Genomic DNA, 144,179 nt, shown 5'->3' on the forward strand with positions numbered 1-144,179 from the left:
TTACTGTGAATCTCAGAATCAAGACAGGCCTGTGTACAATCACAGTTGATAGGTGACAGCTCAATGTTCACTGAAACGACTGTGACTCCTGGCTTTAAAAGGCCTAGTTTCTTTGTGCGTTCAGTGGACTTTTCTTTTTGTGTTCGGCCTCAAACTAGCTTTAAGGTTTTCACTTCCGCATCTGGGGTAGAGCCCTGTGCCTAGTCTGTGAGTGCTTGTCTGTCTCCTAATACCAGGCACTGCGCTGTGGTCCCTTCACTGTCCTTGGGGATTCTCCTTTAAAATGCCACCAGTCCGGGATCCTTAAACAGTGTTAGAATCAGATAATCTGTTTAATATTCCACGTGATGGTTTAAAAAGCACTTTAAAACTTGGGACTTTTTGACATGGTATTCTATTCTATTTTTAAAAAATACTTTAAGTGACACTTTTAGGAATGATGAAACTAATCATATCATATTAGGAGGTGATCCCATCAACAAGAGCCAGACCAGAGCAGGGGTAGGGGATAGAGGTGGTACTAGTACTGAATCCCAATTTAACCTCATGGGAAACTCCACTTAGTACCAAGGCTGCTGGCTAAAGGGCATTAATTTTTTTTTTTAAATGAGGGGCTATAGAGATGGCTCAGTGGTTCAAAGTACTAGCTGCTCTTCCAGAACTCCTGAGTTCCATTCCCAGCAGCCACATGGTGGCTCAGAACCATCTATAATGGGATCTGATAGCCTCAATGGGATCTGATGCATGCCAATAGAACACTCATATGCCTAAATAAATAACTCTTAAAAGAATTTCTTAAATGGGTAAAAATAATCAATCTTTGTATATCTATATCCAGGAATATGGAGAAATAAATATATACTCCATATCCCTGGATATACAAAGATATATTTATTCATATATATATATACATGTTTGCATGTATATACATATATTTTATGCATATTTGTGCAATGTATTATCTTTTAATCTTATATCCTTTAATCCTGGCTAATCAAGACTGGGCGGTTTTAAAGGATATTTGTTAAAAGCTTCCAGTATTGTTCACATTTCTTTGTAATGTTTCATACGTTTAGCGCTCTTTGTATGTGTACATGTGGGTGCACAGATGAGTGTGTGCCCATTCTTGTATATGGAGGGCATAGGTCAACATCAGATGTCATTGCTCAGGAGACATCTGCCTTGTTTGTTTTGTGTTGTTTTAGACAGGGTCCCACTGGAACCTGGGGCTGATAGGGCCAATGAACTCTAGGGATCTCCCTGTGTCCATAGCTCCAGAACCAAGGTTACAACCTGTGCCCCTAAGGTCTGCTCTTTATGTAGGTAGTCAGGTCCGCATGCATGTGATGTAGGTGCTTTACTGACTGACCTGTCTGCCACCACTGTGTTTAGCGTTCTTTATGAGGCTTTTTTTTTTTTTTTTTTAGTGTGTGAGTTCCATGAGAGCAGGGCCTGGTTACACTCTGCCATCAGTTCTCAGCATCTAGGGAAGATCCATGCATATACACACACAGGAAATGTGCACGGATTGTTTGTCTGCCTGTTGGTTGCTGACCTCAGAAATCTGAAACTCTCCATTGCTCTTTCAAAGGCAGTAGACACAATTATATGATAATTAGCTCAACTCAGTTGAGAGCTTACAGAACTAATGATGGTGGTGATGGCAGTGACAAGTCATTGCAGAAGAGATAGTTCTTAAGAAACCAAGATGCTAGTATCTGGGCCATATGACTCATTTTGCCTAATAACGACATTAGGAAAGCACAGTGCAGTTAGAGGCTGGGCACTGGGCCTCGTCATCTGGAATGTGGAAGAAGTCCAGGCCATTGTGTATTAGAAGGAGAATCTCTGTGGAGAGCAAGAACACATGGAAAGCAAGGGTGGTCTCCCACCATTCCAGCTTTTCCAACTACCCCACAGGAGTCTCAAGACTTTAAGTGAGGCCGTTGGAGAATGGACTTCTCCAGACAATGAGCCAACACTGTAAACGCATCTTTGGTCCAGCTGTTCCTGCATAGATTGAGCCCAAACTGCCTGTCCACAGACAAATCGAGCAGACAGATGGTCGGTGTGTTATGCTACTAAGCTTTAACGCCATTTTGTAATAGTAAGTAACTGATCTAGTTTCTGTGCTTGAGTCACTGGGCATCAGCGTATTCGCTCACTTCACTTACAAGATAACCCTACCCATTCGTTATCATCTCTGTCTTGAGACTGACTAACCTGCTCGGGTCGGTGCCTATGTTAATGATGGAGCAAAGATGTAAACCAGGTCTGCCGTGTTCTAAAGTCTGGTTCTTGCTATTGTCCTATATTGACATGGTGATAACCTTTGCCATCTGACCATATCTAGAATTCTTCACTGCTTGCTTCTGCAAAAGGAGCTGTCATACACGTGGACTTGTTAAGGGGCTTATGCTTGCAGCAATAAACGATTTCCAATCTCTGACACTTGAGTTGCTTTTGTACATCAGTCAAACTGAGCTGAAGTACTTGAATAATCTGTTTGATGAATAATCTCATAATTTGTCAGAGGGCAATTTGTCTTCTGTTATTTTCATATTTTTCCTTATTTAGTAATTACAGACTATCGTTAAATAGAACAGACAAGGTTGGAAGTGGAGAGCAGCTGAATGAGGCCTAATTTGATCTTCAACACTGTGTAAAACTGGGCATGGACATCCCTAATTGCAGCACATAGGAGGTATGGCATCTTAGAGATCAGAAAACCAAGGTCCTCTCTAAAAAGGATGGTTAGAAGCCATCTCATTTTTCATGGGAGCTTGTCTCAGAAAAAGAAAAGAAAAAGAGGCAAGTGGGATACTCTAAATAAATTGAATGGTACCAATATAAATAAATTCTGCCTTTGAATAAAGCATTGGCCCTTTCTATCACTACATCCAGTGTGACTATTCATAGAGTAAACTATGATCTGAAAAGGCCCATGCAGCCTTGTGACATTCATTTGCTATCAGCATCTCAGAGGAAGAAAAGAGGCTGGTATTCTTATCTTCCTAAGATGCATTGGGGTGGGTTGATCATCCTATCAGCACAAAAATTTTTATTTTAAAAATCAGGAAACTCTTTCAGGACTGTGTGTGGGCATTTCCAAAGTTTCCTTATCCAATGTGGGCATTTCCTAGACATCCTGGGAGGCACATGGTTTATTTTTTTAAAAATGATTTCACCAAGTTTTGAAATCTGACCTTCTTTACCTAAGATATTTTAGCAGATAAGTATTTCATTTCAAATTTAAGGATCTATCAGGAGTAAAACAGAATCCCCATCCACTGAACATACACAGAGATAGAGGTGGCAGAGATCTTTGTAAAACTATCTTTCTGTTGGGACTTACAGATCAACAGGGGCAGACTAGTCTTTGAAAGCTATGATTCAGGGACCTTTCCAAGTATGGGAAAGGTGAGATTTGTGAAAGCCACTGGGAGAGTCACCGATGTTGACAATGATGATGAGGAAGAAATCATGATAGATGTAGTCATTTCCATCTAACATGGCATAGATGTGTGGCGGATGTGTTCTTCTAGCCTTGAAAATGATAACGTGCGATACGAATATTGTTAGATCTGTTTCTCTCTTGTAATCTCAGAAACCGTGAGGACATTAAGGAGTTATCTCGTTAGCCTCGTTTCTAAGGCTTTGGTGCCTTCCGCGGATTATCTGAACATCTCGCTACTCTTTGCACAGTTCTGTTGAAAAGGAAGTGAGCACTTGATAAGACAGTGCATTCCATCTTTGAGAGCCTTTGTTATTGCATATCTAGCCTGTTTAATAAATTCAGGCCTTCGCTTCCATCTGCTCTCTGGGCTGTTTTAAAGTGAGCCAGATTTTTTTTTTTCCTCCTGAAAGTCTTTTCTCACTGTCATTTTAGAGGGTAGCTTCCGGTTTAAAAGTCGAGACCGTAACACCACGTAAATGCTCTCTAACCCTGCTAATAGAAAATACACCCAATATTGCAATTACATGAAAGAACTCTGAAACACCAGGGTTTCTCTCTACACAGCAACACTGGGCTGATGGGTAGCTCTAGGCTGTCACTGTGGTCCCTGCTTAGGCAGCCATATAGATAGGAACGCTCTTGCGCACCTCTTGTTGGTCACAGTGGTGGGAGAGAAAGAACACGTGTCAAAGCACACACTAAGTTCCCTCTGCCTGAGACTGGCCCTTTTTGAATAAAGGAAGGGCTCAATTTACTTTTGCTCACGTGTTCAAGTTACATGACCATGGCCATGACTGAATTCGGCAGGACAGAAGAGATATTTATTCTATGTCCAGGGGTGAGGCAAGTGAGAGTAACTCCATCACAGACTGCTCTAACCTCAGAAAGGATACCTGAGAATTAATAACAAAGGCTGACCGGTCTTTTTTGTTTGGTTTGGTTTGGTTTGGCTTTTTGTTTTTGCTTTGTATCTTTTTTTTTTTTTTTTGTAAGCCACATTAAAATGTTACCGTATACATGCTACACTGTGGTGAGACACTTGTGCATCTGAGATGTGGTACCGACTGAAATGACAACAGGGCACATGCCCCAGATCATTGACTGCTTACAGCATATTGATTTCACCTCATTTCTTTCAGCCTGCCATCGATGCAGCCAGTGGAGGGCCTGGTGCTTTCTTCTCAGTCAGGAGTGGCCTCCACTGTGATCTCGTGATCTGTGTGAAGGGATGACACACTTGGAACCGGCCAACGCCCAATGGCCAATGAAAATCCTTTTGATGTCCCCATTTAGCTGCTTGTGCGTGTAAGGACACTGTGTCCTTTCAAAGCCAGGTGTGGTGGCACATACCTTCAACTTTAACACTCCGGGAGGCTGAGGCCAGAGGACCAGGAATGCTAGGCCATTCCATGATGCGTAGTCTGACTCAGCTGATGAAACAGTAACATAAAAACTCTAATCCAGTCCACCCTGCCTTAAAGGCAAGCTGGTTATTTCTCTCTGATTTTGCATAAGATAAGATATAAGTGATTTGATAGCAACTGGGTTTGCTGGTTTTCTCTCATAGCTGGGACTTTTGCTTGCAGTAAAACATATAAATATCACTGATAGGGATTTTCAAAGACATAAAAGTAATCCGATGAGGGATAGTTCATCAAACCAGTGGCTTGTGGCCAGTAGAGAAGGACTTTAAATGATAAGGCCATTTTTTTTTCAAGTAAAGTAAGAATAGAAATTATCTTTAAATAATGAGAGACCCACGTATTGCTTTAGCAGCCTGTGTTGAGAAGTAAACCTGACATACTTTTGCCTTGCTTAGCCTTTGGGGTGGCAGGGAGTCAGTGGCACCTTAAAAATAACTGCAGCAGGATAAGGGACAGGAGGAAAAAATAAACACTGCTAACAAAATAGTTTATTAAGGAAGGAAGTAGAATGAGGCGCACGGAAGCAGTCATGTGCAAAATAAATATAGAAAAGCACTTTTCCAGAGACACGCTAGGAAAAACCCTGACCCAGATGGACCGAAAGCTCTCCAAGGAGAGAGACAATAGTCCAGTGGGCTGAGATGTTATCTGTCATCCAAGGAAAAGCCCCACACAGGAAGACGGGTGTTGAGAAATAGAACTAAATTGGAGGGGAAACCACTAACCAAGATCTGTGTATGGAGCGGTAGCTGGGGTACCGAAAATTATAACGTGGTATGGGAAAGCCAAGCGTGCTCCTTAAAGAGGGACCTGGAGATACTTGCAGCGTGTGATAGGAGGGACTCACTGACACCAGCAGACACCTGAGAAGTCTAAGAAGCTTCTTATTTAGTTAAATCCGAAATTACTATGATTATATTTACAGGGGAAAGGGGCAGGGTATAAAGGTGCAGATATTCTTTAGGTCAGTGGCTGCAAAGATGAGGTAACTGTTTATTTAACATTGCAAACAGATCTCAGCCCCTGCAGTCCAAGTCCGACCAATGTCCGCGAGGTAGTAAATCTTTAAGGCTTTCCATGCCATTTGTTCTCTGCTATAGGTTCCAAAACTTGCCTTGGTGACAAAAAGGCAGCCTTATACAGTCCATAAGTGAATGAATAAGAGCGGTGGGCGTTCCAACAAGCCTTTATTTACAAAAACGGTCAGGAGGCTGTACATGGCTCCTGGAATAGAGTGTAACTAGTCCAGGCTCACTTCCTGCCATCCTCAGGATTGCTTCCTGGTGGTGGAAGAGTTAACACCTGGTTTGTGTTCTGTGACAGAAAACCCAATTGATTTTTAGTGAGCCAGGTGTGCCAAAGAGCTTTAAGAGAGCACATACTACTTCTGAAAAAACAAAAACAAAAACAAAAAACTAGCTAACTTTTTCTCGGAGGGCTTCAATGTACTAGACATATCATCAACATACATATTGAATGTTTAAAAACCTAATCTTTTCTGCATTTCAGTAAAAACATTGTCTTAGGGTTCTCATTGCTGCTATGAAACACCATGACCAAAAAGTGGGTTGGGGAGGAAAGGGCATTAAATTTATGCTTTCACACCACTGTTCATAACTGAAGAAAGTTAGGATAGGAACTCAAACAGGGTAGAAACCTGGAAGCAGGAGCTGACGCGGAGGCCCGGGAGGCATGCTGCTTACTGGCTCGCTCTCGTGACTTTCTCAATATGCAATATGCTTTTTATAGAACCCAGGACCAGGCGTGGGCACTACCCACAGTGGGCTGGTCCCTCCCACATCAAGCACTGAGTAAGAAAATACCCTACAAACTTGCCTACAGCCCATTCTCATGGAAGCGTTTTCTCAACTGAGTTTCCCTCCTCTCAGATGACTTCAGCTTGTATCAAGTTGACCTAAAATTAGCCAGCACACCAATAAACTCTGGGTTTCTAAACTAGAAACTTAAATTCAGTTTACCTCAAGGAAATCCCAACCCTCAAATCACCAGGCCCTGACATTCAGGCCAACCAGTGACATCTTCTGGAGACTTTCAGTCCAGTGGCACGATGAAGACTTCAGGAAAGAAATTATCCTCCTTGAAGCTTTATAAACCACACAGGTATGGTCTATCTCCGAGTTAAATTTTGTGATAAATACAACCAAATAGAGTTGAATTGCTATTTGGGAGGAAATGGCAGGGGCTAAGAATGTTATAACACTGGCTCATTTGCCAAGCTATTCTACAGTGATGCTTTGCTCTGTTTACATGGCTACATCAGTTTTGTATTTACATTAGCAGATGAGGATTGGCCCTGCCACTTACTTTCCCCTTTTTCTTTTTCCATAAGTGAATTTTTCAATACTTTGTGCTTCTTGCCTACCCATATATTTTATATACACAAACACTTAAACAAACAAGAAACAAAGGAAGACAATGAAAGAAATGGTAAAATAAAAGGCTCAAGTTTACAAAAGTCTAAATAACGGTGATTACTACTGACCTCATAAGAACATTCTTTCTTTACACAGTAAATAACTCCTGGGGTGGTTCCTGGAAACAGCAATTCTCTCTGGTCCCACACAACTTCTAACCAATAATGGAAGAGGGAGCTAGGTAGAGAAAATTTAGCTAAATTACTTTCAAAGTCTGTTACTTGAAGATCAAGCTGATAAGCTGTTTTTAAAAGCAGTATGTCTGTTAAAGGGAAGAGGAATATTTACTCTCTTCACAGAACAGTATGAACATAAAAACACATTGGTATTTTAGGTTTGTCTCTGCGTGGGTTGTACACCCTCTAGTTATCTGTTCTGGTCTGGCCTCTGGTCTTGCTTGAAGACACAATGGTATATAGCATAAGTTATGTGATAAAACAATGAGGGTTTTTTTTTTGGGGGGGGTGAAAAGATGTCTCAGCAGTTGAGAGCACTGACTGTTCTTCTAGAGGACAGGGGTTCAATACCTGGCACCCACTTGGCACGTCACAACTATCTGTAACTCCAAGATCTCACACCCACACACATACATGCAGACAAATCACTAGGTGTGCATAAAATAAAAATAAATTAAAAAAAAAAACAATGAGCTTTGATAAAGTAAATAATTTTGAATAGCTTAAAAGGAAATGTAATTGCAAACTAAGATATTTTGAGTTGGACATGGTGACTCACATCTGTAGTCCCAGCACTCAGGAGAAGCAGGGGGAATGCCAGCAGTTCCAAACCAGCCTAGACTACATAGTGAATTCCAAGCCAACCATGGTAAGTACCTGGGAGGGAGGAAGAGAGAGTGCATGAGACCTTGGAAACAAACAAAACAAAACAAATCGATCAAATAAACCAACCCAAAACCACTTCGTTAAGAAAAGAAAAACATGTTTCTCTGACTCCAGGATTGGGAAGGCATCTGTATTTCTTGGACTTGACACTTTTAGGTCCAGTCTTCTAGAATAATCATGAAGAAGGAAAATGTAAAGGGAACATGAAACAGCTATGGACCTGATGCCTTCAGAGTTGAAAAATATCTACACATTCTAAAAGAGCTAGGTTGTTGTTTTGAAAAACACCAGATTTACATGAGATAAGATAAGATCTTAGGTCCCATTCTAACCCCACAAGGAGGAAAAACCTGGAGAAGGAGGCTCTGAGAGAGAAGCAGCCTTCAGCATTTTGATGCTGGACATAAATTCCAAGCGGGAAGATAACAGCGCAGAGGCCTGCCCTCTCATTCCCCCAACCGTCGGGCATCTTCAGTGTGGGGCTCTATTCTGACTTCTTCCGCTTAGTGATGGTACACCCAGGCATCTCGCCTAGGAAAAAACTCCCTGGAGAGCTGAATCTCTTTCCCTTTCAGCCCTGGGTCCTCTCTGAGGCATTTCAGAAGATAATAGCCGGTCTTTGGTGACCTCCCTGATCTCTCCAACTAGCTGTGTTATCTGTCATCTTCTAGCCTGGGGATTTTTTTTTTTTTTTAAAGCAATTGCCGTCTCTAGTGGATTTTTCCAGTTTCCTCCCTCTTCCCTCTTTCCCTCCCTCTCCCCTTTATTTATTTGTTTGTTTGTTTGTTTGTTTATTGCAGGTCTATCTACTATCTCTTTCATTAGAGTGGCTGTCCCAGGAGGGCTGAGCTGGTATTTAATTCAAAACCTTAAGATGACTACAGTGCCTGGCCTATATAAGGTTCTTTTAAGAAATGTTTGTTAAATAAATAGATTACTCCTCATTGGACCAATGACTTTCAGGAATGTGGGACTAACGGCATTTATATAGACTTGTATTGTTGTTTTATTTAAACGATGTGGCCTGTCTTTCCACATGGTTTGCCTTTGAGGGACTCATTTCCTGTTGCTTTTAAAGGGTTGTGTGTGTGTGTGTGTGTGTGTGTGTGTGTGTGTGTGTGTTTTTCCTTCTCTGAAATCCTTTTGCTCTGAAGTTCTTCCCCCCTCCCCCGCTCCCCTTTGCAAATTCAGTCCTTTTTGCAGGAGGTCTCAGCCTTCAGGGGGCCTCCGTGTCCAGGCTGGAGGTGATGCACTAGATTCCATTGTTTGCTTAGCCGCTTGGGTGGTTCCTACTTTGCAAGCAGAGGAAGCAGCTAAGAGAAAACCCTGGGGAGCCCAAATGTGGCCTCTACATCCAGGCAGCTGGTGCTGGCTCAAGCACAGCAAAGACCGTGGCTTTCTTCAAGGGCAGCTGCTACACATCTTTCCCAGCAAGCATCTCCTCTTCAGATGTGAGCTTTCTATCCACCCCCCCACCACCATTTTTTTTTTTTTAATACTAAGGACGGAACCTAAAACCTTCCTTCTGCTAGAGAAGCATTCTGTGGTTGAGCTACACACGCATCCTTCTTTTAAAATCTGAGACTCTCACGAAGTCAGGCAGCAGGCCTTGGCTTCACTCCGAAGCACAGGCAGATTTTAAATTCGTGATCCTCCTGCTTCAGCCTCCCAGGTAGCTGGAATTCCAGGCCTAGGTCGCCACTCTTGGTCTTACTTATTTATTTTTGTGTATGATCATAAATTGACAAAATCACATTCTAAATATTTGAAATTATAATGAGAAAAAGAAACATACAACCTCAATATCTTTAGATGATCTCTCAAACTTCTTTTTTAAGACTTTTTATCTGATTCTGGTAGTTTCTTCTCTTTTTGAAAATGTACTGAATCCCAAGTATTCCGATACTGGGAATATTCCAATATTCCATCAGGATACTCTTTTTTTTTGTTGTTGTTTGTTTGTTTACTGTTGCTCTGTGTGCCTGTGGCCCAGGGAGTTCTGACAATAAAAGATAATCAGGCTGTTTATGTGGAACAGCTACTGCCTGTATTTTTGTCTTCCCACAAATAAAGGTAAAAGCTACCGCATGAGCCAAGCTGCTTTTCCGGGGCAAAATTTATGTATTTTAACCGAGTAATCGGAGGCTTAAGGGGTAATTTGATATGCAGATGGAGATTTTATGCCCCGGGATATAGAATTATGCTTTTAAAAATAAGTATGTTATTAACGATTACTAAAAATCTAAAAAACCCAGATGTCTTAGTCTGCTTATTCTGTAACAAAATACCTGAGGCCGAGTACTTAAGGAGTAAAAAGAGGCACATGTGACTCATGATTCTGATAGGACCGCCTTCTGAAAAAAACATGGAAGGTCCAAGCAGAAGGCGTCAGCCTGCGGTTCTGCCAGTCTCTTCTTTCCCGACTCCCTACCACTTGCACAGTGCAGCAGAGAAGGGGAGAGGATGAAAGCAGTTTTATGTTTGTGCCCACAGGCAAGCAAGGTCAAGTGCATGGGCATCCAACAGTTTCCTCCCCTGAAAAGCGATTCACTTCCTGGGGGCCCTACCCAGCCTTCATGACCAGTTCTAACCCTTCCGTGAGAGCGCACCCTGTTCTAGTCTCTCCCACGAAGCCCTCCCTCTCCTTGCTACCGTTCTAACCCAGCTACCCACGCACGGACCTTAGGCTATCAACATCCTAACCATGGCACTAATTAAGGGTCCAGGAGTGCACACACACACACACACACACACACACACACACACAAGAACAGGAAGGAGAGGACAATCTGAGGAGGAAGATAAGCAGAAGTCAAAACCAGGAGAAATGGAGGTTAGGTTACGAGCAAAGCACGCATCAAATGAACTCCAGATGCATTCCAATTGTTCAGAAACCACCAGAACAAAGGCAAATGGATTGTGAAGAATTGCTTCTGCCAGACACAGCTGGTCAGATCTGACTCAGGGGAAGGGGGGATGTCAGTGGTGTTCACTGTCACTACAGCTTCTTTTTTTAGAGTCCTTCTTTTATTCCTTTGGTTGGGGGTGGTGGTAAACAACAGGGTCTTTTATAGCCCCGGCTGGCCTTGAACTCGCTAGGGATGGCCTTGAACTCCACCTTCCTCTACCTTCCAAGTGCTAGGATCACAAGACGAGCAAACATGGCCTCTTGGAGCCTTAGCTCCCTGGTGGAAACTCGCTTTTGCACTTGTTTACATGTTTTCTGCTCTTCCCACTGTAACCCTCAGCCTCGGTGTGTAGAAGAGGAAACTCGCTTTTGCTTTTCCCTTTCACATGAGGGTAGGATACGGAGAAACAACTTGTGGCCTGTTGTAGGCACAAGCTATTGCTGAATTTTACCATAACCTGACTCTCGAGAAGACAGAGCCTTCTGCGAAGTGTCATGGACTAGCTGTGACGTTGGAGGTCTCAAAAAGGATTGATATATATATATTGTATGGAATGAAAGCTGTGTCAGTTGATGGTCCTCATTAATGCTGGTTATGTGCATTTTCAGACCTAACCTTAACCCTCTGGTGTTCTCCAGACTGGGGACAAAGCAGGATTACTTTCAGGTCCTGGCTTTGTAGTTGGGGGTAGTGGCTAGAGCGTGTAAGGGTTCTTCAGGGTTATGGGGGATGATATTTGGCATTTCCATGCTCACCACTCATTGCCGCTGTAACTACTTCCTGGCGTTCTCTTGTTCCTTCTCCCGTGATGACTGGCAAGGGTCTGAGACAATCATCATGAAACAAGGGAAGAGACCATGCAGAACTTTCAGCTAATTTACGATAGACGTGAGGGGAGTAGTAACTGTTTATAAGGAAACTCTTGCTTTAAACTAAACGCAATGCAGTCTATCAGATTTGATATATGTGGTAATGGAGAAAACACAGAGCTAAACATTTAACATGGACTGGCTCACTTAAATCCTCACAAGAGCACACATGCTTTTCTTTTCTCTGGTTAAGAGACAGAATTCGGGGGATTAAAGAATTTTTCAAAAAGTCTCCTATCTTGGAAACGGTAGGCCTGACCTTTGAACTCCAGTTTTCTCTGACAGAAAACCAGGACACTATTATTTTCAGAGCATTCCTGGGGAGATAAAAATCCTAAGGCGAGTGATGATTAGCTCTCTCTCCACTTTGCATTCTGGAGGAAGCTTTCCTGGTCAGGTCCCAGCCAGCTACCTCTCCAGGTCGGATGAGGTGTTCCCTCCAGGCCTGGTGAGTACCTGGAACTTCCCTGGGCCGGGGTTTGCTATGCTGTGGCTGTGTTAAGCTAAGTCTCTGTGTGGAAGAGTCAGCTCTGACCACTTAACCCTTGTGTGATCCTGAAAAGGTTAATCTCGGTCTCTCTCAGCTTTGGTTTCTTTTTCAGCGAAATGGGGGAAGTTAGAGAACCCAGTGCAGAGCCTGCTGTGAGGAATGAGGGAGGCAGTGTGCAAAAGACTTGGAATTTTCTTCCCCACCCCCACACCTTCAGAAATAACCAGTGCAGTCCCTCTATCTGCCTATGAACATCTTGAAGGTTTTCATTCCCTTCGAGAGGAAAGAGGATTTTTTTTTTTTTTTTTTGGAGAGAAGCCAGTGGTGTTCAAAACGCAGGAAGTAAAAGAAACACAGGAACAATTCTCACGCACCGGAGGGGAGGCCTCTTTTGATATAAGCAAAAAAGTAAATCTACTTGGTGAATAATAATTTTTCTCGGTGATTTTTCTTTTTGAAAATTATCGTTGTATTTTTATTTGAGGGCGTATTTTTTTTTCTTTCCTCTTTTCACTGAGATGAGCCAACTTCCGCCTGAGGTGAACAAATCCTTTCTCCTCTCCGATCTTATCGCTTATCTGGAAGATGGATAGATTGGAGCCTGTCTCCCCAGTGCCTGGTGGCTGTTTGATCCTGCCATGCCCTGTTCCATCCGCTGGGGAGGAATGTGTCTGGAGCCTGTTTCTGACCTGGGCTGTGAAACCCAGCCTGGAGGGGCTTCCTCAGAGTGAAGGAAAAATGACCCAGCCTCTCTTCTGTTCGACGTTAGAGTTCTGTAGCGTGCTGTAGTAGGGACCTAGCAAGTGGGACCAAAGGAAAGCGCTTGGAATCTGCAAACAAGTGAGTTTTCATTGCGTTTTCCCCGCAGGAGTGCAGGGGAGAGGGAAACAAACCAACGAGCTGTTTCTTGCGAAGCCACAGTCCCAGACTAACCTAGAGGGGTGTTTGCATTCTGGAAAACCTTACGGAGAAGCCTCGCAATTGCGTACTTGGTTACAACCAGAGGGGAGGAACTTTGAAGGCACTGGACTGAAGAGACACAAAAGTCAGGAAGTGACCCTTTCGGCTGCAGAGGCCACAGAGGAGAAACAAAGTCCCCTCACAACTGGGGAAGACGGACCGTACCATCCCAGGGGGGCCGGAGTGGGGAAGAGGGCGGTGGAAACTGACATCCTTGCTCTCAAGGAGCCGGGGAGGACACGGGATTTCCCGGCTGAAAAGCCCTAGTGTCTGGCTGTCCCGGCACAGCCTCTCTCCCGCCGTGGAGGACTGGGTACCGCAGCCCGGGGGCGCCCTGCATCACGGCTCTGTGCGCGGGCGGGGCCGCGCTCCCCGGCCTGGAGGATGGATGGCGTGCCCGAGCCAGCCCATCTGCAGCCGCGGCTGGTCCGGGAGGAAGCCGTCCCCGGGGATGAATGGGGCTTTGTTCGCTGCCAGCCTCGCTCCCCTCGAGGCCCGAGCCCGGCACAACGGAGGCAGTATGCGACAGGCATGGAAATGAGCCGCGGGCTCTCCCCTTGCAGCGTCCAGGAATGCTGGCCAGCCGGAAAGGAGCCCTCGCTGGGGACCCGCTCCCGCGCCTCTGAAACCCCATTGAGAAGAGCCCTTTGAAGCAATTAAAGCGCGTTTCACGGCGGCCCGGGAGGGGGCCCTGGCCCGCCAGCTTCTCCTTTTTACCCCCCTTCTCTGTCCCATCGTGTTTGTGCACCTTGGTGTGGCGGGTTACCTAGAAACCAGGCCAGAACCCGCTCCCTCTCTTGAAGAGATTCTGTAACCTCACAAAAGCGTCCCCATAAACAGATTGCTTGTCACTAGGGGGCGGGGGTGTGTGGCGGGCTGGAACCCAGTTTGGACTTGATCCAAGCTGACCTGCAAAGCCTGGGTTCCTGCTTTCAAAGGCTTCTTTGCTGGGCTCTACACCCACCTGCCCCGCGGTCAGGTTTAGACCGGCCAGAAATCGCCTCTGGACAAGGAAGTCCTGAGGCTGCGGCCCAGCATTTTCCATTTTCTCAGAGGTGGGGTGGGCCGTGTTCGGGTCTAGAAGTGATGTCACAGCCAGCCCTGAAAAGTGATGTAACCCGCACTTGGTGAAGGACTAGGACCTGGAGGCTATTTTTGAGACTCTTGAGCTCCTTCCTTCCTCCCTGGAGACAAGGGTGTGTGACTGCGGAGGACTCACAAAGCCGCACAGGGAAAAATCCTAAGGCCGGAGAACTGACTCCGTAAAAGCGTCTTTCTAAATTGGAAATGGGCACCATATATATATGGTGTGTGTATCTCATATATATATATGAGATACACACACACGCACACACACAGACTGGAGCCCCAGTAATACCCATATAAAAAGATTTCACTGAGTTCTCTGTTTGGTTGACTTTGTACCCCTTTCCCCTAGGACTGATTGTTAAAAGTCTGCCTGTCCCCCAACAGGTGCTTCCTAGAGAACATGATCCTTTTGCTGTAGCTTTGTTTGTTGTATGTTTTGAGACAAGGTCTCCAATTCCCTCTGTAGCCAGGGATGATGCTGTATTCCAGATCTGCCTGCCTCCACCTCCCAAGGGCTGCAGTTACAGGTCTCATCTGCCTTGCTTGACCTTCGTGGCAGTCTCCTTCCGCTGCCTGCGGATCAAGATGAGGAACTCTCAGCTCCTTCTCCAGAACCGTGTCTGCCTGGGTGCTGCCATGCTGACTGCCGTGATGATAATGGACTAAACTTTTGAAGTTGTAAGCCAGCCCCAATTAAATAATTTCTTTATAAGAGTTGTTGTGGTCATGGCGTCTCTTCACAGCAAAACCCAAACTAAGGGCCTTCTTGATCCCACAGGTTTGTTTTGTTCTGTTTTGGAAATGTGTGTGTGTGGTGGTGGTGGTGGTGGGGTGTTCTGTGTTCAGAGCAGATCCTTAACAATACTTTTCAGTGGGTAACAAATATAGTCGATGAATGAGGAGTAAATGAAGCCGGAATCTGTGGTGTTGGGGTTTGTTGCTGTTGTGTTGACCCTGATAATCCCAAACAGGAAATAGGGAGCATGGGTGAGTTCTGGGTCCTGAGGATCCAGAGGTGGGGAGATGTTGAGACGTTTCAAGGGAAGGTTAGGAAACATTTTTCAGACCACAGACATGCCTCAAATGTTTCCTGAAATGACCCAAAAGGAGAGTGGGGCACTCAGGTGGAGGAGTCATTCTTTCCAAGTTTGGGGATGGTAAGTTCTGGCTGATGCGAATCATGCTTTACATCAGTAAGGAGTCTGCGCAGTCCGTCATTCATTCTTTAAGCATGCTGTGGAAACAGGATGGTCAGAGTAATGGCTGTGCATGATAAGCACCATTGCTTCTTACATGCTCCTGCAAGAGGTCTCCATAGTGATTGTTAGTTGGGGCTTGGCTTATACTTGTATTTAGTTTTTCTTGCTGAGGTTTGGGATCTATCTATCTATCTATCTATCTATCTTTTTTTTTTTCTGCATACACACACAGACCACCATCAGTCAGGAAGCAAATGAACATGAGATGGAAAAGAATGCCCTACCTCAAGGTTGCCCCCTACTCTGAGCATTTACAGAATATAACGTCCAAGTGGCATGGTAAGCAAATGTAGGCTCCTCTCTTATTCTCTCTTTCACACACACACACACACACACACACACACACACATGGATCAAGCAATGGGGAACAGGAAGTCCACTTTAAAAATGGTGCCCCAGTGTTTCCTTACATCCTAGGGTATAGTTAGACCACCAGCACATTGCTGTGTGTAATACCTTCCTCTCTCATCCTGGGATTTCATTTGACTGTCATTCTGGTCTCCATTTTGCCTTCAGATGGACATCATCTCTGACAGCTGAGTTTCTTCCCCATTTCTTTTGTATTGTTTAACCATGTAGTCACGCCCAGCACAGCACAAAGCCCCGCCATGAGGTAACTGGGCTAGAACGCATCACACAGCAGACCTGGTGACTTTTCTTGAAATCCTCTAGTAACCCTGTTTCTTTTCCGCCCTTCAGGTTGGTCATGAGCAGGCAGTGGTGTTAGCAAACCAAAGGAGCTCGCTTACGGGCAAGAGTAGAATGTTCTAGCCAGCATGGTGGCACACACCAGTGATCCTAGCACTGGGGAAGTAGGTTGAGAGTTCAGGGTTTAATCTTAGCAACATAATGGGATTGAGGCCAACCCCGGGGACACTCAGAAACTCTGTCTTTAAAAAAAAAAAAAAAAAAAGAAAAGAAAAATTACCCTAAAAAGATTAAACAACTTATTTATGGCCGCTAATTGGAATTAGGATTGTTACTCCAGTCTCTGTCCCTGAAAGATCCTTCGGGGCTCTGAGGTGCTAAGGCCAGGGCTGGCTGAAGTAAAGAGACCAGACTCTGGATGCCATGAGACAAATGGAATCTGTTTCCAATCTGATAAGATCACAGCAGTTCTATCACACACATCACATTGTCAATATGACTTTTTTTTTTTTTTTGGCAGGTATGAGTTATCGGCTCCCTGCCTCCCCCCCTTTTTTTGAGCATTGTAACTTGACCATTAGCTAGAAAAGTGCGCAGAGGACCCCTCCTTTATTTACCAGCTGACCCGGAGACCTTAATGAGGCTTCTCCGAAGAAGGGTAGGATGGAGAGTTTTATTTGTCTTGCGTTTGGGGTTTAAAAAAAGGGAGGGCCTGCCTCATTCAACAGTCTTTGGTCCCAAAAATAAACCCCACTCTCCCGCTGGCAGTACTATTTACTCAGACTCTGGGCTACTAAGTGTAGGGGTGGCCCGTGTTGACTTAAATGAGTCCCTGCAGCTAGGTGGGGCTCTCTGGAACCCTTAGTCATGTGAGGTTGCCAGGGTAACTTAAAGTCTCGGCTGCTGGAATGCTTTAAGAAGTACAAAGAGGAGACTACAGAGCGCATTACAGTTTACAGTCATGTGTTCAATAACATGCCATCTTTTGGTAATGGGGCTTTTATTTTTACTTTATTTTGTGGGATTGAAAGATCAGAAGCCGGAAATTAGCTGGAAAGGATAAAGAAAAGGAGAATTTAAAGGGGGGGTGGTGGCGGGGTGGTGATGATGGTGGTGGTGTTATTTCTGTTCCTTCTGTGGGTAATGGCTAAGCAAGGAGAACATCTGGCCCAGAGCAGGACTCTGCAACATCTGGCCCGGAGCAGGGCTCTCTGCAGTACTGCTTTTAATTACCCGGTCATTTGGTCTCTTGCTAGATTAGTGACGGTGGAAGCGGCTCAGATCTCCAAACTGCCAGGCCGCGAGAGTTCTAACTTAGCCTGCCACATAGTCAGAGGGGAAATGTGGAGCTTCCGGTTTCATATTTAAACCAGGATTGACTCATAATTGTAGCTGTCAGGAGGGTGATGGAGACGTTATGTAATCTGGTTCTTCTGGTGATATGTGTTTAACGTTTCTGTTCAGTAAATTCCAAGGGAAATTTTGTGCCCATTGAGGGAGATCTTGCTGACTGCTCTGTGGTGTTCCCGGCAGGATAATGACAGTGCTATCAAAGGTTCCTAAGTCTGCCTGAGTCCAAACATGAATGAGTCTCCCCTCTAAAAGGCCATCCTGGTTTTCCGCAGACTTTTAAATGTGCATGGGGTTTGGCAAAATCTGGCAAACTTTGAAGCTGCTGGTCCAGTGGGAAATTTCATAATGGCAAGACATTCAGGTCTGTAACTCCCCCTCCCCCCGCCCCTTGTGGGCCACATAGCTGCCTTTACTGCTTCCTGTCATTTCCAGCCTCAGAGATCTGGAAGTGGCCACCAGATGCTTCTGGAAACAAAGCTCTGGGGCTGTGGATCAGTTGTTTCCTTTACATTCCATTTGCTACTTGCTTCTCAGAGGCTCTGGGGTCTCTGGGGATAGATGTGCATTGATGTCAGGGGAGGCTTGAGACAGGCCCAGCATTTGCTGCCACCAAGAAACAATAAAAATAGAAAAGAAAAAGTCAGAGGAGCCTGTTTAATGTGCTGCCAACATTTTTTTTTTTGCTAGGGGGAGACTTGGGTTTTGTTCTCAGTGCCCGTACAGTGTAAGTTCCATGGATGTGCTAAGAAGAATTCATTGACAGGGCACCATGCTCATACTGGAGAAATAACAACAAAGATTAAATCAAAATACAAAAGGCAAGTGGAGTCGGCTAACTTGGACCTGGAAAGAAAAGAATGGCTAGGGATGAGGAGGACCAAACCTCTGACCTCTTCTGATTGACATAGACTCCTTAACTCTATCTGTGTATTCCGCCCTCTCCTGGAGTGTTCCCCATTCCACTAACACTTAGGGTTCTCTGGCTTTTTATTTCCTTCGAAGATGACATTGGTCTGTATAACGTATCAGCAGCACCGTATCTGTATCATAACCACCATTGCTATCACCAGCACCAGCACCAGTACTGTCACAATCACTGCCAGCACCGTCCCCATCATCATTGTGGCAATCCTCAGCGCCATCATTATCATCATTGTCACCATCATCACTGTCGTAATTAGGAACACTGTCACCACCTATATTGTAACAGACTGGAGCCAGGTGGGTTTCATTACAATTCCTGTTTCTTTGGGGGTTAAAAAAAAAAAATCAGGGTAATTGGGTATTTTCTCATGAGCTTTGGAATGGGCAGTGTCCACTTTGTAAGATGCAAGGGCAGTACTTTCTTGTTCTACCACCAGTTTGGAAATTTTGCTTAAGGTCATCCCATGGAAGACATGGCTTGTGTTCTATGATAAACTTCCTTTGTCTTTTAACTTGGGTTGCCCGGCTCTAAGTATCTAGTTGATCAAGGAAATTATTTTAATAAAAAATAATATACTTAAGACACTTGTATATTTTCACTCATACACAGAGAAATATCTATTTCCAGAAATAATTTCAACATTTTCCTGTTCCTTCACAGTCTCAGGCTGAGACATCTTCAGTGGGAAACATTGCAAATGTGACAACTTGATTTCTTCTCTCCCATGAGGCTGAAGTTTTATTTGAATGCTATACAGTCACTGTGGCTGGCAACATTATCAGGTGACTGACAGGTGATACATGGATGGGTAATTTCATGCACTGCCTAGCCTGAGTTTATTCATTCTACTAGCCATTGAAGTGAAGAGATTTGATTTGATTCCTGTTGAAATACCTCAGGGACAAGTATCCTTGTAATGGATTTTTTTTTTTCTATCATAAAATTAAGTGCTGTTTTGCCTGTTCTTATTTTGCATAAACTAGAAACTACAAATGGACTGGGGATTCCTCCTGCGATCAAAAGCTGTAGAAAACAGTAATTGATGACAATAAGACATTATCCCAGGGCCCTGGGTAAATAAATGAAGCTAAGCATTGGATCTGATTGCCAACAGGACATTTGTCTTTGCAGTATCTCCTAATTCTTCTATCCCATCCTAGTTTTCATCTTCAAGAAAAGAATTATCCAGGGGCTCAATGACTATAACTAATATATTACCTTTGATTAAACAAGACTAATAAATCTTTATCTCATACTTTATTTTCAACTAAAGGTTGAAAATAAATATATATTAATGGAAGCTTGCTTTCTCTCAGCCTTTACAAACTAGCTCATCAACATGTCTCAAGTTGCCCCAAACTATTTTCATTGTTTGCTTACAAATTTCTTATGAAGATGTTTAAGGTTTATCACAATCCAGTTCCAAATTATCCTTCTAGGACTGCAAACATGGCTCTATATGACCCTGGATTGTCAAAGCACCTCCTGAGATCACCCCTGCCTCATGCCATATGGCCTGGGTGGGCAGATCATGCCCAAAGATGACTCCTGGCCTATATGGTATGGCAGGGCATAACACCCCTGAGATGACCCCAGATACCTAGAGGTCCTAGACACCATTAAGATGAGAGAGTAAGTGGTGGAGAATTGGAAGATAAGGAGAAGCAAAAGGACGTGTGCATAATGAAGAGAGGTGAAACTGGAGACTCAAGGGTTGGGAGAAATAGCCTGATGTGAGTAGCCAGCAATGCCAGCTAAGGCCATGGTGAGGTCCTAGCCTGTGCTGCCACAGCACATCATGTATGGGTCTGTGGCCTTGTGCCATGGGGGTGGGTTACTACCAGAGGCCAGATGGACATTCCTGGTCTGGTCTCATCTGGGGCCATGTTGATGTCTGAGGGCTGTGCAGAGCTGTCCTCACCCCTCACCTGGGCATCATGATAGAGCTAGCCCCAGAAGAGATGGCCTGGCAGAAGAGATGGCCTGGCCCTTCACCAGCTGCAGCACTCAGAAGAGTGGCCCTGTATCTTGCCCAGGAAGCACAGAAGAGCTGGCCCTGGTTGTAAGGTTTGTAGGTGAGTCAGCTCTGAGGGTGTGAGCTTGAGAGTGCTGGCTGTGTCACTGTCTACCATGTGGTGGCATGGGCAGGGGAAAGAGGCCCTTCCACACCCTTGACCCTCACCACCTCGGAGGCAGGCAAGAGAACTAGCCCTGGGGTCATGAGAGCAAGAGAGCTGGCCCTGCCCCTCACTGGCTGCAACACTTGAAGAGCAGGCCCTGCCTTTTGCCTGGACAACACGGTAGAGCTGGCCCTGGTGACAGGGGGTGCAGGTAAGCCAGCAAGGAGATCATGAGAGTGGCAGAGCTGGCTCTGTCCCTGCTCACTGGTGATGTGTATTCTGGAGAGCTGGCAGCTGACCGGCTAAACTACCACCCAGGCCCAGATCCTGGGCTTTGAATTGGCTAACCCCAACATTCACCCCATCTACAAAACGCTGGAGCACATGAAGGGGCCCATTCTGCAGATCCAAAGCTGCAGGATCTCCATGACACAGGAGAGCAACAGCATATTGGAGAGGAATCCCAGTGAGAGTCCAGTATTGATAGTGTAGCAGAAGCCAGAGGCCTTGAGCCAGACCAACAACTCACTGCAACGAACATTTACAAATAAAGATGTGTGAACAAAATGGTATACTGTGGGACACGCTATGACACACTACAGATTCCAGAATGGGATTTTTTTTTTCTTTTTTGGGAGGGTACGAAGGGACAGGGAGATGAGTGGCATTGGGGTGAATGATGTGAAATTTGCGAAGGATCAATAAAAAGTTAAATAAGAAAAAATTATTCTTTTAGTTTTATTTCCTGTGGCTCCCAAGCCACCCATTTTAATTTTACTTTCTTGATTTTCCATATTGTGCGCTATACGTTAGTCACTTTAAATGGCTCTATGTTTTCATATTTTCTTTCTTTAGATACCTTATGTTCTACTTACTTTCATGCATTTGTGTGTCACTTACTTTTGTGCTGTTTTGGCTAAATAACTGACGCAAACAAGCTAACAGGAGGTTTGTGAGTGACTATGCTTTCATTTCCATAGCATTAAAAGGAGCACTGCTCTGCTCAGGTTTCAAAGGGTTCAGCCTGTGACTGTACTTGGGGAAAAGATGGAGGCAGTGAGAATGTATGAGCTTTGTCACCTCCGGGAAACACATGGAGATCAGAAGATAACCCATGAGAGCCGGTTCTTGCTTCCGCCATGTGGATCCTGAGGATCAAGCTCAGGCTTGGCAGCTAGTGCCTTTACCCACTGAGCCATCCTGCTAGCCCTAGTCGAAGTACTTAGAACAGTTAACTTTCTCTTAAAGGATGGAAAAGAGGGAACTTCAGAGGGTTCCGACAACTGACACCTTTAATAGACTGCATGGTTGTTTCTTCCTAAAATTGCAGAACCTAGGGCTCACTTCCCATTCTTGGAACCCAAAAAAGATTTGGAACCTGGTGCTAGGAGGGTGGCAGCCACATCTGGCAATGAGGGTGGTTTTGTTCTCCCAGTTACTGGGATAGGCATGAAGATAAAGGTGAACACATTCATTTTCTGGGTTAGACGTGGTCTGTGGCATTGCGTCCTCAAGCTGTGGAGAGCTGCTCATCATCTTCCCTTTCTGACTGATTTGTTCATCTCGGCCCACTACTCTGATTCAGCTGTGGGATACTGGACCCACACAGGCTGCCTACCTAGGCCTCACCATTGTATGAGCTCTCTCTCTCTTTCTCTCTCTTTCTCTCCTTCCCTCCCTCTCTCCCTTCCTCCATACCCTCTCTCTCTGTCTTCCTTCCTCTTTCTCCCTTTCCTTTCCCGTCCCTGCCCCCACCTCATTCATTCCTTGTAAAAGTCCAAAGTCCTCCCTAAGATATCCCTAAGTTCTCATGGAACTTGTATTTTCTGTTTTTATGGTCCCTTGTGGCTGATCAAACTCTTCCCCAAATTTGCACAAAGGAATGATAAAACTCTTAGGAGCGTAATTGTCTGCTAAATAGTTTGGAGACAAGAACAGACAGGCATTCATGTTGCAACTAAGCAGATAGTTTCAAATTTAATTTCATGGATCCCTCTTTTCAAGATGTTTCTCCACTGGCCCACCCATAGTGCATATCCACAGCTCTCTCACCCGGAAAATATCCACATTTATAGCAACTCCTTCCACATTTTCTCTCCACTTCCCTTTCTTCTCAGTGCCAACATGCTCTTTGCTGCTGTGGTCTCCTCCTCTTCCCTCACCCTTTCTTTTTCTCTTCTGTGCTCTCCTTCTTTCTTCCCCCTCTCCTTCCTCTCTTCCTTTTCCTCCACTTCCTCCTTCTTCTGAGGTGGGTCTTATGAAACCCTAGCTGGTTCTGAACCTGCTTTGTAGCTGGAGATGACCTTGAATTTCTGATCCTCTGTCTTCATCTCCCGGTTTATGCCACACTGGGGACTGGTTGGTTAGCACTCTAACAACTCTATACCCCTAGCCCCAGAACAAAGGATCATAATTAGCTCTTCTTTCTTTTTACTAAGATTATGGTAGATACCTATTCATGCCTTCAAGGTCACATCATCTTGTCCCAAGGAGGGTGCTGCTGCAATTGTTTAAGAAAGCAGCAATGGTACCTCGTAGCTATGGCAACAGAGCAGGAACCACACATTTGTTCCTTCCATGAGGAGTCAAGCCAGTGAAGTAGTCTGGCATCATTAGTCTCATTTCAGTGTTGAAGTCAAAGAACAGACAGGATTTTTTTTTTTTTTTAAGAGAATTTTGAAAACCCAGTAACCTGTAGAATTCTTAGACACCGGGCAATGTTTTGCTTTGTTTGTGCATTGACTCATTGTTGACTCACTGCCTCTCTACGAGTTAAGTGTAGTCATCCTCATTTCAAAGATAGTAACATTTCAAAAGTGAAAACTTTGGTGATTTGCTCAAAATCGCGCGATAACTAATGAGTGGAGCTATGAAAAGTATTGACTTAAAAATACCAGCACAGCTTTAAATACGTCCATTCTGAGTCAACCATGAGTGAACAGGAATCTGAGTTATTCTGAATGATGTGTTGTATTATAGGAAAGTTTACGTGTGTGTTTATAGTCTCAGGAAAGGGCCTTATGAGTTGATGTGTTTATAAACTAAGCACTAGGTAGGCAGGCTGCAAGGCTGGGCAATCTATGGAACTTAGGGGTTGACTTTTCCCTTCAGGGCTGAGGAGGTGAATGCAGTTTAGCCCTACAGCTCAAGGATATTTTCTGAAAATGAAGGGGGTGGTAGGTTGGATACAGAGATTAATGATACATGGCAATGAAGAAGGAGCAAAGAGAGTCCCAGACAGCCTGGGCTCTGAGCCTGTAACATCCCATCTCTCAGCCGAAGTCTATCAGGCTGCAGAACTTTTAAGGTTCTAAGTCCTTAAGTCTTCTTTAGGGACTTAGAGTTCACTGGAAAACTGGGCAGAAGGTAACTGTGATTTGGTGCTTTCTCCCAAGTCTTCTGATCTGGAGCCATAGCTCCTCTCCTAGAGAAGCTAACATTTCAATCGTTATCACATTTTATATCCTTCGCCCTTCTTTTACTTTTTCTTCATTGTGCTGAATACTATCTAGTATTTTTCTCTTGTCTTTTCCTGGTGGTGGGGACAGTACTGTGGTCACTAAGTACCACTAAGCTACATACACGTTCATCCCCATTAGACCTTTTTTATTTCCCCAAGTTTTGGGACAGGTCTCAATAAACTGTTCATGTGGACCTTGAATTGTGGTCCTCTTACCCTGGCTTCCCAAGGAATAGGAACAGAGGCATGACAGTGCTGGGTCTAGCTTCTTTGTAGAAAGTTCTTTATTGAAGTACTTTTATAAAATGGAGTGTCCATTCCTTGAGGCAGATATATTTCTAGGGGCCTATCGACAGCATGAAATAGGTGTTCCACAAGTAGTTCCTAAGAAAGAACGTGTGGGATTGCCGACAATGAGGCCGCTGGGCTGTTCTATCCATGTTCCAGAAGTTACCTACTTCCATAACACTTCAGAATCTGTCCTTTCTTCTACATTTCCACTTTCCTTTCCCTAATCCTTGCAGCAGAGAAGCTGCTGTTTATAGGTCTTAACTAGCCATGGAAGATCCACATTCATTGCAAAGTTCCAAGCAGAGAGGAGAAAAGGACATCCATCTCCAGGCAGTGATGGTCTACAAAGACAACCGCTATCCTGCTCTCGGGAAGGAGGATAGTGTCAGGCAACGCAAGCAGATGAAGAGGCTTAATTCTGGAATCACTTCAGGAAACAGCCCTTCGGATAATGTGGAAAGGCTCTAAATAGAATCAAACACATGCTAGGGGATTATGTTAGTTGTTTTTCTAGGTTGCAATGACAAAAATTCCTGACAAAGCAACCTATGGAAGCGTTTATTCGGGGCTCTGGTTTGAACGTGCGATCCATCATGGCAGAGAGGCAGCATGGCAGAAAGCGTCCGCTGCTAGCCACACAGGTAGGAAACAGAGCGGTGAATCCTGCTGCTTAGCTAGCCATTCTCTTTATATTTAGTCCAAAAGCCTAGCCTGTGAAACGGCTCTGCCCACACTCATGGTATGTCTTCCCTCCTCAGTTAAGCCTTTCTGGAAACCATAGACACACACAGAGGTGTGTTTCCATGGTGATTCTAAATAAAGTCAAATTGACAATAAAGATGTACCATGGAGTGGAACCTCACATACTGTAGTCCTAACCAGGTCCTCCTTTCCCACGGGTAAATTTAATTCTCTCCACTTTGGCATCTGTACCTTCCTTAGGAGGTTGCTCCCCAGTCTGAAAAAAATACTCCTTGATATGCAAAGCTATCCTTTACATTTAGAAGATGACGGGAACTGTGATCTTGAGAGCTTGTCTAGAGGTCCTGGCAAACAAGGGTAGCTTTTCCTGTACACCTGTCTGGAGAATGGTCTTCCTTTGCAGGGAAAGGGAGTCACCAACAGAGATCAATGATGTTGTAAGGATACATGGATCAGCCCAATCAATGAAAACCATGGGGTAACTAATGCCATAGTCTGAACAGCTTCATATTTGAGAAAACTGTATTTTGAACAACTTCGGTGGGTTTGAAAGAGATCAGTGAGATCATGGGAAAAACTCTGAGAAACAAATTGTAGGGGAGAAGTGAATATTAGAAACTTGCATCAATATTCAGGTGAAATATTTTCATTAGTCCACAAGTTTACCTCTTCATAATTTGAGTCTTTTATCTTGTTAACATGTAAAGATATGAAAACTTTTCTGGCTATTTGCTCTTTTAATGTTTAAAAGTTTTAAGCTATTGTTATAATTTCACCTAATATGTAAGCATATATGCCTTTAAAAAAATCTGTTATTTTTATTTCATGCGTATGGGTGTTTTGCCTGCCTGCATGTTTGTATATCACTTGCATTCCTGGTACTTAAGGAGGACAGAAAAGGGGCAGAGGCTCTGGAACTGGAGTTATAAAAGGTTATAAGTCACCATGTGGGTGCTGGGAACTGAATCTGGGTCTTCTGCCAGATTCAGTTCCCAGCACCCACATGGTGACTTACAAGAATTTTTTTAAATTAAATTTTTCAGATTAATATTCTCTTTAAGTCAATAGTATGCCTCTTCCCCTCCCCCGCCAAACCAAACCAAACCAAACAAAAAAACCCAGGGGCTTACTATGTAGCCAGGTAGACCTTGAATTTCTAATCCTCCTGTCTCGGCCTCCCAAGTCTGAAATTATAAGCATGCACTACCATGAATAGCAGACATGTCTTAAATGAACTAAAAAAATATGTTAATTCATTAGTTTGACAAATTTTATCAAACATTAGTTACCCTAGGCATTTCAGTAACCCACTGAAACGTGTAAAATAACTAAAGGTCAAAGGAGTCATAGACACAAGTTCTATGTTCTTGTGTCATCCATGGGGAAATGGTTGTAGAGTCTACCTGTTGTATTAGTTTGGGGGGTCTTCTATCATGAACTGCCACAGACTGGTTGCAACAAAACTTTATTTGCTCAAAAGTCTTGCTGTGGCCATGGTATCTTCAGGGCTCGTGTCTTTTGCATTTTCTCTTGTTGGCTTGTGGGTAGCCACCTTCTCCTTTGGTAATGCTCCCTCTGCACTTGTGCCTTGCTCTGTATGTATCTGTATTGGTTATTTTTGTGTAGGCATGATCAAACATTTTATGAAAACAACTTTGGGGGTATTCTTCACTTGGCTTATAGTTTCGAAGCGTGCAGTCTACAGTCGAATGGCCTTATTTGCTTGAACGGAATAATACAGTTGTGAGAGTATATGGCAGACAACCATTCACATCATGGCTGATTATAACCTGGCAGGGAGTGGCTAGAGATAACCTCACAAAGACCTGGCTTGCTGACCTACTTTCTCCAGCTAGGCCCCCCCTCCTAAAGTTCCCACAATCTTCCAAAATACGGCCAGTAGCTAGATATCTAACATTCCAAGCAAGAACCTGTGATGGACTTTCAAGTTCAATCTTAATAGTGTACAAATTTCCTCTTTCCATAAGGACACTGGTCATATTGATTAATACCCAGGTTGCTGACTCATTTTGGCTTAAACACTTTTTTGAAAGACCCTCATATACAAACACAGTTACATTTTGGGTATTGGAAGTTAGGTCTTCAACATGTGAGGTAATCTGAGACCACAATTCATTCACCAACAGTTATTCTAATGTAAATCTTTTTTAGATCTTAAGTTGCCTGTCTAAAAATAACAAAATGCCTCCCCGCACATCTATTAAACCATTTCTTTATGGGTATTAGAACTAGGTAGGAATAAATCTACATTTTTAGTGTGCTAATAAGTTTTATCAAAAACCACAGATGGGCCAAACTTTGCCCAGAGCTACAAAACAGGCTAATGGATGAGGAAACTATTTTCTAAGAGTTAAGATGTTTTAGAAGTGAGTATTACATAACTGAGCATGACTTACTGGGACTGCTAAAATTGTGAGCTAGAATTTTTAACTAAGGGGATTTAAAAGTTAACTCTCTTCTTGCTAAATAGTGCCTACAAACATGGAAGAGAATGTTCAGGTGAACTATCGACTTTTATCCCATCTGCAGCTTCTCCAATGTCTTTTGTCACTTTCTACCATGTCACAGCGAATGCTTTCATTATACTGTCCTCAAATTGTCACCTCCTCTTCCTAACAGGTTTGTTGGAATCTTGTGAGTAGAGGGTGTGCCTAAGACTATTGACTGTTTCCCTTTGTGTCCGGCATGATTCTGGGCACAGAGCTGGGTCTTGTAGGCCAACCACAGACTGGTTGCTAAGGGCCTAATCAGAGGGTGAGAGGAGGACAGGCAGGATGAGGTGATGGGCTTGGATGGCACAGCCAAGAGTTCTGTGTATCCAGTGATGAGATTCCAGTGATGATCGTACTGCTGGCTTTGATCAAGTTGTTGATGGGGCTTCCGGTGAGGAAAATGAAGAGAAACAGGACTTTATAGTCACAAAAAAGGGTCTAAGAATAGTTTTAAGTATTATAAAATATCAGTTCATTATGATTAGCTCAGCAGGCAAAACCTTGCCATCCAAGCCCTTGAGCTTGATCGTTAGATCCCACAAAAAGCTGAATGTGGTGGCTAACATTTGTAATTCCAGCACTCCTATGGTAAGATGGGAGGCAGAGACAAAGAAGAATTGTCAAGAAATTTGAAGGTTAGCGAGGTTGTAGTTAGAACTCAGTGCAGAAGACCAAAAGATGGATGAAGCAAAACAACTCAAAAAAGTTGTCCTCTGACCTCCACTTGACTACTGTATCATGTGGTGTGTGTCTATACCACACACACACACACACACACACACACACACACCTCACTACCATCACCACCATCACCACACCACCACTATCAGCACCACCACATCAAATGAAACGAGACATTTGAAGTGTCAATGATTTAGTGTCAGAGAATGGGTTGGGAGAGTGGCAGGATCAAAACAGGGTTTTAAGTCTGGTGGGGTAGCTCAGCACTAGAATGTTTACCTGGCATGTGTGAGGCCCTGGCTTCAATGCACAGCACCACAAAACAAAAGACCAAAGAAACAAATCCCAGAGAGATATGGTTAACTTCCTCTGACAACGGTCAGAGTTAAGCATTTAGACTAGGAAAAGATTAATTCCTGTTTGGAAAAATTAAAACAAAAACCCAAGCATGTGGGAACTATTATGTTGACTCTAGTTTAGCTAAACAGATGGTGACAGTCCTTAGAGCTTTCAAGGACATGTCTTACATGCTGAGAGCATCTTGATTTGGAGGAGTGACCAAGAATCACTGAACATCACTGAGGTTACCTGTCTCCCAGAAACATTTCCTCTTTTATCACGAGAACACAGATTTTTCTCCGTACTAATCTTTTAACAAATTGCTTTAATCTGAAACAGGCAATTAGCATATAAATATAGATGTTTATTTTTCTCCTTCAGCGTCTCTCAGGAGGGAGCCCTCCCCTTTGTGTTAATATGTGCTTGCGATTTGCATTATGAGTCCCTGAAAACACATCAGATGTGATGTGGGTTGGCCCCCTTTTCAAGTCCTCATCAACAGCTTGGGACACCAGGATGGGTGGGTTCTTTTGGGGATCCTTTTCCACATTTCACTGTGAGTCACAATGGAAGTACATGGGATAAATGCGTTGCTTTGCTCTCAAATCACTGAGCAGTCATTTAGCCTTGTAGAAACTACTGAACTTGAACCTTTGGGAGATGTCTGGCTGTGGAACATAGATCGGCCTTGAACAGTCCCACAGTGTTGGGTCCCGAGTGCTGGGCTCACAAATGCACAGTACTGTACCTGGTGGTGCTTTTCTGGGGGGCGTCTAGTGAATGCGGAAGAAGAGATTCTTCTCTGTGTTTCTTTTGAAATGAAACGACAGCTTCAGGCAGACCTCTCCACACCTCTGTGTAAAGAAACAAGTCTACTTTATGGCCAAAGGGAGAGTTACTGGTTGCCAATCAAGGACCTTCCTCATTTCATAAGTCATTTCTCCCACAAGGAGACACTTTCTCACTGGAAAAGAAAAAAAAAATGCTAAAATTGAGGACAGCAGACAAAAGTTGGGCATGCCTGTCATCCCAGCACTCAGGAGGCAGAGCCCAGAGGATCTCCCCAAATTCTAGGTTGCTGAGTGGTAGCTTAAGTTCTAGGCCAGCCAGGGATGTATAGGGAGACCCTGTCTCAAAAATCTACCACCACTACCACCAGCCCCAATACCAACCCAAACAAAACAAAACAAAAAACCTAAAACAACCTGCCCAAACAAAACAACAGCAACAAAAAACCAAAAACTCAACCAACAAACCTAAGAAGGAAAAGAAAAACAACCAAAAAGATAAAATAACAGGCCACTGCAAACTGACTACAAGTGACTGGGTTATTTTATTTGTTTTTCTGACTTTTACTTTTACTTTTCTCTTCCTTCAGCATCTCTCAGGAGGGAGCCCTCCTCTTTATATTAATATGTGCTTGTGATTTGCATTATGAGTCCCTGAAAACACATCAGATGTGATGTGGGTTGGCCCCCTTTTCAAGTCCTCATCAACAGCTCGGGACACCAGGATGGGTGGGTTCTTTTGGTGCTTTGTAGCCTCAAATGACTGCTTCTGTTGTGTCTTACTGTGGCAGAGGGATAATCTGGTGGTTACGGTGAAGCGCTTCAGCCTGGGAAGTGGTCCCGAGACTGAGATCATTCTGTGATGGCCTGGTGGTGGTAAGGAATGTCTTTAATCCCAGCACTCTGGAGGCAGAGGCAGGCGGATCTCTGTGAATTTGAAGCTAGTCTTGTCTATCGAGCAAATTACAAGACAGCCAGAATTACACACAGAAGCCTTGTCTCACAAGAAACAAAATAACAACCAAAACAAATTGTATGGATAATTAATTCATTGTCCTGAACCTAATGGCTAATTCTGAGTTGTCCTGCAAACTCCTGAGACCATCATTTTCCATATTATTCCTTGTCTCAAACACTCAAACATCCACACATTATCTCAGTAAAAACCCAACCCACCCCAACCCAACACAAACCAAAGCAGCAACAACAACAAAAATTGATTTGTGGCTTCAGGCTTCCTATTAGTCTTTAAATTTTTGAGACACAGCTCAGCCCAGGTTGGCTTGAATCTCAAGTTTCTTACATAATCCTCTCTAGGATTATGGAGATGTGCCATATATGTAGCCATTGCTTCAAGGGTTTTCCCTTTTCTCCCTTTTCTTTTGACAGGGTCTTATGCAGCTCAGAGTTATGTTTAATTTGCTTTGTAACTAAGGCTAGCCTTGAGCTCTTGATGCTGCTACTTCCCTAGTGCTGGGATTATGTATATTTGCCACTGTGTTCAGCTGCTTCAGGCTTTTGTTTTGTTTTTGTTTTTGTTTTTGTTTTTTTGTTTTTTTTGTTTTTTTTTTTTTTTTTTTTTTTTGAGACAGAGTTTCTCTGTGTAGCCCTGGCTGTTCTGGCCTCACTTTGTAGACCAGGCTGGCCTCAAACTCACAGAGATCTGCCTGCCTCTGCCTCCTTGAGTGCTGGGATCACAGGCATGTGCCACCTTACCTGGCTTACTTCAGGCTTTCTGACACCAAGAATAAGAGAAGAAATGTTTTGTTGCTATTTAGCATGATCAGCTAGCTCAAAATAAATATAGAGTGTGGGTGTTTTCAGATGTCCAAGTCTCATTTTTTTTTTCCTTACAGCTAGTTCAGATGGACCTATCAACAGAAAACTGAGGAAAAAAAAGTTGATTAAAGTAGTTAAGGTAGCCATTTATACAGATGATCTCATTTCATCCTCACAGTACCCTCAGGGGTGGTTACTGTTACTGGTTCTTTTCAGCTGTGGAGATGCTCAGCAACTCCACCAGGAAGCACTCTCATCACTGAATCCTGGCTGCGGGTCCTTCATACAAAGCTGATGTTTAACAAGTGTCTCATGAAGGAGATGAATGAGTGCCAGAACTCCCCAGGTTTTATCATGTTGACCCTGGATCTTTATCTATCACCAAACGTGTCTTTCTTTTTTTTCCATTTTACCATTGTTACCTCATTTTTCACAGCTTTGCAAACATATAAATATGTATAAATGTACATGTGTTATTCAACAGTATAAAAAATAAGCAAGCAACCAGGGACATTCACACTTTTTTTTTTTCCTTCTCAGATTTAGCTTCAGTTGCTTCGGAGAAGAAAGAACACTCTAATTCTTGACATAGATTTTTTTTGGTATAGATAAGCATGTTGATTTTTTTTTTTTTTTTTTTTTTTACCCCATCCTGTGTCTCTGGCTACTCATGAGACTTCCTGATGCTGGTATTCTGCTATCTGTGCCTCTGGAGCATCTGATGAGGGACACTGGACTTGAGGCGCCTCTAGAGAAACACTCCTACAAAAGTCAAAACAGTCCTACATAAGCCACAAATCAAAAGTTGTATAACTAACATGTAGTCACTTCTTTGGGCAATTTGCACCTGTGTTCTCAATTTGTGATTTTCAAACTTTGCTCTAAGGATCATTGCAAGTTGTGAGAAGGAAAGAGAGGACCCACTTAGGGGTAAACGGAGATCAAACATGAGGTGGGGCCCTGGTTCCCATTGCTTTATTTCAACCAGAGAAGCTTTAAATTAATCTTCTTTATCATATCAATTAATCAATTAATTAAATTCTAAAGACAGGATCTCATTCCAAAGTCCAGGATGGCCTTAAATGCCTGACAATACTACTTTTATCTCCCTAGTGCTGGGATTACAAAACACAGCCCAGTACTTTCATCTCTCATGTATTTTGGTTCTCTGTGCTTCTAAAATAATAAAAAGCCACAACTCCTGCATTTCTTCTTCTTTGCATTCATCTCCTAAAATGCCCAAGTTGTTAGATTACATCTATCATCGATTGCTCAGTTCTGGTTTCTTTAGCTTTTGAAAAAATGCAATAATCCTCACCCCTTGCTCAGAATTCAAATACATATTGGCTCTGTAAAACTTTCTGGGTCATCTTTTTAATGTGTGGGTTAAAAAAAGAAGATAAGCAAGTGAAATCAAGAAATAGCTCAGCACTTATTTAAGGAGTTCCTGAGAATGGACTATGCATTCCACAGAGACACAGACAGGCACAGCAGACCAAAGTCCCTTGGGCTTAGTAAAGTGGCCGTAAGTCTTAATGACAGAAAAATCTATATATGGTGGATTTTAAAAGATGAAAGTCTAAGGCGGGCCAGTACAATAGCTCTGTGGCTTCTCTCTGAGAGGGGTTGAATCTGTGTCCTTTTGTGAGTTTCCCTAGTAACAGATTTGGGTTTCCACAACTACACTCCTCTGTCCGAGCAGTTTTCTTCTCGTCTTAGCCAGTTCGGTGACGCTCTAACAAAACATACAAGGCTGTGTAACCTGTACGGGGAAAAAGACGCATCTCTGTAAACAGTTTGGGGAACTGAGAGTCTAAGGTTGTCTGGGCTTGTCTACTAGACTTCAGTTAGGTCACGGCATGGAGAATGACGTCATGGCAGAAAGTAGTGTGAAGGGCAGACAGAGGCCACAGGATGCGCTACAGGATGGACGAGACTGAGAGGATCTTGCTCTGTTTATTATGATCTGTTTTGCAAGGTAGAACTAAGTAATCCATTCCTACCAGGCCCGACACACACCATAACCCACTCCCGAGGGTGCTGCGCCTGGGACCTAATACACTCCGCCTCCTGGAGGTTCCCCCCTTCTACACAGCCTGGCGCGGATGTTTCCAGAACCCTGAGCACTGGGAAAAAAGGCCCATCTAAGCCACAGCCCTCTCCGTTGGTCCGCAGTCCTATGCCTCGGTCCTCCTCCTCTTTGCTGTCAGCACTCCGCCTTTTCTGGCTTATCTCCCCAATCCCAGGCACCTCCACTTGTTTTGCTTCATTTTGATAGCTCAGAGGCAGCATTTATTTAAGAAGTTCCCGAGAACAGGACGGTGCATTCCACAGAACCGATGGCGGTTTACTAGCCTCAGTCTAACTTGCCAGGATAATTGTTCTCTTAGGTAAAGTGATCCTCAGAAGGTTGGAGAAGAGATTTAGGGGTGGGTGGTCCTGGGGATTTCATGAAAAGATAACCTTGGGAGCTATGAGGAAAAAAAGATGTATACATAATTTATATATTAATATGTATACACATATTATATGATAATATATAAATAATAATTATATTACATATAATATATAATGTATTACATCATATCATATTACACATGTATGTATTTTTTTTTATCTAGTCCAGGGAACATTTTCTTGGTTATGGAAGCTTAAAGACTATAAAAAGCTCAGAATTTCCCTCCACATTATGGAATACATGCTGGAGCTAAAGCCACAAACTCAGGCCAGGGGTGGACCCAGAGGCGAGTGAGTGGGAGTGCATAGGTGTGAGGGGGATTTTACAGAGAAAAATGGGAGAACGTAGGCATAACTTGGGAGACATATTGTTGGGAAAATGACTCAAATGCTTAGAGAAGTGCAGGACCAGGGAAAATCCCCAGAGAGTATAATTTAGTTAACTTTAGGAATTTAAAGGGCAGAGAGCGGGGCTTCCCAAAGGTCAGACTGCAGGTGGAGACTTTGGAGAAGTAAAATCTCTGTTTTTCTGTGAGATTGGGGAAGGTGAACTATTAGGGACTGCCTGAAACCTATTGGCATTCAGATGTGGGGTCAGTTCTTGCGTCTCTAGTTCCTTCAGGATGGGGCCCGTGCTCACCCTTGGCCTCCTCTTATGCTGTTTCCCATGCCCGACTCTGCGACCTTGGCTCTGTGAAGCACAGGGCTATGGCCACCATGCTCGGCTTGCCTCCAGGTGGGAGCCTTCTTTTGTGTGTTGTTTTCATTATAGTGAGCTATAAATCTTTGCTTAAAGAATGTGTTTCTACGCCAAACCCAGTCTCTGGACTATGAGATGTGATCTGTTTGTGCTGGTGACCTCAGGCTGATAATCTTAAAAAAAAGCAAAAAACAAAAAACAACATTTATTTGTTAACTGTGTGTGTGTGTGTGTGTCCAATAGTCCATACATATAAGGACACCAAAGGAGAACATTTGATGTCCGACTCTACCATTCTTTGCCTGTTCATTTGAGACAGTGTCCCTCACTGAATCTGAAGGTAGCTGGCTGCCACCGAGCTCCAACAACCCTCCTAGCCTCACGGGAGACAAGGATCCCCAGTCCTCGCCATAAGAACCTTGACTCTATCAACTGTAGGCATGAGACCATAAATAAATTCTTCCCAGAGCCCAGCCTTGGTTTGACCACATGAGTCCTGGTACAGAAGAAACAGTCCCTGGACTGTTACAGATCTTCGGACCTTAAAGGACGAGAAGTGTTTTTGTTTGTCAAACAGCGATAGACCACTGGTTTTGCTCGTTTCTGGAGTTTTATTGCAGCCTTACCCCATACAGCACTGTGTAACTGGTAGCATCATGAGAAAAGATTTCAGGAGGGTTTGTTTATTTTTAGTTTAATTAAAAAAAAATTCCACTTAGATTTCCATCCCCTCTGTTGGGAACAGTACTGTGGGTGGTACTATTGATAGAATTCCCACAGATATTATTTTTTGCTATCAGGATCTCCTCCCCAAACCCCAACAAAGGGCCTTCGATTCCGTAGCTGGTAGGCACAGGCACGGATCTGTTGGCAAGCTAGCTTGAGAACCAGTTCTGGCCAGTGAGGTGTAAGCAGAAATCTATCTGGATAGTTAGTCACTGTTCACATCTGTATTTCTTGTAGAGAAATATATTTATATTTGTTCAAACTATGCTGTATTGATTGTGTGCTTTTTTCTTTTAACCACTGCAAAAATACCTGACACAGGCCAGAGAGATGGCTCAGCAGCTTATTCTGCAAGCCTGAAGACCTACGTTGGATCTCAGGAACCCACACAAAGGTTGAAGAAGAGAACTGATTCCACAAAGTTGTCCTCTGACCTCCATGTGTGTGGGGTGGCATAGATGACCACACACATGTAATACACACACACACCAGCAGTAATAATGCCTGATACTTATTATTTGTTTTATTTATCAACAAGAAGAGACTTACTGAGCATACAGTTTGGGAGACGGTTGTATTCAAAGTACAAATGGCTAAGCCTGGGCTCCTTGGGAGGATCCTCCTTCTTCATGGTGTTAATAGCAGTGGTGAGAGTGCTGGGCCTGAGCAAACAGAAGATTATATCTTAAGCCAGGAGTAAAGAAAGCATGGGAAAGTCCAGGTTTGTTTGAATGATAGTGCTTTTTAGAGAACATCTGAATAGTCTAAGAACCTCTCACTAGGACACATCTCTTTAAAAATACACACCACCTCCAAATACAGCCACCCTGGGAACCAAGATTTCAATCACATTGGACCTTTGAAGGGAGGCTTGAACCACACCTCCAACATAATTATGGCTAGGTTTTAATGAGCTGTAGCTAACAGAATATTTGTCTGACAGAGAATTTGGGCTTTAAAAACGGAAAGAGATGAAAAACTTAAAATGGTAGGTCAGAATGGCGCTTAAGGATCCAGCTCCCTTAAAGTAGAAGCAGTTAACAGAACAAACACTTGGGCCATCGGTTGGTACATCTATCTTTGACTATGGATCATGGGTTGACTGGGGTTGCAGTGACATGGAAAGCAGAGAGAAACATTTAGGATGTTTATGCGTGCTGGCTTATTTTAATGGCTGCTAGGAAAAAAAAATCCTACAATGAAATGCTAGGTAGCTAACCTGTAATCAAAGAGTGGGGAAGGTATGATTTTATTTAGGAAGGTCCTCCCTAAGTTTACATGACCTTTGGCCCACATGAATGGAATCTCATTCTTTGAAGTCTTGCAGGCTGAAGAAGGATTTGGTAGTCCAAGTTAGGACAAGCAGAGGTAGGAAAGTGGCACTTTTGAGACTGATAAAACCAGAGCTTCCCAGCACAAAGCTCTGATTGTGTGAGTTAAAGACTGAAGGATTTGGAAGAGTGTAGGGTCTAGCAGGAGGGCGGCAAGAATTCTTAGCCTCAAAGACTGTGTCTAGACAAGATCTTTAGCTGTGGTTACTAATGCGGGGAATCGACCAGGAGCAAATACACGGCACCTAGTGAATTTTTGAGAAGCACTTTATTGTGAAAGATACCTTGAGCCTCGCCAACAATGGCATGTAATTATCCAACCCCAAAGACAATCCCTGGTTATACAAACTTGTATCGATACGCAGGCGGGTTGCTAAAACTAGGAAATAACTTTCTCCTGAATGTCCACTTATATACAGGCTTTGAAAGCAATTATTAAAAGAATATTGTATCCTATCTGAGGCCATGGGAAGAAAATAGGGAGCCTTTTCATAAATGATAGGGCCAGCAAGTGAGAGATTGACCCATTAAAGATTCTCTGCTGAGAGGGCAGGAAACGAAGAGTTTTTATTTTGATATTTTCCGGTCATTATATATTAGCTATTTGGGAAGGAGGTAGCCTGTTTTGTTAGAGAAATGTGTCTGAGCCAGGTGAACTATTATGTGCCTGCGATCAAACACAGAAAGACCATGAACCTGGGCTGTGTAGTGAGACCCGACAATTAAGTAAATAAAACAAAATTATACAAATATATAAAAATAAAACACGAAACTATTTCTGGAACAAACAAAGAAGAGTGAGCATGTAGAGAAACTAGGTTTTGCCTTAGTTATGTGCAGCTTTGTGCTTTCTTCTCTCGGGGGGAAGGGGAGGAAGAAGGACATCTATATGAACTTTGTAGGTAGGATGTATATGGGCTGCAAAGAAGTGGCATAAACATTTAGTTGACTGATAAAAGTACTGGAGTCAGCTTTCCATGTTCACAAGTTCCATATTGGACTCAAGAGATCATGGGTAGAACTATTCAGAAAAAAGTCATAGCTGTCTTCAGCATCCTTAGGTTTATTTTCCTTGTTGTTTCCTGCTTAGTAAACTATCTACACAGCATCTGCCCTGCATGAGGTAAATCATCTAGAGATGATTTTGACTATATAGGAGGATGTGTTCACACTATGGATCTTCTTATAAACAGTTTGCTCCCCCCGCCCCCATGGATCTTAGTATATGCAAAGGGGTCTTGGAAGCAAGTTTCTGTGGGTGATGATGGATGACTGTAATTCTGTAAACTTCTTCCATGTGAAGACATCCCAGATGTCTGAGTCCCCAGACCCTACAATTTGTTCTGATTCTTTTCTGGTAGAAGTCCTTTGACTGCATGCACAGCAATCTTAGTTACAGAGATTGATGTGGCCATCCAATTCCAGTTTAGGCAATGATGCAAAGGAGGGTCACACAGTTCTGTCTAGATATATGTACTACCATTTCCAAACTAATATCAGAAACAACTTAAGTATAAATATGTTATATTTAATAAGCAATCACTTTCTATTTTCTGTTGACGCTTACTCTTTATTTATTGTGAGACAGGATCTCGTGGAGCCCAAAGTGCCCTGGAATTCACTGTGAAGCTGAGATTGACTTTGAACTCCTGACCTTCCTACCTCAGCCTCCCAAACATTGAGCTTACAAGCCTATGCCACCACACTTGGCAAACCACCGTTTTACAACTAGCCTTTCATTTTGTTTTTATTTTTATTTTTTAGAGGCAAATATTGGTAAGCGATGTGACTGTACATCTATAGCGCTCTTGTTTGCTACAGCAAGGAATCACCAAAGCACCTTGTATTGTTCAAGTCAGGCCCTTCCCTTTGGGTTTGTAAAGTTTTATTAGAAGATATCTATTCCAGTCCCTCCTTCTTTCTCTCTCACACACATAGCACAACAACGACAGCTACTTCCTATCACAATGGGAAATTGAGTGATAGCAATGAAAGCCACACAGCCTCCCAAAGCCAGTGCTATCTTTATCTAACCTGCTATAGAAAAAGTTTATGGCTTCACATCTGAAGAGTTGTCTGTAGAAATAAGAGCTAAGTGGGATAAAAATGTCATTCATTTTAATAATGTTTTACTTACTTTTAAAAAAAAATCATAGTTACTTCCTGTGCATGTGGGTTTCCAGACATTCCAGAGCACACTTGCAGGAATAAGAGGACAACTTTCAAAGATGATCTCTCACCTTCCACCATGGCGGGGGTACTTGGGGATAGAACGAACTGTGGCCATCATCGTTGGTGGCAAGTGCCTTTACCCACTGAGCCATCACCTGATTTTCAATAATATTTCGGACATTTTGCCCGAATGATCAGGATGTATGAATCATCCGTCCTTGTCGTCCTCACATACTGAAGTCCTGAGTCTTGGAATCTGCAGAGGAAGGCTCTGGAGATAGGAGCTGTTAGCTATTTCCCTGTCTCCTTTTTGACGGCTCGTCTGATCCACCTTTAAATGGAAACTAGTTCCTGTCTGGGATTTCCTACAGGCTCCCCAGAGTAACTAAGAAGATGAGGAAGAGTGTGAGGTCTCTGGAGGCTGTTTAGGGAACTAAGTGCCACTGACCAGAAGACTCTCCTGTCCTGCAAATGGTGTCAGCTCTGGAAATGAGACATCTGTACTCAGGCTCTCAGTCACCCTTCCACTTCTTATTTGACCCAGATGAATTTCTCTCTAGCACCAAGACTCTAAACTACTAAGCTCTCAGTAGGTCAGAATTTGGTGGTACGTACCTTTCACCATAGAACTTGGAAGGAGAAAGAAGAATGGTCATGAGTTAGAGGTCAGCCTGGGCTACATAGAAATTTCAAGCTTGAGCTGCATTGTGAGACTCTAGCCCCAACAACTGAAAAGCAACAGATAAACAAACAAACAAAAACAAAAAACCAAAAAAGCCAAACCAAAACCAGAAAGCAAAACAGAAACACTTCATAAATGGCATAAACACTTTAAACCATTTGGCATAAACACTTTAAACTCTTGAGAGGCATGATTTTAAGACTGAGATGGCAAATGTAGTTCCTTGTTATTCTTTTCTGCTAGATTGGGGTTCCTCAATCCTGGTACCTGAAAACCTGCCACAGATCTTTAATAAGCACAGGATGCTGCAGGATCTGAAGCCCAGGACTGAGCTAGCCATAAGGAGACGATCTTTAGGTGGTTCTCTATCCAGTCAGTTAGCCATGACATGCATCTGTCTTCTCTATTTCCTGTTTAAGGTTCATGTATTCTAGTCTCACTGTCTGTGAAACACACAAATAAAAGGAACAAACAAGGCCAATAGTTCCCAAATACCAAGGAGTCAGGGAGGCTGTAACAAAGTAAGAGGAGAGCTGATAAAATTCTCTCTGCAAGGTCTCCACCACCGGATGGATTCTGATGGGTCCGATCTTGGGTCTGGACTTCTTTGTATTTAGTTACAGTTCTTTCCAAGCTGGTAAATAAACCAGAGAAGGTATGTTTTAACCTTTGGCTGGGGATATAGCCCAGTCAATGAAGGGCTTTCCTGGCCTGCATGTAGCTCTTGGTTCAACGCCTAGCACAGCACAAAGATGGGATGTGGTGGTGCTTACCTGTAATTTCAGCAGTCTGGAAGCAGAGGCAAAAGGATCAGAAGTTTAAGGCCAGAGTCCAAGATATTTCTGAGGGTACGATAGTGGTGTGTGTGTGTGTGTGTGTGTGTGTGTATACATATATATGTGTATGTTTATATATGTACACACGTACACACACACACACACACACATATATATATACTTAATATTTCAAGTTTTTCCTCTGCTACACAGCAAGTTCAACAAGATTGAGGCCAGGTGGAGATATAAACTAACCAACAAATAAACACAACAACAACAAAACAACAACAAAAAAAACAGCTCAGGTTGTCCCTAGCACAGAGCTGGAGCAGGAGCCAGAATCCCAGTGACCTTTGACCTACCTACGTGGAGGATGTGAAGGCTTATGATTAATTCAGTGAGAAATAGGTCCCAGCTCTAAGTCATTATGAAAGGGCAGCTTGTGCTCTAGTGTTAGGAAATGATGAAAGGAGTGCCATTAGCCAAAGGAGTGAGCCTCAATTAGATGTTATTTGGTAAAAATATTGCTTACCTGGTTTACCCCTCAGGAAAGGCTGCAATCAAATGCCAAAGCTGTTTAATTATTTATTCTCTGTAATTCCTGGGGGCTTCTGCCTTCATGCAGCCTTTTCATACTCAGCCATGAGTTCTAATTAAAAGGAGTAAAACCTTGTGATCAAATGAGTCAGTTTATTCAAGTACGTATGATTTATACTTATGAAAAGCAACTATTATTTGTGTATGTACTTTAATGTATTTTATGCCCATGCACATACACGCCATGATCTGCCCTTGATTTCATTACTAACCAGTTACTTTTTAATTTCAGAATTAATAGTTTCATTTCCTCACTCGTTCTCTTGTTCATGTATTCATCCAGCACACGGTTTTCAAATCAGCTGCGTGCCAGAGAAGCTTTGCCCCAGCGCACAGGCAGTGAACAGGCCCACGGTGTTCGAGGATTACACTCTACTTGGAGAAACGGTACATAAGTCAGCTATAAGTAAGCAACTAAAGTATTAATGGGGACTGGGAGGGGCATGGTGGCACACTCCTTTACTATCAGCACTCTGGAGGCAGAGGCAGGCAGATCTCTGTGAGTTCAAGGCCAGCCTGATCTACATTGTGAGCTCCAGAATAGTAAGACCCTATCTTAAATATATATGGAAAATAACAAGGTGAAATATATATCTGGAAAATAATAAGGGGAAATAATAAGGCAAGTGGGGAAAAAGTCATGGAATCTGGAGCTCATATGGGTGTCAGGAAAGGCCACTGTGCTAAGGCAGCATTTTAACATATTTTATTAGCATATATTAGTTATATGTAGCAGTAGATTTCATCATGACATTTTAACACAGGTATATAATGCATTTTGGTCACAGCCACCTCTGCTGATCCTCTCATCTTTCCCATTCTGGAGAATATTGTTCCTTTTCCCAGCTGGCTCTCCCCTCTGCTTCCGTGGTGTGTGTGTGTGTGTGTGTGTGTGTGTGTGTGTGTGTGTGTCTGTGACCCAGAAAGCTTCATTAAGTTTGTTTATAGGCGTGTGGGTGAGAGTTTGTTTTTAGAAGCATGGGTGCCTGTTAAGGTAATATTTTAGTGACTATCTGAAGAAAGTGGGGTGGGGGGAAGTCATGGCAAGAACTGAAAGAGGGGTGTTGTACAGAGTACACAGCTGGTGCTAACTTCCGGTGGCAGGAGTGTGCTGGGTGTGATCTGTGAACAGCAAGCAGCCAAGGTGGATTGTGGGAAGAGAGCAGAGGTAAGGGGTAGAGATGTACCGCGAGTAAGCAAGCATCTGTCAGGCTCGGCTTGCTGTTTGGTTGGGAGGGTACTGAAGATTTGACCCAGGGTTTGTGATGTTTGGCCTTTTACAATCTGAGGGCCTTTTGTGTGTAAAGAAACACACAACTGAAAACAAAACTAAATACTTACCAAATGACGGGGAATTCTAAACAAGCCAGGAAAAGTAAAATAGAAGTAACAGTATGCTTTTACTACTTAAGTTACCTCCATGTTTTACTTTTCTTCCCTTCATTAGTACAAGGTAAAAATCTCATGGATTGCCCCTTTGTATTACCTGCTAATGTTATTTTGTATAGGAAGCGTAAACACATAATAAGAGATTTCTCTTCTTTGATTATAATTTGCCCTTTTATTGTTTATCAGGTAGAAACACTTTAGCCATCCATGGTGGTTGTAATGGGGACTGAATGATCAAGATGTCCAGCTCTCGGCCACACGAGACCCTGTCTCAAAAAGATAAATGAAACCAGAAAAAAAAAAATCTCTTGAGTTTTGCAACTTACAATGTATATTAGTAGTTTTGTGAACAATTTTAAGGATTGTGTTCCATCTGGGAAAACTCTCAGATTCCTTTTCCATGCAAACTACCCAATTTATAAGCCGCTTGTGGTTGCACATGCCTGTGATCCTACTCCTGAAGATGCTTGCACAGGAAGGTCATGCGTGTTTGAGGCCATCCTGGACTACATCCTGAGACTTTGTCTCAGAGAAGAAAAACAGAACCAACAGCCAAAATAAATTCTGTAAAACGTTCACAGTGCACCTTCTTGGTTCTAGTCATTTTCAATTCTTCTCTTTCCTATTAGCCACATAGTTCTGGCCCGATGAAGACAAATTCCTCTATTGTGACCTCTTAAGCCTGAATGTCACGAGGTAAGCTGGCTCCCGGGGTGGCAGATAAAATCCTGGAATCCATCTCTCTACCAGCAAAGGCTTCCCTTTGGAGCAGTGGTTCTCAACCAAGGAGTCATGGCCCCTGTTGGGGGTTGAACGATCTTTCACAGGGGTTCCCTAAGACCATCCTGCATTTCAGATATTTACCTGACAATTCATAAGAGTAGCAAAATCACAGTTACAAAGTAGCAACAAAAATAATTTTATGGTTGGGGGTCAGCACAACCTGAGGGACTCTATTAAAGGGTCGTAGCATTAGCAAGGTGGAGAACCACCGCCCGAGGGAAACTGAGTCACAAGCACTGACCCAGGCTGAGTGCTTGTTTGACTTAATGCCATCACTGGGCTCCAGTGCAGGTATTGGTTCTAGCAGTGCAGGAAAGGGCCCTGTGGCGAGTCTACAGGGTGAGGGACTGAGGATGAGCACACGGAGCTGGGAGAATGTGAGGAGGCTTAAGGGCGTGCTGCAAAGGGAAAGCCAGAACACAGACGTAATGCATTCTGTGAGTCCCAGGAAAACTGACTGCCTGAGCCACAGGGCTACAGATGCGTTTCCTGGTAAGTCATGCCCACCCACCTCATGTAAGTTTCCCTTTCTAATGATCGCCGATTCAGCATCTGTAACGTGCTTTTCAGCTTTTAGCCTTGCTGGGAGTTCAAATGTCACCGACAGCATCTTCCTTGCTTCTTTTCCTGTTTGCTGCTGTGGGAGCGCTTGCAGGGATGGCCAGGCAGCCATCCTTTGCTAAGAATTAGATTGAGAAGTTCCTGAGGGACTCTTCTTATTACTTAAAACCATTTTTTTTGGGGGGGTGTGTGTTTGGGTGGGGTGGGCAGGTACAGCAACACACTTCAGCTTCCGGAATGAGGCAGGAGGAACTCAAGTTTGAAACCACCCTGCTTCAATAAGTACATAAATAAATAAGTAGCTTTTCGGTGCCTGGCAATTTAACACTTTGCTTTGTTAAATATTCCTTTGCCCCATGAACTGTTTGACTTACCCCTTCAAGGCCTTTATTGCTTGATAACCTTATCCCATTTATTTGGGAGTTAGCTTTACGATGTATTGTCTTAGACTGGGAATTAGGAAACCTTGCTTGTAAAAGGTCATGTAGTTCAGTCTTTGTGAGCCAGACGGATTCTGTCAGAAGGATACAGCAAGACTGTTATGTGGCTGAAGTGGCCACAGATAACTATGTAAACAAATAGGCAGGCTGCGCTCCAATATGGTTGTATTTACATAAGCAGACCCTGGACCGCAAGTCATAGTTGGCTAAGCCCTGCTTTAGAGCCGACTTCTAGCTCTCTGTTTCAAATCTCAAGTGCAACATCCACGAGCCTGGCATCTCTGTCTTCAGAATAATGGCTCCTGTTTACCTCACAGAATCACTGTGAGGGCCAAGCGAGATGATAGTTATGGAAGTCAGTAATCACACTGAAAGTAGCGTGCATCTGTCTTTTTTTCTCTCTCCCCCTATGACATGATAATACTTCTTAGCCTTGTTCTCAAAATTCGCATATAAGCAACCACAGTGGGAAATTATAAGGGCTTTTGCTGTCATGTCTGTACCCCAGGGCTTTGCACTGAATATTGGCTCCCTGCAGCATCTGGAAACTAGTAAGACCTGGGGTAACAGCAGGTTGTGTTAGTCTTTAGTTTGAAGAGAGGGGATAACCCGTTACAGTCTTGAAAGATAATCAAAGGACAGAGTGGAAATGTCAGGGCATTTCCTGAGGTCTGGAGGACTTACATGGATGGAAACACGTCTTTTAACGAGGGGCTTGGTTGGTACCTGGCTAAGGACCATGGCACAGCAGTTTAGGATTGGTGGGCACAGTGTGTAAGATGCTGAAGAAATGTTCAGAGAGTCTTGCAGGATATCCTGTCATTTAATAGTTTCTACTGAAGAGCTGATGGGTCCTCCAGGAAGTTGCTGAACTGGAAAGCCCTTTGTAACTTTTGGTTTTATGGACAGATATCCTGAAATAGTAAAGTTATATGGTGAACACGTTGGAATAGTAAAGTCGTGTCATAATTAGGAAGCTGTGCAGACACATCTGGCCTCACACATGTGCACACACCTGTAAAATATGCGAACCACTTCTGCTTTCCTCTTATATGTATTCCATTGCCTTGTTTTTCATCTCCATTTAGATGTCTTCTTCTCCCTCACAGTCTCTTTTCAAGTTCAATAACATGTGCATTAGGCCCACAGATCTCTCTCTCCGCCCCCTCATGTGTGTGTGTGTGTGTGTGTGTGTGTATGTATGTTTGTGTGTAAATTTTGAATCTAGGTTCTGCATGTAAACGAAAACATGTAGCATTTGTCTTTTTGAGTCTGGCTTAGTTTGCTCAGCATAAATATTTCTAATGCCATTAACTTCCTGCAAACATCATGATTTCACTTTTTTATTGCAGCTGATAAAACTCAATTGTGTGCACACAGCACAGCTACTTTACCCATTCATCTGTTGATGGACATGCAGGCTGGTTCCATCTTCCAATTATCATGAATAGTGCAGCAGTAAATGTGGATGCTGAAAAACCTCAGTGATGTATTGACTTAAAGTTCTTTCATTGTGTGTCCAAGAGTGGTTCAGCCATATTACATAGTAGTTCTCGTTTCAGTTTTTTGAGGAACCTCCATATTGAGTTCCACAATGGGAGATCTGGCTTTGAGAATTTGTTATTTATAGAAAAGGAATAGTTTTGAGACAGAATGTCATGGAGCTCAGGCTGGTGTTGAACTTGCTGTGTAGCTAAGGGTGACTTTGAACCTCTAATCCTTTTGCCTTTACCTCCAAGAGTGCTGGGACCAGAGCGCTAGGTGCCACAAAGTCCAATTTTAAATATAGTGCTGTGGGATTAAATCCAGAGCTTCATTTAGTAAACACTATACTGACTGAGGTATGGCCACATTCCCCAGAATGTTACTTTTTAATTTAATAGAATAAGTGTTCATGGTAGGGAAAATAATACATCCATTAAAACGAGAAGACATAGCAATGTCTTCACCGCAAGGTGAAATTCCAAAGATATAGATATGAAAGAGTCAAAAAATCCAGACACAGAAACTGACCTTCATTAAAAGGAAGAACTTCTAGCACTAGAGAGATGGCTCAGCTGTGAAGAACACTTGCTTCCAGCACCCATGTGGTGGCTAACAACCATTTGTAACTCCAGGTCCAGGGTATCCGATGTCATCTTCTGGCCTCTTTGGGCACTGCAAGCTCATGATACACATACAAACAGGCAGGCAAAGCTCATATAATTTTTAAAAATTAAGAAGAAAAAAAGAATTTCCTGTTTTGGAGGAGCAGACTAAAGGAATGGTAGACAGGCCAAGAAAAAAGATAGAAAGATAAAAAAAAAAAACTTTAGGGGGCTGTTGTCTGTTTTGTGGGAAGTTGTCATAGGTCACCAAAGCTTGGGGGGGGAATAATATTTATCTCAAATTTTAGTTGTTTTCATTGCTGTGATCTTGCAGAGAATTTAGCCTGCTATCGGCTAGAAGCATAGTCCTCAGGACTGTCCTCATTTCTGACACAAACCACAAGTTCAACGGGTTCCCTAAGCCACCGTTAATCTCACCATTTAGCTAGAAACACCCCTAAAGGCCAGAAAGCTTTTCCACCCATGGTGATCCTTGTTTTCTGGGAAGGATTCAGACTAACATGAGCCATGAGAAGAAGCAGACATGTATTAACACGGAAGTGACCAACATGGCTCTCCCATGATCCTTTTCTTGTAGACATGGGACATCAGCCCACTGGCATATGGGTGACAATATCTATGCAGAAAGCATTATCAGAAAGAGAAGTCCAGCCTAGACTTAGTTCCAAGAGTCTTTTTTTTTTTAAATGGATCTCTGTTGTATAGTCTTGATGGATCAATTATCTCGTAGATGATGTCAGTTTCTAGGCTGACTGACACCATGACGCACAATCCCCACAGTTCCACAGATTTGACTAAAATATTCTAAATGTTTTGTATAGACCCTTTCAGGTAGATCTTACACAGGTTTGGCATAGAAATATTAATTCACTTTGCCCTATTATTCTCCACATTAAAATAAACTGTTATTACTACAAGTTAGAAAACTAACAAAGAAAAGTCAATCATCAAAAGATGTTACAAGACGCAACATTAAACTATTGTCTGATCTTCTGGAAAGATGAATTGATACATCCAGGACTGACAAGTCGGTGAGACAGAGCTAGGTCCAAATTAGAGGCCCAGGACCTTGGAAGGTAGCTCAGCCTGTAAAATGCTTGCTGTGCAAATACAACAACCTAAAATCTGCCCGAGCGTAGATGAAGCTGGGTGTGGTGGAGCATGATTGTAATCCCATTCACTGGGAAGGTAGACAGAGGTGGATTTCTGAGGATCCCTAGCCAACAGCCTTAGACTACTTGGAAAATTCCAGACCAGTAAGAGAGCCTGTCTGCAATCGAAGGTGGACGGCTCCTCTGAGGAGGGACATTTGAGCTTGTCTCTGGCCTCCACATGGCATGAGGCCATACCCACATCCACCCACACCCACACACCTTACAGGTCCCGTGGCCTTTCCCTTACAGTAGGAGACTTCTTTTTGGAACCAAAACTATTCGAAAATAGGACTACCTTGTTGACTCACAGTAAGAAAAACCTTAATGTCTTCTTGAGTAATTGGACTTTGGCAAGGAATCTGGGGTGTTTTTCAGATCCATATGTTAACATCTGTTTAGAAGACAGCTACTCAACTGCTTGCACACTTTTCTGATTAGCTGAGTTATGGATGCTGCTGAGGGGATCAAACGGGTTTCATGTTGTTGATAGAAGCAGCTTGTGGCCTGGTCTTGAACACTAGGTATGTATCTCCCGTCCTTCAAAAAAACTTACCCTTTATTTGTAGACTCTTAGCTTTCCCTAGAAAGCTGTTAAATGTGTGTTGTTCAGATTCAAACCCAGAATCCAGGCTAGCTAGGCCTATGTAGTGAGTCCCCGTCAATAATTAATTTATAAATAAAATATTTACAATGTGTTGACATGTGCGTCCTTTCAACTACTGAGACCAAAATAAGTTGGGAAAGAGCCAAGATCAGACGAATCCACTCTGTATGTGAGGAAGTTGAAGTTCTGATTAATGGCCTCACATAATGGAGTATCTTTAGTCATACATTACATGTCTCTGCTTTCCATAGATGAGACATCCTTACAGCTCTGTCAGTTCTGTTCTGTTCTTGCACTCACTATCCTATGGGAAGAGGTACACCACCACACACCAGTTTCACTTTTAGTAGCCACATCATCAAACAAAACCCAAACAACCTCCCCATTCCATCTTCCCACCTTCTATCCCCTCTGCCCCCTCTCCTTCTCCTCAAAAAAGGGGATCTCCCCACCCCCACCCCATCCCTTTACCAACCCACGCTGGCACATCAAGTCAAATCAGGACTAAGTGCATCCTCTTCTACTGAGGTCAAACAGGGCAGCCCCGCTAAGAGAAAGGGATCCAAAAGCAGGCAACAGAGTCCTCGTCAGAGACATTCCTAGTTCCACTTGCTAGGGTACCCGTAGGATGACCAAGCTGCTGATTGGTTACCTACGTCCAGTCCATACATGCTCTTTGGATGGTGGTTCAGTCTCTGTGAGCCCCTATGGGCCTAGGTTAGTTGACCCTATTGGTCATCTTGTGGAGTTCTTGTCCTCTCAGGCTCCCTCTAATCTTCCTCTGACTCTTCCACAAGACTCCCCTAGCTCTGCCTAATGTTTGGCTGCAGGTCTTGGCATCTGTTTCAATCCATTGCTGGGCAGGGCCTCTCAGAGGGCAGTTATGCTAGGCTCCTGTCTCCAAGCACAGCAGAGTATCATTAGCGGTGTCAGGGGTTGGCTCTCTCCCATGGAGTGGGTCTCAAGTTGGGCCAGTCATTGGTTGGCCATTCTCTCAATCTCTGCTCCATCTTCATCCCTGCACATCTTGTAGGCAGGGTAAATTTAGGGTCTAAAGTTTTGTGGGTGGGTTTGTGTCCCCCTCTTTCTACTGGAAGTCCTGCCTGGCTAGGATGTGGCTGCTTTAGTTTCCATGTCCGCCTCTGCTAGGAGTCTCAGCTAGAGTCATCCCCATATCCTCCCAGAAGCCCACCTTGTCACAGGTCTCCATCTTGTCCCAGAAATAATCCTCATAGGTTTCTCTTATCTTTCCCTGTTCTCCTACTTCAGCTCTTATTACTAAACCCTAATACAGGGAAGGGAAATAAAGAGGGTCTATTGTTGTTAGGTGTCTTTATATTTGGTAGGAAGAAATTTCAGATATGCCTTTATATCCCAATGGCCGTATTTGGGTCACGTATTAACTGTTACTAGAAAACTGAGAAACTAAAGTTACAAAAGAGAAGAGAATGGGTTCTCCTTTTGAAACTCAACCCTAATCTACTTCTGCCCAAGTGAAATTGGACTTTCTGTTAGCCTAGAAAGGAAGAGGGGATGCTACGGAGCAAGCAGCCAGTGGCATCTGTCAAAGGGGCATTCCCTCAAGGAAGAAACAGGAGAAGAGCAAAACTTCAATGGTCTGCGTAGGGATTTTGTTTTGACTCCGCATATGGAACACCTGTACACGCATCACTGTAATGGGTTCTCTAACTCATAAACACACACGGATCATCTGCCGCTACAATAGTTGCTGATGGTAACATCAGAGAGAATGGCCAGTTTATATTATGATCCCTCAAGATCAGGAGCCATGTTTTTTTCTTCAGGAATGGGGATGTTTTGGATCCTGTAGCACGCGGTTCAGTGTTTGTCCACCAATGACTTCCTTTTACCCACGCAAGACATTGCGTGCTGCCTTTCCAAACCTTGTTTCTAAGCTGTACTACTTCACTTCCAAGTCTATGTTGCTCTCTTCAGAAATCATCGAGATGGCTGGCCTACTCTGTAACCTTCCGCATGGATCCTGGCCCTCACCTTGAACCCCTCTGGAGTCTGTCTACAGGCTGCCAAAGTTCCTGTTTGGCAGGCATTCGCTGCCAGAGTCTACTAACAACCAAAGACTTGGCAACATCTTGTTTAAAATTTGTCATGTATCCAACTTTATTTAAAGATAGCAAGAAAATAAACCTCATTTAACAGTTGGTGACTCCTGGTTCTTTGTTTTATGGTTTCTCTTAATCTTATAAACCTTCCTTGTAACTTGAAACTTCATAGACTTTTTCAGTTGGTCAAGCACAGAGGCAAACTTGCCTTTCCTTTTATGGAATATCTATTAATCTATTCAATTTATTGTCCTAGTTGGGGTTGCCATTGCTGTGATGATACACATGACCAAAGTAACTTGGGGAGGAAAGGGTTTATTTGGCTTACTCTTCTATTTCGCTGTTCATCATGGAAGGAAGTCAGGACAGGAACTCAAACCGGGCAGGAATCTGATGCAGAGGTCATAGAGGAATGTTGCTCACTGGCTTGCTCCCTATGGCTTGCTTAGCTTGCATTCTTGTAAAACCCAGGGCCACCAGGTCAGGGATGGCCCCACCCAAAATGGGTTGGACCCTCTCTCATCAATAACTAATTAAGAAAATGCCTTATGGGCTTGCCTAGAGTTTCATCTTATGGAGACTTTTTTTTTTTTTTTTTTTTTTCTCAGTTGAGGTTCCCTTTTCTCAGATGATTTTAGATTGGGTCAAGTTGACACAAAATCAGCCAGTATATCTATATAAGGCATATATCTGTTTATCTCCTACCTATCCATCCATGCCTTCAGAATAAGAATGTTGTCTAGAAAAACAAAACAAAACAAAACAAAAAAAACAAAAAACAGCTCTAATCCAGCACTAGCTGGGTTGACTTTGCAGTAATTTCATAGCCCATTATCTTAAAAAGAAGCATCCAGTTCTCTTAGTTCTAAGCATTGACCACTGTTATGACTCAAGCATTTCTTCAGTCCGTTCTTCTACCACATCACTTTGTCTTATACTGCCAACCCTACGGCTAGTTTAGTTATCATGAATTCTGCCTTAAGCCATTGCTGAGAGGACTTCTCTGGAGCTTCCCAAGAAAATGTACATCTCTGATGAGTTGATCTTCCAGGATTCTCCCAGAATCAAGTCCTTCCTTGGTCAGAGGTCCCAATGCCAGGCTAGGCTGCTGACCAGTGATGATTTCAGCTGCATGGGTGAAGCCGTGCACCTCTGAATGACTGCGGCCTTGATCTTCATTTGAGCCCGGGGTTTTAATAGCACTCTCTTGCAGAAAGTTACCCTAATTAACCTATTATGTGTGCCTCAAAACCAAGTGTGAATCTTCCAGTTGATTCTAGGGAGCCCCATCACTTACCAACTCCCCACCTTAGTTTCTTTGCTCCTATATGAAGAAAGCTCTTCTAGCCCATCCAGTTTATCAATCTTCTTGGCTTGTTGCAAGTTGCTTCTAGTGAGTCAAAAACTTGTTCTTGGACTTTTTCTATTTTGTAAAAAGTGATTTTACTGACCATTCCTGAAATAGTCACAACAACAAACGCATGGCTTGTTCCAGGGAGGATCTCAGCAGTGAACATGCTATTATAAAGAAATTTGACTAGTATAAAGAAATTAATGAAAGCCTGATGCAGTCCTCAGTTATGCATGGAATAAATGAATTTTATTTCCCTGATATCTTCAAATAAGTCTGGGGGGTGGTGAGGGGAGAGTTTCTAAGCAAGAGGTTGCTGAGGCCTTGGATGGTAGTGGATTCTGGCTACTACCCCAGCTAGGCAGGCACTCTTGCCTGGCAAACAGGACTTCTGAAGTGGTTCAAGGTGAGGGCTAAGATCTGTGCTGGAGGCTACAGACCATGGTCAATAACACCAGTCATTTTCTGAGGATGGCAACAGAATTTGAAGTGAAGTGGCACGGCTTAGAAAAGGTAGCAGAAGATGCCCAGAGTCATGTTTTGTGTTTTCCTGTAGTTACTTTTCTCCAGTGTAAGTAGCTATCTCTAACATAATCTTTTAAAATGGTGAAAAGAAAAACAAAACAAAACAAAACAAACAAACAAAAAAAAAACAACCAAACAAGCTTACATCATTTAATATAATGTTGCTGAAAGACTTAAGACACAGGAGGGTTATCTAGTAAAGAAAAAGCAAAGTTAGAAATTTTGTAGTGTGTCAGCTCTCCAGCACCCTAAATGGCAGCAGGCTCCCATAATCCTAGAGCGAGGAGACAAGAGATAAGAGCCACGAGTAGCTTGCTGGGCCACTCAGTCTAGCTAATCAGTGAGCTCTTGGATCAATGAGAGACCCTGTATCAAAAGATAAAGTAGGGAGAAATGGAAGAAGATGCCGACCTCTGGCCTGGCCATGATGAGTGAGTTGCATGAGCCAATCAGCTTCATCTAGTGGGAGTCCCTACTTCTCTTCCAAGTTCTAAATCTCACTGAATGAATTGCCTGTCAAATCACCATTTACAATTTCCCTCTGCTGCCTTTTGCATCCAGGGAGATGGTGTTTCAGTTGGGAAACCTCTATCTTCACTATGGAAAATGGTCTAGCTGTATATGGCCCTAGTGGTAGCTGTCTTGAAGTCCTAACATTTTGCTCATGAGGGGTCATGTCAGGCTTGAGAAAATCATCAGTACAGCAAGACAGGCCAGGGCCTAGAAGGCTGAACATGGGCCAGACTACAACAGAAAAGTGTGTGGGTAGATACCCAGGGCCCTCTGAAGATTCTTATCAAGGAAGACCTTGAATGGAATTCTACACTCGTCAGTGTCAGTGTAAGTAACAGCATGATTAATCTGAGATATAACTGAGAACTTTGGTTCTTTCCTCCTCCTCCTCTTCCTTCTTTTCCTCTTTCTGCTTCTCTTCCTCCTGCACCACCTCTTCCTCCTTTTCCTGATCCTCCTCCTCTTCCTCTTCCTCCTCTTTCTCCTGCTCCTCTTCCTCCTCCTCCTCCACTACTTCCTTCTCCTCCTCCTGATCCTTCTCCTCCTCCTCCTCTTTCTCCTGCTCCTCTTCCTCCTCCTCCTCCACTACTTCCTTCTCCTCCTCCTGATCCTTCTCCTCCTCCTCCTCTTTCTCCTGCTCCTCTTCCTCCTCCTCCTCCTGATCCTTCTCCTCCTCCTCCTCTTTCTCCTGCTCCTCTTCCTCCTCCTCCACCACTTCCTCCTCCTCCTGATCCTTCTCCTCCACATTCTTCCTTAAGCCAGGGATGTGGAAAACTAGAATGATCTACATCTTTTCTATTGACCATCTGTTTTGTTGTATTGGTTACATTTGTAAAATACAAAGCCACGCAATACTTTTCAGGGGTAAAAGCAAGGTTTGAGGAGGTAGATGTATGGGAGCTGTAGATATTGTGAGTGGGATGTTGGTTGGTGGAGAAAGTTACTACTGAGCCAGGATACTTCGGTAGTTACCCTACCATGTGACTGTCAGCTGGGTTCTATCTGGCGATTTCACAGAATTGTAAAGTTTTAAAATTAAATGCCAAAATCTTAATATCAAGATCTCTCTCACACACACACATACACACAAACATTATAACACACACACACACCTCTTGTAATACAGAATCTTGATAAAAACTGGTTTACATTCTAGTATGCCAGTACCCAGGTGGAGCTAAATAGTGGTCCTCCAAGCACAGCTTGCCTTCTCTAGACAGTGTCACCTCGTCAGTCAGCTCCCAAAGATTATTTTAGTCATGGTGCAGAGAGATACAATCCAGCACTGCCTCTAGTAACCCAAGCAGCCTCTTCCCTTAGGGACTTCCACTCAGGTTAAAGACGGCGGATTCTTGACGGTGTTGCCAAAAAGAGTTTCAAGAGAAGTCTGAGTAAATAAAGTTAGTGAGTTTAGTAAGTAGACGTGGGAGATAAGTTTAAGGGAAGAGAGAGACTGAGAGACCTGCCCCTCCTCCCCCCAGGTACCTTCACGTGGTTGCATGTTTGACTCTGAGGCAGGCATATCTTGCTGAAAGGCTGTAACTTGTAGCATGGTTTAAAGATTAAGCCAAGTTTAAAAATCAAGTTAACTCTATGTGAACTTGCTTACTTATTTCTGTCATCTTAAAATGGGCTGGTAAGGCGTTTTTATGGGCGCATTGTTTGATTTAGGGAAGAGAGGAGTGCGTTAGCGGTTACTTTTCTCTGTGCTGTGAGAACACCTGAGGAGAGTCACTCAAGAAAGGGAGGGAGGGTTTATTCTGGCTCTTTGTTTGAGGTATAGACCATCTTGGTGCTGAAGGCATGGCGATAAGAGCAAGAGGAAGTGCAGAGAGAGAGAGAGAGAGAGACAGACAGACAGACAGAGTCAGAGAGAGAGAGAACATTTTCATTTGCTCTTTACCTCATCATTCAGACTGGGGCCCCAGCCCAAGGGATTATGTCACTCACATTAGGGTGAATCTTGCTTTCTCAGTTAAACCTTTCTGGAAACATCCTCTCAGGCACACCCAGAGGGTTGCCTTCTGGAGGATTCAAGATTTCATCAAGTTGACAACTGATTATCATCACATATGATTACACTCAAGGTCACAAACTTTCTGGCCTTAGGTCAACATAGTTTATTTTCAAATATCCTTGTTGGAGATTACCTTATCTCCATAAGCAATGTAGAATATTAATGAGATCATTATCATTATTATTGGGTTGAAGTTTTTGACTTGCAGGCAGATTCCTTGGGCTCTTCCTTCCTGAGCCTTAATACTCCCTATTTGTCCCTTAACATTATTTGACCAAGCTTTTGTTAATGTGACAAAAGCTGTGCTCATCTGTGAAGAGGAAACCTCAACTGAGAAATGTCCCTATGAGACTGGCCTGTAGGGAAGGCTGTTTAGCATTTTGTTTATTAATGTCAGATGTGGGAGGGTCTGGCTTACTGGAGGTGTTGCCACCCCTGGGCTCATGGTCTAAGGCTGAACAAATAACAAGCCGAGCCAGTGACGGGGAGCAAGCCAGTAAGCAGTCTTACTCTATGGTCTCTGCTTCATTCAGTTCCAGGCTTTAGGTTCTGGCCTTGAGTTCTTGTTCCGGCTTCCCCTCATGATAGAACATAATCTGCGAGATGAAATAAGCCAGTTTCTTTCCAAGTAGCTTTTGGTTACGGTGTTTTATCACAGAAAATAGGAAGGCAAACCAGGACATTGTCTTCCTGTTCTGACTCAGCACGACGTGAGTTTGTTATCCCTGGTCTAGGCTGTCAACAAACTCAGCGATATTGGTGCTGAAGGCACCTCAGAACGTTACAGGTTCTCGCCCTGGCTTTTTGTCAGGTCAGATTTGGTATTCCTGCTCAATAGCAAACACCTCCTGATTTAAATGATTTGCCTAGACAACCCAGGTAGGAACGCCAGGACCCTGGTGGTGGAGAAGCCACCAGAAACGGAAAGCAACTTGTGTCAAGGAAGGGCTTTTGGCCATGATAGCCTGCTTGCTCCCACAGAGTCACAGAGCCATTTTGAGGAAAAAACAAAGTTTTTTTTTCAAATTAATTTTTCTTTTATATTTTTAAAGCGAGCTTTTAGATTGGCAATGGCTCAGTGGGTAACAGTACGTGTTCTGAAACGTGGCAAGCTTGAATTTGATCTCTGGAGCCCACGTAAAGGTGGGAGGGGAGACCCAGCTTCACAAAGTTGTCCTCTGACCTCCGCAGGCTCACACCGTGATAACCAAATGGATGAAAAGAATCAGTTTGGAAACTGGCACACACAGTCATAGCCTCTAGTCTGGCATTTTCCTACGCACTTTGTTCTTATTGCTCCTCCTATACGTTCCCCTGTCTCTGCTGGTCCGTATACACAATTTTATTCAGCCATTAAAAAAAATAGGAGATCACGACTCTTAGGAAAGTGGAAGGCACTGGAAATCATCATTGTTGAGTCAAACAAACCGCACTCAGACTCAGACCTGCCGTCTCTCGTACGCAGATCTCAGATTCAGTTTTTACCTGTTTGTGAATTTTAAAAGATGATCATTGCAACCATCGTCATCAACACCACCATGCTGTAGGTGTCACCCATGTGGGTAACACGTCTGCATGGGATGGGTGGCGGTGGGGCCATCACTGGATGCTGAGGACCGAACTCAGAGACTATGGAAGAGCAGCAAGCCCTTTGGGCTGCTGTGTGCCTCGCTCCCCCTTTCTCCAGGTTCCACACCTCCCAACCCCTTCTCTGGTCTCTGTCGCCCAAGAGAAAGATTAAAAGTCTGAGCCAGCGCACCCGGCAAACATTTTGATGAGCAGGGTTTCGGGAACCTGTCAGGGTACCATTGTCTCCCAGAACAGACACGGTCCTTGTAAGGCTGGTCCTGGGGAACTGCTGAGCACCCTGATTCCAACCTGAGCCTGAGGTCAACGAAGCTTGGCAGGCATGGAAGGCTGAAGGACGTCAGAAGTTTGGGTGTGGGATGAGGAAGGCACGTGACGTCAGAAAGAGCTAGGGCAGGAGGTACCTCTTCCCCTTTCTCTCAGAAGGGTTTTCTGCGCCACATGTGTGCAGTGAGATACTCCCCTTCACCCCCGTGTCTAGGAGTGGTGTGTTGCCATATCCCGGTGTTTGTTTTGGCTGCTGGAGGAAGTACTGACAAGGGAAAGTGCCAGCGCAGACATAATTTTTGAAGCAGCCGGCCGGGACAGGAACAGCGAAGGGGAACTGGGTTCCAGATACCCTGTGCTGGTGGGCACCTGCATTCTGGAGGCCTTGGGGAAGATTAGACCCCAGAGGGCTGCTGAGCTGAGCCTGAGACATGCAAGCTTCTGGAAGTCTTGGGGGAAGGTTATAGACTCCACAGGGCTGCCGAGCTGCGGCTGAGACTTGCAAGCTCTGCTCTTTTCCCTTCCGTCTGTGGCAAACACTAGGGAAAGGAGTCTTCTAATGAAGAGATAGCCTGCTCCAAGAAATGGGTTCTTTCTATTCTTTTTTGAAAGGTTCAGAAAGACTATGATCTGTGATTCCGAAGAGGGGGCCTGGTGACTTGAACATACCCGAACATTTGGTTTGACTTTGGGTTATATTTTTTTTCAGGAATTAAAAACCCAAACAAACCCCCACTACGTCAAAGCACAGGAATGAGGTCAAACTCCAAGGGCCTGCGGGGTGGATCTGGATAGAAGGACACCTATGCGCAGTAGCTAGGAGTGGTGATGAGGCTTTCTTCATCCGAGGGGTGCAGAGGGGAGCTGGCTGGGCTGGGGAAGCAAGCCCATCCCGGAGGGCTCAATATTGAATGGAAAATTCCTGATCCTGTCCTGGAGATTAGACAGGCAAGAGAAATCCTTTTTTAGAGTCTTAGGGCAGAATGACAGTGTTTTTCTCCAAAGGGCTGCGAAGGTTGAAGTCCTCAGTACTTCTGGGGGTCTTCGGGCCCCTAAGGCTACCCCTCTAACCGTCCCTGCTCTCTGGACCTCTGGAATGAAGGTTCCTATAAGGGTTTGTGTGTGCTTGTTTTCTAGAGGAGTTTCTGCTGTCGGTAGAAGGGCGTATCTCTTCCTCTGAAGAAACCCTAGAGAGTCACGTTGGTATTAGGAACAGCTCTGAATGAAAGGCTTCATTGTTGTATTCGAAGCTCTAGACTGCGTTGAGGGATGGAACGCATTTGCTTCATTTTCTTTTTCCTGCTTCCACACAGCAGCAAGGGAAGGACGGGTGACAGGAAAAACCCCTGCTTTGTTCGAGAGGGAGTGGTCAGGCGACTTAGTCAAGCCTCCAAGAGCCTCTCAGCCTTGTGTGGGTCTAGGCAACAGGGCATTGCTAAGCAGGAAGGAGAGGAAGCCGTGAATGGGCAAGTCGACAAATAGAATTCTAAAAAAGCATCGGTTTGAATTTCCCCGTAAACCGGTGTCAGCAGGTGTACGAGACCAGCCCTGCTGGTTCTGTGGATTGCTGCTGGAAAAGCAACCTTGACAAATAGGTGTACTCCTGGGTAAAGACGTCCGGAAGTACCTGTTACTCTGCATGGAGAGTTTAGAACTATGGTATGTTAAAACTCACAGTACTGCAAAGGTTTGGGACATTACTACTTTTCTTAAACTATATTGGTGCCCACTTGTTTGAGGATATGATGGGAAAATAAAGAGGTTTTCACCAGAGAAGATGGAAATGGATTTAGATGAAAGTTCTGGAGTCCCTAAATGATTTTTGCTGAGCTGTTGGGAAAAACCATTTAACCACCATACATACATACATACATATATATATAGGTTGATACATATATATGTATTATGTATTATATATATAACATATATATATATGTTTTCTTGCATGACACAACATGCCTTGTTTAGAAAAGCTTTATTGAGATATAGTTCATGCTGCACATTGTCCATCAACTTAAAATGTTTAGTATTTTAACAGAATTGTACAACCAGCACCAAAATGTAAGTGTATAATATTTCATTATGCCACGAAGAAAGCCCCTTCGTTTTCTGTTCTGTACCCTCAGCTCTGGGCAACCTCTGCTCTGCATTCTGTCTTTGTATACTCTCCTACTGTGGATATTTCATAAGTAAAACATTATGATACATGGCCCTTTGTGGCTGTCTTCTTTCTCCTAGCATGCTGATTATAGAGTTCGTCTGTGTAACTGCATATCTCAGTCTTTAAAAATAATCTATTTAATTTTATGGGCATTAGTGTATAGGTGTCAGATCCATTGGAATAGGCATTATAGACAGTTTTGAGCTGCCATGTGGGTGCCAGGAATTGAACCCGGGTCCTTTGGAAGAGCATACAATGCTCTTAACCACTGAGCCATCTCTCCAGCCCTCAGTTTGTTTGTTTGTTTGTTTGTTTTTTATGTAAACATTCATTTGTCAAATGATGGGTATTTAGGTCATCTCTATTGTTTTTGGCTCTTTTGTTGAATGATATTGCTGTGAATATGAACATGCTTTTGTGTGGACAAATGTTTTTTATTTTTGTTGATATTGCTCCTAAGAATGGACTTTTAGGGCCATATGATAACCACGGCTGCTCTCAGAACTGTAGGATTGATGTCTTCTGAATGCCAGGCCATGCAGCCTGGCTCTACTGGTTGTAGAGCCCTCAGGGTGCAGACACCCTTATAGATGTTGTGACATAAAGACCCTATGTGACCCCTGTGGACCTTGTCTCCTGTTATGTTTTTGTAATCCTTTTTTCTGAGTTGAAAAGGGACTAGTACTTGCTTTTTCCCCTCTAAAGTTGAGACTTTGTACCAATGCACAGATATGTCAATCTGTAGACAACTCTTAACATCTATACTGAAAATCTAAAAAGCCATGCATTGGGTTTCTTTTCTGAAGTCACTTTACTAGATTCAGGCTTGGAGGTAGTTTTCCTTAAGAGAAAAAAAAACAAAACAAAGCAACAACAACAACAAAAAGCAGTACATCGAACTCACATCAAATCACAATCTTATAGATACCACGTTCTCAAAATTTCCATCTTTTGTAGTACATTAAAAAAATTCTTATCTTACACATAATACAGCTCAACAAGGCAATGGCCAAAGAATGGTTTCCTTTAGGAAACAGATCTACTAGCAATGACATGGGACTAGATGTTTAAAGTATTCAATTTAGAAGGCCTTAAGTGTTAGCCCTACCTGGATTCCCTCCTCTACCCTGCCTTCCCATATCTCATCCTCTCTAATCCTCCTTTTCTAGCTTCCCGCCTACCCTTTAAAAATAATATATTCTATAGCATTATCTTTAGAAGATCTCGTTTTCCCCTGGTCCCTACTTGGTCCCCATATAACCTGTGTGGGCATTCTAAACAAAACATGCATATGTAATGCATAAAATCTAACATCCACATAAGAGAAGACATGCAATATTTATCTTTCTGGGTCTGAGCTACCTCATTTAGGACTACTGTTTCTAGTTCTATTTACTTAAACCTTTTACCATTTCATTTTTCTTAATAGCTGAATGATACTTCACTGTGTAAATGTACCACACTTTCATTCTCCATTCATTCTGGTTGATGGACAGCCAGAGGGTTTCTAATTTTTGACTGTTATGAATAGAGCGTGGATGAATGAGCAAGATCTCTGTAGTAAGATGTAGAGTCCTTTGTACGTATGCCTAAGAGTGGTATAGCTGGACCTTGTACTAGAAATATTTTTAGCTTGTTGAGGAAGCACGACATGGCTTTCTGTCAGTGGCTGTACAAGCTTGCACTCTCACCAACGACATATGAGTGTTCCCTTATCTCCATATCATCACCTGCATCTGCTCGTTTTTGTTTTGTTGATCTTGGCTATTCTGGCTGGTGTAAGATGAAATCCTAATGTACTTTCAGTTTGCATTTCCCTTATGGCTAAGGCTGCTTAAACATTTTAAAGTGTTTTTCAGCCATTTGCATTTCATGTTTTCAAAACTTTTTGTTTAGTTTTTGCTTTAGTTAGGGTTTCTATTGCTTTGAAGAGACATCATGACCATGGCAACCCTTATAAAGAAACATTGAATTGGGCCTGGATAACAGTTCAGAGATTTAGTCCGTTATTATCATGGCAGGAAGCATGGCAGGACACAGGCAGAGATAGCTGAGTTCTACATCCAGATAGGCAGGCAGCAGAAATTATGTGAGATACTGGTCCTGGCTTGAGGTTCTGAAACCTCAAGGCCCACCCCCAGTGATGCACTTCCTCCAACAAGGCCACACCCACTCCAACAAGGTCAAATCTCCTAATAGTTCTTCTCCTTATGGGCCTATGGGAACCATTTTCCTTTAAACCATCACATTCTACTCCCAGACCCTCATAGGCTTGTAGCCATATCATAAGGAAAAATTCATTTAGTCCAACTTCAAAAGTTCCCATAGTCTATCACAGTCTCAATAACCTCTAAAAATCCAAAGTTCAAAGTCGTTTCTGAGACCCATACAATCTCTTAATTGCAATCCCTTATAAAATCAAAATCAAAAAGGAGATCACATAGTTTCAACATACAGTGGCATAGTATATACACTGCCATTCTAAAAGGGAGGAAAAAGAGCACACTGAGGAAATACGGGGCTGAAACAAAACCAAAAAACCAGCTGGAGAAATTCCAAACTCTGTAACTCCATGTCTGATGTCAAAGTTTTCCTCAGCTTTCCGGCTCCTTTCAGCTCTGTTGACTGCAACACACTTTTCTGTCTTGGGCTGGTTCCACTCCCTGTTAGCAGCTTTCCTCAGCAGATATCCCAGGCCTCTGGCATCTCTAACTTCCTGGGCTGTCCAATGCCAGCCAGACTTAACCTTCACAGATTTACACAAAGGCCTCTCTGGGCCTCCATGCAGGGATATCCCTGACACAGGCAGCTTTCCTTAGTTGTGCGGATAATTCCATACTCTTTTTTTTTTTTTAATCCTTTACTCTAAAGCCAGAACCAGGTGGCCAAAGCTGCCAAGTTCTGCTGCTTGCTGAGGCTTGAACATGCACCCCTTGTTCAATTATGTTTACGTCAGCTTTCTGTTGTTTTTGATGGTTTTCTTCATTGCCTAAGCTAGGCTGTCGAGGAACACTCTCTGCAGACTAGGCTGGCCTCTCCAGCTTGTAGGATCTGCCTGCCTCTGCCTCCCAAATGCTGGAATTAAAGGTGTGCCAAAGTCTAAGCTTTTCTTTAATTCCTTTTCACAAATTGGAAGCTTAGCTGGGTGTGGTCTTGCCCTGACCTCATAACTTCCTTTATTCCATTTTGTGTAAGGCTTTTCTTTAACCTCTTTCTACTTTTTGTTGCTCTTTTCCCCCTTAATCTGCATTTTGCATTTTTCCTTGCTCAGTTTGCTCCTTATCATTATAGATCTTCATAAGGCTGGCCACTAGTAACCGCATGACCCAGTCAATACTAGGTTGTTTTGGCATCTCCTCTGCAAACCCAGTCAATCCAAAACTCTTCAGTTTAGCCTCAGGCAGACTTTTCAGACAAAGGCAAAAACTAGCTACATTTTCTACCAAAATGTCACGAGAATAAGCTCCAGGCTACATACTAATATTTTTCTCCTCCCACACCTCTTGAGCTCAGCCCCCACAGTTTAAATCACCTTCAGCACCCCTGTCTTCCATGTTCCTACTCGTATTTTCCATTAAGGCCCATTTAAACTGTTCACTGTTTCTCTAGTCCAGAGTTCCCAAAGTGTTCCACGTTCCTCCAAACCAGAGCATAGTCAGGCCTATCACAGCAAAATGCCAGTCTCTGGTACTAACTTCTATCTTAGGGTTTCTGTTGCTGTGACGGATGAGACACCATGACCATGGCAACTCTTGTAAGGCAACGTATAACTGGGGCTGGGTTATAGCTCAGCAGTTTAGTCTGTTATCATTATGGCAGGAAGCATAGTGGCACACAGGTAGACATGGTGCTGGAGAGGTATCTCAGAGTTCTACATCGAGATCTGTAGGCAGCAGAAAGAGTGTGAGATGCTGGACCTGGCTTGAACATTTGAGAACTCAAAGGCCACCCCAGTGACATTCTTCTTCCAACAAGCCACACCTACTCCAACAAGACTTTACCTCCTAATAGTGCCACTCCTTAAGGATATTTTTTCCGCTTATGTTTGTTTTTTTTGGGGGGGAGGGGGGCTATTTTGTATTCTAAATACTCTCTGTCAGATGTACAATTGTAAAGCTTCCCCCCACACACACCTTGTGTTTTTTTCTTTTTTGCTCCAGTGATGATGACATTTGTTATGATCAGGAATCTCATCCATCTACAAACCCTGCAAACTCTAATAATAACCTGACTACATGATACGCTCATTGATGCAACAGTGGCACCAATGTTATAGGAGTGACCATCTACTTTTTGATTGGATTTTAGGTTCACTCCATGAGGTGGAACCCATGCCTGATGTTGTTAATGAAGCCAAGGACCTGGGACTGGATAGGTTGTATGCCCAGGGAAAACCTTCTAGTATTATTCTGCCACCTAAACATAGCAATAAAATGACAACCGCTATCCCCATCGATCAATACATCGATCAGCTCTCGGCAGAGAAACTTCTTCTTGGATTAGACTAAAGTTAACACAGAGAGATTCACAACTGCACGGCATGAAGGGAACGAGAGACTTTGGCGTGCTCAGCCCTGAATGGGGTGTCTTTACCAAATTCCTCTCCCTCAGAGATTTATGTGGGAAAGAAGGCAGATGATTATAAGAGCCAGAGGTGGTGGAAGATGTAAAAGAAAGAGCATTTTCAAGAGACAGTAGAACAGATGCACATAGGAACTCACAGAAACTGTGACAGCACACTTACACAACCTGTATAAGCTCAAGCTAGACAAAATCCTAGCACAAATGAAAGGAAGTAGGCACAAAGTCCTTCCATCAGCTAGAAGTTGCTTACAAATGATAACTGCAGGGAGAGGGCAAAATGTTTTTGTTTTTTTTTCCCCTAAGGAATGACACAGCATAGGTCAGCCACACTCCACGGCAGGCCCCTTTCTCAGTAGTTGGCCAACACAAATCTATAGAACTCCATGTTTGTTTGGGTTTGTGTGTGTGTGTGTGTGAGTTTCTTTATTTTGTTTTTCTTTTTCTTAAAAAATAATTTCAAGAGATAAACAACATGAAGTTGGGTGGGTAGAGAGGTCAAAGGAGAATATGGAAAGATGGAAAAGAATAGGATAAAAATATACTGTATAAGATCCCAAAAGAATAAATTAAAATATTTAATTTAAAGTATTAAATGTACTTCAATGGCCCAAAATTGCCATCTAGTATGCACTGTATTGTGGAATATGAAAAGAACATCTCAGCTATGAAATGTTAAGATGGCACCTAACACAGCCAGCGAATTCCATAATTCAACATTACAATATTTTATGGTAGTACTAAAAAATGAGTGATTTATGATTTCATATCTTTTAAAAAATCAATTAATTACATTTCATTTTATTTTAAGGGGTGTGTGTGAGAGAGAGAGAGACGAGAGAGAGAAAGGGAGAAGGAGAAAGATAGAGTAAGAGACAAGGGAAGCATGTAAGGTGCATCTCCCACATTGCCATCAGAAGATGACTTTGGGGACTTGGTCCTCTCCCTCTACCGTGGGATCTGGAGGTTACACTAAGTGTCAAGTTTACAATGAAAACACATTTGCGTGCTGCACCATCTCACTGACCTTCATATCACCTCTTAAAAAAAAATCACTTACACTTAAGAAATGAAGAGGGATTCCCCCCTCCCTCATCCCCCACACTTTAAAAGTCTTTGTAGTTACTCAAAACTTTGCATTCATTACAACACAGTTGGTCGAAAACCGTTCCTCCGTATTATACAGAAAAGGAAAAGGGTCCTCTGATAGACACTGTGTAGCCAATCAGACTGTTTGTCTGCGTCACCAGAGGCCTGCCCGCCCTTCCTCCTCCCCAAGTGTAAATAACTTCTTTTTTGCTGGTAGATGGTCTTCAGTCTCTTAAGAAGCCAGATCCTCTCTTCCCTTCCCTTTTTCTGTTTAGTCTGAAGAGCTATCCTTTCCTACTGTTGTTTTTTTTTTGTTTGTTTGTTTGTTTGTTTTTGGGGGGGGGTGAGGAAGGACAGGGGGCTCCTTTTCTACTTTTTTTTTCATGCCAGAAGGGTAACGTGTTGGCATTTGGTGGTTTGTGGGAAGTGTTGGCAGGCATCTTTACAGCCAGCCCGAAGGGACCTGACAAATCGGAGCGGGCTTTCCACCTGAGCATCTTGGTAGCACAGGGCACAGGGGCGGATGCTGGAGGCCAGTTGTGTCTTGAAAAACCTGGAGTGTTGTGCTCCCAGCGTGCGAGGCTGTGACTTGTTTCCAGTGGGTAATGCGTGGAACGTAAATGAAACGTCCCCTCAGTAATTGGAACGTTTTCTAAGATTACATTTTCGCAGGCGGTGACAGTCTCCTTGTGTGATCTACGCAGTTATTTTAGAGGAACTCAGTGGTGTATGGCCAGGCCATCCCAAATGAACCCAGTCACCACGGAGCTTGGAATCTAAGTGTGATAATGTCTGGCTAGTGTTTGGAGGGGAGATCCTCACGTGCTGAGGGGCTGCGGACAGCTGATCTGAGGATAATTGTAGTCATACAACTGTGAAAAAAAAAATGAATTCTGTCAACACTGGGAGTGAAGTTGGAGAGGAGAGTTTCCCTAGTGGAGCCTTTGATGAGAGTACAGCCCAGCTGAAGCCTTGACTGTGAGCCCCGAAGAAGCCTCCACTAATCCTGCCCAGGAAAACAAACATAATGAATATGGGGTGATTTGTGAGCCTAAGTTTGTGGCAATCTGCTATGTAGTATTAGAGCACTAATCCAGAAATCTGGGATTTGGTTCCATTATGTAACGTGGCCAGGGCTATCGAGTTCCCTTGTTCAGGCAGATATCCTGTTTATCAGCATGATTTCCGTAAAGATCGACTGCTGCCTGCGGTTCAGGTATGGGGTTGTTAGCTGTGGAGTACTCTGTGTCTCCGGGGCATAATTTTTAGAATGGGAGGAGAAGAGGCAGAGTTCCACTCTGCTTGCTTAACACTCCTCTAGACACCCTGTTCCAGGAAGCATCCCTAAGTAATCAGAATAAAACAATGATAACAGAATGATGAGTGCATCTCTGTCCTGGGGACTGGAGGCGTAAGAGGAAATGCCAGAAGTGGAAGCTGTACTCTGGACAGAGCTTGTGAAATAGTTACAATCTGTCCGACCCACCTTGCAGACAAAAGCTTGCTTTAGATGGTTCCCCTGATGTTTCTTTGGCCAGGTAGTAATTGAGCAATCCCAGCCTGCTGAATACCACTACTATTTTGGGAATGTATCCAGGATCATACCGCCTTTCTTACTCATCCCTTAGTGGCCCTCATACTCAGATTTTTCAACTTATAGCTCCCTCACATCTCTTACTGCTCTTCGAAGCCTCGTGCCGCCTCCTACCTGCCCCTGAACAGATGGGGCCGACAGGGGATGTCTATCTCTCGGCAGCCTTTGGCATGCCTTTCTGTTCCATTCCTCTGCGTTCTTGGCCGGCTCACACGAGGTTGTTATCCTCAGCTCACACACACATGTGGAGTCCTCTTTGCTTCCTCTGCAGTCTGACTCTCCTTTCAGAGGCTGCGGGTATGACTCAGTACGCAATAACTAATAAGAGGACTCACGTGTCAGCGAATGGGCCGGGCGTATCTCAGAAGACCTGAAAGCTTTCTAGTTAGAAGAAGAAAACGGTTTGGAAATGATGGGAAATGGGCGCCCAGGATCTAGTACTGGAAGCTTGAGACACTACTGACATTTCTCTCATCCATGGCTCACCCTGGTAGTTTCATTAAAAAGCCAGACTCTTGTTTCGCTCATGGAGACAGCTCTGTTTCCTCTTATGTTTCCAGCAGTGGCACAGTCCAGTAAGAGGGAGCAGATAAAATAGTTGGATGGGGTATTTATTGTTTTAGGTTTGCATATCTTCCAATGATTTACAAGGGCACAAGCAAAGATTACCTGGACGGACGTTGTTTTTTTTTTGGGGGGGGCAGGGAAACTCTTCCCACAAGTTGGCTTTCGCTGGTTCTCTTTGCATCTGTTTTGCATATTATTTAAGGGAACCCTGACTGCACTCACAGAACAAACAGAACTGCGGGGGAATTTACATATTATAAAGAGCTTCCGTTTTCTTTCATTAGTTGTTGTGTAATGGTTAACGAGACATTTCTGCCTCTGTGACCCCGGATGGAACGCAGTGCTGTAAAGATGTCCCATTTTGAGTGATCTCTGCATGTACCATAAAAACCCTGGAGTCCCCACATGCTGGTTTGTAGCCTCTTGGCTCCTTGGCAGGAATTTTCTGGATGGCAGATGCTTGTGTGGCGACTGGTCTTTGCAGTGTCCTGGCCCTCGACCTTGACTTGAGACTGTCACTCGTCTTGCTCTTGTTTTTGCATTTGGGATCGCAAACATTTCACATATGCTTGTTGTATCAGTTAGCTTTTTCATCCCTGTGACCAAACACCTGACGAGAAGCAACCTGAGGGAGGACGGATTTATTTCTGCTTGTGCTTCTAGGGGCTACAGTCTCTCCTGGCAGGGAAGGCGTGATAGTGTGGAGACACGTGGTCACAGGCACAGAGGACTGCTGTGCTTACAGTCCCACAGACAGGAAGGAAGAGGAGCACCAATGCTACTTCTCTTTTCAGTCAGTTATGGACCAGGTCTATGCCACAGTGTCACCCACATTCAGGGCAGGTCTTTCCTCCTTCAGTTAATCTTCCCTGCAAATACCCTGACACTCACACCCACAGACATCCTCACAGTCACACCCACAGACATCCTCACAGTCACACCCACAGACACCCTCACAGTCACACCCACAGACACCCCTACTCCCACCCACAAACACCCTCACACTCATATCCACAAATATCCTCACAGTCACACCCACAAATACTCTCATACTCATACTCATACCCACAAATGCCCTCACTCACACCCACAAACACTCTCACATCTCACATCCACAAGCGAGCTCAGGGTACTTAGTGTTGTTCCACTTGTTTTCTTTTAAAGATGTATGTTGAGGGTTGGAGTAGGAGGCTGGAGAGATGGCTCGGAGGTTAAGAGCACCGTCTGCTCTTCCAGAGGTCCTGAGTTCAACTCCCAGCACCTACATGGTGGCTCACAACCATCCATAATGTGATCTGATGCCCTCTTCTGGCCTGCAGGTGTACATGCATAAGTAGATATTTTAAAAGGGGTGTGTGTGTATGTGTGCATGCACAAGCGCTGGGAACCAAACTTGGTCCTCTGCAAGAGTAGGAAGCAGTCCTACCTAATCTTCCTACATATTTTCTTAACATTAATAAAAAAAAAATTGCCTCTCATACAATCAGAAACTTAGCTAATTTTATATTGGCTGATATACATTATAGGATGTTTTGTGAAAAAAAAGTTTTAAATAAATACTGTAAAAATGTATATCCTGAGCTGGGCATGGTGGTGTACTCAGGGCGGCAGAGACAGGCGTATCATTGTGAGTTCGAGGCCAGCCTGATCTACAAAGCGAGTTCAGGACAGCCAGGGCTACACAGAGAAACCTTGTCTTGAAAAACAAACAAACAAACAAACAAAGACAAAGCATACACTGTTAAGGGGATGAAACCGAGACAGAATTGATTCTGAACATTGTACTGTTCTTTGTTTTCTCCTAGATATAGCTTGTATCAGACAATTTTCATAGCATTAGGCCTGCCTATTCCGGTCCATTCTGTGCTATTACTTGTTGTTCATATGCTAAATACCACACTCACACCTCAGGTATTTTCATAAGAAACTCCAATGACTTAGCTCATTTTCAACCTGATTCACCTCTACAGTGTGCACGGGTGTTAGACCCTCTCAGCAGTCTTTACCTTCTGAATTTTTCTTTTAAGTGTCTTGTTTTAAGTGTCCCCTAAATGAGACAGATTTAAGGGAGTGTGCGTGCCAGTTGTCCAAGTTTGACTAAGCACTTTTCATTCTTGCCTTCATCGGACAATCATGCCACTCTGTTTTGTGTTCATCACTGGCTGGTTACCAAGAATACAAAGATGAATAAAACATTAATCCAGGCTGGGAAGAACTCCCAAGGATGGAAAGAGTCATCCAAGTACATAATTATACCATGATACGAGCACTCCACTGGGAATGGAACTGAATCATCTTGGAGAAGTCAGAGAAGGTGACATTTTGGTTAGGTCAGAATTTCTTGATGTGTAAGAAGGAGGGGGTGACGTTGCAGAGGTGATTTGTAGGTTTACGAATAGCATGAAGAACAGTATGTAGGCGCGTAAGCATATGGCGAGTTTGGGAAGTGGTGAGAAGTTAGTTAAGGTTGGAGGAGTGTGTGTGTGTGTGTGTGTGTGTGATGAACTTGAGGTGAGGAAAGTTTGGTAAGAGAGGAAACAATGCTGTAAGTGTGGAATTGTGACTTGACTGTGTAGTAATAGGGAGTAGGCACTAAGATCCAAAGACAAAGGAATACTTGATAAGAGATAGTAAAGATACGTGGATGAGAAAAAAAAAAGATACTTGGATGGATACTGTAGATGGAAAAGACAGGTCAGAAGATTGCTTTATACAACAGTTGATGCTGTCCACAGGAGACACCACCAAGTAGTCTTCCGTTAGTATTGACCTCCTGGAATAAGATCAGTTGGACTTCGGTTGGATTGACAATTGCCTGTGCTAAGTCAAAGGGAGGGGAACGCAAAGGAAGGGCCCCAGCTGAGAAACATTGTAGAGGCTGCTTTGTCAAGGCTTTGTGATTGATGGGCTAAGAAGACAGGATGTAGAGTGAGTGGCTTCAGCGTCCTCTTCTTGGAAGCTGGGCTCATTTGTGACATTACAAAAAAAAAAAAAAAAAGAATAGTACAATTACAGAATTTTTAGCTAGGAAAGAGAAAAGGTGTCATCGCACATCTGACGTCTTCATCCTCTCTTCTTGTTCTCCTCCTCTGTTTCTTGCTATGGTTGGAGCAGCTCATCCATTTCTAGGACATTTTTCTGTTCACTTTGTACAGATTTTAGTATGTTTATCTTATATTATATGTCTAATATCCACTTACAAGTGAGTACATATCATATGTGTCTTTCTGCTTCTGGGACACCTCACTCAGGATGATCTTTTTTAGTTTCCACCATTGCCTGCAAATTTCATGATTTCCTTGTTTTTAGTTGCTAAGTAGTATTCAATTGTGTAGATGTACCACAATTTCTGTACCCATTCCTCCGTTGAGGGACATCTGGGTTGTTTCCAGGTTCTGGCTATTACAAATAAAGCTGCTACGAACATGGTTGAGCAAATGCCCTTGTAGTGTACTTGAACATGTTTGGGATATATGCCTTGGAGTGGTATAGCTGGATCTTGAGGCAGCGTTATTCCTAGTTGTCTGAGAAAGTGCCAGATTGATTTCCAAAGTGGATGTACAAGTTTACATTCCCACCAGCAATGGAGGAGGGTTCCCCTTTCTCCACATTCTCTCCGGCATGTGTTGTCACTCGAGTTTTTGATCTTAGCCATTCTGATGGGTGTAAGATAAAATCTCAGAGTCGTTTTGATTTACATTTCCCTGATGGCTAAGGACACTGAGCATTTCTTTAAGTGTTTCTCTGCCATTAGATATTCCTCTATAGAGAATTCTCTGTTTAGCTCTGTACCCCATTTTTAATTGTATTACTTGATTTGGTGCTTTTTAGTTTCTTGAGTTCTTTATATATTCTGGATATTAGCCCTCTGTCATATATAGGGTTGGTGAAGATCCTTTCCCAGTCTGCAGGCTGTCGTTTTGTTCTGATGACAGTGTCCTTTGCTTTACAGAAGGTTTTCAGTTTCTGTGCTTTGTACTGATTCTGAATGCCCTGGTCTTTGCTTTCGGCTTGGGGTATACTGGGTCCAAGCACAAAACTTTGAGAATTAATACTAATAGTGCAACCATCAATCAATGGAGGAAGGAGATGAAGGGTAGATGCTCCCATTTCCATACTTTGGGTGGTTCAAGGCATTCTGATCTTTCAGGTGTTCTGGCAGAAGCAGGTACTCCACAGCACCTCTTCATTGGCATTCTGTTCTTTCTTTCTGTCTCTCCCTCTCTAGTCTATCACTCTGTTTCTGTGAAATAATCTCTCATGAAAGTTGCATGTTACTTCATATTTCTGACTCTTTGTTTAAGCACATCAAGCTAAGATAGGCAAGGACACAAAGACTAGCTTGATTCGGGATGCTTGGAGAAAGAATATCTTGTGTATTGTATGGATGCAACACCTGCTAATAATAATGATAATAATAATAATAATACCTTTGGCCTATAGAAAAGGATATAATAGAAGGTGGGACATCCGGTAGGCAGAAAGGATTCTGGGATAGAGCCAGGTGTTGGAGATTTTTCCAGATGATGAGAGGAGGAGAGACCCACGGTACCTGAACAGAGGTAACCAGTTACTTGGCAGACTGTAGATTAGTATAAACGGGCTATTTTAAGTTATGAGCTAGTCAGAGAAGAGCCTAGCTATATGGCCTAGGTATTTGTAAATATATTTTGAGTCTCATGAGTTCTTATTCCAGGATCTTATGGCTGGGAGGAAAAGGGCACACACTATTACACATGCTCTATGCTTATATTTTCTAAAGCTTGGTTAAAGGGTTTCAGTGGGGGCCCATTTCCCTTATGTCTCAATATTTAAAAGTCATTAGTCAAGGTACTACACAGTTAAACAAAATGCTGTAGTCTACCATGTACTTGCATATATTAGAACATGTACTTTTGGCTTCTCCTGAGTTTCATGCCAGAATTACATGAAAACACTTAGGCCTATACACCCCTCCTGTGCACCTCCATTCTTAACATATGCTTTAGATAGCAGCCTATAGGATGGTCTATAGTCCAACAAGGAACTGCTGTCATGCTTTGGGGTGTGTGCAAAGTGGCTCAGCTTTCCCTCAGGGGAATCGACTAGAAAGGAAGATTGTGTAGACTCCAGATGGTACCTGGGAACAGCTAAAGCTCAGGCTTGGGCAGACCCTTTAGAACATAGACTCCAGGGGCTCCTGGACATCCTGACAATTCTCCGGTATATTCCATGAACATTAGTCTTAGGAAATTAGAACTTGATATGAATATTTGGGGTTTGTGCCATATGGATTGTCACTGAATGGTAGGAGTAAACGGATTCAGCTAAGAAAGTGAGGTGGAATGAGTGAGGTCTGAGAACGGCACTTAGGGGGTGGAGCCAGGGAAAGAGGCTTTGGAAGTGACTCAGTGTTTCGTCTTGACATTTAAAAGGGGTTTTTATTCTTTTAAAGTGAAAAGGCAAACACAAGCTGATTCCTAAAGCAGCATGGCAGAGTGATTGTGTTCTCCCTTGGTCCTCACTCAGTAGCCTGTGGACGGAGGAGACACTTCCTGTACTCCCAGTCACACGATGCTCATTAAGCTGCCTGAGACTTTAAAGGTAAGTAATTATTTTAAGACTATTATGTTCAATGTCCACACAAAACAGTCTTATCTAGAGCTGTGATCTGAATGTGTCCTCTGAATCTATGTATTGAAACTTAATTACTATGTGATAGTATTAGGAAGTGGGGATTTGGAGATTAAGCCATGAAGATGGAGTTCTAATGAGTGGGATTAGTGACCTCATAAACTGGCTGGAGTGACCTCCCTGGGCTCCTTCTGCCATGTGAGGGCCCATTATTTGCTCCTCCGGAAAACAAAACAACAGTCATCTTGGAGGCAGAGACCTAGTTCCAGCCAGACACTGAACCTGCTGGTATCTTAATCTTTTCTTCTGGAGAGCAGTGAGAAATTGTTCCTCTAAGTGACCCAGCATCGGGGGTAAAAACACTTGGAGGGCGACACAATGCCTTTTTGAAGCATGAGTTTGAAATGATGGAAAAAAAATGTTTGAGAATTTTGGGAAAATTTTTTCTCATATTGCAAAGTTGTTGCTGTTGTTGTTGTTGTTGTTTTCTTATCGCAACAAATATCCAGGAGAAGAAGTTTAAAGGAAGAACAGATGTATCTTGGCTCATGGCTTTTGAAATGTCAGGCCACACCAACAGCTGGCTCTGCTGCCCATAGACCTGTAGTGAAATAGCTCTCCCTGGGAGGACAAGTGCAGCAGAGAAAAGCTGATATCCTCTCAGGCAAAAGAACAGAGAAAGGCAGAAAGGGGCCAGAGCAAAAACTATCCCTCAGAGACAACCCCAGTGACTTCTTCCAACTAAACCTTGTCTCCTAAGTGTCCCTTCAGATCTACCAATAACTCAGTCCATTCATGAAATCAGAGCCTTTGCTATCTAATCACCTCAATAGTGTCACCAGTTGGAGACTAAACCTCCAACACAAACCTTTTTGGCGACATTCATATGAAAGTGATAACATTTGTGATGCTTAATGGCTGTTTTTAACTTGATGACGTCTACAATCACCGAGGATGAAAGCTTCCAGAACACCCGAGTTTGCCTCCGCTCAAGCCTTCAAGGCATTATCTAGATTAGGTTCAGTGAGGTGAGTAGACCCATCTCAACTGTGGGTAGCACTAGTCCATTGGGCTGGGGTCCCACACAGGATTATTAAAAGGAAAAGAACCTTCCTGCTTCTTCTTTGTGGATGTGATGAGACCTTACGGTCTGGCTGCTATGACATCCCTGCAGAGATAGACTGTACTCCATCAAACCGCGAACCAGAATGAACCCTTTATCCCTTAAATTGCTTCTGTGAGAATATTTTATTTCAGGAAAAGGTAAAGTAACTAATGCAGCGTTCTACTCCGGGGCCCCCAAAGCCTCATGTCAGTCTCCTGTAATTCAAATTATACCCAGTCTATCCCTAAGAGTCCACATAGCCTTAACAGTTCCAGCTCAAAAGATCAAGTGCAAAGACCATGGCATGTAAGGCAGAGTTTGTATTCAACATCTCTCCTGGGATGGTTCTCTACAAGCTCCTGTAAAAACAGAAGTTACTCAGATTCATGCAGTGTAGAATAACACACTCTAAAAAAGAGTAATGAAGCCTAGAAAAATGGGGTGGGACTAAAGTTGGACCCAAAATCCATTAAAATAAGTGTTAAGTCCTGGAACTTTATGCAAATTCAGAATAAAACGGGGAGGCAAGTCTTTCAGTAGCTTAAGTAGAAGTTGAGACTACTCTGAACATGGCTGCCTCTGGGTATTTGGATGGCTGAGTACGAAGAAATGAGTCCTGGGAAAACAGGGTGCCCTGGTATTAACTTCTTAAAGAAAGGTCTTTCAAATGATTAGATCTCTGAGCCTGTGATAAGTAGGGCTTAGCCAATTTCTGGAATGTCCTCAAAGCATTTTTTCTATTGCTTTGTGAAAAGTGGGTGACTTATTTTTAGTACAATTAATCTCTTTGGGAACCACACTTTATTTTCCCCAACTTTTCAAAATCCATCTGCTCTACTTTTTGCCACTATGGTTTGCCAGCAACCTGGACAAAGGCAGTCATCAGCAACCATGCCTCAACCTGGACAGCACTCTGTCTCGAAATCTCCTTTACATTATTAACTAGTCCTTAATATTTAAATGTCGCCTCCTACAAAATCTCAAGACATGAACAAATGTAAGTAAAACTGCAACCCATGTAATACACATGGCCTCTAATCCAAGTCTCAGTGTCCCTTACTTCATTTCAAACCTGGCGAAATATAGTCACAACAGCTTAATTTCTTGGTGACAGTTTTCTTATGTCAGTTAGCCCTTTTTTTTTTTTTTCCAGTGTGACAAATAATAGAGAGAAACAGTTTTAAGCAGGGAAGATTTATTTCATTGTGTGCTCTCAGCCGTTCAGTTCATTCCATTGTTTCTGGCCTTGTGCTGAGGCTGAACACCATGGCCGAAGGGTGTGGCAGAACAAACTGAATATCGAGGTGGAAGAATAGGGCAGGACAAAGCTCAGGACAGCCAGGGGGATAAAGAGACACAAGGTACGCACTTCAAAAGCACGTTCCCCCCAAGCAGCTCCCTCACCCTAATAATAGTCCATCCTGGCTGAATAGGTGTGAAGGCATTTATAATCTAACCACCTCTCACTAGTGCCATCAGCTGGAGATCAAACCCATGAGTCTTTTGGTTGAACAGCATCTGACCGAACCATAAAAGCTGGAAGTGTCTAGGTGTGTCTGTTTCTTGTTTAATTGTTGAGTGTACTTAAATGTTCTGTACTGACACAGGGGGAACAGCCGGTCCCAAGGCTTTCATTTGGAAGGCTTCCAAATGGACGCTAACTGCTTCAGAAGGGTTTGAATGATCATTTTGTTGGATTCGTTCATTCTCCAATAAAGAAAGACAACTGGAAAGAGAGCTGCTCCCAGATTTACAGCCATCACGGCAACAGTGTCCCAACAGCCTTCTATTACACCTTTTTGAACATGTTGGAGCTGGATGTGGCCTGTGTAATAAAGGCCAAATAGAGTTAAGTGAATAGCTTCACCTCGGGATTACTTCTATCACACATCTGGAACATCCTTCACAGGCTCGAGTTTTGTGTTTTGCAAAACATTTGGGACACGGGACCCATGGTGTAGGAGCGTAGGGGAGGGCCTGTGAGGTTATACCCAGTCTTCAGTTAGAGTTAGTTCTCTGTTCCTTATCCACGGTCATGTAAAGCAGCAGACGCAAGCTCCCGCTGGCATGCCCAAGGGCTTCTCTGCCATTCCTTCCCCACCATGATAGCCTGCCCCTCTGAAAACCGTGAGCTCAAATCACCCTTTCCTCTCTAAGTTACTCCTGTTGTTACAGCAGTGAGAGGAAAAGCAGCTGCCACACTAGAGTCAAGTACTGGTCTATACATGCACAGTTAGAAAGACACGTGGCTCATTTCAGTGAACCAGTAAAGGATTCCTTGCAAACGCGCCATCTCAACTGGGATGTGAAGAATGAGGAGGCCACAGGCTATTCTCCAGACATGAGTACAGTGGAAAACAAAAAACTGATTTGTTGAGATTCACCTCAATGGGCCCGGAGTCTAAGATGGAGAGGGATGTGGGTGGAGAGTGAGTATAAAGTCAATGTGGTGATGGTTGCTCCCACCAGGACCAGCCTTTGTTCTTATTAAGGTGTTCAGGTTTCATTTGAGCAGCAAGAAGCCCTAAAGACGATGGCTTGCCTGGAATGAGAACTATGGCTGTAAAATGGAGAGTAATTCCAGAGAACAGCATGTCTGGAAGCTGGGAGAAGAATTTAGAGGTTGTGATGGTCAGGTTGAATGGATGGTGGCTCAGACTGGGATTAATGAGAATAGAATCCAAAAACTGGTTAGGACAAGAAGAGGATAGAATTTGAGGGTGATTCAGTCAGTGATGGTAGATAAAGTCTCCAGAAAAATGTGCTCTAACAGTGGTCAGAAAGGACCAATAACAGACAGCTGGAATGTGGCCATGAAGTCTTAGCTAGAGGATCCAGGTTGATAGTTCTTGAGCCTGTTAATGAGACTCAGTGACAACAGCAGCACGCAGTAGAAGTTGGCCGTCTGGTCCTGAGGAGAGGGAAGCCTACAATGTAGAGGCTGGAAGGCAGGAAGTGAAGCAGTTCCTAGGGGTTATGAACATGAGCTCTTACCCATCCCAGAAGGCAATGGGGTGTGTGTGGGGGGAACTCCTGTGAGATTTTATGAGTGGAGGTAAGTCCCTATTTTACCAAAAAGACCCTCTGGTAGCAAATTCACCTTCAAACAAACCAAACGAAGCAGTAAGCACATCCTCTTTACTGACACAAAAGCATGCCCTATGCCTTTCTCAAATGTCTCTCTTCGGAGGGAATTAATAATGTGTTCCATTTGAAAGTTACTGCTTTCTTGGATTACACTCCATGAAATCCTGAGCTGTCAGCAGGCAACAGCATCTGTAGACATGAGAGTTGTATTGCGAATATTGTCTACATAATAACAAGCTCTAGTGGTCACCTAACTTGACACTGGGGTTCAAGAATTAAAGTAAAACACTGAGAGCCAAACAGCTCTTCTCCCTGTTCTACCCTGGATCATCACGCCTCCCACTGGTCCTTTTATATACCTAAGCTGCTCTGATTCATCAGCCCCACTTCCCTCCCTGCCTCCTACAGAAGCTGCTAAAATTATTTTCTGTTGAATTATGGCAAGAGTTCTCTAGAGTCCCAAGCTCCAGGCTTGATTCCATTGAGTCCAGGCTCAGAGCTAAGTCTTCGTTTGGAAGAGCTTTTGAACTTTCTTTTGTGCACCAAGGAAGCCTCTTGTGGTTCGTTATGTGATTTAAAACAAAACAAAACAAAACAAAAAACAATCAAACAACTGTAGAGATTTATTTACTTTTATTTTATGTATATGGGTGTTCGGCCTCCAGGCGTGTCTTCACACCACATACATGACTTGTATGGTTCGTGGAGGCCAGAAGGCAACTTCCGTTCTCCTCTAACTGGAGTTGTAGATAGTTGTGACTACCATGTGGGTGCTAGGAGCCAAACCTGGGTCTCCTGGAAGAGCAGCCAGTGCTCTTGACTGCTGAGCCATCTCTAGAGCCCCAACACTGTGATCTTGTGGTGGAAGGTTTTCCAGGAGAGAGGCCTCACTGTTCCATTCCAGGTGACCTGGAGATCCTTTCCGGGCAGTGCTAGCAGCTTTCCAGAGCTGGTTCCCACCTGGTTTTTGGTTCCTCGTGTTTTAGAGAATGACTCCCTCTGGTGTACATGTGTGACTGCCTCTGTATGTGTATAAGCGTGGAGGCCGGAGATTGAGTTGATGTCAGTGTCTCTTCATAGCTTCTCCACATTGTTATTGTTGTTGTTATTGTTATTCTCAGGGCACTCACTTAGCCTGGAGATCCTTGGTTTACTTAGGCTTACTGATCAGCAAGCCTCAAGGAAGCCACCGTTTCTGCCTCCTGAGCCCTATGGTTGTAGGTGCACACAGCCGCCTGCCTTTTTTACTTTAGGTGCTGGGGATCAAATGTTCTCATGTGTATGCTGCAAACACTTTACCTATTGTGCTGTCTCCTTAATTCCTTTAATCACTCTCCACTGCTCCCCTCCATCGTGTGTGTGTGTGTGTGTGTGTGTGTGTGTGTGTGTGTGCATGCAGTGCCAAAGCATGCATGTGGCAGTCAGGGGACAACTTTGGGAAGTCAGTTTTCTCTTTCTACCACATGGATTCCCAGAATTGAAATTAGACCTTCAACCCATGGCAGCAAATGTCTTCATCCACTGAGTTGTCTCATTCCTTCACTCACCTTGATCCTTAATACTCAACTCCTGCCCTTCTGAAGGATGTTTTCCATGTGGCTTCAATGATGTTGGCTGTATCTATTTTTTTTTCCTTCAGAAAAATGACTCCACAAACACAGCCTATATACCCTTTCTTCTAAAATACTTATATTTAAGACATTTCGTGGAGAATTTAGTCTGTGAATAAACTGGGTTTGCACAGGTAGGTAGGTAGGTGCAAAAATTACTGATTCTAACATCATCAACCCAGGTGTTCAAAACAGGCCCAGCTCAGAGGGCAGCTTCCAACAGATGAGCCTTTTACAGGCTGAGTTAGTCGGGAGCTAATGACTTGCTTCTGAGCTCTTGAAGCCATTTGATTAGCCTGCTACCTATGAACCTTGTAGTTTGAGCTGCCTCTGATAAATGCATAGACAAACAGTTCTATTAAACATAACTCACCACTACGAAACTCAAGTATGTGTTAAGGTGTCTGTAAAGGTCATATTTTATTCCCAGTTTGCCAATGGAGGAAGTAAGGAACAGAGGACTCAGCGCTGACGTGGTATGAGTACCAAATAAAGAACTGAGCCGGAAGAAGTCAGCCGTCTTTTTTACTTAAAAATATAGTTATGTGTATGAGTATTTTGTCTGAATGTATTTATATGCACCATATGCATGCCTGGGACCCTCAGAGACCAGAAGACAGTGGTCAGCAATGCTAGAGTTTGGATGGTTGTAAGTGACTATGCGGGCGTTAGGAATTAACCCAGCACCTCCACAGGAGCAGTTCATCACCGCTGAGCCATCTCTCCAGCCTTAAGTCATGCATCTTAATTCATGATTTAATAATGCCCTTCACAAACATTCTTTACTTAAGTGTTCTCTTCTTCAGAAATAAGTGTCTATTGAAGTCCTAGTAGAATATGAGAGATGTTGTGACGTGTATCAAGGATAAAACACTATTCCTCCTTGCTTGGAATGTGTAGATGTGGAAATCCCGACAGCAATGCTTAGGAAGAAATAACACAAGGCAGTCTGTAGCAAAAGTGACTGTCTGCCTAGGCTGAGGAGGTTAGATAAAGATGGTGGAGGAAACTAAGACATGACACAAGCTAGGATCTGTCCTCACACCATCTTTCAGTGGGATGGACGCATCTTCTGGAGGGTGGAAACGCAGGCTGGGAGGATGTTACTGAGACAGGTGATTATTTTGCTGAAGGAATATTTGTGAGGGCCTCATTTCCAGAGGTTAGCAAGCCTGGATCTATCGTCTCTGAGAGCAAACCGAGTGAGACCTTTCCTATGAAGGTTCCCAGCAGGCTCATGAAGACTTCAATTAGGAAAGCATGCATGAGGTGAGCTTTCCAAAGGCATTTATGGAGTGTCATTCATATGCCAGAAATTGCTGCAGACTCTGGAGGTTCAATAGCAAACGAAGTACTGTCCATACGGTCAGCAAGGTGGCAGTTTAGTACAAACAATTTGGTGGGCATCTACAGAACAGTAGGGTGATTCTGTCATGAGGTATGGACGAATCTGAGGACACAGATAGGAAGGGATTCTGAGCGGGGATTGGCAGGCTACAGGAAGGAGCTAAGTCTTTGAAAATGAATTTAATTTTTTTTCCTGACAGAAAAATAACTCACATGTATTTTAAACATCAGATATATGCTAAGACAATAAAACAGTTGAACTTCCCCCTAATTCTCTGTTAAGTACAATTAAAAACGACATGCATGGGTTGGGGCTGTAGCTCAGTGTGCTTGCTTATCAGGAACGAGGCCCTGGGTGGCATTATCCTTAGAACTGAAAACACACAAACACACACACACACAGAGGGGGGTGTAGATCCACAACTTCAGGATGTTATATTTCAAAGAAACTTAGAAAGATTCTGGAGGAAGAAGAGGAGGCACAATGGCTAATGCCTCCAGGAATGGTGACATGGTGATATTTTTCCTGGCTTGTTCCTGGGGTATGAAGAAATCACCAACCTGGAAACTTCAAAGATACCCGACAAACAAACAAACAACAGAACAAGCCAGCTTGCTCCCGCCGGAAATGGGTAGTCTAGCAAAGTAAAAAGCATTTTGTCAACACCTACTTTACTTTGGCCAAACACTTCAGAGGGTAAAAGCACTCTTTCTTCCCTGCCTACATCCCTGAAGGACAAGGAGGACACTTCTATCCCACGTTTGCCAACTCTAGTGAAGCTCTCTCTTGTATACCTTGAGCATTAGTCCCTAAGACATGGAAGCTTATCCTCACACAAAAATTTTTACATGAATTTTTTTTTTGTTGTAACTTTATTCACATGTGAAAAATATCCCCCAAATTATTTCTACGGAACACTATTTGGCAACAAAAGAATGAGATTCTGATATAACAACTCAGAAGATCTGCCGAAGACTCCCACTAAGTAAAAAAGAAAAAAACGCCTTCAAAGGTTACAAGCCTGTATTATTTATATAACACTTTTAAAGGTATCTTTATTATTATTTGTTATTGTATATGTATGTGTGTGCGGGCACCTAAGTTGGTCAGAGGAGCTCAGGTCACAGGCAATTGTGAACTGCCTGATACGGGCATTGAACTTGGGCTCTCTGTAAGTACACTGCAGGCTCTTTACAGATAAGCTACCTCACCAGCTCTTACATAACATTCTTCAAAAAAAAAAAAGATTACTTTATGTGTAAGGATATGTATTTATGTACTGTATGCAGTGCCTGCAGAGACCAGAACAGAGCAATGGATCCTTTGAGACGGTAGTTACAGACAGTTCTAAGCTGCTCTGTGGGTGCTATGGATGGCATCTGGGTTCTCTGGACGAGCAACCAGTGCTCTTAACCACTGAGCGGTGGCTCCAGTCCCTATAGCATTCTTGAAATGCAAAGAAGACTAGTGCCTTCTGGGAACAGTAAGAAACTGGTGTTTCTTAAGAACGATGCCGAGAGGGAGGGAAGGTGGGACCAGGAGGTGAGGAGAGGAGGGAGGGGACTAAGACCAGGATGTAAAATGAACAAAAAATAAAAATAAAATACAAAACAAAACCCCAAACACTGCTGTGGAGACATAGCTCTTCTAACTGTATCACTGTGATACCTTGGCCCCGTTACTACCTGTTCTTGTATTATCCTGCAGCATGCTGCATGATGCTGTGTGAAGACACAGGTTCTAAACTGCTATTGTGACAATAACTTTGTAAAAAGTTACCATTTGGGGAAGCCCTGGTAACGGATACATGTGATCTCTATTATTTCCGATAATGGCATGCAACTCTGTGATTACTTTAAAATAAAAAATCAAATGAAAAAGTCAAACTAGTTTCGAGGTTGAGTTTACAGAGGTCAGAAAAGAGGAGAGAAGGGCATTCTGGGCAGATGGACAGCGAAGCCTGGAAGCAAGATATGTGTATCAGCCTGAATAGTGAGTGGTTAGCCAAGGCTAAATTAAAGGGCATCATTTAAGAAATTAAAAATTTCTAAAAATCACAAGTTTTTGAAGAAATGAAAAGGTGACACAGTCAGGTATTGGGCCTGAGTGAGCCAACAGAGGTGGGGCCTCAGAGATTAGGAGCTCGGAAATCCTGGGGAGTTGCAATTTCAGGGTAGCCAATCACAGTGTAAGCAGGGGATAGAACAGCTATAGGAAATTATAGAGGACTGGATTTGGGATAGAAACAAGTTGCTGAAGTGAAGGCAGAAACCAAGGAGCTGTGACATGTGGCAAGACATCCAGTGGCTATTGGGATCATCTAGAATCTAACAGGAGCCCAGAGCTAGAGAAGAAAGTCGGTTAACAAGGATGTGCTAGGGCTCAAATAAGGAATAAATACTTAAAAAGCATAAGACAGAAGGGTGTGAGAAGAGCTGGTGCTCCAGACGACGGCCTGAGGGGAGAGGGTGGTGCTCTGTGCTAGCAACTGACAAAAAAAAAAAAAAAAAAGAAAAGTGACATGTGATCCCTCCCTGTTATTTGGGTGACAAGACAGTCAGCAACTTATGACAAGGAGGTGGAATCAAGGAAGTGAAGGGAAAACTGTGACACTGAGGACACAGAGCAAGTCTGAGGAGGGTAGGAGAGCTGATCACCAATTGGAAGATGGCAAGTGGACTTGGAGGAAGATACACAGACCCCACCTGGAGCGAGATTAGAATGAAGGACGGGACTTGGGAGAGTTGTGTTTCTCACAGTGCTGAGGGTGTGGTGGTCAGTGACAGGTGTCCTGGAGGAGCTGGCAGTAAGGTGCCGACAGGATGTGTGCTAGCCAGTGGCTTCAGGCTAACACAGGCGTTTGCCCTGGCAGTATCTGAGGCCGGGTGGCATTTGTCGTTTGTGGCCTGGCACATTCCGGCAGCAGAGGCTTAGTTTCAGCCGTCCTGTCCAAGCAGCTGGGCCAGCATGCGGTGGGGAACGAGGCCAGCCTAGGCAATACCAGGGCCTCTCTCCAGAAAGGCTCACCCCTTACATTTGTGGGGTCTTGTGTTATGGACAAATGGAAACCTCCAGCCTCAAGTCACGCCCCCCCCCCCCCCCCCCGCCATTTCCCTAGTTTTGCTTTCACTTAACACCAAGAAGATTCTTGAGGACTCTTTATCTCTGTGTTTGAGCTTTGCCTCTTAAATAGATGGCTGCCTTGGTTTGCCACTGAGGTGTGGGACAGAGGACACTCTTGGCTCAGGCCTTGTTTGGAGATGGTATCCTGGAAAACAGGCCAAGCAGAGCTGGGATGAGCCTGAGATTGCAGAGCAGAGAATCTGAGGTTCAGAGTACCTACACTGTTCTACATGGGAGGTCTAGGAACCAGATTCAACCTCTTGTTCCATGGAAGGAGTACAGTCCAAGGGCAATCAGGGTCTGTGCTGGGATCTGGGTATAGGGTCTATTTTTCTGAGTCTGAGGATGGGATGATGTTCTTGGGATCCAGCGATGTCAACCACAGTGACTAGTAGAGGACCACAGCAGAAATTAGAGCTGTACCTTCACTCTCATCATGCTTCTTTGCCTTCTCCAGGCTCACCTTCCAGAGTTCACCATTGTTAAAGGATGACACATTCTTCCAGGCAGATGCCCTTACAATTTATTATTTGTGTCTTTGTTCGGTGACTGGATTTTGAAAGCCTAATGATGGACTGTGTCTTAGAGTTTCTGCCGCTGTGATAACCCAGGGAGGGTAGGGTTTATTTCAGCTCACACTTCCACACACCTGTCTAGCACTGAAGGAAGTCAGGGCAAGAACTCAAACAGGGCAGGGACCTGGAGGCAGAACTTGATGCAGAGGCCATGGAAGGGTGCTGCTTACCGGCTTGCTCTTCATAGCCTGCTTTCTTAAAGCACCCAGGACCACCTACCCAGGGGTTGGCATCACCCACAGTAAGCTGGGCTCTCCCATATCAATCACTAATTAAAAAAAAAATTTAACACAGTCTTGTGCACCAGACAATCTGGTGGGAGCATTTTCTCAACTGAAGCTCCCTTTTATAAAACGACTCTGGCTTGTGTCAAGTTGACATAGAACTAGCCAGCGCAATGAGTGCAAGCCAAATAAACGCTTTTCTCCCCCAAGTTGCTTTTGGTCATGGTGTTTTGTCACAGCAATAGAAACCCTAACTAAGACATACGACCTGGCAGAAGCATTTTGTATTGCAATTTGTGATGAATGAAGGTTCCCATGGCTCTTCCTTGTTGGCGGTTGTCACTGCCAGTGTGTTGGAGTTTTGCCTTTCTAGTAAATGATATGTCATTGCCTCCTAGCTTCATAAGACAGGATTTCCCTTAATTGAGACTTCTTCTTTTTTTTTTTTTTTTTTAAGGATCTTTAGGTGACCCGGCATTGCTTGTGTACTCCACCTTCTCTGAACTTAGATACTACAAAGGGGGTGGGGAGGAAGGAAGGAAAATCTAGAAAGTCTGGGATTGTTGTGCCCCAAAGACCACCAGGAGCCAGACCATGTATGCAAAAGCAAAGAGCTTTATTCTAGCCTAAGCTCAGTCTCTCCAGTATCAACAACGCAGTGGATCAGAGAGGAGAGCTGCACAGTAGGGTTTTTATTGGGGTCTGAGGAAGGACCAGGAATTTCCGGTTTACCAGTTACAGGACTGGGTGACCAAGGGCAAGCTTGTTACAAAGTGATCGGCTAACTAACATAACATTGAGCGCGCTTTCTGCAGACCTCAGGAATGTTAGGTCAGAGGGCTGCCCAGCACAGATGCCCCACCCTGAGATAAGAGAACTTTCCATTCTCGTCGTTACCTCCAGGCTATTCCTTGGGGTATAGAATTTTATGGTTTTCATATTCCTGGAATTGGTGACCTACGGCCTAGTTCCTGGGACTCATGACTTTTGGGGGAGGGGGTCAGGTCTGGTCCTTTCAGGATGAGGTCACACATCTGCTGACTGTACCCTCATTCTCTCACACACCCAAGGGAGTCAGTTTCCATGCGGAGAGTTCTGTGAAGAGGCAAGGAACTGAAAGTGGATCTGCCAGTATCTACTGTAATCAGAGGCTCCATCCAGCGGCTTGCTACAGCTGTGAGCCTGCTTAGATTTGTCCTCAGTCTAGCCTCAGAATGAGGAGACAGCCCCCAGCCAGCACCATTGCAGCCTTGCGCTATGTGGCAGAGACACACCATAGACCATGCCCACGTGGTGGGGGCTTTGTCCCCTAAATGGAAACATCCAATTCCAGAGGGAAGTATACAGGACTTTCAGGTTCCAGGAAGGAAAGAAATTTGGAAGCCTCTGGAAGCTCCCCAAACTTTCAAGATCTACAAGGCCCTGCTCCAAGGTTACGTAAGCAGTCATATTAGCTAGAGAGAGGAGGCCTTCCCACCTACACAGCTGCCAAGCTCCCTGGGAGCTCCGGGGATGTTGCTCTCATGGAGCAGTCACCCATGCTGGGTTGGGCATATTGGGGAAATAGCTGGTTTTGAGTCACCCATTCACCCATATTCTCCTGTGTAACCCCAATCAGCTCACTGGTTCAGCAGTGGAAGCGTGATGTGTTAGTTTGCTTTGATCTGTTGTCTGCATCTTATCCAGGATGAGCAGTAGTTTGTTCATCCCCAGGGAAAGTCACACACCAGCCTAAATTCTTGACCCAGGAACCATTTGTGTCTATGTTGTGCTATACAGTAACAGATCCCCAACTACAGACATATAAGGACAGCACAACTACTGCTATCTTAGTTTCCAAGGATGTTGTATCATCAAGCTGAATGGCCAGAGATGACAGAAATTTATTCTCTTGCCGTTCTGGAGTTCCGAGGTCCAAAATCAGTATCATGAAGCTTAAATCAGGGTCTTGGCGGGACCACAACTCTAGGCTCTTTCTCTTACCTCTTTCAGCTTCTTCTGTGCCTTGGTCTGTGCTACCATCCTAGGCCTCAAGGCCAGCACTTTAAACCTGTGTGATCATCTTCCCATGACTTCTGTGTGTGTGTGAATGTGTATGTGCCTTCATGTGTGTGTGAGTGTGTGCCTGTATGTGTGTGATCATGTGTATGTTAATATCTGTGAGCTTATGGGCATATTTGTGTGGATGTATATGCTGGTTCTCTGCTTTCCTCATAAAGAGACACACAATTGCAATGTGTTAAGACTCCGTATTCCAACCCTTTATCTCAAGATCCTTCTCTTAGTCTGGTGTTCAAAGATTCTTGGATGATATTGTCCAACATTTATAGAGTCCAGAGGTTGGGGGGTGGCATTTATTTTCTTTTGCCTACTGCAAACAGCTACAGTTTCCAAACTCTTATCATGCTCTGAATATCAGGAGACACACTTCCTGTGTGTCTTTACTTACGTGCATTAATTTACATGTGTTATCACTCTCAGTGGCATCTTACAGTAGCATCTCAGGGAGCTTGAGGGACTCGGCTCATGTGAGCGAGGCAGGGGATGGCGAACTCAGCAAACCGACTTCAGAGTGTGACATGCTATATTATCTTCCCATCAAATACCTAAGCTGATTACAAAAGTTCCATCTATTTCCCTATGTATAACATTTTCAATCAGTCTTTACAAATGACCTATCTCTTGGTACCTCTCCAATACCCATCAAAAGAACGCTCAGTGATTCTTAAGGGGAGCCAACTTGAGCCAGAAAGACCTTTTCTAATATTCAGAATGGAAGACCCTGTTTCTAGAGAAGATACACTCTACAGAAAATATCTTCCTGAAGGGGTATGGTTGGGTAGGCCTTTTTCTTTTAGGGCATACCATATTTACACAAACCACATTTCTAGTTGAGGGGCTGAAGGCCAGGGAGGGTGAAGTTATAGACCATGTGCAAGGCTTTCTGTGAGAACTGACTGCACTGAGCACTTAGGGGTCGGTTCCATAGCTGTTTTCAGATGGACTTGGCTTAGTGTTCCTGGTAATGGAGGTCATGATGTGAAATCTGAATAGGGCTGGGAAGGTAGTGTTTGATTCTTACACCGCGATCATGGTTCAAGCTGAAACTGTGTCATGGTCACACATCTGCGTGGCCTGCTCGGCATGTGCTGCATGACATTGCTTTGACAATTTGCTGCTTTTCTATGTGTGGCCAGGTGGTCTAGGAATTCAGAACACCCAGAAACTTCAGCCCGACTTTGAACAAAGCTTTCAGCTGACGGATCTTTCTTCCATATGTATCCCTCCCCCCCCCCCCAGAAGAAATTGAAGGCAATATTGGTAACACACAGCTAAGAGCTATTTCCGGAACCGTTGCTTTTATTTCTATGGCATTAGTGCATGGCCACTCCTCCCTTTGACCCCTCCCTTTGACCCATGTGACACACCTGAACAGGTGTGCAGATAGTTCGAAGGCTCTGGAGATGGGGTTTATATGGCGGATGATGACACCTGGTCATGGTTCCAGCTAGAGTTTATACATTCTGTTCTTCCTCCGACATGTATCACTTCTCATGGCAACCTCGCTTGGATAGGATTGTTCTTAGCTGGGCATTTCAGGCTGGAGTTGACCTCACATCTGGCCCCAACTGAGATGTCTCACTTTCGTTTCTACCCTTGAGATATTAGAGGCCTGCTGGGCCTCAGTGAATGCCTTGTCGTGTTGACTTTAGAAACGCCAGTTGCAGAGACCATTTAATCCTACGAAGATTACCCAGGCAGCCTCTTCCCCAATGACAGTTATACTCACAGCATGGAATTCTAGAGTCCAGGAAGTTGAACGGTCATATAGAAGAAAGTCTTTAGAGGTCAAGTGAGTTTAGACAGTGCTGATTCCTACCACAGCAGTCTGGAGCTAACACCTTTTAAAGACAGTTTTGAAGTTATTACTGTTAATTTTTAGTTAATACACAAAATAATGGGTTTCATGGTCACAGTCTCATATATACATCCTTGTACCTTAGATCACTCCTCTCCCCTCCTCCCCATCCTTCTCTCTTTCCTTTATCTAGTTCCCTCTCGTCACCCAAATGATCTCCTTTCTGCTTCTAGTTCTTTAAATCCAAATTCTGTATAAGAGAGAAGTACAAGATATATGGTATTTTGCCTTTCTTCCCCTGTTACCTTTTCTTGTACTCTATCATCTCTTTGCATCTTCTTTCCCTAATATTCATGTCATGTATATATAATTTTATATCATGACTCTACAAATGAGAGCAAATGTGTCCTTTTAGCCTTCTGAGTCTGGCTTATCTCGTCTAATATGACGATCTCCAGTTCCACCCTATTTCTTGAAAATGGCATAATTTTATTCTTCATGGCTGGATGAGATTCCATTGTGTAGACAGACCACCTTTTTTCTATCTAGTCATCTATTAATGAGCATCCAGGCTGGTTCCCTATTTTGGTCATTATGTATAGGATGGAAATAGGCACAAATGCAGAATTACTCTGTGTGTTAGGCTGACTTACCTTCCGGGTGCTTATTGCCCACCTTAGTTCAATTCTCTTCTCGGCCTGAGGGCTTTCTTCTGCACTGTAAGATCTTCGTGCTCCCCCTAAGCACAACCTGGGAATCCAGGAAAGTTGAAATCCTCAGCTCGATCCCCAGTTTTTGGACAAATGTCTAGTGTCCTACCGTCAGAGGAGAGAACATTCTGAGACCACCTCGTAGTTCTCAGAGGGTCGTTAGCAGAGCTCAGCTCCTGGCAGGTGGGATCTCTCAGTCCTCCGAAGGCTGTCTGTCTTTGGTTATCTCCCCACCCCACTGGCACCATCATATTCTCTTTGAAGATTCTCTCTAGGTACCCCTGGGGAAGGAAGATGGGTAGGGAGCCACGGGCATGCTAGTGACACAAACTCAGTAGACATGAAAAGGACGAGAGGACTATCGTGAACAGACATTCGTATGTCCTGTAGCTGTTTTTTGTTTGTTTGTTTTTCTTGTTCAGTCAGCCTTGAGCAGTTACTGTCACATGAAAAATTTGTTCAATGGTAACAGTATTCTTCACATTTAAAATAAGGAGCCCTCAAACCTAGACTTCTAGACAATAACTCTAGAACATATTTGTAATCACATAAAACGCCAAAGCATCATCAAACTCTCCCCTTCCCCCCCACTGTGGGAAAGCCTTCATGGTGCACCTGTGAGGTGGGTCAGTCTGGTGGGTCACCAGCTTTCTACGTTTCATTTGAGAAGAACGAAAAAATCCTTCTAGACTCATGCTGCTTGTGTTTCCTGGTCCTAGAACCCACAGCTGGCAACCCTTTTACCTTTGCTGACATTTGCCTGACACACGCCATCTCTAGGTTTTGACTATTTGGTACCAGACTAGCCAGCCTGGTGGTGCATTCACTCCAAGGGGAACTGATGTGGCTCTTTCTTTCCTTCTCAGCCAGAGTGAGGCATTGGTGAATCCCACGGTCTGTGAGAGGCCTTGTTTCAGAGAACAGCTCCCGAGGAAAGACGCTGAGGTGATCTGAATGAGAAGCATTCCCCGTAGGCTCAGTATGTGAGTACTTACCCCTAGTTGGTGTCGCTGTTTGGGGGGGGGGGGGGAGAATTATGGAACCTTTAGGAAGTACAGCCTTGATGGAGGAAGTGCCTGGGTTGGGGGAGAACTGATAGAGTTTGTGGCCTTCTCCCCCTGCCGGCTTGTTCTCCTTGCAAGGCCACTTACTGCCCTGCCTCTTCTGTAAGGGCTCTCCTTCGGAACCAAAAGCCCAAATCAACCCTTTCTTCTAGAAATTACTTTGGTCACGGTGTTTAAGTGGCTGAAGAGTAACTGATGCAACCCGAGGTTGACCTCTGACCTCTACGTCCACACGCGTGTACACACACACACACATACACACACACACACAAAGAATGTTAAATTTGGTGCTCGGGCGAGAACAGAAGATGCCAAGTGGAACCAAATGCTTGCCAGGGAGCCCAGGGATCCTACTGTCTCTGCCTGCCTATCCCAGGGGTGCCGAGTACCCAACAGGGTCACGGTGCCCAGCTTCTGACGTCGATCCAGGGGAACCAAGGCAGGCCTTCATGCTTGAGGACGTGCACGTCAGGACTGCTCTATCTTCCCCAGTCCCACCTCAGCATCCTTTCTTCTTAAATATATATATATACATATATATATACAGTATCTTTTAAAATTTCTGTGCCTTGCGTGAGCCAGTGTCAGTGAGCTGGAGGGCCCTCTCTGGGTGCAGGAGACTGTGGAGGCCAGAAGGCGGAGTTGTAGTCCCTTGAAGAGGAGTAGTTCTAGGTTGCTGTAAACTGCCACATGGGTGCCAGCTGGGTCCTCTCTAAGAGCCGTAAGCCTCCCCCCCACCGAGTCATCTCTTCAGACCCCCTTTTGTATAAAAATGACATTTCTCTAAACTTTAACAAACATCGAAAGGAGAGCGTTCTGTCCACACAGAGTCGCAGCAGCCAGGGAGGCTTCGTCCTATGCCTGGCAGTCAGCAGCTCTCTGCCCAGCGGCCCGGAAGGCGCCCGCGCAGCCGTAACCAGTCGGCCACCGCTTCCCTGCCTTCCTCCAGATGCACTGACAAGAACCCTTACATGAGCCTTACATGGCATTTCCGGCAGGATCTGCGAAGCCACAGGCTTTGGACTCTCTGCCAGGATTACACATACTCCACCTTCCCGCGAGGGTCGCTATTCTAGCCCCAAGGTCAGAAACCAGCGAAGCAGTGGGTTTTGGTTTCTTCCTGGGAAGGGGGCTGTGGATGGGTACACACCCATAGGCGCCTTCCCCTCCCAGGACGAGTCTCCCTGTCTGCATCGAGACCATTTTTAGGGCGCTCGCGCCACCGTGTGGTACAAGTGGGTACGGCGTGCTTCTAGTTGCATAACAGGAATCGTCAGCCCTTCCTGTCTTCTCATCCGTTTCTTACATCTCTTCTGAGTCACTGCGGAGAAACCTAGCGATAAAAATAAGTTTTGCGGCAGCGCTATGTACTGCCGGGCTCGCGAGGACCTTCTTCCTCTACAAAATGCCCGACTGAACTGCAGGAAGATGACGGCGGAAGACGCCCGAGGCATCTGGGTATCTGGGCATAAGATGCCCTGCAAATCACAGGCTCTCTGTGCCTTGTCCACAGTCCTTTTCCCTGGAGGGGGACCGTTCTCATTGTCACCCAGGCGACCTTCTGGCCTTTATTGCCTAAGGGATACAGGGTGAGTCAAGTGGGAAGGAAGAGAAGTGAAATGTAGTTCCAGAACACAGAAAGAATCTGAGCAAACCTCTCAGTCCATCCCGGTGGAGAGGGAAAGTGAGATGGAACCTTTCCTGACTCATGAAATAGAAGGAGGAGGAAGGAAGGGACAGTGTGGACGAGCTCTTAAGCCTGCAGCTCACGTCTAGGGAGTATGTCGGGGAGTGTCAGGCAGGGCTGAGAAACTGAGGCCTCCCTTCTGCAGCAGGTCCTGTATCTCTGCTGGAGGGCTCCCACCTGCCTCTCTCAGGGACCCTCCCCACCCCCATCCTCCACCACACCCCTGCCTACCTCTTTCTTGGAGACAGGTTTCACTCTTATCACCAAGGCCTGCCTGGAACTCACAATGAAGTTCAGGCTGCCCTCAAACCCCTGATGATGCCCCTGCCTCAACCTCTTACACCAATGCACCTCAAGTCCCTTCAGTCTTTTTTAAATTGTTTGCTGAGCGGATGTTGGGACTGGATCCCAAAGGCGTGGAGGTACAAGGAGCCACTGCATCCAACACAATGCTGGTCGGCGCTCCTTCTTTCTTTGCCCAGCCCCAACGCAAAGGGTTCTACAAGTGCTTAAAGCAATACACAAGCACAGCACAAGAAAACTGCAGACTCAGAGGGGAATTGATGTCTTCCCGTCTCCCTTTAATGAGACACTGAAGTGATAGGAAGATGTACAAAGGAGGGCTGGAAACGTAGCCCCATTGACAGAGACTCTGCCTGGCATGCCGGAGACCCTGGCCTTGGTCCTTAGCCCTGAATAAAATTAGGAGTCCTGGCTTGAGATAGTAAGTCAAGGAGGGAGGGTTTGTGGGGAGGACGGTGGTGGAGAGAATAAGGAGTTCAAAAGTTCAAGGTCTGGGTGGTGGTGGCACACAGCTTTAATTCCAGCTCTAGGGAGGCAGAACCAGGGAGACCTGAGTTCCAGGACAGCCTGGTCAACATAGTGAGTTCCAAGACAGTCAGAGCTACACAGAGAAACTGTCTCACAGACAAACAAACAACAACAAAAAAACCCAAACCCAACCCAAACTAAACCCAAAACAACAACCACAAAATCTCAAAGGTCATCTTTGACTAACAGCAACTTGCCACTTTGATGCTAGCCTGTGTTATAGGAGACCATGAGAGCAAAAAAACTAAACGGTTAAAGAATAAGTCCTTCCCTCCCCCAGCCGGCTCCCACAGATGTAGACATTGCTAGCATAGCGGAACATTCCCACAGGTTAACTTTTTGTGGTTGGGAATGGGTTGGTCTGGAGGGAATTTTGGGGGACACAAAAAGGTGACAGCCTCCTCTGCAGGAGGCTGTTCTTTGAACTAAGGTGAGACAAAATGTTAGTGGGCTACTGGCGGGAGACGCAGACTCCCGATCCCAGAGACTTTCAGGCAGCCGAGATGGTCTTGGGTGTTCAGTTGGAGAGATTGTGTACTTTGTGTTGTTATGAAATATAATGTGTCAAGGGAGACCCATGCCATGGGGTGTCCCTGAGAATCGCGCCACGCGACAGATCTGGCATAAGGAGGTTTATTGGGGGAAGAAAAAGGAGTGAGGGCCTGGAGAAGGGGAAGAGGCAGACAAGTGGACATGTAAACAGGCAGACAGATGGGAGAAGAGCCACGAGGGCAGAGAAGGGGGCCGGTGCAGAGAAGAACAGAAAGGAGGAGAGAGAGAGACCACTGGGAACACGACGAGAGGGCTGAGGTGGCTGGCAGCCTTTTTACATGCAGCATACGCCTGGCACACCTGGCGATGCCAGCAGGTGATGACATAAACTACAGTTGCTAGGTCCCTGAGAGGAGCCTAGTGGTATCCCCTGTAAGCTAACATTCCTCCTTTTTTTTTTTTTTTTTTTTTTTAAATTTAATTAACCTAGAACACAATGCTGGGCAATAGTTACTCCATCCTAAACCTCCAAGCCCACGCAGCTCCTACCATTCAGAGTCACCCATTATACTTGCTTTTACTGATATCTTAGGTCCGGTTCATTTCTCCACGTAGTTCCAAGACCTCTCCTCCAGCCTCTGCTCTCCCAGCTTCTCCTCCTACCGCTTCTCCTCCTCTGCCTCCCACTCCTTTCTTCCTCTTCTTTCCTCTCCTCCCACTCTGAACCAGGATGTCCCACCCTATCCTCTCCATTGCTCAACATTGTGGCTGGTTGTTTTAATTGACAAATTGGAGAACAAATGGTGGCATGTTTACGAAAACTTGAGACAGGTGATGCTTAGAATAAGTATCACAATGCAATGTCCAGATTGAAACTAGATAGTGCGGGAAGAAAAATCAGCACTGTCTAATTAAAATTGAAGAACTAGGAAGGGGTCAGGGGGCAGAAATGAGGGGGTTGTGTTCTTTAGACTACTTCCTGCTGCCTGGGGGCAATGCCATCTTTGGGGACCCTAAGAAAATTGGGATGCTGGCCAAGTCCTGGGAGAGCTGCCTGTCTCCCTGCTGTCCAGGATCTGTGAGAACATCTGTGGCCAGAAGAGTGAAGGCCTAGCTGAAGCAGTCTGTGAGGCTGGGCCAGAGCACCTGTGGGATAACTGCTTTGGAGCTGTTTTAGATGAAGGAAACACCTGGACTTGGCAGGATTCTGAAACACACACACACACACACACACACACACACACACACACACACACACACAATTAGGAGCAGAAGATAGAGTTAAGCAGGTGAGGAAGAAAATTTTTTTCTCGGGTGTACATTTGAAACTTGAGCCCCAACATCGGGGAAGGAGGGAAGAGTCCCACCCTCTGGAATAGGCAATAGGTGGGAAACTTTCATCTGTTGACTGATAGGGCTCCGTATCTGGAGTCCATCTGACCCATCAAAGGTGGATCCCAGTGAATTCTCTGAAGCTTACAAGAATTATTTTTTAAGTTTACAAAGAGATAAGTTTTAGATATGTTTGCGTTACCATTGTTTGAAATCTATATTGAAACCCAGAAAGCAAAGAAGGTGTGGGGCAGAAAGGGCCAAAGCTCATCTGATGCTGATTTTCAGTATGACTACAGACTGTGAGAGAGGGGCGTCTTCCCTCCATCCACAGGACTGGAGGTATATAAATTTAGCACAATGGGAAACACCTTTAGGCCTATACTTGAAAGACAATCAAAGGAAAATTTAAATCTTGAGCTTGTGACTATAATGGTGGATCGTAACAGAAGGCTTCACCAGAGTTAGACCAATAACTTATCGGAACTCCATTAATCAATGTTAGAACTCTGAACTTTCAAAGTCTTTTTAAAATTATTTATTACAGTTTATTCACTTTGTACCCTAGCTGTACCCCCATTCCTCATCTCCTCCCAGTTCCACCATCCCTACCTTTTCTGCCCCTATGTTCCCTCCCCTAGTCCACTCAGAGGGTTGGTCCTCCTTCCCTTCTTCTGATCCTAGCCTATCAGGTCCCATCAGCACTGGCTGCATTGTCTTCCTCTGTGGCCTGGGAAGGCTGCCCCCCGCTCAGGGGGAGATGATCAAAGAGCCAGCCACTGAGTGCATGTCAGAGACAGTCCCTGCTCCCTTTACTAGGGAGACTGAGCTGCTCATGGTTTACAGCTGAGCAGGGGATCTAGGTCCTCTCCATGAGCAGTCCTTGGTTGGAGCATTGGTTTCTGTCAAAGTCTTAATACAACAGTAGAATAGTGAGGGAAGAAATCTAAAAGCATTTTTAAGTTCCTTTTATATATCTTAAATCTTTCTTATCATGATTTAAGCTTTTTCCTGCATTTCCAAACTTCAAAACACCTTCTTCGACCCTAAAACACTTTTAGATTCATGCAACTTAAGCTTTCATATCCTCAGACCTTACATAAACTTTATATTTTTTTCCTGTCCAGAGTATTCACCACGAGACACAGGTGATTGATTCCTGGGAACAGTCACTGTGAAGTGAGTTTTTTTTTTTTTTTTTTTTGATAAAGGAATAGGAAAAAGTTACACGTGAAAGCTGTTTACCTTTTAACGTGCAGCCTGTGAGCAAGGCAAACCTGTTTGCCCTTTAAAATAAGAGACCTAGTAGTTTTAACTAACCAACGAATTGACTAATGAACTAGAACAATGGTGGATTACCTGGGGTAAGGAGCTAGTTGCCTATTTTCCCCTAGCTGTCAAGCTACTGTTAGCTTAGCTATCAATGTGATCTGAAACCTGAGAAGGATAAATTAGAATCTAAATGGCCTAAGTCTCAATCTAATGACTGAGACTAGTCCATCATCCATTACCTAGAGAGTTGTTCTAGGTTCAGGGGGTCTCCATGGCAACATGGGCAGAGGCAGGCTGGCCAGCAGGCTCAGAAGATGTCTTGTCAGGTGTTTTGTTTGTCCACAGTTCAGGCTGGGCCCTAGCAGCGGTGAGGCGTTGGGGCAATCTATCCCAGTGGTTAGTGTACCAGTGGTCCTTTGTTGTTGTGCCCATATCTTCTTGGGAATCTTGGAGAGGGTCACTGTTCGGATTTGGGAGCCTCTGTGTGCCACGGTAAATTTAAACAACTCAATTGCCATATTCATCAGGTCTCTGACAGGCAAGAGAGCTAGCACCTACCAAACATATCTGAGTTAAACAATCTTTGTCTGCTTTTAGCTATCTTCTCTGAACTGTACCTTGCAAACATAAAAGAGGAGACCTAAAAAGACTTATTCCTGTAATTACTTACATTAGTACGCATGTATTATATTACTGCACATACTACATGACTACCCGTACATTTCTGAACACATCAAAGGATTTGATCATACTAGCATCAAACTAAAACATTTTAATCCATAAACATAGTCCACGAAGAGGCTGGACACTTCTCTGACCTTTATATGCTGGATCACTGTAGAACATGGACCTATCTTTGGAGACCTGTTTCCTTGGTCAGCTCATGTCACGCGCTGCTGCCTTTCGTGAAGAAGTGGTGAAGTCATGACTTCTGCTTTCTTCATGCCATAGCAAAGATGGCAAGCAGCTGTGTGTTGTTTAGATCCCAGAATGGAATCATGCCACATGGTTTAAGATTGTCTAAGTACAGACTGTCAGTTACTAGTCCTAAGTTACGAGTTTTAAGTTAAGCTTTTGTTACGGCGTTACAGATTTTAAGCATATCCAATAATTCATGAGTCAATAATCATTTTAGTTTTTGGCCCCAGACTTTAATAACATGCCTAGGTAGGAAAAAAGGGTGAGCAATAACACATTTTCAGAGCCAGCAATAAAGTAGAACAGTATAAAACTTCAGTAGAACAGCGTAAAACAATTTTAATATTATTCATGTTTAAATAACATCTGAATCCCCATTATAATAGATCAAGGGACCAGAAAGCCCAGAGGTCAATGCTGAGCCTAGGCTGCTGCTGGCAGGAGAAAGAAACAGCATTTATTCATGCACTCAAGGACAGTCAGAAACAAAACGTGCAGTGGCCATGTAGACCTTACATTAGCTTTGGTTAATCTGAATAGACCTTTATTTAACCTTGAAATTTCATCATCGCATACAGAACATTTTAAAGCAGGATGGGATCACATGTTCACTTTGTTGTAGTAGATACAATTTTGAATTTCTATTATCAGGTGAAAATCCACACCAATCTAAAATGGGAGACTCCTTGTTTTCTTAGTTAAAAAGGAGATACGGAAATACACAGCTTTCATTAGGACTAAGAAGTTTTATAATTGCTGCTTTATACCACGTGGTCATCTAAAGATGGTGAAGTCATGTGACAATTTGCAAGTCATGTGGCCACTTATACCCTGGTCAGGTCACCAGCCTAGATGAAGGAAAGCCACATGGGTGCTATTTAAAAACATCTGTTTTCCTAGTCTGTCTATCTATCTATCTATCCATCTATCTATATTTTTAAATGAGTTTCATCCAAGTTACATGCACATAACAAAGGGTTAAAACCAAGTTACATAAACATACATACACACACATATATGCCCTAAATAAGAGCTGAATCATGTATGTATACATACATATATGTATTAAAGATTTTAAGCTATAAACCTTTTGTTATAAGTTTAAAGCCAAATATTACTATAGATTATAATGATTTTAAACCATATTCAATAAGTAACTTAGAAATCATTAGATAAGAGCTTATATCATAATCTTGAGGTGTTTTGTTTTTTTTGTTTGTTTTTTTGTTTGGAGAGCAGAGTGTAAAGAAATCAGAGATAAAAGATTAAGAATGGAGCAACTTTACATACCTTTGGTAACCATGTGTCTACCACATACCTCAGGAGTGGACTTGAGAGCAGCTTCTGCAGGGAGAAAGGTGTCTGACCTATTGCTTACTTAGAGACAAGACATTTATGCAGTGAGGAAAGTGAAACCAAACGGAAAGAGATGGCTTGACTCGAGAAAAAAGCAACAAGGAAGGGAGAATTTTCCATGTTCCTCCAATCACTTGGGCAGTACATTGAGGCCAGATTGGATAAGTTTAGAAGCCTGGTGTAGATGCAGTCCTCATGGATGAAATACAGGGTCCCAAGCCTGGGTTCCAGTGTGTGTGTGTGTGTGTGTGTGTGTGTGTGTGTGTGTGTATGTGTGTGTGTGTGTGTGTGTGTGTCTGTGCTGGGAACAAAACAAAGCCTCGTCCAGAGAAATGGTCAGACTCAGAGAAGCACGTAAGCTGAGTTAGAGGGAGAACTCATGATTGTGTTGGGTGGAATGCCTAGTGATCGGGCAAATCTGCCAGGGCCGTGGCAGCAGCAGAAGGCATCCCAGGGTTCCCAGACCCCAAGAGAGCCCTACCCAGGTCACAGCACCGATGTCATAAAACATAAGGCGGTGAGGGGGTGCCGTGCCAAGGTGTGCCTCTGAGAAATTATGTCATGCAACAGGTCTGGAATATGAAGGTTTATTGGGGGAAGGAAAAGGAGAGAGGGCGGGGAGAAGGGGGAGAGGCCGATGAATGGACATGTAGACAGGTAGACAGATGGGAGCAGAGCCATGAGGGCAGAGGAGGTGTGTGTGTGTGTGCACAGGACAACAGAAATGGGGAGAGACCACTGGGAGCACACGGAGAGAGGGCTGGGGTGGCGGGCAGTCCTTTTGTGCACAGCACACGCCCAGCACACCTGGTGGCAGGAGATGACATAAGCTGTTGTGGCTAGGTCCCTGAGAGGAGCCTGATGGAATCACCTGTAAGCTAACATGTGTGATAACCCGAATTATGTAAATCTGGTCATTTGGATTCTTTTTTTTTTTTAATTTTTGAAAAAAAAATAAAAACATGAAATCCAATTATGCGATCTTGGGAAAGACAACTTAAAATTTAACACTTCTCTCCCTTTTTATCTCACAATTAGACCCTGATGGATTGTTCTAGAAGGAGAAGCCTCTAAGTTTTCTTCCAGTTCTATGACTCTGCAGTTAGTGTCAGAGTCTCTGTGGCTCCTATGTTATTTGTGAAAATAGTCAAGGCTGGGATTTTCCTATACAGAGGTACACAAACATCCCTTTCCCTTGGCGTATACCCCAACATCTTCCTGGCTGGACCTCTGGTCTACCTATTTTCAGACGCACTAGAGAGTTTAGGAGCCAAGCTCTAGAGTAAGAGCCAAACACAGATTCCAGAACTTTAAGCCAAAACCTTGGCAATCATTGTTATTTGTTTCCAGAAAAAAAGGCTTGCTTATAAATTGGGCACGATAACATTTACGTTGGAAGATCACATTTAATCCAGCGAGGCACAGAAAGTAGAAAATTGTCCGGCGAATAACCACAAATCAAAGCCATGGTCACGAACAGCACCTCTGCTGTGAGGGTCTGGCTCTCGTGGAAGACACTGGAACTTCAGGAATGCAGAATGAATGAAGTCGGGCCACTTAACATGAAGCCCCCAGACTCACCCCACGCCCCCATCCCCAGGAAGGTCTCAGGTAGCCCAGGGTGGCCTCATACTCGCTCTGTAGCCCACAAGGACCTTGAATTCCTGATCCTTCTGCCTCTACCTCTCACGTACTCACTTTAGAGGATCCAAGCTTTGGTTATTTTATATGGAAAATATAATCTGAGAGGGAGAAGCGAGTGCTCTGAGAAGAGACACAGGTTTAACTCCCCCACGTGTGGAGGCCTGTATAGGAGAGCAGCTTCATTACGGAGCAGTTGGGATGAGCCACGTAGGTCTTCTGCCGTCTCCACAAAGCGAAAGGGCTTGGGGTCACCTATCCCTCCGTTTGTCTTAACGGACGCAGAGCTGCGCAACGACAGCTGTTCAGGGAATTATCAAGGCGGCAAGCCCTACTTCCAGGTGCGCTAGGTTTAAGGCCATAAGGGTAAAAATCGACTCAGAGCACGCAGTCCGTGGATTAGAGCGTTTCCAACTCCAGGTATTGACAGTTTTTCGAAGGCAGGTTCTTTGTTGCTTGTACTTAAAAAAAAGATTATAAAAAAAATCTGTTTATTGTAAAAGATACTGAAGAATAACCAGTATCTGCACGCTACCCGCCACAGCCAGGGAGTATTAACACTCTGGACACAGCAATAAAGGCTGCGTGGAGGCCGTGATTCAAATTCAGGTCTCCTGCGGTCACACAAAGGGTTGGAAAAGGTCAGAGAGCGCAGCTAGGCAGCTGGGGGCTGATGGGACAGTAAGGCAAGCGGTCCCGAGGGAGAAGGAAGACATCTCACTTTGTGGGGGAGCTTAAGCAGCTGAAAGGTTAGGAACAACTTCTTTATGGATAGCGAGATGCGAGATAAGTCTGTACTGTTCATAAAAGCTTTTCTATCCCGGCCCCACTAACTCTCACCAGCCCCTGCCCCCCGTCCCCGGCCCCCCAAAAGCTAGTCTGTCCACACAAAGGATTCACTTTGATGCCTCGGCTTACTGGTAAATCGCAGGCACTCATCAGTGCCCTACCGTCTTGCCTGTGCTCTGGATGTCCTGGCCTGCAGACAGACCATCCTTTGAAAAGCAAAACCGGTGAGCGACGGCGGAGGTCCACGCGTCGGGGAACAGCGCCCTCTACTGTTCACACGGAGCATATGCCGCTGTGGTCCAGCCAAGGGCCTCCCTGTGGTGGTAGCCCAGCCAGACTGCCCAGAGGTCTGCTGTGATGGAGACGCCGTTTTGAAAGGCAGCGTCTCGGTCTCGGGTACAAAAATGCCGCAGAGGCCGGCTAGCCGGCTGCAGCAGCTCTCTCCCTCGTGTTGCAGGTTGCCTCCGAGTTTTTTCTTTTTAATGCCGCACACGCACCCCTCCTCATGTTCACAGCAAGCGGCGAGGAGCCGAGGTTTGCTCTGCCCCTTCTCGGAGGAATTTTGAAAGCAACGGTGCTAACCAGCGCGCCTTCACGCCAGAATGTCTCTGCTCTTGGGGATCGCAGGGTTAAAAGTTCAAGTCACTTCAAGGCAGTTGTAGCTGTAGGGCAAAGCAGCAGGAGTTCAGATGCCTCACGGTTGTCCAAGGGAGGGAACCCGTCTCTCCTTCTGCATCCCTAGTTCCCATTTCCCTTCTCCCCCGTCGTTCCACGAAGCCATCCCGAATACTACCCTTCTGCCTTAATCTTCTACAGCGCTTTGTTGGCTCTCTTTGCCTCTGAGCTTGTTACTAAGTGGGCTCCCTAGCCGCTGACCTCAGGACGAGACATCTACACCCCTTCATCTTCAGCTACCGTATTCTGGGCCGGAACACTGCACCCGGCTCCCATCTTCATCTTAAACAAGGATTGAGACAATAATACAGATGCTGGGGCCGCGGACCCGAGTCCTCTTTAATCACGCCGAGCTGTTTGCTCAGCATTATCCCACTTGGCCACAAGCAGAGGAAACACAGCGATGAGACATTCACAACGGGAAAATTCTTGAAATTTTTCTTTAAATCAATGAATCGGAAATTACAACGCGTGGAAGTACTTTTTTCCCCCCCCCCCCAATTCTGAGTTTCAAACGCTTGGGGTCAGAGAGTGTCGATACCTCTGTCCCCGGGGCAGAACGCTTGTGATGGAGTTCTTCTACATCGTCTTTCTGTATGCCAAGAAGGGATGCCACTGACTGCCCAGCGGGAGCAAATTACCGGGGAAGGAAGGAAGCGTGAGGTGTGTATGGCGGACTTACCTTGGTAGCCTTCCAGGACCCAGCATTTTGTTGGGATTTAGCGTTCGGGATATGCAGGATTAGGGTCCAGCCCAACGGTATAAAGAATTGAACGGTTCCACACGATTTAACAGGTCGAGTTGCCCACACTCACTTGAGACAGGCTCTCACTATGGAGCTGGCTAGCCTGAAACTCAAGGTTGAGTTTCAGATCCCTGGAGCTCACAGGGATCTGCCCGCATCTGCTTCAGTCTTTTTGGTACTTCTGTTCAGTTCCTTCCATGGAAAATATTCACCCAGAATACACTTGTAGGACGTGTGTGTGTGTGTGTGTGTGTGTGTGTGTGTGTGTAAGAGCCCAGAGGCTGATATTAACATTTCCTTCTCCCACAGCTTTACACCTGAGGCAAAGTCTTTCCCCAAACCTGGAGTTCACAGCTTCGGCTAGATTGACCCCAAAACCTCTGGTCTCTGCCTGCCCATTTGCTCAGCCCTAGGGTAGTTCCCCGGGTGCTAGGCTAGGACTCTGAACTGAGGTCCTCATGCTTTTGCAGCAGGAATTTTACTACGGAGCCATCTCCTCAGCCTTGGATTTTTCATAGCTTTTGTTAACTTTAGATTAATTCTTTGGGAATTTCATGCAGTAGTGCATTTCGATCCTGTTTATCTCCCCAAGCTCCTCCTGTACGACCCTTCCAGCCTCACCTCCCAGCCGACCCAACTTTGTGTTTTATCTGCCCTTGCCACGTCCAGTTTGTGTTGCCCGATGGCCCCTGTTTTTCATCCCTGACAGTGGCAGCTTATCTCATGGTCCAGCACAGTGGCTCGCCATCTTCCTAGTGCTTCTACTCTTTCATGCAGTTCTGGTGGTGACCCCAACCAGAAAACTATTTTCATTGATACGTCAACAACTGCGATTGTGCTGCCGTTAGTTATGAAGCACAATGCAAACAGTTCGTGCGCTGCACCTCTCATGTTCATCTCTAATGTTCACCCCCTGTGAGAGGCTCGCTTGATCCCTAAAGGGGTCTCGACCCACGGGTTGAGAACCCCTGGCACACAGACCTGAGGCTCCATGACAGTCCCTGTGACTTCCCTGTCTTGTACAGCCAATCTTAGCTTAACAAAAGCTCTTTTTTTGTTCTTTGTTGTCCTTCAGACAGGAGCAATATGAAGCCAGGGTTTGAAGTAATAATTATTTGGGAATTCAGGCATTTAGAGATGTTGCCTAATCATCCTGTCTAATAACAGCTTTAGGAACTAAATTTACGTCTGACTGCAGAAATAAGTGGTTTAAAACTGCTTTTATTAAATGAATTTTCTCTAGGGGTCGGCATTTAAGAGTGCAGAAAGCGACGGCAGGAAAGATGTATGCCTTGGAGCCTCACTTAGGCGATTTTTCTGGACCCTTTGGGTTCCAAGGACCCTAAGAGGAAAGAATCCTGACCACAGGAGAGGTCGGCTTTCTCCAGAGAACAGCCTGGCTTCGGTCACCAAACGTTTTCCTGATAACCGAAGTTAGAATCCGTTTTAATGGTAAAGACTTAACCTTGGCGCTAATGATTGGAACAGCAGGAGGGGTGCGCCTTGAGATCAGAGCCGAGACCCTGAGCAGGCTGCTTCCTCGTCTGTGCACGACACTGAAGGGCGGACTCACAGCGCCTTTGCAGAGCGCTCAAGTGAACGAGGTCTTGAGTTACCTCTCAGATGTCCAGAACAAACCTGTCTGATTTCTCTCCTTGGCTCCTATGTCAATAGCACCCCTTTCTGCTATCCACTGCATCTTCATTTGCTTTCTAAAGGATCCCTGCGCCTTGCGTGGGCTCACTTTTTCAACAGCGACACCACGTGGTCTCAAGAAGCAATAGCAGGAGACGGAACTACCTCATGCTCCTGGCCAGCGGTGTGCTCTTCTTGCCTTAAATGTCAGAGCCGCCAAGGGGTCCTGGCGGTAGGAAGGAGGGAGCACTTCAGGACGGAATCTGACCATATTCTGTAGTAAGGCGCGTATGTGCTTTGGCAGTTTTGGAAACATATGGGCTGCGGCCATATGTGGACTGCCCGCATCTTCAAGAGTGGTTTATAGCAGTTGTGTGCCCTTTAGAGTCCTTGTCTTTGCTTGTCTTGGTTCTAGAGACCTGATTAACGACGCGCGTCTTATCCTGACGTGTCTGTAGGAATTTTTGGTATCTCAGTCTACAATCTTGAGGTCTTATAAATTTTGCTGTGGGAAGACAGACGGGGCTCCAGCTTTAGCCGGGTAGAATGTTTAATGTCTGCTCCTGCTTGTCAAGCATTCCTCTCCCCATTTCTGGAAACACAGACTCTTTTTCTGTGGGAAACACACTGTAGACAATCTAGCTGAGCTGGTCCACTATTTCTTTCCTGTGCGTCTCTGGGTGTATGCGCGCACACAGGCTCTGGTGCAGGACAGAGAAGGGAATCCCAGATCCTGCTTTGTTAATCTTCTTCAGGTAGGGTCTCACTGAATTGAAGCCTGCTATTTTTGGCCAGTGAGGATTTGCCTGTCTTTATTCTTCAGCATTGGTCTTACTGGCATGGCTGACTTTTCTTTTTTCCTTTTTTTTTTTTTTTTTTTTTTTTTTACATGGGGGCTGGGAATTTGAACTCAGGTCCTCATTCTTCCACAGCAAGATAATCTTGCCCATTGCACCAATTTCCCTGTTTCTCCTGTTTACCTCTCCCATTCCCCTAACAACGCATTAGAAGGTTGCCTCAGGCTTAATCAATCAGAAAGTCTGTCCTGTTGGCCACCATGATTGTTAAGACAGGGGTTAAATGATTTACCTCCAGACTGGCCAGCTTGTGTCCCCTGGGCTCTGCTATTAGAGCTGTTGGCAAAGACTGTTTCATTCTGCTGAGGTTGCTTATTGGGTAGAACAGAATTTAGGGTGGTGACAGTCATACTGAACCAAAAAGGGAACGACCAAGAAGGAAGAAAAGAAAATGAAACCCTGATGGCATTTTGAGGCTTCTTTCAAGTCTTGCCTTATATTCATAGATTTTGGGTTATGATAATAATAATTATTATTATTATTATTGTTATTGAGAGAGGATATTCCTATACTGCCTCTAAAGAGTTTTAATTCATGATCTGTCTTAGTCTCCTAAGTGTCTGATGTGACAGGTGTGTGGCTCTACAGCCAAGCCTGTTAATGGCTACACACACACCAGGTTAGTTGACACTACTTTAGAGTCTCTTATAAGTTCTACTGTAAGAAATGGGGGCTCTTCTCCATTTCAGGGATCTTGGTCATTAGATTTTGGAGATTCATGGAGCTCACCGGTTAGTTCTAATCTTACAAAGCACCTATAGCATTCTAAAATCATCAGCCAGGTTTGTTCCACTATGTACCATTCATTGTACCCATGCATGCAGAGACTTATTGACAGAGTTCTTTACTGGGCAAGGTTAATCTTGAAAAAGTGACACGGAGACAGAAGGTCACCAGTTAGGCCACCCTCAAGGGGAACCCTGAGGGATATCCCTTCCCCCTGAAGAGTTTGCCGCCTCCCATCTGTAAGCCACACTGTGTCCATCTTGCCTTCTGCTGCCCACGGACACTGGTTGTGACTCAATGGGGTAACATATCGTCTGTCTCAAGTGTGAGAGATGGAAAGAGGAAGCATCGCAGCCTCCATAAGACGTCTCTGCTCAGTATCTTGGGCAGTGCGTTGACGAGGAGGTCGGGATTGATAAAGCTGAGATGGAAGATTAGGTATCCTAGCAGTCTGATGAAAAACAGCATGGTGAACAAGAGGGAGCGGAACATCCTGAAAGAGAAACCCTGGAAACTGTTAATCAGGGGTTGAAAAACCTGGAACAGACCACCACCTCAGACTGGAGCTCATCAGAATCTTCATATTCCATTGGCACCCCTCAACTGCTCCCACTGCTCAGTCAGTTATTCTTCCCAAGAACCCCTCATTTTTTTTTTTTTTTGTGACATTTTCTCACCGTGGAACTTCATTTTGTTCCCTTATTTATTTATTTTTTTTGCCAACTATTTTGCAAAGCAGTTAGTGGCATCTAAGTATGACTTTTTGTGGTCCCTCTTCTCTTTCAACAGAATCTTACCAGATGCTTAAGTCAAACATAGACAAGAATTCATTTGGCCTCATTCCACACTTCCTTGGTGAGCACTGAAGTTGAACATCCGTTACAGGGCTGGTTGATCTCACGTGTTTCTTTCCTCTTGCTCGTTTGCCTATTGGGTGGCTTGTGCATTATCTGTTGTGGATATAGCGTTATCTACTGTGGATATAGATCTCTTTCCTATGTGTAGTGTTCTCCAATCTTCCACCATTGTAATGCTCCCTTGTTCTCAGATATCAGAGAACAGAGATTCTTAATTTTAATAAGATCTTGTCAACCTTTTGTTTGACTGGAGCGAATGCTTGTGTCAAACATGGTACACTTGTCGGTAACCCCAGCGTTTGCGAGGCTGAGGCAGGAGAATCATGAATTGGAGATCAGCAGAGTGAACCCCTGTCTCAAAAGCCAAACAACAAAACCAAAGTAAGCCAAGAAAGATACTCCCATTTTTCTATTCGAAGTCTGTGTAGCTTTACCAGCATCCTGCTCCTTGTCTTGGGAATGTTCTAGGTAGGGATATGGGAACATGTAATATTTCCTGTATGTGGAATTGAAGGGTGTTCTCCTTAACCAAACTTTCCAGACAATCAGGGTTGACTTTTAAGCACCAATAATTTTTAACTGCCCTGATAGAACTCTTTCTAAACCATATTCCATACCACTCTGAGTACATATTTCTTTATGCCCCCTTAAGCAGATCACATGGAACATAGTTTGGCCTTTTCTTGCATGTGGTGGGGCTTTGTGAATACTTAATAATTGTTCCTTGCTGCCACAATGTTTCTCTCAGGACTGATATGTACTCCAGTGTTCAAATCTTCAATCCCTGTGCATTTAAAAAGTGTATTATGTGCTGGATGGTATGAAAACAAATGTTTTCTGTTTCTTATTCCTGCCATTAGATTGTGGTAATCTTGCATCCAGGGGTTCTGGCCCCATCCCCACGTCCTGTCTTTCATCACCACTGGGAAACTCTATTCGCCAAGCTACTTCAAAAATATGAGAGTTGCCTCATTGTTTGTGAGAATCAAGAGTCCTGTTCCTTGTAACCACTAAGTTTCTAGCTTCTGACACTGAGGAGTTGCGTTTATCAGTTGCCTTTGCTTCAGAAGTCAGGTCGCTACAACTGAGATATACAGCCAGTAGCACTAACCTGCTGGTGTGTGAGTGTGTGTGTGTGTGTGTGTATGTATGTCTCTGTGTGTACTAGGTTCTTCTTGTCTAGATTTTTTTTTTCCCAAGACAGGGTTTCTCTATGTAACCCTGGCTGTCTTGGAACTCACTCTGTAGATGAGGCTGGACTTGAGCTAAGAGATCGACCTGCTTCTGCCTCCTGAGTTCTGGGATTAAAGCATGTGCCACCACTGCCCAGCCCTTGTCTAGAGTTTGCTTCCATGCAAGGATGGCTAAGCCTGGCTCCTGGCCCCTTAGCTTTGTAGGATGTTTGCTGGTAGAGACCTTGCTTACCTTTTAGTGGAACTCAGTGCATTTTTTGTGATGGGATCACACTGAAAGAAACACCAATCATGAGTAAACAATTTCTGGAAGCTGCCAGATAACATTAGTGAGTCGTCAGATGAATGTTATGTTTGCATAAACCTTATAAATTCTTGACATATGTACAAACGCATGTGATGTTTAAAGATGAAAGTTGCTTTGTAAAGATGTATTTATTTTTAAAATTACGTGTGCCTGTGTGTGGATGTGTGGATGTAGGTGTGGGTGTTTGTGGAGGTCAGAAGAGGGTGTCACATGCCCTAGTCCTGGAGTTGCAGGTGATAGGGGGGCTGAATGACTTGGGTGCTGAGAAATGAGCTTGAGCTTAGGTCCTTTGCAAGAGCAGCAAGCACTGCTAACAGCTGAGTCATCTTTCTGACTTGGTTTTCACACACACACACACACACACACACACACACACACACACACCTGATATAAACTAAGGTAGACAAACAGAATTATTAATGAGGTGATAATAAAGACAGTAAGTGATCTACAGACTCGGTCTGCAGAAGACACATTCCTAACTCTCTAAACGGCTCATTTACTTTCTGCTTAGCCAGGGGGAACTTATAGCCCACTGGAATCCTATACAGACATGCCCTAAGAGAAAAGTTTCAAAAGGACTAAAATAGTCTCAAAATGAGGCTTACTGAATTTCTTTGACATCTCTCTTCCAAAATATTTTTTTCAGCTATTTTATTGCCTTTCTAATGTCTTCATGAGGCCAAGAGTAAGAGAAGTTCTGGCTGCATTTTGAAGCCAACAGAACTGGAATCAGAAACTGGAAATGTGTTCTGTAACCCAGGGGAGCTGGAGTGTCATGGCACATGCTTGGCCCTCAGGCAGCCCTTCCTGCCCAAAGGTTCAGTGGACCCTCATAGGACTCTAACAGGCTTCTAGAAAAACAAAACAAAAATCCTCATTTTCTCTGGCCATTGCTAGGAAGAAGGATCCATCCACAGGCTTCTGAAAATGGATGGTAGAGCGGGCTAGGCTTGGTTCTAGGATGTGGGATCTAGCAAAATCCAGGAGCCTTACTTGATTACTGGAATGGGCAAAATGTTAAGGACCAGAATGACCTGTACAGGACATGTGAGCACGGTCCAACAGAAGCAAATGTCTGGCTGATCCCAGGACCGTAGTTAACATCTGGTATTTTCTTTTACAGAAAGAGATGGGCTCTGGTCTTTGAGATTGGAAGAACCATTTATCTTGACTACACGAAAACTCTGATGATTGTCAGCCCTGGCCGGAAGGTCAGTGCAGCCCAGTGTGCCTGTTGCTAGGAGACAACCACAGGGCTGTCCTTCCAAAACTTCTGCCACTTCCGACCTTTGCCGGTGGTGAGTTGGTGATGCTAACTGTGAGCAGACACTAAAGTGTGACATGAAGAAGTGTCGTTTTCTGTGTTGCGATTATGGGAGAGGAAGGGCACATGCTATGTCTGCCCCCTCCTATGCAGCATGCCCTCAATTGACGCTCCTTCCTGTTTTCGTTCGGAATTCTCCCAGGTCTTACGTTAACTTTTGAGAATCTGTTATTTGTACGGGTGAAAGTAGAAGAGACAATCGCTCCTTTGCATCTTGGGGCAGGGGTGGTGGTATACAGTGCTTCAGGATTAGAGTTGGAAACTTGGAGAGCAAACGCGACATCAGCTTACAGTTCCTGGAATCTCCCTTGGGAGGTGAAAGCACTGAGTGGAAGGAAAAATTCTTACCTTAATATTTAGGCTGTTATTCTTTCCTCTCTCAGAATCCATGCTTAAGACTTTTGATCTAGGAGGAAAAGAAACCACAGAAGAGCTTGGACAAAGTACTCAAATATTCATAACATACATGATGGTTATTTAAAATCTGAATTATCCAATAGCATAGTCAGTACCTCAGTTTAAATATATTTAAAACAGAAACTCAGCTCCTCGGCCCCATTATCCATCTTCCAGGTACTCAGAACTCAGTTACCTGTGGATCGTGGCTTCCTTTTGAATGGGACAGAGAGTGGTACCAGACAACTCTATTCTAAAACCTTGGCTTACCAGTGAAGTCCTGATGTAATGTCCAGCAAGCTTCTAAAAAGACCTGAGAGTGTCCTTCAGAATCAGCGACTTCCATATCCTAGGACCTGGCTCCTACATTGTCATTCGGGAGTGGCCTACTTAGAGAATGATGCAGTTTTGGGCTTCTTGTTGTTGAGCCTGAGACCCTCCAAATATTTAATAAACAGAAATGCATATTCATTAAGACTAGCTCACAAGAAAGGGGACACGATGGAGGCAAAGCTCTTCGTTTTGCTTCTGTAACTATTTACATCTGACATCTGAGGAGGAGGACACACTTGTTTGAAGGAGCATTGCCCTTTTTAGCTTTTAATATCTGTAGTTCAGTAAGAGTTGACAGTTCTCAGGTTTTGACGGTATTTCCAGGGGTGCATTCCATGCCTATTTCAAGGCTGGGATTTTATGTATTTAGAAGTGAGGGTGATGATGGTTTTAAGGTCATCCTGTGAATGGTAAGGAATACCCTACCTGCCAAGGGTTTTAAACAACAGCACTTTTAAAAATGCATTTTTATGCTCTTAGTATTAACACAATTCATAATGTAACAGTGTGTTAAGGTTATGAAGGAAGATATGTTTCTGTAGTCCTTTAAGACTCTCATTCTAACCAGTTTACAAAGGAGGGGCTCATTCAGCTCTGGAGGGGACCTGGGCAGAGCTCACTCTAACTCAGCTCTAAAGGGGTTACCAACAAACCGGTATGTTCCTTTGTCAATGCTCACACTTCTTTTTCAAGGAATCCAGTCTCCAGTTCTTCTTGTATTCTCTTCAAAGCTTCCTGGTACTTCTTCAAAGAGAGTTGAAGGGAGCCACAGTTACTGTTTGGACACTTGATGATTTTTCTACCCATGCAATCCTTTTCACTAGACTATAGAATGAATGCTTGGAATTCTCATGGCCACATCCTCTCAACCTACCACCTTCTCTTTCCTTACTCCTCAGTAGGAGTAGGATCCCAAGAGTAACTGGGATTAGATATGCAGACATGCTCATTATTAACTTAAGAACACAGATACTGAGATAGCAGATAAGCAGTTACAATCCCCCCCCCCCAAAAAAAAAAAAAACCCAGACAAACAAAACACAAAACAAACCAAAGGACAGTAGGATGATATAGACTGGGGATTGCTGACCAAATAGTCTCTCCCCAGGATCATATTGTGATATTTTTTTCTATGTAGTATCCCTTGAGCAGCCTGGTTCTGTTTCATCCTGTCCCTTAACAATGCCTCCGCTGTCTCTTGCCCAAGAAGCTGTACCTTTATGCAGAGAGCTTGATCTTCACAGAGCTGAGACACAAACATATAGTCTTCCATTATCTGGGAAATCAAAGTTGAGTCTTAAAGCTTTCTCAGTTTATTGCTGTAAGAGCAGAAGTATATATATTCTGCCCCGTTTTAAACCCAAAAGTGTAAACTTTTCCTGGATGTCTAAATTAATTTCATTTTGGAAAACAAATAAATCATATTTTATAGTCCAAATGGGAATTACTTAGGGGAATTTGGAAAAGGAACAGTTACTAGTATGTGTTAGACATGGATGTTAGGATGTGTCCTAAAATATTCAGCTGAAGAAAATCTAGAGAATAACATTTATATTATTATTATTATTATTATTATTATTATTATTATTATTATTTAAGCCAACAATTAGACCCTGCATGGTCCTGAGTCTGGGCCCCGATTATACGCCATCTTTTGAGGGATATATTAGGTTGATGGATTTGTTTCCCCTCTCTGGGAAGAACCTTGAAGTCTCCTCTGTTACCTTCCTAAGCTCCTTCTCTTGCTCTGCACAGGATGATTCCAACTGCTGTAACTTAGCCTGTTTAAAGGAAGGGATGAAGACGCTCAGCAGATGAACAGGCACAAGAGAGGCACAGCATCTCAGGGTTTATCTGATAGCTCCTGCTGCAACAGGCCACAGGTGATGGTGGCTTTATAGCATCCAGTGCTTTGCAGCTGAATGGACTTCTCTACATTGAGCCTTGCCTGTCACTTTGGCCCTTGGATTATATAGAGTTCTTAGGCTATTTTCTTTAAAAAAATTACAAGTCTTGAAGAACTTGACTTTCCCTTTCCTTTCTACCTCCACCCCCTACTCCTGAACAGCTTTTATCTGTGGAGGACTGGTTGTCCTAGATCTTGCTCTGTAATTAGTTTGATCCAGGCCTCTTGCTCAGTATTTTATCCCTCACTATATATATTTTTTTCTTCGCTGTTTTACCTCCTTGTCTATTTAGAAAAACACTCTTTTATATTGGCCAGTATACTAAACCAACTAACACACACACACACACACACACACACTCTCTCTCTCTCTCTCTCTCTCTCTCTCTCTCTCTCTCTCTCTCTCCCTGGAGGGCAAGGATTGATGAGGCCTTTGCCTTCATTAGGAGATGTCATTATAGTTGCGGACATAACAGAAAAGTCAACACAATAATGGTCTGTAGAAGAGAAACAGAGTGTGAGAGGGGAGGGCGATGTGTTAGAGGACAATACGAGGTGGTGGGAAAGGCCTCTGGAGTGAAGATAACACTTGAGCTAAGGCCTAGATAATAAATACAAGCCTGAGGGATATCTGGAAGAATTATGTTTTGTGGGTAAGTTATGGCCAAGGCTAAGGTCAGGAGGTCCTGCACATTTGGTGATCATGGACAGGTAGATGAGTATGGCAGGCAGAACAGGTAGGTATGGTGGATAGGGGCTAGATTAGAGGCCCCTGTAGTGTCTAGAAGGAGTACCATAGGTTATAGGACATCGTAGGTTCTAAGAGGTGATTCTCAACCCGTGGGTCATGACTCCTTTGTGTGTGTGGGGTTAACGACCCTTTCACAGGGGTAACCAAAGGCCATCTAAATACCAGATATTCACATTATGATTCATAACAGTAGGAAAAATTACAGTTATGAAGTAGCAACAAAAATAATTTTACGGTTGGGGGTCACCACAACATGAAGAGCTGTGTTAGAGGTTCGCAGCATCAGGAAGGCTGGGAACCACTGTCCTAGATTCTGGAAGGTGCTGTCTCAGTTACATTAGATTTGCCTAGAGCCAATAGATGGAGTTTGGATCTTTATTCTAATTGCAGGGTGAATCCGGGAGAGGGCTTGAAGTGTCAAGGCAAAAATCTCATTTGTGACTTGAAAGAACAGTTTTCTCCTGCTATGGAAAATGGATGGTTTAGGAGTAACATAAGATGCAAGGAGAATAGTTACCGAGGCAAATTCAGTTGCCCGTGTTCTGGTAGCTTACAGAAGTAGGGAGTAACAGGAGTGGAAAGGAGGGGTTGCATTTGGGGTGTATGTTGGAGGCAGAGCAGAAATACCACACTTCTCCCTTCATCTCTATTTTCCCTCTTCCATCTAGATGCCATGATTTGACATCTGCGCGCTGCTCAGTTACTTCTTCCTTCAATTAATTACGTCAAGGCCAGTCATCGAAATGCTCTAAAGAGCTATTCTTTCAGGCCAGTGGTGTGTGTCACAAGGTGTGGGAGCAGTTATCTCCTTAAGTGGTCGGCCTTATTACTAGTATGCCAAAGGAAAAGAAGTAAGAAGAGATGCTGTGAATCACACAGCAACCACACCAGAATGCCACAGAACAGGGCTAATGACATTCTAACCCAAAGAGTGGCAGGAGCTCTCTCAAAAAGGCGGAGATGCAGACAGACACCACAGCCAGGCCCAATGTGTTTCCTGATTATGGCTGGGTTACCTGCAGCAAAATCTGTTCTGCAAAAGAAGGGATCTCGAGAGAGAAAACCGGCCTGCTAATATGGCAAGTATAGTCAAGGTCTTTATAACCCTTTCTGGCCTTATCTCCAGTTTCTTCCTGATGCAGCCTCAGACTCAAAATTTCCTTCTTCCCAGATGTTTCCACAGGAGCTGAGTCAAGAAAGTTTGCTTGCTGGCCTGTGTATGTGCTCCCTAGTGCCTGGCCAGCAGAAAGTGGGACAAGGATTCTATATTCTTCCACTGTATGCTTCCATCTTCAGCATCTCCATTTCTTCAGAGGCTCCACAAAGTGTGGATTTATGAATATATGGGGAAGTTAGATTGGGACAAAAATATAGTTCTAAATTTCAACAGAGAATTGCATCTGCTTTCTCAGTTCAAAAAAATTCTCTAATTCTTCTGCTTTTCATGAGATACATTGTAGTTGGCTTTGGGTCCTTAAAATCTGGAACATTATTAGAGAAATGCTACACATTCATAATATGTTTAGGAAATATAGTTCATTAAATAGTTTAGGGACTAAGTGGACAAGTCCTTTTCTGATTGCAATCAATAATTATTCCTTATTTGAAATTCACTAGACATAGGATCCTAGGCCTGCCTTTATTAAATTTATATGTAACCTCAGCCAGACCTTTTAAGCAGCAACTTCAAAATTGTTAGATGACTTTGTGAGCATTCAGATAACACAAAGGAAGAAGAACGTTTCACATACACAGTCTCACTTGTTCCTCAGGCCGAGACTGTGAGAGGGTGAGGAAAGCCTGAAGACACACAACAGATTAAGTACTAGAGGCAGGGTTTAAGTGAAGGGCTTCAGCTCCCCCAACAATCTGTGCTTGCTTATGTGTGCTCTGTCCTTCCCAGGAGAAGAGATTATAAAATCTGCTGCAGAGAGAAACTCCTGAATGAGGGCAGAAGAGGGAGACAAGGCCTCCGCGGCTCCGGCTATGTCAAGTCTGATGTGGGCCAAAGTATAAAGAATTTGCAGCTGCTTTGATGATTGGTAGCTACTATGTGTCCAGCTTGACAGCTGTTTTCTGGCCATGCCGTCCAAACCCACCCTTGATTGCTTCAGCCCTTACCTTGGACTTTTCGGGGGATATTTCCAGATCACCTTGTTCATATCTGACTGTCTTTTGTGATTTTCTTGTAAGCTGTAGTTTCAAATAAAAAAAAAACACACATTACAAATACAAACATAAATAAAATGATGATAATAATAATAACAGAGAAAAGATATCCTTCAGTGTGTGTGGGATGAGTCATGACTATATGCAAACTCTAAGGAGATGGCCCTTGGGAGATACTTGGTGTCCTATGGAACCATCTGTGGTTCAACCAAGCTCTTCCTACTAATCCTGTGACCTAGTCAGGACAAGCAAGCACTTCTTTCAAGTCCTAATTCAAGATGGGCCACTCAGGTTTTCAGGGTGGGTCAGAGTGGGTAGCAGTGTCGAGTTCTCTGCAATGTGAGGGGGAGGGAAGAGAAAATTTGGGGGGATTAGGGATAGTTGTGTGTGTGCTATGAAGGTATAATTAACTTTTCATAAAGGTTTCGGTTAAGCACTTCAACAGAGTGGCTGTCGGAATCTATTTTCTTGTGGTAGAATGGAGAACTAGTGAGATCACCTTGTCCACTCCTCCTTCCACTCCACACTTGCAGAGAACAGTCATGGCTTTTTGACATAAGTCCTAGCCTTAGTGTAGGGTGTCAGAGGGTGGGACCCATACGAGACTAACTAAAGCCTCATTGACCCCTGTTGTCCACATTTCTTAACTTGCCTTTTGGGGGAGGAGGATGCTATGGAAGCATGGAGGAGCACAGAGCCCCACCCTACCTTTCTCTGAAGTTCTGAGATGCTATGGAGCAGAGCCTCATTCTTCCTCTCCTGGAGAGGAAAAGGACCAGTGTGTAAGTCTGAAAGAAAATGGCATTGTCTGTTTTTGTTCAGAACATATGCCCATTTCTTAAAGATATATATTTTTTCTTTTTACATAAGTTTGAACTGATTTGTACAATGGAAGTAGACTTTGAAATCAAGTCACAGAATAAATCATTAGGAGCATAAGAGGGCTATAGATACTTATGTTTCCAGCACTAAATATTGTCCAAGAAACTGTGCTCTCCCCAATTTTCTCCCATGCGTGGACATAGTCTTTGGATGCAAAAAGAACAGTTTAAAAGCCTCCTCCCTGAGGACTAGGTTTCACGGTACCAGAAGGTGCCAAGGAACCTTCCAAACGAGAGCCAACCAGCAGTCCCGCCCAGCTCTGCCACCTGCGGATCGCAATGGCGATCAGCATGGCGTGATAACCCTGAGGGTGTAGTAGTGGCATTTATACTTGGTGGTAACCAACAACTCTCTAATTGGACTTAAGACCTGCGCAACAAGAGGGAAATCATGGCAGGTACTGAAACTACACAACTGCCCAGGGCTAGTGAATTCATGAATCTTGGAGGAGAACCTTTCACTAAACCAGCACACATTCTGCATACAACTACATTCTAAGTGTCTGTCTTTATACCCACAGACAAGGGTAGTCCTAATCTCTCATCAAGGAAACTTCTCTTTGCCACGGACAGAGCTCATTACAGACAAAGACAACTGACGAAATGCAGAATTCCGAGCCCAGTACCGTCTGATATATCTTTAGTACAACTCCTATACCCGAGGCTCAGAGATCTTGCTGGAGAGAGGGTTGAAAAATTGCAGAAGCCAGAGGGACAGGGAATCTTCTAGGAGACTGCGTCTCCTAGAAGTGTCAGAAGCTGCACCCATGAGGTCTTATCAACACGGACACCCGAACATCACAAAGCAAGGATGACAGCGGCAGATATGTCGAGGTCAATGAGGATCTCAGACTTTCCCAACGGTATGCCTAACTCAGAAATACTGAGAATAGTCTCACATTAGTCATCCGCTACCAAACGGTCAGCCCTGAAAACATACACAAAAGCAACACTATATAGACTGAGCAGGTTTATGAATTTAGGAATATGTAGACATACATGAATGTAACAACAATGAATTAAAAGAAGGCCATGGAAGAGAGCAGAGTGGGGTACCTGGAAGGGTTTGAAGGGTGGAAAGGGAAGAAGGGAATGATGTAATTATAATCTCAAAAACATTTTAAAAGAATAAAAAATATGTTAATATCGATTTTATATTGAAATGACAGTTCAGCTACGTTGGCTTAGATTAAATATATTATCAAATTAAGATTAAAGAAAGACTAGCTTAATTGAAGGGGGATGTGCTCTAGGGTGAGGCCAGGATGAAGCCCAAGTTGGTTTCTCTAGGAGAATGCTTACAAGTCTGGCTGTTTTTTCCTCCAGCTCCTGCAGCGCTCTCTCCCTCTCCATCGCAGTGCAGTTTTCCTTTTCCCACTCCTCATCTTCTGCAGGATCTCCAGTCTGGGTGATCTCATTTTCCATCCTGGATGATGCAAGCATAACCCAGAGGGACCCATGACGGACAGTTTCAGAAGTGATAAAACTCAGATGTTTGTCATGAAGTCACATTGGTGAGTATACGTGCACCCCAAGTTGGAAAGCCTTCTTTCCAAGGCCCGTAAAATCAGGTTCATTTTCAGGCCATGTAAAGAAAAGATCTGCCTTATTCCCAGGCCAAACACTCTAGTGTTCAACTCTAGGCAAGCTCTGCTTATTTATTTATTTTTTTTGAAGTAAATATATTTTCAAACTTGCTGTGTTTGAGGGTCCTATCCAGAGAGAATCATCAGAGTGAAGGAGAGGTGTTTGCTACAAGAGACAGAGTTCTCTAGAACAAGCAGAAAACGAGGTTATTTTCCCCTCTCCCCCTCGTTCAGGCTGAGAATCCTTAAGACTCACCTCTGGATCTCATTTTCTTTTTCTTGTATTTTGAGAAGAAGCTCTTGGTTGGCTTCATCTATTCTCTGCATATCCCTTTCAAGGTCCATGTTCAAGCTGATAATGTTCTTCTTTGATTGGGCCAATCTCAAGATTTCCATTTTTTCTGACCTGTAGGCTCAGCCCCACAAGGGAACAAGGGCTGGTTATCTCAAGAGCAAAAATTACCGGGCCAAGTGGGCTCTTTAGAAGATAGGTGTTGCATCCTTTGTGCACTTCCTGGGAACACGCTTTTCTGTTTTCATTCTTGAAAACTCATGCATCTTAATCACACTCTGCAACAGCTCAGTAATTCTCAACCCATCATGGGGCATTTTGAGATAACGATGCTTCTACAGTCTGATTTCAAGAGAAGCTTTACTTCCTTAAATAGCCCTGTGCTGGAGAGAACCGTTTCCCATGGCAACCTTTTCCTAAATTGTTCTCAAAACATGATTATGCAATACACTTTTATTGACTATTTTTATCTAGGCACCTGCTTCATCACTTCTGAGTTAGTCTGGCTTTATTCAGAGAGAGAGAGAAGTTTCTACCATACTAGGGCTTCAATCTTTCCCGTCTTGGTTCCGCTTGTCTTTGACTTCCTGATTATGTCTGATATTCTCATATGAGGGCTGTTTCAGTGTGTAATACTTTTCTTTCGAGAGGACAAACATCAGTTTTGAAAACACTGTGAATGAAAGGATTACTTTTGGAAAAGCACCTAAGAGAGGCTCATGTGAAACTTTTTCTAGCATGTGAAGTAATTCATTGTCTTTGGAGTTCTTAGTTGGGAATGGTGGCTAGTATGGCCCAGGGATTTTGTTTTGGGTAGCACAGAGCGTGATACTGGTAAATAACATCCTGTCTTGGAAGGGTTGGCTTGTATGGGGGAGTTTATAGTAGTTACCACTTCCTGTAGAAGTGAAGTACTTGGGAGGTGGACGGAGGGAAGGAGGAAGGAGAGGTGACTGGAAGATTAGGGAAGGTCTGAGCAGCAGACCTGCTTCCCACTGGGTGCCTGGACTGAAGCCTTTTGCAGTTACCATTACTTACTCGTAATCCAGCTGATTTTCCTTCTGCTCTTCCATTGTAGACCCCTAAAATGTCAGCAGAGATGTGGTTATGAACATTGAGCTCCCAAATAGAAAATAAATGAACTGGTTTTTCTCCCCCTCAGAGCCCATGGGTTGGAAATAAAAACTCCCACTCTTTCTGCTCATCGGACTCTGCATCAGGAAGAGGAGGGTGCAGAGGTCTGCTGGAAAATTTCATAAGGCGTCCTCTAAGCAAACACACCTAGAGACTGTTTTGCTCTAGTAACTCAGGTTGGAATCTGAGCAAAACACTAGGACAAGACAGGGGATCAGTTTTTCTTAAGTCTCCTTTCTTTATGACCTGCTGCTCCCTTAAAGGTCTCAGGACATCGATATAGATACATCAATGCCCTGGAAAATCATGGGTGTTTCCTAGCCCCCAGCCGCTGCAAGCTCTTTTGGGAAGTATGTTAGTATCAGTTAGGGATCAGAAAACAAAGCAGAAGAAAACTCCGAGGCCCTCTCTGCCCCGAGCCTCTTCTACAAACTCTACCTCCCTTCTACCGATGTGCTTTGGCTTCCTGATCCTGCCCTAGTCAATTAGCTTCTGAAGACTCCCATCTCTCTCTACTGGAACCATGCAGTAGAATCTCACAACCTTCCGTGGGGTTATGACTGCACAACTGAGGCAGGATGGGCAGGTGGCATGTCACAGTGGTGCCATTGGTAACTGGTTCTTCTTTCCAAACTTAGACCTCTGTAGGTGTGTGGACTTTATGGTTAAGTCTGTCCTACACATGGATAAGCTTCAGGGAATCTGGTTTCTAGGCAGTACAAAGGAACAGTGTTCCAAAACTTATCACGTCTCTGGAAAATGGGGCTTTCTTCCTGTCCAAGTGTGATGAAGATAAGAAATTTGGTCTTGTGGCCATGGTGATGCTACCATGTACCCAACTAATGACCAATTCATCCTATGGGTTTTGAAAAGTAAAGGTACCAGTGTCTTTAAGAGGTAAAAGAATAACCCAGAGCACTTGCCTTTATGAGAGAGTTTAGATTCCAAAGTGTGTGTGTGTGTGTGTGTGTGTGTGTGTGTGTGTGTGTGTGTGTAGGGAGGGGAAATGAGTTGATTTTATTTCATATAAAAAAAAGGGAGAATGTGAAAATATGAGAAGATGAAGGGTAGCAGGGAAGGCAACAAGTGTGTGGAAAAGGGAGAATTTTACAATTTTAAACTGGATAGTGAAGAAAGAGCCATGGAGCTTCCTTGTGTTTGAAAGCAGCGTGTCAATGTGTGAAGAGGCTTTATGGACATGAGGAGAACTTGGGGTGTGCTGAGATGAATGTGAGACCAGCAGACACAGCAACACCAACCTGGGGCATGAAGACCCAGTTTTGCCTGCCGAGGCTCATGGGTACACCCAAGCTTGCTAATGGTCTGAGTTAGAGACCAAGAATCACCCCTCCCTCCCAAGATTGAGAAATTACAAGAGATTTTGACATTGACAGTAACTGTGATTATCTTGAATTAGCTACACTATGTCTTCTCTTGCAAGCTGTAGGGGAGAATCATTCACAGAAAACAAAGACTATGCATTGTTGGTCCTATATTATATGGCTAATATTCAGTTATTAGCCATATAATATAGGACAGCCATCTACAGACCTAAAGAAGCCAAACACTAAGGAGGAACCTAGGGAGGATGCTTAAATCTCATTCAGAATGGCAAACAGGATAGACACCAGAAGCGGTGGAAGAGAGGAAACAGGATGGGAGTCTACTATAGATGGTCCTCTGAAAGGATTCAAGCAACAGGAGTTGAGGGAGAGGGCTTCAACTGGGATTTTTAATGAATAAATTGTGAAGGAAAAAAAATAAAAAAAGAATGTGCATTCTTTATATCCAAACATATGTATGTGGCGGCCAATTCTCCACAGGTGGTACTGTCTTCTGGGTGTGAGTCGCAGAAAACTGTCAAGTTTCAGGTACTCAGAGAGGACCACACTAAGGTGATTTGTGAGCCAGACCTACTTCTTAACGTACTGAAGTTTCTTGCCAACTATTTGTAAAATTAATGGCCTCTGATGGCCCCCATTACCATCTCCTGAAAGAAGGCATTTCATTGCTTTATGAAGCTGTACACAGAAGAGTAATTAAGTAACAATTCAGGCCAATGGCCTCTCCTAGGAATTGATGGTAGGGAGAGTTCATTAACCCCAGCTGGTTATAGCTTCACCAGGAAATGCCCTGGACCAAGGTTATTGCAGCTGTTAATGGATTGGACAGGGACTTTAACTGGGATAAAAATAAAGCCGAGTCTCCTTCCAGGGGAGCCTTTCTCCTTGAGGGGCTACCTCCTTAGGCTGGATGAGCAGCAGAAACTCCAGTTTGGGGCCCTGCAAGGATGAGGACAGCAGATTGCTACCAGTGAGAATCGTTAAATCAAGGTGGAAACAGGGCCTTGGGGGCAAGTTAAGGTTTTTGATACAAGCCCCTTCCTGCCGACCGCAGATGGCTTGATTAACACCCAGTGCAGCTTTTGAAGCAGCTGTTCTCCGTGGTAAAGTTCCTATGCCCTCCCCCTCCGGAGGGAAGAGTGGCTGAGATTCATCTCTTGTCTCACCTCCCGCTGTCAGAAATGCCTCTGCCTTTGTGTGTAACTCTGTTGGGAAACTCTTGCCCCTGATTCCAGGCTGCGAGCCCCTGCTGGATTTGCTGGGCCTGTGCCCATTTGCTGCGGGGGCTGGCCAGGTAGGTGCACCTGAGCCCTGAGCCCTTGGTGGAAACGGCTGGGTGCCTCCAGCTGCTTGGTGGGGTCTGTGGGAAAATGCAAAGCCAACTTCTCTGCTCACCGAGTTTGTCCTCTCTTTAAACGTGTATTGGATGTTTTTATAGGTAAGTCTGGTTTTGAGGTTCATAGCTGAGTGAGGGTTGAGGACATCTTGTTAGAGAATTATTCCTCACATACACTGTATCTCCTGTGTATTTTTGCATTTGTAGTTACTGTTATTGTGTAAACTTTAGGTTCATTTATAAAATCTCTTTGAATTCTTCTTCAGAATACATTTCTAGTATCCACAAAAGCATATACTTGAGCTACTGAAAAGAGTCAGAGATAGATAGAGATATCTCTGGTACATATGCAGGTCTCAAATATATGTATCTCTATATATACATATCTATATTTATATATCTGTTATTTGACCCAGACTGGCTTTTTCCTTCTTAGTTATATGCAAGCCAAAATTCAAATGCAGCATAATTTAATATCCAATAAAACTGACTTGCTCTTCGTCAGGAGCCACCCGCTGTCCAAAGCACCTGAGTCAGGGAAGGAGATTCCTGCTCTTCCTGTCTTGGAGCGCCGACTTTCTCCATCTCCTGCAGATATGGGTGCAGGCAACCACAGGTGTTACCAGTTCAACAGTTCAGTAGTCCTGTCGTGTGCAGAAGGCAGCTTTGATCTGGTCATCCCTGACCTCTGGGTTTTATGATCTTCCAGCCCCCTCTTCTGTGATGGCCTCGGAGCCCACATGTAAGATCACATGATACATTTATCCCATTTGTGCTTGAGCCCACGTGTGGGAGACACCTTAGCCAAACTTTGTTTTATTTATTCTTATGTGCCTCTGTGTGTGGTGTGTGCGTATGCCTGTGTAAATCTACATGTGTGCTCATGTGTTTAAGTGCACATACTCCTGTGTATGTGTGTACATATAGAGGCCTGAGGCTGGCATCCAGAGCCTTTCCCCTTTGCTTTGCCTTTTATTCATTGAGGCAGGGTTTCTCAGCTGATCCCAGATCTCACCGGCTAGTCTGTCAGGCCTGCTTGGCTTTGAGGAGCTCCTGTGCCCATGTTCTGAGCTCTAGAATTCCAGCCGTTTCCGCCTGGCATTTATGTGAGAGCTGGAAATGCTGGCCCTCCCATTGGTGTATCCAGTGCTTGGGCATTTTCTCAGTCCCCTCGCTTATTTTACATTTGTGCCTATAGCTTTATTCTCCATATTTGCAGTTAGAACAAGCAGAGTGACTAGAATCTTTGCACATGAACTCATAAAGTTCACAGAAACCCCGATGCGACTTCATGCTCTTTTCCCAAGTCTTCTAACTCTGTTTTTTTTTCTGTCATTTATGAAAACACAAATTGATCAATTTTTTTTATTAGACAGCCTTTCTAAATGTCAAGAGTTTGAATATCTCCTGTTAATTAAGGCAATCTTATGTTTGGATGTTTATACTCTTAAGTGATTTTGCATTAGTTGAGGCTATATATCCCATCTTTATTCACTTAGCTAATGGAAAATGTTGAACATGCAGTGTGTTCTGATCCAGGTGATGGGATGACCCAAGAAGAGTACAGTACTGAGCTTTGCAAGGGAGACAAATGTGTGTGTGCTCTACCCTGCGATGGAGCGGATGCTCTGGTGGAGACAGGTAGAAAGTGCTCTGGGATTCGGATGCACAGTCAGTCACCTTGGTGATTTAAGTGTGCTTCAGTAGGCCGGTGACTTCCTATTGACTTGAATCCTAATGTAGAGAAACAACTCTGCCAAATAATGGAAGGATATTGTAAGCAGAGGTAAACAGTGACTTTGAGAGCACAACAGACCCAGTGAGGGGCAAAATTCAGTGTTGTTCCTCAGAGAATATTAGCAGGTGTGTTATGAGAAAAGTGATGGTCTAACATGGGCCGGGGCCAGCCGGGCAGAGTCTTGAGTTGGGTGTGAGGATTAAAATTAATAAAATAAACACACAGCACACAGAAAACTTTTTAAAGGTCCAGACTCGACAGCTTTTGCAAAAGGCAGACTGCTGCATAAGCAGCAAGTCTCAAGTGCTGCCTCATCCTCTCCTCCAGCCTTCTGACCACTTTATTTATTTTGAGGAGTTACTTTAGCCAGTAAAACATCTCAGAACAATAGGTTAATTTGCACAAGGAGCCTGAGGAAGAGATGTGACCCTCACAAGCTATCCCACCTGTTGTCACAAACAAAAGGAGATGGACTTGCAAGTTCTCCTCTGCCATTAGTAAAGGCCTGCTAAAAGCCATCTCTCTGCCGAGATTTAAATATCAAAGCAGGCCGCTGAGTCACGGCTCCGACAAACATGACTCTAAGTGGGGTGTAGGAAAAACACTGCCAACTTGAAGATTTAAAAAATATTAAATTTTAATAATCTTATGTGTGCGGGTGCTTTGCCAGCATGTATTTCTGCCTACCACATGCATGCCTAATTCCCTCAGAGGCCACAAGAAGGCATTGGATCCCCAGAAACTTAAGTTACAGATACTAGCTGTTGGGAAGCAAACCCAGGACCTCTGAAATACATTACATAACTCTTATGAAGGGAAACCATTAACTGGGGCTTGCTTACACTTACTGTCATGGCGGGAAACATGATGGCACGCAGGCAGACATGGTGCTGCAGAGGTAGCTGAGAGTTCTATATCTGGATCAGCAGGCAGAAGGAAGAGAGAGAGAGACTCACTGGGCCTGGCTTGAGCATCTGAAACTCCAAAGCCCACCCCCAGTGACATACTTCCTCCAGAAAGGCCACACCTACTCTAATTACGCCATACCTCCTAATAGTGCCACTCCCTGGTGACTAAGCATTCAAATCTATGAGCCAACGTGGGCCATTATTACTCCAACCATAACATGTCTCCAAACTTGCAAATGAATTTTAATAGTAACAATCATGCTGGAGATATAGTTCCATGGTTAAGGGGACCACTGCTTAATGCTCTTGCAGAGAGCATCGTAAGTTGGGTTCCTAGCACCCATGTCAGGTGATTCACCATTGCTTGCAACTCCAGTTCCAGGGGATCTTTTGGTCTCCAAAAGCACCTGCGTTTACCGGCACATGTATAAGCACCCCCTTACATACATGCACACACATAATTAAACAATAGTAATAAATAAATAGTAAAACCACAGGCACCATGATTTCTAAAATGTAAAGCTATTGCTTAGGACAATTTTAAAATATAAACAGTATTCATCTTATAGAAACATCATACATTTGGTAATTATTGTAGGGGGCTGAACAGGTAGCAAGCACCACGAGGGTAGTGTTTGAATGACTGAGGTGTGTAGAATCGGGCGTTCTAAAAGCGCCTGTGACTTAGGTGATGGAGAAGGACCAGCCAGGCACATAGTGGCACTGTGTGTTGACTGGAGCTTCAGCTTTCATAAAAAAATGCTGTATGTTATTTATGACTATTGTGAAGGGAAGCAGGGACTATCTCTGACATGGCCTTAGTGGCCAGCTCTTTGATCACCTCTCCCTGGTGAGGTAGCTTAACTAGGCCACAGAGAAAGAGGATCCAGACAGTCCTGATGAGACCTGATAGACTAGGATCAGATAGTAGGGGAAGAGGACCTCCCCTATCAGGGGAGGGACATATGGGGGGGAAAGAGGGAGTGAGGGTAGGACTGGGAGGAGATAAGGGTGGGGGCTACTGCTGGGATACAAAGTTAGTAAATTGCGATAAATAATAAATAAATAAATAAATAAATAAATAAATAAATAAAGCCAGGAGGGGTAGGCATGGTGTGTAAAGATGGTGGGTCTAGGAGAAAAGGCTCCTTTTAGAAGATAAACAAATATGATGAATGGACCCAGTATCATATTATGATGATAAAGGAAGCAGAGGACCATGAGTCTCCAAGTTGGAAAAACTTACCTTGTTTGATAAAAATTAAGACATCGTTTCATAAAATTCTGAGTCTGTAAAGGAAAGGAACAAAATCCCCACCCCTCCTCTGAACACTCATCCAATGAGTGACATGATCTAGAGTATCAGCGGAGTAGCCTTTTTTTCCGAGTATTACTCAAAAAACTGAGAAGCTAGAGACAGCTGCCTAGCGAGAGTGTTCTAACTTGATTTCACATTTCTCAGCAATGAACTTTGTGGATGACGGCTTGTCACAATGTCACAAAGCTTGGACACACTTGAAAATACAGTAACCCATCGGGAACAACAGCAGGAATCACAAATTTTAGATGCAGCCAATGTGTGTCAGACATAAAAGTTAAATAATTTTTTTTTCTAATGTATACAACTTTAGGTTCTCCGCTTTCCACCACATGATAAGCTGGTGAAGGGCAGGACTTATGATGATGTGTGCTGTGATATATATGTGCTTGTGTCCATATGGCGGAATGGCTGTCACTGTCAAGGTTGTTTCCTTTCTTTTGTATCCTTTCTTGGTTGTTGAAGCACATGTAAGAGCTACTGATTTTTTTCTGTGATAATTTGATACTCTGTCAACTTTCTGTTGGGCTATCTCCTGTCCACCTTTTCACTGCTTTCTAGGATGGTTCTCTTCTTGTGTTTTCTAGGCTGTGATCCTATCATCTACACATAAAGAATAAATCGGAGTTCTCATTCCAGTTGGTACAGAACTTTGTCTTTTTCCCTCTTGTGTAATCCTTAGGGAAATTTAAGGGATGATACACAAAGATTACAAAAGAAAAGTTAGAAAGGACCACTTCTGAAAAACTCAGATGTAGAGGACAGGCCAACAGCCTGTTCTCCAGCAGAAAATCTTATTATAAAGATGACAGACTGTTCAACACCGATTCAGCATAGCCCGGTTTTAATAACAATCCTGTAGGCTTTTCTTCAGAAAGAGTTAAAAATATAAAATACATATGGTAAAATAATTTGTCGAGAATAACCAAGAAGACTCTGAATAAAATCATATGTGCAGACAGGGAGGGTCAAGGGTAATGTCAAGGGTAAGATGGGAAAGTGGTATTTCAATATATCTTTATCATTTGGATTATAACTTTTAACCAAGTATGCCTAAGGTATAATTTAAAAAATATGAACACAAGATTGTTATAATCAGAATTGAGACAACATAGGATTCTGAACCAGAGAAATGTACGTTCTAAGCTACGAGACTGTGAGTGTTATGATGCACTATAGGAAATATTATTCTTGATATATAATATAAGCCTCAAGGATTTTAAAACAAGGAAAAGAAAAAAAATACAAGGTGGACAAAGACATGGTTTAAGAGCACTATACATTCATAAAATACTGAATCTGCAAGAAAGGAGAACTATGGATACAGGGGAGTGGAAAGGAGAAGAGAGAGGAAGGGAGGAGTTTAGAGAAGGAAAGCAATCCCCAAAGTAAGGTGTAAATGAAAGAGAGGGGGTGGATGGAGGACTACTGAGACTCTGCAATCTGAAAAAGAAAGATAGGTCTGATACAGGAGGAACAATACCTGGAAATGTAATACTCTGAGGCATCCATTCCACTGGCACGAAAGAAGGTTGGAGCTTTTGAGACCATCCCAGTGTGAGGCATGATGGGAGCAGAGGCAAGCAATCTGTGAGTTCTAGGCCAGGCTGTTCTACATAGTGAGCTCCAGGAGATCCAGGGCTACATGGGGAGAGCCTATTTCAAAACAAAACAAACAAAATGGGACATCACTGACAATGTGAAGTGGGGGGAACACATCCATCCCCCCAAACAACAGTCAAGTAGCTTTCTCATTCCATAAGCTGTTTATTTATCTATCTAGAGTATGCCTCCTATAAAATATTTGTTTAGAAGAGCATCCAAAAGAGAGAGAGAGAAAAAAAATCAAATACAGACACCACTCAGGCTCCAGAGATGAGGGTGCTGGTTTCCAGTATCAATCAAGCAGAATTTTCAAATTCTCTTTCTTCTGCTAGTAGATGTTTGGAATCATAGCCAGTGGCTTGAAGGGGAGTGAGCATTTCACGGGCAGAGAGATGTCATCCACCTTCCTCAGATGCAGCCTTTACCTTAGGGCAGGCCTCTTAGTGTCCTATTAGAACAGAGATTCTCAACCTGTGGGTCATGACCCCCTAGGGGGGTTGAACAACCCTTTCACAGGAGCTGCCTAAGACCATCTGCATGTCAGATATTTACGTTATGATTTATAACAGTAGCAAAACTATAGTTATGAAGTAAGAATAAAAATAGATTTATGGTTGGAGTCACCACAACATGAAGAACAGCATTAAGGGGTCACGGAATTAGGACGGTTGAGAACCACTGTACTTGAAGGTTATATCTGGTTTGGTGACTTATCAGTCTACTGTGAGTGGGTTGCTGTGGTTCTCCAGCATCACAACTTGGTACCATTTCCTCTGAGTGGGTGTTGCTCGCTGGCCTTCTTTCTGTGTGAGATGCCTCACTGTATCCTTAAATGTAACTATGTTAAAAAAACAACAACAACCCAGTCACATCTCTTTCTTTCTCAGAAACTGCAGGGTCCTGAAAACATCCGATTCTCCTTCCTGTCACCTGGATCAAATCTTCCTCCATCACACAGCTATTGCCAATCTCTGAAATCTGAACCTTTCAGATCATGCTTTTTACATAGCATGTCTGGGGTCAGAACTCAGGGTCCACTCCCTCTGGGGAGTTCTCTAGCTTCTGGGGCAGGCCTGAGGACAGAAGGTCTCTCATGAAAGGAACTGGTTCCTCAGGCTTTATATTCATACCACAGATCTCAGTTACCCTTATGAAGGTAGGGGACTGCAAGCTATTAAAATAATAGATAGGATAGGCAAGTTAAAACTTCAGCAGTATACTTTTTTTTAAAGAAACCAGGAGTGTTCTTACCCCGTGAACATACCTCAGCTACCGCTGTGGGTGCTCTGGGCTTGCCAAAAGCCTACACAGTTCAAGTACTGTTATGCATTTATTTTTTCCTTCTGGAAATTGTATATTGGAGACATTTTAGTTCCTTGCTTGATTAATAAAGACAATAATGAGGCTCTGTAAAGGTCTCACTGAGAGTTTTTGTCCTCAGCTTCTCCAGTCTGAACTGATTAGAAAGTCATTGTCTTGAACAAGTGCCAACCCTTAGATGATTTGATTTCCTACTGCCCTCTAAAGCTTGCTTTCCCCAAGTGGGAATTTGAAAACCCCATGACTTTTCCTGCTTGACTTCAGTTACAAAACAACGCAATGGCTTGGCAGTGAATCCTCGAAGCATTGAACTCACTGTGCTTCAGGCTTTTAAAGTACCCAGAGAGTACGACACGCTAGAGGGGCAAGACTGCCAGGGGAAGGAAGCTTTGCCGGCAGCTCTTTCCATGTCGTCTGTTGACGCGGTAAAACACCATGACCAAGCTGGATAAGAGCTAGGGAAGGAAAGGGTTTATTTGACCTACAGGCTACAGCCCGTCACCATGGGAAGCCAGGTCAGGAACTCAAGGTAAGAACCCGGAGGTATGAACTAAAGCAGAGACCACGGAGGAGCACTGCAAACTGGCCTGCTTCTCATGGTCTGTTCAGAGTGTTTTCTAACGCACTCTAGAACCATCTGCCCAGGGAGAGCACAATGGGCTAGGCTGTCCCTTATAAATGTCAATCAAATAAATCCTTACCTAGTGGCCAATTGATGGGAGGGGGCATCTTCTCCACTGAGGTTCTTTCTTCTCAGATGACTCTAGCTTGTCGCAAGTTGACAAAACAGCTCACCTGCACACAGGAGAAGCACACTGACTCCTCCACAAGCTCCTGCCTACGATCTTATATATCTACTTAGGCAGGGGAAGGAAGGGAAGTAGAACAATAATGAACAACGTTATTGTGGGCTAGCCCCCTGCTCTCTGGAGCCTGGATGCTGTAGGCTCAAATGTAGGTCGAATCTGGATTTTCATTGTTTTTTTTCTCTCAGTGTTTGAGATTTTTGTCATTCTGCTTCCTCCTCTCACTTGTCTTGTTGACCATGAAATGTCACATGCTTTTCAGGACTGGGCACAAAATGAAAATGCAGAGCCATTTGGCCAAAATAAATAAATAAATAAATAAATAGTAAATAAGTATATAAATGAATTTAGCACTTCAAAAGTAGGTAAAGCGATACCCTAGCATACATGAGGACCTGGATTCAATCTCCAGCATCGCTGGAGGATTATTATTATTAAGCAAAATTAATCAGCTCTGGCGCAGAAGAACATCAAACCAAACACGTTTCTTCTGAATGCAGGTTTCTGTGTAGACCACACAGTTCTGTGCCCTCTGTAGGTTACTCTTCAGCGAACACAACCAGCGTGGTTATAACACTTCCACGTGCTTGTAGATTGGACAGGGGCACACCTAGCTTCCGGTGTTTTGCTCAGCTGGTGATACAGCTGGCTAACCTGTGCCATGCCCTCCAATGTTCCAGAGAAGAGTTCATATCACTCCACAGTATTCCTTAGGTTTAAAGAACCTATAGTGAGACCCCTTATTGGGCTTTCATTACATTAGATTTTTTTTTTGTTATTATTGTTGTGACAAATTACCACGAAGTTTTGTGTTATGGAACAGAACACAAATTATCATCATGTAGTTAGAGATTGGAAGTTTGATAATGTTCTCACTGGATCAAAAAGTCAAGATGTGGGCAGGTCTTAGAGATCCGAGAAGGAGTGTCTCAGCTCCTAAAGTCTTACAGCTTCTAAAGGCCACCTGTATTCCTATGTTCATACCTCCTTCCTTCAGCCTCAAAGCTAAGAACATAGAATCTTCAAATATTTGGACTGTCTAGCTTTTGTTTGCATTAGCTATTGCCTTTTCCCTCTCTGATCCTCATCTTTCTTTTTTTGTAAAGACAGTTAAATAAATGTGGCTCAGGATGGTCTTCCTGTTTTAATAGCAACTGTAAAGAACTTTTGGACATTTAAGGTGATGAGGCATTGACAGCTTGTGGGAGTTAGGACGTGGGTATGCTTGTGGGGTCTTCATTTTAGCTCTCCTGGCTTGTATCAAGGTGTAGGAAGAAGCAGTTATGTTAACCATCATTTCCATCCCATGATGCTTGGGAGGGGCAGCCCCGAGGCTGTGAGATATTTGTACACAGGGCATGATATTAGGTGGAACTATGACTTTGTAACTTTCTTCACGTGAAAATTGGGCATGGCACAACAAGATGTAGCTGACATCGTGTTGACAAGGGGTGGGCTTGTGATGGTTCTTGGTTGTCAGCTGGACAGGATTTGGAATCAGCTAAGAGATGAGCCTCTGATGGCTCTGTGAGGGCATTTCCAGGAAGGCTTAACAGAGAACCTTCCCCGGACTGACAGCACCTTCTGAAAGGTGCTGGCTGAGATAGAAAGTGGTCCAAGAAGATATTGCCTTGTTCTTTGCTGGTGAGTATGTTACACCCCAATCCTGATGTTATTGCTGCCACCTTCCTTTGACACTGGAATCCAGCTTCTTCAGATTTCTAGTATGGACTAAGACCCAACCATTCTCTGGGAGTCTTCTAGGTCTTCAGCATCAGATTGGGACAGCTAAGGCATCCAGACTCAAGGGCTACTTTGTTCCCAGCATCTCATGTATTTACCTATTGTGAGACTACCCATCCCTTACAGTTATATGCTGTTGTAGTAAAAATATGCACGCGTGCACGCACATGCGCACACAAACACACACATACAAACACACATACACACATTGTTGATTCTGTTTTTGTTTTTGTTTTAGGGAACCCTGCCTATGGAGTGTTTATATACTTTAGTTAGTTTGTTTTGTCAGCTGACATAAGCTAGGGTCATCTGGGAAGAGGCAATGGGCATTTTCTTGATTAATGATTGATGATTAATAATTGACCCACTTTGAGCAGTGTCACTTTGGTGCAAGTAGTCCCGGGCAGTCTAAGAAAGCAAACTGAATAAGCTATATAGAACAAACCACGAAGAGGTATCCAGTTCCTGCCTCCAGGTTCCTGCCTTGAGTTGTTGCCTTGGCTTTCTTTGGTGATACACTGTGAGCTGTGTGTGTGTGTGTGTGTGTGTGTGTGTGTATGTGTTTTCACTAAGTGAGGTGCCCATTGTAGCCAGAAGGGGGCATTAGATCCCCTGGAGCAGAAGATCCAGGCAGTTGTAAGTCTTGTGATGTAGCCCATGCTGGCCTTAAACCCATTATCCTCCTGACTTATCCTTTCTCAAGTGCTCTTACTACATGTGTGCACCACCATAGCCGAATCCTGTCACTTATGCAGTGAGCCCTTTACCTCCTGGGCCATCTCCTGAGCCGTCACCAAATTCATAGGTTAAATAACTGACCCTAATTTGATGGAATTTGGAGGTGTGGCCTTTGCGAGGCGCTTATGTTTAGTTAAAGTACTTACTGATAATGTAGCACCACGATGGAATTACGAACTTTACTATTACCGCATATTATTTGTACAAAATGCTGGGTTTTCTTTGACATTTTCACACTCGGGCATAACACACTTTGGTCATGTCCCTGACCTTGTTGCTTTGGTCTCCCAAGTGCCTGTCTTTTCTCTCACAGTCCCCTTCTCTTACCCCTAGGTTCATCATATGAGAAAAAATGCACAATGCTTTAATTTCTTGCTTAACACAGTGATATACGGTACTATTCATTTTTCTGCCAATGTCCTGATTTTGACCTTGTCCACCCCCTACCATTATGGGGGGGGGGCAAGTATACTGTAGAGGCAAAAAGGCCAAATTAAATAAGGGGTCAAAAATAAAAAGCAAATTTCCCCACTCTCTAGCAATCAACTCTCACAGCTTGGAGCCTGACCTAGGGCCTTGTAATGCCTTGTACAAACAATTGGATTCTAACTCCTAATGACCCTTGGCACCTCATCTCAAACACCAGTCTCAGAGAGGACAAATGGTGTGATAAAATTTACTCCCTGACAAGAGGAAAGAGAGCCCCCTCTTATCTATTCGAAGACCATCCCACACAAATGGCCCAGAAGACAAGGCCAGGTAATTTCTATTAACTGCTATAAGAAGACACCACGCATGCTCAGACGGTGATTCTCTCTCTGAGCAACAAAAACACTTGGTTTTTGTCCACAGAGTAGTTTTTTCTCCCCAAAGGAGAATTCTTCTTTCATTTTGTCTTGCTTTCTTGAGCAATAACAAATATGCAAAAGCAACATGATTTTTTTTGCTATTTTTATTGAGTTGTTTTATTATTATTTGTTTATTAATTTTACCATGAAATAGATTTTGATTATGTTTTTTTCATCCCACAGTTCTTCCCAGATCCTCCACACCTCACTCCCCACCCAACTTCATGTTTTTGTTCTCTCCTTCTTTCATACCCCAAAACACTTCTCAGAAAACAACAACAACAAAAAAAAATAAAAGTCAAAACAAACAAAAAATAGGGAAAAATATCCAAACAAAACAAAAACAAAATCTCTCTCTCTCTCTCTCTCTCTCTCTCTCTCTCTCTCTCTCTATTAGGAATGAGACTTTGTGTCCACTTTCCTTCCACAGTTTCCGTGAGTTGAGTTGCATTTTCATCAATCCTGCTGTGTCTGGAAGACATTGTTTGCCTGGAGTAATTCATGAACCCTGGCTCTTCTATCTTTCCACTTCCTCTTCTGCATAAATCCTTGGGCCTGGAGGGGAAGACATACCCTTGAGGGGGTGTTTGATGAAGACATCCCAGCCCAGGAATGAGTACTCAAAAGTATTTCATTCTCTGTACATTTCCCAGTTGTTGGTTTCTGTGTTAATTCCCATCCACAGCAAGAAAACGCTCTTCTGATGGGGGTTGAATGATGCCCTGATCTACCAGGACATTAATATGTCATTAGGGTCATTTTATTACTATGTTTCTTTAGCAGAATAATAGCCCTACAAGAGCTCATGACATATCTAGTCTCATGTCCCAACTTTAGCAGTGTGAGATATGGGTTCTCACTCACAGAGAGGGCCTTACATCCAGTAAAAAATGTCTGTTACTCTTGTAACTTTGTATATCTTTCAGGCAGGTTGCTGGTTTAGGTCATTAGGGTTTGTAGCTGGATGATACTGATGGTTGCTTTTCTTCTTCAGTAGCATGCATAGTAACTTCTAGCATCTTGACAAGTATTCAGTAGGACACCAGAGCTAATTCTCCATGTTTGATGATGTAAGCGTTGTTTTCAGAGATAGAGCCCTCCCGTCAGAGAGCACAGTTGTGGAGAGCACAGTGTTGGCAATAGCCTGTTTAAGGGAGTCCATTGGCCAGCAACTCAACAAGATGTCTGTCACCCATTCCTGGTAAAACTGGAGGTTTTATTTGGTGGCATCTGATATCCAGTTGGGCACTGTCTCACTCATTATTTGGTGACTCCATTTAAATTCCTTTCACATGTGTGTATATTTCAGGAGTCTTATATAGTAGTAGGTTTCTATTTTAAAAGGCCATCAGTGTTAGCATTTTTCCCCGTATTTCCTCTTCTACTCTGCTTGCCTATCTCCCTGCCCATTTAATTCTCCTATTCTAGTTTCCCTTTTATCTCTCCATAACACTATATTCTATTTTTCTCTTCCCCTGGAGGACCCTTTCCTCTGGTCCCTTACTAGGTACATAATCTCTGTAGTGATTCAGATTCTTAAGACACATATTAAAAGCTTAAAAGCTAACTCTTTTTTTTGGTCTGGGTTACTTTACCCAGGATGATTATCTTCTAGCTCCATCCATTTACCTGCAAGTTTCATAGTTTAATTTTTCATAACAGCTAAACAGTCTCCCATCGTATAAATGTGCCGTATTTCGTTACCACAGACTGTTTCCAATTTCTGGCTGCTGTGGATGGAGCAGCAATGAAGGTGGATGAGCAAATGTTTCTGTAGTAACATGAAGAGTCTTGCTACAGGTGGAGACTGATGCGTTCTTAGCTTCTAGAGGAATCTTTGTATTGCTTTCTGCAATGACTGTACAAGTTTGCACTATCTCCAGCAACAAGCAAGTACTCCCACTTTCTTGCATCCTTGCCAGCATATGCTGTGATATGTTTTATTGATCTTGGCTGTTCTGACTTGGGTAGGATGAAATTTCAGGATGGTTTTAATTTGCATTTCCCTGATGGTTAAGGATGCTGAACATTCAAGTGTATCTTATCCATTTATGTTTCCTCTTTTTAGAACTTTCTGATTAGTTCTTTACACCATTTAAAAATGGAACTATTTGCTTGATGTTCAATTTTTTTGGTTTATTCTCGTTACTGTCCCTTTATGAGATGTATAATTTGTTTGAATTTTTTTTTAACATTCTGTAGGTCGTTGCTTTGCCCAAAGGATGATGTCCTTTGTTTTACAGAAGCTTTTTGATTTCATGAGGCCCCATTTATTAATTGCTGGTTTTAGTTCCTGTGCTAGAGGTGTTCTGTTCAGAAAGTCTTTTACTGTGCCAAGAAGTTTAAGACTATTCCACACTTTCTCTTCTATCAGATTCACGGTATCTTGTTGAGACCTTTGATCCAGTTAGAGCTGATTTTTCTGCAGGGTGATCGATGTAGGTGTTTTCTTCATAATTTTTTTTTATCAGTTTTGGGTAATATCCTCCCATGACCTGAACCTTTCATTCCCAGCGTGATATATATTGCATTTTCCCCATACGCTAATCTATTGTGTGTTTGGGCTTACTAGATACATACATAACATACATACATACATACATCCACTGCAGCTATAGTGCATGGTGCTACAGTAAACATTGATATAAAGGCATAACTGTGATATGCTATCACATAATAGCATAGTATGTGATTCCTTTATCTATATGCCACATGTGACTCACATGGTAGCTCTATACTTAATTTTTTGAAGATCCTCTAAGCTAACTCCATAGTGATAATATTAATTATACGATTTTCTAAAACAGAATATGTGAGATTTTTTTCCAAGTTAGACTATATCAAGAGGGAAAATCTCTGAAGAGAACGAAAAGGGTCTTAGTTATGTTTTTGATGCTATAACAAAAATGCTTGAATCTTATGTTTTAAAATACAGGTTCTTTAGGAGAATAACAATTTTAGAGTCCAGAAGACCAAGAAACCCACCATTTAAAAAATATTTTGTCAAAGTCTCCATCGGCTTCATCTTACTATTGCAGAGAGAGAGAAAAAAAGAAGAAAGTAGCTAAGTTCAGAAAAGCCAAGTTCTCAAAGTATGTTTGCTTTTTAATAACCCATACTGATAAGAACTTACTCTATGAGGCCAGGATTGGTTCTTGGTGAAGGCAGTGACCCCAGTGACATAATGACTTCCCAGTAGGTGCCACCCCTTAAGGTTCTCACAGCCTCCCAACACCATTACTCTAGGACCAGAATTCTTACGAATTCTTTACACAATAAACCATATCAGGTCTCTAGTGGGGCCCTCATTGAGAGCTGAATTAACCATCCAGTGTGACATCTTGGTCTTGGACACTCGGCCTGTACAACATAGAGGAAAATACTTCCTTTTGTACAAATAAGTCACCCAGCTCCTGCTGTAACATCTGCTCTGATCTTGTGCTCTGGTATCTTATATTCATCAGTTTCAGAATCTGGACTCACGAGCTGGCAATGCAATTCCAATTCTGCATTACATGAGGGTTTTATCAGAATCCCCGAGCGTGTGTCTGACAACCTCCATGTTTCTCCAAAGCTGGGGCCCAACTAGTGTTTCTACCAGTCTCTAAGGTCCTTGTCCTAGTTTGGTTTTTATTGCTTTGATAATATATTAACGCACACTAACTTGCCAAGAAAAGGGTCTATTTAGCTTACAGGTTACACTCCACCATCGAGGGAAGCCAAGGCAGGAACCTAGAGGTAGGAACTGCAGTAGGAAACACAGAGGAACACTGCTTACTGGCCTGCTTCCTCTGGCTTGCTCAACTACTGTTTGTGTACAGCTCACGCCCACACGCCCAGATATGGTAACCACCTATATCAATCAGAAATCAACAAAATGTTCCACAGACATGCCCACAGGCCAATCTGAGGGAGGCAATTCTTCAAATGAGAATTCTTCCTCTCCGCAGGTGACTGGTGTTGAGTTGACAAGCACTAGCCAGCACAGACTTTAAATGCCTGACTCCCGGTTTCTATGGCTTCCTGGTTTAATCGAGGCATGGGCCTATTGCCATTAGTTGGGATTCCTGTGTTAACCCTGTCTCCCTCCTTTGTCCATACCTGAGCTCTCTAGATCCTAAAACCTTCTGGAGAAACTGCCCTACCTTTAGTTGTAGGGTTAGAAGCTTAGTTGCTATATCTACTAGAAGTTGTATTTCACCCTTGTTTCAATCCCTCCTTACATGGAATATTCTGTAGCAAAACAAATGCTTATTATGATATTTGTGTATACACTGGAATATTTCTGGTGAAAGTAAAAAAAAAAAAAAAAAAAGAGGGTTTTGAATTACATGTGCTCAGAAAATTCTGTTTGTTAAATGTAGCCCGTAACACCTAACCACACACATCATTGGAGGGAGCTGTTTTCATGGATAACATCTTCTCAAAGGCTGGATTGTGCTGCCCCTCATTAGAAAGGGAATTCCCCTTTAAAGGTGATCTTTCCCTCCAACATTAATTGATCTTTGGCATACTGTAACACTGAGTTGAACTCTGTTGACAAAATGTAAATAAATAAATAAACAAAAATAAAGTTGCATGCTTTCTTAGGTCAGTTTGGGTTTAGAAGAAAAAAACATTGTTGAGAGGTCAAGCTCAAGATAATTTTGGAATTCTAAACAAGTTTTATAACCTCTATTGGCAAAAGATATGTATCTGCAGAATCCATAAAGCGTTTAAGGTATAGTTGATACGGAAACAATAATGACCCTGGAACAGGGTGCTTCCTGGAGATTAATGACCAGCTGGGAGGGGTTGATGGCCTGAGGTGTAGTTGAGGGCCATTAACCTCAGACAGTCATTAAGACCCAGGAAATGTCCTATGTCTAGGTCGTTATTGTTATTATAAATTGAAAATGGAAAAAAGAAACAGGCATACAGATTATTTGAAGGGTGACTCCATTTCCAGTGATCTGAACGGGGAGAGAGTGTTCTGGGAGAATTTATTCCCCCATCCATTAGCGAACCCATCTCCCTGAATCCTCTGTCACTTCGCCCTTCAACTGATGGGTCTTTGTGCTGGGAATCCCTGAATTCCCCAGATGATGGAGTGGAGAGGTCCGTTTCTCTCCTTGCAGTGACTGCCGAGCACACAGTACCGGGGAATTACTTTACCACTGCTCCAAATTGCATCCTGCATTTCAGCCTGCTTGCTTCCCCAGGGATCAGCTGTTTTCTTCTCTATTTAGCTGCAGTAAATTTCCCACAGCTAAATTTTAAGCTCTTGACTATTTTGTTTGTGCTTATTTCCCAGACCCTCGGGGGTGAAAGTGCACAGTATCAGCTTAGCAGTTGTGTGATACCCCTAGTCAAGCTAGCCATGGCACCCCAACGCGGTTCCTAATTCATTTCCCAGAAAGCATTGTAATTCAGAGGACTTTTGAGTTCCTAGAGGTAATACTTAGTTTCGGGTGCAATTAAGTTTCATCCTGGAGCAGAAGCTATCTTTTATCCCCAAGAAACTAAAAACCATCCAAAATGTGCTAGTCCTCACTTCAACGCCACTAATAGCTCTTTAGGGCTTTACAAGTGGTGAGAGAAATTGCTCAGCAAAAGCCATCTGAAATAAAGCATGCGAGACTTACCTTAGTTATGGGCTATGGGAAACTTCAGCCCGGATTTCGAGGAATCTCAACCATCTTGAGCACCATGCTGTCGTGGCTCTGTGGTTACGATTTCACTTATTAAGGGGACACATGAAAGTTTAAACAACATGTCAAATTAGCCGGAATTCATCATCTATGATTACAAAATGAAGAAAAGATTAAAAAAAAATTCCAGGCATTTGCCTTGGTTGGCAACATGAGCGTTGTGGAATAGTATGCTTCAATGTGCCACTAAGCTACCATTCTGGGTGGGTTTTATGACTATGCAGTCTGTACCCAAAAGGTGCCCCCCTTGTTCTGTAGAAAAGCCTGGAGTTCTCAGGATTCCCGTTTCTTTGACTCAAGACATTGAAAAGCCCTGTTTAAACACAGGGCTGAATTTCCAGCCATTATTATTTAGTAATAAGTAACAGTAATAAGACTCAATCTTAATTATGGAGTCTTCCCGACTCTAGTTAGCCTGGAAGTTCAACATAGCCAAAGTGGTAAAATGAGCTAATGCTGAAGAATTAGGATAATATCTTTTTAAAATTCCTCTCGGCATAATCTATGAAATCTCTTTCCTTGGCACTTCAGAGCAGTTCACGGTCTCTCTGAGAGAAGACCCTTTATGTCACCATTTTGTTCTGCATTCATAAGTGTTTACCGAGTACCTTTTTTTTTTGGTGGTGGGGGGTCCAGTCTACACCTCTCCTTCCAGCCTCTTCTTTGTCTGCCAGCTGCCATGTGGTCATGGCACTTGATAGCATGACCACATGACGTTCTTGACATGAACGTCACCTGAGGGGCTGTGACATGACCCGGAGATGCATGTTCTTCTTCGTGTCCACTAACCCCACCCACTTCCTTATTTTATGATGTCTCATTCTGAGTTCATTTCCTTAGGGTGCTTACTAATTTCCCAAGTCTCCTTAATAGCTCTCCTCCTAACTTCATGTCTAGGACTCCTCCTTATAGAATTTGATATGAGTTGTTATAGGTGTAGATCAGGACATGTTATAAATGATGGAGACTTACAGGCATCATCTCCCACCAGGATAAATTCCCTCCATGTGTTCAATCGCCAAGGAATCGAAAGCCCTCTCTTCAGAGGTCTAATATAGCCATGTCCCCACCATTTAACCCACTCCTTGTGGAAGGTTCTGTAGTCATTTCTGGTGATCCACACAGAGGCCCCTGGTGTACATCAGTTCTGTCACTGCAAAAGCAGGGTAGGGGAGCCTTCGGGGAGCATCAAGTTGCTCGTTCAGGCTGTTGTATTGTCTCTCTGAGTAGAGTCTCAAAAGGTGTTAAGTATTGAGAACATATAATCTCAGAATTATCCAGACAAGGAGGAAAAGGGAGCAGAATACCAAATACCAACTGCATGTCCCTCTTCATTCTAAATAAACAAGGAAGTAGGGAAAGATACAACTAAATATATTTATTAAGAGTTTCAGTTCACTTCAGTATAGGCTTCCAGTTACCGTCCATCAATATACTATGAAGCAATTAGGTATCATGGTACCTAATTATGTATAGGTATTAACAGGTATCTTAATATTGTGCTGACTTGACTGTAGAAAGTTCTAGTGACCTTCAGTTATTTAGATAATCTTACGTTGTTTCAAAAGCCCTCTCCTCCATTTTCCCCACAAATAGTCAACTTCTCTACCCCCAATCTTCTGGACAGTTTTTCCTCGTGGAGGAACAAGAGCAAATGCTTTACTGGTTCTCTGCCTATGGTGAAGCCCAGTTCCCAACTTGGTCCGCTGAGGCCGTCACGAAGGCCCTCTTGTGTAGCAGGCATATACTTTTTGTCTTAGTCTCATGTAGGCTCTTCTAAAGGCCTTCCAAGTCCTTTCTTTCCCATTATATACTTCCTCATGTTAGACATCTGGCTTTGTCTTTCCCATTCAGAAATTGTATTCGGGTCCACCTGCCTAGCCTAGAATACACCTAAAAGTGTCAACTGAGTCTGGAGATTCACCTGTCTGGATCGCATCAAATAGTGGAACCAGATAGCCGCCTTGCCACCTCTGCTCTGTCTTGTCACACTCTCCAACTCTTTCTTGGCTCAGAGAGGCACGTGTGATGTTCAAATATGTTATCCACTGGAGAACGAACTTTTCTTCTTGCTGTCAGGTAGTCACCTCATTCTTAAAAATGAATTGATTTGTTTAAAGCTCTCTTCCTTTGATTTTCAGGAACCAGTTCTCCACCTGCCCAAGGAATGGTGTCTCGTTAGTATGCTACCGGCCACACTGCCCTCTCTGTTTTCTAGTAGCCAGAGGAAGGTGGAGGTAAGGTGTATTCCACCTTAGTATCCCTGTAAGCTGTGCAGGTGGCTCCCTTGACATATTGTAGTCCTTAGCTTTGCTCTTGAATTTAATTCTGGGGAAACAAGAAAATTCTATTTAATGACATTTTTTTTTCTGATCTAGAGGAAAAGAAGAATGATAATGCAGTTCCTATAGCTATTCCTATCCTGAAAAGATTAAATCAGAGTCAGAAAAACAAAGTCAATAGCAAGGTCTAACATGGACTTGGTTGAAGGATGGAAAGAAGGGAAAGATTAGAGGAAAGGCTTGACTCACGCTGAAGATGCGTGACTAAGTCACATGGAAACTCACTAATTTAAAGCTGACCAAACATAATTTGTAAAAGACCGGCTATATGTGGTGGCACACACATTTAACACCAGCACTTAGGAAGCAGAGGCAGGTGAATTTGTGAATTCCAAGCGAGTAGGCTGTCTCAAAAACAAAACGAAACAATGACAACAAAAATGCTTTGAATGTAAGTGCTATGCATGGGTATACAGTGCTACTCCTGAAGCCACAGGTTATTAAATAAAAATTCCACTGTCAGATGAGAGATACCTTCCTAGGAGTTATTGGCTAGGAAGGCCCTGGGGTTCCCCAAACTACACAGATAAGGTCCGATGCCCATGGATGCCTACCAGAGCGAGATGGTAAAGCCCTATTACTGAAGATGCCAAATCCTTCAGTTTCAGAATACAGAGGAACCATGCTGGAAGTGAGCTGGACGCTTCCTGACTCTTGTAAGTTGACATGCAGGAACCTTGGTGGTAATATGGAGGAATGACCAAAGGTCTTCTCTGGCTTTGGCCCTTGTATGTGACCATACAATCTTGCCAGGCAAAATGTTCTTACTGCCTCAGCAGGGGTGTGACCAAGTGATTTCTAGTTGTATTTATGGACTGCTCCACTGGACAGAGTTTGTGCCTCGTTCTGCGAATTGGGAAGGCTCAACCCTGAGGAAGACATGGTGTATCTACTACCCATTTTGGTAAGTGGACATGTTCTCAAATTGCCTTCTGAACACTTACTTTTGTTTATTTTTTCAGACTAGTTCTGTCCTTTGCCTTGATCAAAACGGTTTTCTGTGTAGCAAAGAGGGATCAGGATAGAGATTCCTGGCTGGTCAAGGTGCTGAGAACAGTGTCTGTTGAGCGGTAAGTTTTCGGGCACCTATTTTACTTCCTAAGACTCAGGGAACACGGTGGAAGAAGGAACGAGAAGGACGTAAGAGCTGGATAATTGGCAGGGCAGGGCAGTTGTGAATCACTTCGTAAGGGCTTGACATGTCTGTGGCACTCATTAAGTCATATAAGCTACAGTTGCCTGAACAGGCCTTGCATGAGACTGAGCCAGCAAACATTCGCTCCTAGATGGACTCAAAGAGTTCTGCTCAGCAAAGGTAATGGAATAGAGAGTTGCTGGGGGAAAAGTCATTGTCTTCATGCTCCACTGGAAAGCTTCACACCCACACCCACATGAGCCACCCTAGTCAAACTTCCTGGGTCACAAAATGAAAACCAAAAAGACACGAAGACTTGGTGGAGGGAAGGTTGTTAGGGGTGGGTGGAAGATGAGAGGGGGTAAAATGACGAGTGTGACCAGGATGTATCGTATACATGCATGAATGTTGTTTCTGTTCCTCAACCTTGAGGGTTAGGAGTGGTTTCTCCACACAAGAATTCAGAATTTTGTTGTTGAATTGTATTGTTTTTCTAGCATGAAAGGACAATGCACCAACTCTCCCTGTCCCATCTTTAAAAAAAAAATGCTCCACCGATTGAGTTATACCTGAAGCTCTTTTAATGATGGTTTTGTCTCTATTACAGTTTACAGACTTTTAGAAGGACGCCCCACATCTGTTTATTCATCAGATGTTTAGTGAACTCTTATATTTTTTTGGTTGTGAGCCTAGCCTTTAATGACTGAGCCATCTCTCCAGCCCTACTGAACTCTTAATGTGTACTGGGCCATCTACTTGGCCCTGGGGATTCCATCAGAAATAAAAAACTCTTCCACTTCTCAAGTTCATTGTCAAGTGGAGTTTTTTCTTTTTTAATACCAACTCCCCCACCACCAAAGTTTAATCTTCCACTTTGAGAATCTAAGGTCCCTGGCATTGTATCCCAGTGTTTCATTTAGAGGTCAGGACGAATTGCCTGAATAGGGCTTGCAAAAGACCGAGCGAACAAACATTCCCTCAGAGGTGGACTCAAGGTGTTCTGCTCAGCAAAGGTAATGGAATAGATGAATCCTACAGCCTTCACAGTTCACTTTATGCTGACCTTGTAGCAAGGATCACAGGGAACCAGTTAAACCTGTCTTCTACCTTTACACCCCTTTGCCATGCGTGGCTACAACATTCTTTCTCCATTTAGAGGACATAGCATTTAGATGCTGTCTTGGAGGCAGGCATCTGCCCTCTGTAAATACTGAACCTGTTAGTGTCTAAGTCTCAGATCTATAATGTCCAGAGAGGTGTGAGAAACACATTTCTATTGTTTATAAATTGCCCAGTTTCAGGTGTTTTCTTATAGTTGAACATTGGATTGGATCTTTCTGAGATTTCCTTTCTTACTGGGAGCTTGTTGGGGTCCTTTGCATGATCTGAAACATCTGTCCCTGTGGAAGCAACCTGAGCTCAATCCTTTTCAGATGCAGCTGTTTTGGGGACCTCAGTGGCCAGGGGATGTGCTTCTTTATACAGTGATCCTGTTAAGTGACAATCCTTTCTTTGAGGGTGAAAAAAATAAATCTCTCAGTGATAGTAGGTTTTAATTTATCACAGGACGTTCATATTACCCCTGTCACCTTGTTGTATTCTGTCATCTGAGCCCCACTGAGGTGAGGCCATTACCCTTCACAGGAAGGCACTGACTTATTCATCTCAGGGAGGCAGCTTCCTGCCTGTCGCTTCCCTGGAAGCCAGCCAGTGGGCACATCCATCGTTTACAAATTGATTCACACCGCCTCGGCCAGCATTTTAAGTCTGATTTTAATCTCTTCTGCCGAAGGCCCCCTGCAAAATTCTAGGTGCTCTCTCTGAGCACCCCCTCCTCCCCACTCCCCGGGTGCACGGGTGGGTCCTCCTCAGTTACGTTTGCTGTGGTTTTTGTAAAATTGCTAACTTTACTTGTCCTTCCAGCCCGTATTTATTTCCAGGCTTTTCCAGGAAGCCTTCCTGTGCTCACTGAGTTCAGGATCTTGTGGTTACAGGCTGCTGCCTGGGGGGAGAGGTGCCAAACACCTGGCTCCACAGCACTGGGCTGCAAGCATCTGAGGCGTTGAGCCTTGGACCAGTCCTAGACTCCAGTCTCCTTCTGGGTGGAATGAGGCCAAGACCACATTCTTTGCCTCACAGTGGAGTCCACAGCGAATTCTCAGGCAGAGAAGAAGGAAGACTCGCAGCTTCTGTGAGCCAACAAGTGATTGCTTTCATAAAGGACTTCCCTGCTGTGGGAAGACCACGTTACTTAAAACGTTTAATCATCATCACTGGTCCGTAGGCCAAAGTGTTATTTAATTTATAGGTTCAGTGTTAAGAACTGGAAGAGTGTGTTCGCCCAACTTCCAAATTAGCAGGAGCATAATAGATGAACTCACTGTCATTAGAGATTTGGCCAAGGAGTGACAGCATTGCTTACCTGACAGGTATCAGAAGAATGAAAAGTATATTTGCAAAAGAATGTGGCTGCACACAGATTACGTTTCTTTTTTTATGTGTGGAAACATCCAGAATAACTGATGTTTTAAATGAGTAATAGCGAGATGAATCAAAACAGACCTTTAAGAAATTCTCATTATGTCTCTCTTAGGTACTCTTCAACATTTTTCTTGATCTTGATTATTTCATCATAAATATATGAATGAAAATTGATTCGGTAATAGGGGAGTTTTTTTTTTTTTTCAGAGAATCTGTTCTGCTTAAGTTTTAGGAAGAGTTATTGATGGGCCCTAATTTGGTTGGTCCCTTGGCATTTAGGGATTAGCCTCTCTAACACGTGTTCATGGTGGCAACCTCAATTCACTTAAACAGGTTAAAAAAAAGATTGATTCTGCACCATAATGAAACAGAATTTCAAATCTTGAACAGCATGAAAGAATTACTATCATTTTTGCAGCGGAGTCTGGTGCCACATTCCTGTAGCCCCAGGTACTTGAGGGGCTGAAGTGGGAAGGTGGAGATCTGAACCCCAATGGCTTCATCAGGTCCAGCCTAAGCATCTTGAAGAGACCGTGCCTCAAGAAGAAAAAAGTTAGGGGAAAAGAAAAAGGGCTGGAAATGGTGGCTCAGTGGTGGAACCTTTTCATGAGACCCAGACAGACAGACATAGACACATACCTATACAGACACACACACACACACAGACACACACACACACACACCGAGAAATACACAGAGAAGGACATAGCCATACATACATATATATACACAGAGGCACAGACACATTGACACAGATGCAAACACACCCATCGAAACAGAAACACACACACACAGGCGCACTCAGGCACACTCATAATAAAATTTAAAAGAAGCGTCACAGTGGAAGAAAATTCTTCAAAACCGGAAAGCCTGGGGTGGACCGTTGCTAGGCTGGGGTAACGCGTCTCCCCTCTGCCCTGCTTCCAAACACGAGTGCAGGGCAGTAGTTTCTTTACCCCACATAAATCTAAGGAGACCCAGCAATGGGAGAGCAGCTGACACTGGTGACAAAGCCATGTGGGAACAAAAAGGGCCACCGCATTGTTTGAAAGGCCGGGCGAGACAGCGCCCGCCTTTCTTTGGGTGCAGTCCAGTGGAAGTCACAGCCAGTAGTTTTCTTGTTTCCCCTTGCTTCGCAAAGCCATTGTCCGGCCCAGGAGAGAATTCTAGCTGGCGGAAAGCCTTCCTATCTTGCACTTCCAGCGTAGAGGAGGGAAGGCCTTGCACCTGACACATCCTGCGCTTCTGGATGAAAAATGGTTGCGAATCTGAGCGGAGATAAGCGAGAAGGGGACAGTGACCGATGCTCCAGCGGTGAGGGAGCGGTGGTGCTGGCCGCTGCCCATCCCTCTTATCTCACCTAATGGCCGGCGCCTGCCAATGTTTATTTGGCCACTGCCACTCACCAGCTGCTTCGCTACCATGTTGTTTTTCTTCCCAGATGGCAACACGATGTTCCACGATAAAAACTGACACAGAAAACAATGCAAAATTTGTCTAAGAGAGGTTCAGCAAGCATGAGAAAAACATCTGATATCTCTCAAAGCCCGCCAAGTTCGCAGCTCACAGTGCCAGGGTAATTATGGGGTGATTTGAACAGAGCCTGTGCACGGAAGCCACTTCCAAATGAATCAGGTAGCTTCCAGAAGGGGTGAACGCCGGGCTCCTGGCTCTTCTGGCACCCTGACAGACTCGATAAGCGCTGGCTGGGGCTCCCAGTGGCCTCCCACGTTACCCAACGCCATGCTCTACCCCACGCCGCCTAATTAATGCCTCCCTATTTTAAAAACTTTTTATTCAATTACACGCTGCTTTCAAGAAGATAAACACACACGCTGCGGAAGTCCTTCCCGTCTCCTCAAGTCATCTGTTTTTCAGTGGCCGGGTCGTCTCTCCTTCCGTCCATCTTCGTGTGTTTGGGAACTGATATAAAGAGGGGTCCCCGGTACCTTCTTGTTCTGGGGGCTTTCCCCCTTTAAGCTCTGCACAGGAACAGCTGCAGAGACTAACCCAGTTGTTTCCACTGATTGCACAAATCAGTGCACAATTGTCAGAAATGGAGCACTGACTAAGTTTCACTCATACTCATCCCTCCGAGACAAAGTCTTGCCTCTTCTTTGGGCTGCCGTCCTCACATTCTTTGTCAGGCCAGAATCTCAGGTGAAACGTTCGTTGCTCTTTCTCTCGTTTAGCCCTGTGTGCTTTCTCATTTGGCTCAGAAATGGTTAAAAAAAAAAGAATGAATGCCTTCGTAGACTGACTGCGTTTTCAGTTCT

General features: G+C 43.8%; 1 protein-coding gene and 1 long non-coding RNA gene across 5 annotated transcripts; one reads left to right on the plus strand and one right to left on the minus strand.

The window, feature by feature from the left end:
• The first annotated feature begins 25,054 nt into the window (after positions 1-25,054).
• Positions 25,055-111,564, plus strand: LOC132648953 (uncharacterized). Its single transcript, XR_009587352.1, has 7 exons — positions 25,055-25,172; positions 41,058-41,180; positions 42,793-42,859; positions 71,581-71,729; positions 88,267-88,383; positions 106,904-107,078; positions 111,159-111,564. It is a non-coding gene; the product is annotated as an uncharacterized LOC132648953 (long non-coding RNA).
• Tmco5a (transmembrane and coiled-coil domains 5A) lies at positions 101,416-115,784 on the minus strand. Of its 4 annotated transcripts, XM_060371526.1 has the most exons (9): positions 115,383-115,780; positions 114,843-114,966; positions 113,368-113,418; positions 112,612-112,683; positions 109,050-109,109; positions 108,513-108,577; positions 107,453-107,510; positions 105,703-105,743; positions 101,416-103,913 (listed from the first exon to the last, which is right to left on the minus strand). In XM_060371526.1, the coding sequence occupies exons 1-9, from the start codon at positions 115,520-115,522 to the stop codon at positions 103,715-103,717; spliced, it is 810 nt and encodes a 269-aa protein (XP_060227509.1). In that variant the 5' UTR covers positions 115,523-115,780; the 3' UTR covers positions 101,416-103,714. The 4 variants fall into 4 exon arrangements, with proteins under 4 accessions (XP_060227509.1, XP_060227510.1, XP_060227511.1 ...); XM_060371527.1 differs by lacking the exon at positions 113,368-113,418 and having other exon boundaries at positions 115,383-115,784; XM_060371528.1 differs by lacking the exon at positions 109,050-109,109.
• Between the last annotated feature and the right edge of the window lie 28,395 nt (positions 115,785-144,179).

This window comes from Meriones unguiculatus, chromosome 18 (genome assembly GCF_030254825.1).
Source record: "Meriones unguiculatus strain TT.TT164.6M chromosome 18, Bangor_MerUng_6.1, whole genome shotgun sequence".
Classification (NCBI taxonomy): Eukaryota; Metazoa; Chordata; class Mammalia; order Rodentia; family Muridae; genus Meriones; species Meriones unguiculatus.

Excerpts from the sequence above, each read along its gene's own strand:
- Tmco5a (XM_060371526.1), bottom strand. The coding sequence starts at position 115,522 with ATGGAAATCTTGAGATTGGCCCAATCAAAGAAGAACATTATCAGCTTG. Across the intron at positions 113,419-114,842 it reads AGGAAAAAACAGCCAGACTT|GAGAGGAAGAATGAGGCTCT; the intron begins GTAAGCATTCTC and ends TTTCCTCTCCAG. Across the intron at positions 107,511-108,512 it reads GGATTCCTTGAAAAAGAAGT|ATCAAAAGTCTTAAGCATGG; the intron begins GTGAGCATTGAC and ends TTTTCCTCCTAG.